Here is a 141,009-nt window from a genome sequence, read left to right as displayed (position 1 = left end):
CCCACAACCGTGTACTCATAGTTCACAGCCTTGGCACACTTAAGCAAGTATCTTCAGACATTTATAGTGTACAGTGTTGTATTTAGAAACCACTCTATGATTCAATGTGTGTGTGTGTGTGTGTTCAAATACAATTTTCTGAGAGGATCAAAGCACTGGACAGTGAAGGGATTCATTAGCCTTTCTTGACATTTTGTTTGTTAGCATTAGGTATGTTAGGTGAAGCTAACGCTATATTGATAGTTTTAAATACACCATTTGTTTTATGTTTACTTTGCAGTAAACATGTACTGTTTTTTATATATATATACACACATATTTATGGGCCAAAAGTATTTTTATAGCCTACTCATATTTATGGTAAATTAATGATTTGAACCAAATCAAATTCCGTCGTAAACCTTGTGCCTCTTGTGTATTTGACTGACACTGTGCAGAAAACAATGGGAACCACGCATGGAATTCCCTCGAGGTGAAATCCAATCAAACAAAGTGCAGTGTTTGCATGTTTTCTAATAACACTGCGACTCCTCTAAACCTCATTAATAGCTCAGAATGAGTGACAGACGATGAGGGCGGGGCCTCGCGGTCGCCATCGTCCGAGGGCAGGACTGGCACCTGATTGGCTACTCCAACACTTACTTGTATTTTGCTGCGTTCAAAGTACCTCGGGAAATGCCACAACTCTACAATCTTTTCTCCTTCTATTTGTTCAACGTAAAAAAAAAAAGATGCCGACTCAGAACAGGAATTGATAACCACAGTACTTTTTGTCACGTAGTACATCTTAATTATCCCGTATGGGTCTTCTCTTTTACTTTAAACGCCACGCGTCAGGAGTAGCAAGAAACTGTTATTTCCCAGTGAAACCCAAAGGCCTCACTAATCACAACGGGGTGCTGGTTTCTGGTGCACACCGGTTGAGTTCTACTCAAACGCGGCCGTGTAAAGATGCTCCGTGTCCGGGACAACTTTGACGGGCGTGAAGCTGTCCACGCATGGACGTGCTAGCTGCGTGACTTTTCGCGTGTTTAATGAAAGCTCTGCGCTTTTGGTCGGGTTGCACCATGATTGTGGTGTTTTGTATAGAATAAGACAGTCGGAGCTAAAGGATTTTTATTCGTTTTATTATTATTATTTTTTTTAATCTATAACAAAAAGAAGACAACATGTTTGAAGTTTCTGGGATTCCACACATCCTGCTGGACGTTACTTGTCTCGTACTCGGTATGTGAAATGTGATCACTCCTTAACCTACCTTTTTTATCTATTTAAGTGTTTTAGACAAAACTGCCATTTTCGCCACTATATTATTCTTAAAGTACGTGTCTTTTATTAAGTTCATGGCGTTAACTGTGTGTATACACACTGGTAAGCTTGATGTGGGGAATTGCAGACGGGGAGATGGAAAAGTTCCACCCTGCGTGTGCCTGTGTGAGTTTTCCAGCCCAAAGTTTTATTTTTAGTCCACTACTGTATTTGCTTTGTAATCACAGGAAAACTGCAGCACCAACAGAACAGATGCACTGAATCTGCAATGTCCCCTTTGCATCCAAAACAGGCAGTTTTGTTTCACCATGTGACTAATAGTGTTATTTCCTTCAGTGGTATTTGTAGAGGTGTGTTTTGCTGTTTAGTCATGTCATCGAGTTTTCAGATGTTTTGATCACTGAAGGGCTAAATTACGAACACACTAGTCATTTAAAGTAGATTTTATGTGTCATCGTCTACAAGGTAAAAGAGGCCCGCAGTAATACTAAACTCCCTTCCCTGACTTCACTGTATTGTGAAATATCTCTTAATGAAAGCCAACGCATTGGAAATCAAACGTAATTTAATAGAGTAATTTAGAAAATAAAAGATTTGCTTGTTCGCCTCCAAGGTCACACTCAAGGGTTTGTGTCATTATTGAATCTCCGTGTTGTCTGGAAGACTGCCAGGCGATGCAGTGGTGACATCATTTATATCTAGTCTGACATACTCACTAGTAGGGGTGTGCCAAAAAAATGATTCTCATAATAATCGCGATTCTCATTTAGTATGATTCAGTATCGATTTTAAATGTCCCAAAATCGATTTTTATTTAAATAATTTTATACTGTCTGTGTGTGCCTTTATTTGGAGCGCTGTTCATGTTGTATCCAATTTGGCCACTTAGGGGCAGTGTGGTTCCACACGGTCTAATACACTGTTAAGTTGTAGCCACATTAGAGAGTAGAAGGAAAAAGTCACGATCAAGTTATTCCAATAAAAGTTTGTGTTTTTCACCGTGGAGCCGTTCTTCTGAGTGATAAAAGTGCCGCGAGTAGCGCGCTAATTAGCATTAGCGAGTCCGACTGGAGTAGATCATTACAATTCCTTGCACATCTATAGATGGGAGCAAAAATCATTGTCAATCAAATCATTTTGAATCAAAAATCGTTCTTAATTGAAAATTGATTCTGAATCGAATCGCAGGCACAAAAATCGAAATCGAATCGAGTCGTGAGACATTCAAAGATTCCCACCCCTACTCACCCTGCCACTTTCAGTACATCTGCACTGTAGTCTGTGATTCAGTACAGAGCTTTATTAAACCTTTTTTTTTTTACTTTCTTCTTTCTCTTACCCCTAAAAGTAGAATACTATTGTTTTGAAAAGTGTTCCTGTTGTAATTGTAACGCTGGTCTAGCAAAGTTGATGAGCTTCCACATCTGATTACATGAACAATCAACTTTAAATTTGTATCTCAATTTCCTACCAAAAGCGATCTGCGATCCATATTTGTGTCTCCTCTTCTCCGCCACCAGTGGGACTCCCCTTCTTCATCCTCACTCCTCAGCACAGGCCGTTCAAACGAGGCTTCTTCTGCGACGACGAGTCCATCCGCTACCCCCTCAAAGAGGACACCATTTCCTACCAGCTCCTTGGGGGGGTCATGATCCCCTTCACGCTCATTGTTGTAAGCAGGAAAAAGTCTGCGATTAGCATCCATTAGGTGGCATCCATCCATCCTCCCTCTCTCTTCCTCCCTCTCTCGCTTCCTTTCTAGATCATCTGTGGTGAGTGTCTTACCGTCTACCTGTCCCGCATCAAGAGCAAGACGCCCGGCCACAAGTACGCAGCGTGCGTCTACAAGGCCGTGGGCTGCTACTTGTTCGGGGCGGCGGCCAGCCAGTCGTTGACGGACATCGCCAAGTACTCGGTGGGGCGTCTGCGGCCGCACTTCCTGGCCGTGTGCAAGCCGCGGTGGGATCGCATCAACTGCAAAGCCGAAAGATACGTGGAGAACTTCACCTGTACAGGTGATCAGTTCCTGGTGGATGAAGCCAGGTACAAACGTCACGTCACTGTAGCACTCTTATGGCTATTTGGTAGGTTTTTGTAAATCACTGCAATTAGTCAAAAATAATCATAAAAAAATAAAATAAAACAACATATGAAAAGCATTTTGTTTTTAATCATCATATTGTCCCATTGGAACATGATAATATATGTATATATATATCTATATATATGCCTAATTTGCATTTAGACATATGTTACGTTACATACTGTACTTTGTTCACCTCAAAAGAAAATATTTTATTAGTTTGTTTAAAAAAATTAAGTACTGGAATTGGAATTTTAAAGAATTTTAGTAACATAAAAGTGGTAATATAAAACATTAAGAAATAACATTACAATATTATTTATTGCACATAGGAAATTTTATGCAGTATTTTCAGTTTTTTCCTCTTTTTTTTTTTAAATTCTTAACACAAATGAAAAAAATATATAATTATAATATTTGTTTGTTTGTTTTGTATTGGTTTGGGGAGATAAAAAATAAATAAAACCTTACTATACTTGGCAATGCATGCTTTTTGTTGGACAGTGACGATATAAATATGAAAATAATTATGTAAGGCAAATATTCTCATGCATCTAGTTCATATAGAGATGGAAAAGAGGCAATAAAAATTGGTTTGAAGCCCCAATAACTTACTTTTAGATTAATAATAATAAGGAAAAAAAGTATAGAGTATATTGTATTTAACTCATTCACTGCCATAAATTCATTTAAAAAAAAATTGGGGCGACAGGCGATTCATATTTTTAATTGTAATTATTTTAATGAGTTCACTAGTTAACTTACGATTAATCACAAATTTTATATCTGTTCTAAATGTACAATAAAAAAAATTCTAGGTTTTCATACTCTTAACAAAAGTGTAAAAATATGTTAAAATAGAAATAGTTTAAATGAATCTTTGACATTTATAGCCGTCAATGGTAGTGAATGAATTAAAAAAAAGAAAAAACATTATTAAAAATTTGGGGCGTCAATTAATCGCATGACTTCACTAGTTAACTCACGATTAATCACACATTTTATATCTGTTCTAAATGTACAATAAAAAAATAGATTTTCATACTCTTGTTAACATAAGTGGGAATTTTTTTTTAAACTAATAGAAATAGTTAAAATGAATTTTTGACGTCTATAATCGTCAATGGCAGTGAACGAGTTAATATGCTGTATTGGTCATTCTTCATTCTCCATGTACCGCATGTCATTTCTTGTTGTAAGTAAACTCTTTTTGTATTTAACTAGAGAATCTGTGGTGTTTATATATACTGTATATGTCAACTGTATGTGATACTAGCTTATGAACTTCTATCAAAAATCCCACAAGTATATTTCATTATTACATTTTTGTTGACTACTTTTTTTTGTTTGTATTTTGCAGGCTGTCCTTCTACTCTGGTCATTCTTCATTCTCCATGTACTGCATGTTGTTTCTTGTTGTAAGTAAACTATTTTTGTATTTAACTAGAGAATCTGTGGTAACCCTTTAGTCCATTATACGGAAAATAATAATGCTCCAAACATTGTTAATTTTATTGATATATGCTAAATATTCAATATTGAAATGGTTTCTATTGTGGTTCGCATCTTGGGGCGAGTAGTGTGCTAGACCAATTTCCTTAGTGTGTATCTGCCTGACTTCTTGTTCCGGCTTACGCTCTACATCTTTTATCTGTTGACGTCTTTCTGTAACAGCCTCGAGAGCATTACTTGTGAACACAGTTTTTTTCCCCAATTGGGCTTTTGGGGCACAAATGCCAATTAGCCCAGCAAACAACAACATGCTAACATGTCGAACAATTTCAATTCTTACTACTTTCGCAGTCAGCATGCTAACTCTTAGCATTCTAGCAACCTAATTCTTAGCATTCTAGCAACCTACGTGATCCTATTAAAGCCAATTTGTTAGCATCTCATGCCCCAATATAGACATTAGACAGATGCTAAAGAGCTAACGCCTACATATAGCAGGTAAAATGCTAACATGCTAACAGTTGATATGCCAACAAAGAGCGAGATGTACGAAATGAGTGGATTTCTCTCTCTCTTTCTCTCTCTCTCTCTCTCTCTCTCTCTCTCTCTCTCTGTCCCTCTCTCCCTCTCCCTCCCCCTCAAGCCAAAATAAAAAAAGACTAAACTAAATAAATAAATGAAGACACCACTGTTTATCTAATTGACAACATATGTCTGTATTTGTAGTTTAAAGCAAGTAATCAATTTTCTGCCGCCAGCTGTACATCCATGCCAGGCTGAAGGCCAAGTGGGTGAGGCTGCTGCGGCCCACCGCGCAGTTCTTCCTGCTCGCCACCGCCGTCTACGTGGGCCTGTCCCGCGTCTCCGACTACAAGCATCACTGGACCGACGTGCTCGCCGGCCTCCTGCAGGGCGGCGCCGTTGCCTCCTTTACTGTGCGTTCCCCCCACGTTTGTACTGAAGCGCATTTCAGATCTGTACTTTTTTCTTAACCCTGGAGAACCCAAGAACCCTTTTCTTCTTTGGAAAATTATGAATTATACATTAAATGACTGCTATAAGTTCACTGAACACCAAAATATATGTTTTTTCAATTTTCAACTAGCTCAGAGTTGCTAATTTATCAAAATATATATATATAAAACATACTTCTAGGCATTCTGCAACATGATATGAAATAGATTAACAAAAAAAAAAAAAATTTACCTCTGATGGTTTGCTGAGAAGATGGTTTTGTTTGGATTGATTTCCAGCTCAACAAAACAGCATGTTGCCAGCCATCTTATCACCACCACTCTGGCTCATGTAAGTGCAATATTCATCCACTAGATGGCCCCATGCAGGGGTCAGAAGTGGCACTCTGGACTTTTGAAGTTAAATTTGTAAAAAAGAAAAAGAAAAAAGGTCTTTGTTATTTGAGTAGCAGAATTTATAGGGGCCAAATTTGACCCAGTGGGTTCTCCAGGGTTTTAAGTACAAGACTAGAATCAGTACTTTAGTCTCAGTAGTGCTTGAGTTCAGATAGAGTTTAAGTACTTTTGGGAGCTCTGCTGTTATATTGCGAATTTGTAATAACACAAATCCTCTTGCAGGTGTTCTGCGTGTCCAATTTCTTCCAGCAGTCCCTCGAGGCAGGCGTGTCCCAGGAGGAAGGAGGCCAGCACAGCACTTTACACGAGAACCCACCACATTCCAACCACTACGGCAGCACGGACTGAACCGCCCCACCTCCCCTCGCGGAATCGCCCCCGGCGGGAGGAGCCGCACCTGGACTTTTTTTTTAATCTTGAAGCGAGCATGCTGCCCAGCAGGAGTTACTCTTGACAACAGCGTGCCATGGAGCGGATATGTGGCGTGTGTCACGGAGGAATGAAATTCCACTTGCTGTGAATATAATGGGAGTCTTGTGTGCTCGCTGCAAGCAGGCTTGTAAGGGAGAGCCTGGCACCTTTAAAAACCTCAACTGTCCTGAAAGCAGACATACAGTATGTACACCATTCAGAAAAAAAGTTTAAGGATGAACTATAACCTATACAAGAGCGCTTACGTGTCCAACAGTTCAAATACCCCGCGCCACGCACCTCCATTTTGCCGATGACAAAATGCCGCTAATCAGAGGCAAACACTGTTAGCCGATGCTAATTTGTGCATCTGGCAAAACTCAATGCAGCTCTGCTTACCTTGCGCAAAGGCTGGCTAATTGAACCACATGTTTCACACATGATGAGTGGGCAGGCACGTGAAACCCACTTATTTGCATAAAAACAAATCAATCATTCCATTTAGTCTCCTTTAAATTTGATAACTCAGATATACTGTTATCATATACTGTAGATGTATTTTCCATTCATTCATTTTTTGCCTTACTGCAATGTCATGTGTGTGTGTGTGTATCTTTTTCCATTTTATTCAAACTTGTTTCATAAAGATGCAACCTTTTGAGTTTTTAGTGTTCCAAGGACCATGTTAAATTCATGAAATTATATGATTATTATTATTATATATAACAAAAGCATTTGTATGATAATTTATTTGATATCTGTGCTTGTTATCACAGTTTCTCTAAGGTTTTACTTGTTTTTAAGAATTACATGTTGGGCCAGATCGAACGCTTCCGCGGGGCCATGTCTTGCCCACAAGCCGTAGGTTGCCCACCTCTGATGTAAACAGTGCTGTTGAGAATGTGAGAAATAAAATTCATTGTGTCAATGTAATTTATGAGGGAGGGTTTATTTGCCGTTTTGGTTGTGGGAGGGGGGGGGGGGGGGGTGTCATGAATCATGTGTTAACGCTGGATAATCACAGTTTTTGAAAAATTAAATCAGCCAAAAGATCTCAGAAAAGTTGTGCTCCAAGAGAAGAAAGTAAATTCACATCTAAAGTCTCATCCAGGAGGTCACAAGGAACCCAGGACAACACCGAACCTGTTGAGCCGATTTATTAATTAAATACTATGTTTAAGGCAGAATATTTACCGTCTAATGAACCTAATGACGTGTCCAGTGAGAGTATTTTGCCGATTTGTACTGAAACCATGTTATCTTTGAAATGCAAACGTGCAACAATAGCTAAGGGTTCACATCAGTGAGCCGAAACACAGAAACCACTTTCAAATCATTCGCTCTCGAATGGTTTCAGTGGATGATCAACATGTAGTCGCAAGTGCGCTTTTAAGTCTACAAGATGGAACATTGGAGGTGTGTATGTGTCACCAAGAGTCATCGTTCAGCTATGCGGCAAAACACGCAATCAAGCTCTAGACGACTGTTGTGAAAACCAGTTGGGCAACACGTGACGTAAACGCACGTCTGCTTAACTGCTGAGTGTTTGCGTCAACGCTTTACACACAAAAATAAGAGAAAACCTAACTAAAATAGTTAAAATAAATACTGAGGAAACAGCAAGTTGTTTGTCAGTGTCACCTGGTGGCCGGAATAAGAATTGTGTAAATAAACAATTTAAAATAGCATCTGATTTAATAGCTTTATTATTATTAAAAAAAACTAATTTGAACTATTTCTATTAGTTTAGTTTTTTTGTTAAGAGTATGAAAACCAAGAATTTTTTTTTTACATTTAGAACAGATATAAAATTTGTGATTAATCGTGAGTTAACTCGTGAAGTTGTGAATAATTGCGATTACAAATTTTAATTGCCTGATGTCCCTAATTTTTTAATCTTGTTTTTTTCTTTTTTAAAGAAAAGATTAAAAATTAGGGGCCACAGGCCAGTACCATTTTTAATCGTAATTAATCGCATGACTTCACGAGTTAACTCACGATTAATCAAAAAATTTATATCTGTTCTAATACAATATAAAAACACACTAGCTTTTCATACTCTTGTTAACAAAAAAAGGGAAAAAATGTTTAACTAATAGAAATAGTTCAAATGAATTTTTGACGTCTATAGCCGTCAATGAAAGTGAATGAGTTAATCATACAAAGCCTTTACAGTGATCATAGTGTTCAGGTTCGTAGGTTTTTATTTTTGTTAAATGCCAGGGGAAAATGTCAAAAACTTCTCTGTATAAAATGGTGGTAAAACCGCAACCACAATCCTTAAAATATGGTTGAATATCAGGCAAAAAGGAACATTACGATTTTTGTAAAGGCACGATTTGTTCTTTTATTGGATCTCACTGTTGTGAAGGTGAACCTAATAATGCGGTAGGGATTGTGCTATTTTGTCACATCAGCTGATAATGACTTTTTGCGTGTAAAGCAGACATGGCAGTGAAAGACAACATATAAGCATAAAAAGTATGTGGTAAAAAAAAAAAAAGAGACGGAATATTGAAGTGAAACCTAATTATGTTGGCTGAACAGATCCAAATTTCATGCGCATCAACAATTCCTAGTCCAATATGTTCTCCCTGTGAAATTTCACTTCCATTTCCTGTGCCATCTTAACAAATACTTCTCTATGTACCAACATCATGAACAAGGTTAAAAAACGAGATTTTTTTATTCATAAAAATATGTATATTTGATAATAATAGGAGCCACTGTAATATGCCATTTCATAGCATTTAAATAAAAGAAAAACGGCAAATGATTATTTTAAAATGCACTGCACATAAAAGTGAAATAAAAAATTGTATATAAATAAATTATATAAAAAAATTCTAAAAGATCCAATAAAATGAGATATTTGTTTCTAAATACATTATACATGTTTGATAATTCATAACAAAGACTGACAAATATTTGCTAAACGGTTTTTCACCATTTTAGTTTTCCTGATTTTTTGGGACGTGGCTAAAACGGCAGTTTAATGCACTTTAGAGCGCCTCGTCGACCCGAGTATGTGTACATCATGCAGAAAATTTGGAGCTTTTCTTTTTTCAAATTTGACTTGACAGTCAGCAAACAGGCCAAGACTTTGGGCTTACGTGGCCACTTTAGAGCGCCTCGTTGTCAACCCTGAGTGCGCATACACTTTGGAGCACATTGTGCAGTGATTCTTTTTTTCGGTGATTCGGTTTTTCACCATTTTAGTTTTCCTGATTTTTTGGGACATGGCTAAAACGGCAGTTTAATGCACTTTAGAGCGCCTCGTCGACCCGAGTGTGTGTACATCATGCAGAAAATTTGGAGATTTTCTTTTTTCAAATTTGACTTGACAGTCAGCAAACAGGCCAAGACTTTGGGCTTACGTGGCCACTTTAGAGCGCCTCATTGTCAACCCTGAGTGTGCATACACTTTGGAGTACAGTGTGCAGTGATTCTTTCACATCCCACTAGAAGAAGCCCGATTACGTCACTTTTACAATCAGCACTCTGAAGTATTCCGGCTAAGTATGACTTATTCACCAGTCAATTCCAGGGTTATGTCTATTGTTACTCAACTGTGTTAGCGCAGTGGAACTGCTAATTAAATTTAAGTGCTGAATGGTTGAGACGGTTACCAAGTGCTTTGTGAGACGACTCATTCAGTGTGCTTGTGATGCATCTCTGTGTGGCCATGTGTTGATGCTGCTCCTTGGAGATCTCCCCTGGTGTCACAATTGCACTCATGACTGCAGCTCGTCACTCTATGCCACATGACTCACTTCATTTAAGCCAGGCAGACATTCATAGTGATAGCTCACAATTCGCTGTATAACTGAAGAATTAACTATTATTTTTAAATTAAGACATTCATTGCAATACATTTAGAAATTTGTGATTTTTTTTTTGCTTGTAGTTTAGGGTTAACTCCAAAATTAATCTGAAGTTGGAATGTTTCTTATCAAAATGATTTCTAATATAAAAATGGCCGTGAATTGGCCTTCTGAAAAACATGTACGCCTGTCACTTTTTTAGCTTAACTACTGAAATAAACCCCAACAGAAGTACTGAATTTCTTATTGTAATTTTATTACTAGTCCACAAAGCTGATTACCCCCATTTATTGTAATAGTGTAGGTGTACCTAATGCCTACTAATCAGCCATTTGCATTTATAAAAATATTTAAATTCTAAATCGTAAGGACTGATGAGCATGTTTAGGTATTAGCTGTACGAGTGCTGCCACCTGCTGGACATTATGCCAAAATGAAGAAACCAAGGAAATTTTTGCACTTCGCTAGGGGTCATCCATACGAACTTCATGTGCTCAAGAGACAATATAAAACCACTTTCATTTGTTACACAATTTATTATCATCTTATTAAACATTTGACTCCACCCTGACATGGGTCCTTACATACTTTAAACAGCAAAAGGAGCCAAACAAACAACCGGACACTTGCTCCCCCTCGATTACTACAGTGAACAGCGGCACTCGTCACTAATGTTATGAAATGTTCCAAATGTATACTAGAATTTGTCGGATCCAATTTGAATACATTTACAGCCAGGGAGGTTTGTAAAGTTTTATTGGGACAAATCTGTACATGGAGGTTTTGGCGTTGAGCATGTTCACATACATAATGGTAGGGGGGGCACTGAAGATCAACTCAAGTGCTGGACCCGCTTACTCAAAACTGGACAGGAAGTTCAGAACTATCTGCTTCAGTTTGGTATCAGATGCCTCTGAGATCATGCCATCAGCCCTGAAATGTAAACATTGAGGTTTTAATGTGTTTAATTGGCAAATATTAAACATGCTCATTTGCGACAAAAAGGAATCTTACTTGATTGCAGCGAGCAGGTCTTGTTGCTGGCTGAGAACGTGCTGCAGGAAAGCCTTCTCGAACTTTGTGATCTTATTGGGCTCCATTTTGTCCAGGTGCCCCCTGACGCCGGCGTAGATGACCGTCACCTGCTCCTCAATGGCCATGGGGCCTGGAGGAGGACAGTAAGGTGAGGCGTTAAGGTTCCGACGGAGCTAAAAAGGGTAGTTAGGGGAAGTCATTTTGCCATCACTCACAGTACTGTCCCTGCTTGAGCAGCTCCGTCAGCCTGACGCCCCTGTTGAGGAGCTGCTGGGTGGCGGCGTCCAGATCGGAGCCGAACTGGGCAAAAGCGGCCACCTCGCGGTACTGAGCCAGCTCCAGCTTCATGGTACCGGCAACCTACAATGTTAGAGTGAGGTAATACAATTTTGCATCTTAACCAGGGTTGTTCCATTTAAAAATAAACAAAAATGTTGTAATTATGACAAAATTATAAATGAGCCAAAACGACACCAAAAGGTTTCAGTTGTGTATTATTTAATCCATTTTAAAATCAAATTTGGCACTAATATCTGAATGAGGACCACAGGTTGTCATGCATTTACTAATTTATAAACAAATCGTTAAGTTAAAACATTTTCTTAATTCATTTAAAGAAACTCCAAATTTTATTTTATTTTTTAAATCCAGCGTGTAATTTAATAATAATCCAGATTTTTTAAAACCTCAATTAAAAAAAAAATGCATATTTTGATTCAAAAATACATCTAGAAGCCAATTTCAATTTTAAAAAATCCAACTCATCTTTTTTTTTATTATCATTATTCAATTTTAATCCTGATTTTTTTAATAAAATAAAACTAACCCTAAAAAGTTTTCGAATCCAATTTTATTCCCAATTCTAACCCCTCAAAAAAATCCTGATTTTTAAAAAAATCCCAATTTGTTTAATTTTTAAGTCCACTTAAATTTAAAATAAATGAAACTTTAACCCCCCCACACCTTTTTTAATTAACATTTTACTTTTTGAAATCATGATTTAACTCAAATAAATAAAATTCCACATTTAAAGACAAAATCCTGATTAGTTTATTTAAAAAAACATAAAAATGTTTTAACAAATAAAAATAAAAAACTGTGGGAAACAAATGGTGCTTTTTTTTTTATTTATTCTGAGTATTTAGAACAATATGAATGCTAGTAATAATAATAATAATAATAACACAACAATGATAAAACCACTACCCATCTTATTTTGAGCAATCACATTGTTTCATGAATGACATTTACTAACCTGCTTCATGGCTTTGGTCTGGGCAGCAGAACCCACTCTGGACACAGACAGACCCACGTTAATAGCAGGCCGGATTCCCTTGTAGAACAGTTCAGTCTCCAAGAAGATCTATAGCAGAAGTGGAATCAACGTCAACGCTTGGACCAGCGAAAACTGACGTGACGTCACGAGACGTACCTGTCCGTCAGTGATGGAGATGACGTTGGTGGGGATGTAGGCGGACACGTCGCCGGCCTGGGTCTCGATGACGGGCAGAGCAGTGAGGGAGCCGCCGCCAAAATTGTCGTTCATCTTAGCGGCTCTCTCCAGCAGACGGGAGTGCAGGTAGAAGACATCACCGGGGTAGGCTTCGCGACCAGGGGGGCGACGCAGCAGCAGGGACATCTGACGGTAGGCTACGGCCTAAGAAAGAGCAAAAAAAGTTGGAGAAGCACCGTTTTGAAGAACTCCTGACTGGAGTCCAAAAATCTTGTCTTATCATCTGCACACCTGTTTGGACAGATCATCGTAGATGATGAGGGCGTGCTTGCCATTGTCGCGGAAGTACTCGCCCATGGAGCAGCCCGAGTACGGGGCCAGGTACTGCAGGGGCGCTGCGTCCGAGGCGGTGGCCGACACCACGATGGTGTACTTCATGGCGTCGGCGTCAGTCAGCCTCTTCACCAGCTGGGCCACGGTGGACCTCTTCTGGCCGATGGCAACATAGATGCAGTACAGCTTCTTCTTCTCATCCGTGCCCTCGTTGAAGCGTTTCTGGTTGATGATGGTGTCGATGGCAATGGCGGTTTTGCTGCATATGAAAGGTAGTCATATGACAATTGATGCTAACCATTAGCATGTTAATGCCGTTTCGCATTGTTGGTTAGCATCAAGCTAAGCAAAAGCTGAGGCTTTTAGTGGCCAAAATCTCAGCTCATTTTGAAAATCTCCCAAGTTGGGTTACTTTTATCAAAGCACACATTATGATTTAAATATTAATTCAAATACTCAACTTATAAAAGAAATGCATTCAAATCAAGTTTATTTTAAGGGTACTCACCCAGTCTGCCTGTCACCAATGATGAGCTCACGCTGGCCTCTGCCAATGGGCACCAGGCTGTCCACGGCCTTGATGCCAGTCTGCATGGGCTCCCTCACAGAAATACGTGGAATGATACCCGGAGCCTTCAGACCCACACGCCTACGTGTGCTGGAACCCAGAGGACCCTGTGGGGAAGCAGAACTCCCACTTAGGACCCACTTTTATGAATTCTTAAAATTAGATGACATTCGTAGTGGCTTTATTGACCTTTCCATCAATGGCGTTCCCCAGAGCGTCCACCACACGGCCGAGCAGCTCCACGCCGACGGGAACGTCCACAATGGCGCCGGTCCTCTTCACGATGTCGCCTTCCTTGATAAGCTTGTCGTTACCGAACACCACCACGCCAACGTTGTCGGGCTCCAAGTTCAGAGACATTCCCTGGCGGGTCAGAACCGAAGTGGATGAATAGAAGTTCTAGATATGGACCAGCTTTAAGTATCTAGCAGGATACATTTTTCAGGGTCAAAACAACATGGAGGTAGGAGAATTTTTCTCTCTCTCAAAATCGTTCAGCCCTAATCAATCATTAATTAAGTAGAGAGTTTTCTCATGTGCCTTCGCTCACGTACTTTGAGTCCAGACGAGAACTCCACCATCTCTTCCGCCTGGACATTCCTCAGACCGTAAACCCTGGCGATACCGTCACCGATGGACAGCACGCGGCCGGTCTCCTCCAGGTCGGCAGAGGTGTCTGCTCCCATGATCTTCTCCTCCAAGATTGAGGACACCTCGGCCGTGCCTTTTGGAAACAAAGTAGAGTCAACCTCAATCATTAAGGTCATTAGAGCTTATCATTTGAGGCATTAGTGGGCTCTTTGCACAAATCCACTACTTCCTGAACTCAATACCACTCCATTTCCTGTCTTTCCTGATTGGACAAATTGATTAATCCAGGTGTGTCTGGCCATTGCCGTTGTGGTTAATGAGGTCAGGCACACCTGGATCAATCAATTTGTCCAATCATGAAAGACAGGAAATGAAGGAGTGGTACTGAGTTCAGGAAGTAGTGGATTTGTGCAAAGAGCCCATTTAAAAACAAAGCACTAGTTACGGTCGGGTGACTAAATCGATTAATTTGTGTTTATAACCATTATATATCATTTTCAAAGTATGTCCCCAATGCCATTCACTGCCTCCACATTCATAGCTGAGAGGAGCTAGTTTACAAAAAAGGCCATTCAGTGAGCCAACGAGGTCAAGGCTTTGACTTTTCTGACCCTCCCAGCAACCAAGTTAAAAAAAAAGAAAAGAAAAAGAATATAGTGATAGACATTGCCCATTGCTAAAGAAGTGTTTAGCAACATGTTGGTAACTTTAAACGCAAGGTATGTCACTTGCAAGGAACAAATATTTTGCCAACGTCGCCTTCACTCACCTGTGTAACTTAACTGCGAAAGAGTCATGTAGTTTTACGGCTAATTTTATTCTTAACCATTCAAAACTTTAAGGATTATTGTTTACATTCATGTTTTGGCTTAAGTTTTTCTCCTTTCCCCAAATGGAAGCACTTATTTTAACCTAATGTATAAAGAAAAAAAAATATTAGATAGAAGTTGATGCTGAAGGGCAAAAAACAAAGGGAAGCGTTTTGAATATTGTCATTAAAATGTACCATTTGTATGAGCAAAAACAAACAAGTTCGGTTTTGTTTTTTATAAAGATTTTAGGCCGAAATTCCCAGCCCTAGCACAAATTTAAGGTCAGAAACACAAAGACAGGTGACCTTAAAATGTATTTTTTTTCTTATTTTTTAGCCAAACATTATGACAATTTCTTACCAGTCTTCTGCAGCCATGGTCTGTGTGTGTGGAGGTGGTTGACCCCAACGCAGGCAGCTGGCAGAGCCTTGGACACCTGAAATTTAATTGAACCATACTCATTTACTTGTAAATAAATATGACGCAAACTATGTTCCAGCTATGCATTGCAGATCGTGCAATGAGGACGGTGCAACGCCCCGTCGACGGCTGTCAGGCGGCTAGCTGACCTTCAAAGCGTGGTTGAATGAGTTGCTAACGAGCAGCTACGTTAGCTCGCGTGCTAACACTAGCACGGCGCACAGCCGCTGTCACAAGGGCAACATCAATACAATCGCACAATTACAACACATAAAGTGAAAGGCAGAAATTAACTTCCGAGCATTCTCAGAAGGTATTTTAGGAAGCATTTTTAAGTGGAAGTCGAGTCAGCGCGAGGCCTGCTACGTTGACATTTATTCGGCGTTACCCTTCACGCGTTGCAAAGTCTACGCATACATTTAATGAAGCAGTCGGTAACATTTAAAACAAATGGTTTATTAAAATGAAGGACTTACTAATCCAGCCCTTCTTGGCAGGGTCCTGGCCAACGCTGCTGCAACTCGCACGGATAACATTTCGCTTGCTTGGTAATGACCTGTCCTCCACCACTAGCTGCTTCGACCCGGTTGAGGGAGAATGTAATGGCAGAATGAAGTCTTCTTCTACTAATCTGAAAAATCCGCCTCGGTTACAGATTCGGCTCAATACCGCCCCCGGTCGGTGTGGTTATCGTACTCGTAGGATGCTGCAAAAAAAATAAAAAAATCAAACGCAATCGAACAACCCAACCTTGAAAAAAAAAATCTTTTTTTTTAGGTTAAAAGAAAGGAGGCAGGGATGGGTCACCACTCACCAACACAGAATCTCAATCTCAGCCGTTGTACCGGGGGAACATTAGTGTACTCAAGTTGTGCAGTGTGCCACGGGAAATGATCAAATTTCACTTCATTGGTCAAAAAATCATGTATTTATAACAAATAAGGTATATTTGTTTATCTATAACAGTGACAGACAGAACAAATAAATGATCTTCTATTTGACGACAAAAAGTATAATTGACATGTAATGATCATGTAACCACTTCTTGTGACATTGTTTGGTGCCGTGTCATGAGATTCTTTTTTTTGTATTTAAAATATGTGCCTTGGCTCAATAAAGATTGGTGATCACTGATTTGACTCAGACAATGTGTGCTGTCTGCTCCAATTACTTGTAAACAAAAAGCACATCACGCATTATGTAATCTCACGCATAAGTAGTAAGTAGAAGCTACTGGGTGGAATTTAAAGAAAAATAAATACAGTATACAATACAATAGTAATTCTAAATGATAGCTAGATGTTAATAAATCCTTTATTGAAGACACAGGTCCATACAATACAAAAACACAAGACAACACTATAATTACTGTTAAAATTCATACTGATTACAATGAAGTGGTTGTGATCAATATAGCTGATCATGGCTGTTGCAGGAGGACAAGCCAAATATATGTTGAATAATTCAGTGGTATACAGTAAGTATAAAACTGAAAACTGAAAACACAAAAAAAGTTAATAAAGTATTCTAAAATTCCATTGAAGAAAATTATATGTAACTTTATAAGTTCACTCATTTCCTCCTTAGTAACCAATTAGTTAAATAATTTAATCACATATACGAAAAGCCATATTCTACCATGTGGGAGAGTACATGTACAAACATTACCAATTAAGACACTAACAACTTTTAGACTCATCACATCTGATATTTTAGCTTAACGATACTTGCTAATCTGCAACATTTGCGATTGTGAAAAAAAAAATCTTCATAAGATTCTTGGGGCCCATATGATCAAATGTTCATCTATGATGGTGGTCACTGAACTGAACAATAGAAGCTACATTTGGACCACAAAATAAAGTTGAAGCAGTGCCAAAAGAAACATGTTGGGTGTTGAGCTCATCGCTGTTAGCATGACGACGTCAGATGGACGCTGCTCAGCAACACGTGCCACATTTCCAGGAACTTGATACTTCACAGGTCTTCAACTAGATATCTGAAGTCCAGCTGCTGGACGCCATTAAAGGTCAGGTGGAAAGCGTCGGCGTCGCACTGAATGACAAGATAGGAGGATAGGAAGAGAACATTGTGATTAAGTAAAAGAAGGACATGGTGTCTCATTTGTGGGGAGACAATCCATTTGAAAGGCACACTACAAAACATGCAAAAGTTCAAGTTGGTCATGCACTTCCACATATAGCCATGAGGTGGCGGTATCTTCTAAAGACACGGTCAAGTCTGACTTTTTCTTTCAGGTTTGCTAGAGACACTCTTATGTTTTGAGCATGAGGCTTAGAGGGATAATGTGAAGGATTTTGTGCCATCTAGTGGTGATCTAATGGAATGAAAGTGAAGCAAAAAAAAAAATATATATATATATTTCATCCCAAGCGAATGAAGTGAATATTTGCTCACCTGCGCAGGTCCAACACAGGCCAAGGGTGATGACCAGCATTGCAGTGAGTGACATCATGTTCAGGGACTTGCTTGTGAATCCAAATCAGCCGAAAACAGCCCAGACCCTGCACCTCAACTGTGTGCCAGCTCCTCCCGTCCCAAGGGCACACCACGACCAAGGTTATTTTAGTTAACTAAAACTAATGAAAAAATTAAAACTAAAATTCCCAAAACAATTTCGTTAACAAAATCAAATAAAAAACGAAAATGCTTTTAAAAAAATGAAAACTAACTGTAACTACATTTTTATGTCTACAAAACTAACTATAATTATAGCAAAAATGTCCTTCGTTTTAGTCTTTGGTAATCAATTTAATGCATGAGCCTTTGGGGATGATTTATTTTGATATTAACCAGAATAAGGACATTTGAAAGTGTGTCACAAAAGTGATGTCATCTAGCAGCAGCCAATAGAAAAGCACATTTGACATTTGTCCCATGGTGTTTTTTGAATATTGCGCACAAGTAATACACACTTTTAAAAAAAACTAAAACTAATACTGAAACTAACTAAAACTAAGTATTTATGAAATAACTAAAACTAATAAAAACTGATTAAAAAAATAAAAAAAACCTAACAGAACCACCCTGAAAACTAATTAAAATGAACTAAATTAAAATAACAAAACTCAACACGAAAAAAAAAAAAAAGAAGAAAAATTCCAAAACTATAATAACCCTGACCACGACACAGAGGACTGCAAAGCGATGATGCTTTTAGTGCTTTGTGATGTCATTTCCAAACTTTAGACAAAACTGATCTGGCAGCAGGAGGCAAAATTGAAGAAGAGACCATTTCTTCTGTGCTCTGTTAGCTCGACTGTCCATATTTTCCACCTGCCATTCGTATCCGTCGCTCAAATAAATGTTCTTCAGATGGACGCACCAAATCGGGCACCTGCAGTGGCCCTTTGTATGTCGTGCCTGCCCTAAGACTAATATACAATGAACATCTTTGCTGCAGGCAGACTCAACATGATTTCTTTCCAGTACCTTTCCCAAAGTGTCATCACCTTGAGAGATCAGTTTAGGGCCACTCAGAGTGTGGTCGGAGCCCCATGCGGCCCACAGCCCACCGGTTGCCTATCGTACTAGGTCTCTTCAGGTCACGCCGCGGGGAAACAGCGCCCCCTTCGCTGGCTCCGCGGAATGACACGTCTCCTTTTGTCAGTCATCACCAGGCACTCGGGTCCGTCGATCGCAGGCAGACACGGAGCTCCTGTACAGTCGTACAGCAGTGTAGTCAGTCAGTCGGCGAGACAGACGCTTCGGTTGCTCGGCCCGCGCGCTGCTAGCCAGCCCAGCCGCCTGAATGTAGATCCGCATGGGCTACTACCACCACCGCACTCTTTCTCTCCAAATAACCCGGCGGAGTCGTAAGATAAGGATCCCAGGATGGTGTTAGTGCATGTCGGATACCTGGTTCTCCCCGTTTTTGGCTCAGTAAGAAACCGAGGTAGGTCGTAGTTTGTTGCTACGCACGCTAAAACATGTGCCCTGTTTATCTTAATATTCACTGCAGCTGTTAGCTAGCTAGCTCCCAACTTAGCCGCTGGCTTAGCTCTCGTCGGCTAGCGCGTCGTTTCCGCTCGAACTGGTTGCCAAATTCACTTTGACGTTTTCGCTTTGTTCGCAGATAATCGTAAACCACCGAATGACGCAATTTGTCGGTTGTATTCGGCTCTAATTAACATTTACATACCGCCACTGGAGATAGCTAACTGACTGGTATGGGGGCTGGCTACATCCTGAAGCAGAATCAATTGTCACAAAGGATTCGGCAAATCGGCAAGCGCCGGCTGTTGTGTGCAAACAACATTCCCCTACAGAACACAGCGGCTCCATCCATTTTCCGCTCATGTCACTTGGGTTACATTGTAATGCGCACCTTCTATTTTGTTTTACACGCGACGGTGTGTTTGCACCGTAAAAAAAAAAATACCGCAAAATAGCCGTAGCCTTCCCCAGCCAGTCATCTTATCTGTGATGATGTCATTTGAAGATCATCTGCTTTCGCCACCGCGATTATTTATGACTCTTTGCGACGATGGGTGAAATTGGTAATCGATACGCACGAGAATTTGCGCTAGAAAAATAATAATTCCCATTTGATGAAAATTGTCAGCTGTTTTGTGTTTGGAGCTTTGCTTTTTTCTTTTTTTTTTGTACACAGACGCGAGCGAGCGGCTAAAAAAAAGCACACACAGAAGCTACAGTGTAACATTAATTTGACAACAGTGGCATCAGTGATTTCATTGTGCTTTTATTTCTGTTCTTATTTCCCTGTTTCATAGTATGGAGGCTGGCTCTACATTCTGCATTTATCAGATCTTTGTCGTCCCCCCCATTGTGTAGCTAATGATCATCTGCTGCTGTGTGGTGTGGCGTGGCCTCTGCCTGTTCTCTGCATTTAGCTGTATTGTGAACCCCTTCTTCATTTCCTCTTTCCATCCGAAGACGACATTGGTATTAAAAACAAAAACAAAAAAAGCTCCCCCTCCCCCTATCCTTTTCCTCCTCCTCCTCCCTTCAAGATGTATTCCAACCATGTCAAGCAGACTAAAAAAAAAACATAGCTAACATCTTAGAAGCAGAGCACCTTTTTGTCTTTTGTTTCTGTCAATTTTTTGCTGTAGCACCCGAGTGGACATGTAGCTCCTTTTTTTAATGGAATGTCATTGTGTACCTCCCATCCAGTCTTTTGATAGACAACATGCTGTAAATTCCTGTCAAGTGGATACATTTTTGCATGATCTCCAAAACGGCTGCACTTGCATCGTTGAACACCAGAATTTGGCTCATCCTCCTTTTCTCTTCACTCAAGGTGCAGTGTACATGTTCTCATATGACAATTTGGACGGCGAAAGCAGCTTTTCGCTGTGCGGCGGAACCTCCACAGTCCAACACAAGCCCTTCAGTGACGGGTTGTTATTATTGGTGAAATTATTCCTACTTGTTCCAAGATCAGACTGTCACCATCATCATAAAAGTAGCAGTGGTAAAGTCACAGCTAATATATTTTTTAGAAACATTTCTTGGCCATTATATGAACACAAATGAGAATGACGGTATAGTGATACTTATTAATGCTACAGGCAATGTTTTAAGTAATATTTTAAAATTCATAAAAGTCATACAGTTGAACCCCATTTATCGGTGAGCATCTGATATGTTCTTGACCCACAAAGCTGCAATATAGGGAAACCTTATAATAGATATTTATTTAAAAAAAAAAGAGGGGCAAAAAGCGTTGCCTACTCTTTAAACACAAGTTTCCTGTAATTGTATATTTAAACACCAAACTCACCCCAAATTTACAATTTAATCCAATAAAAATCTAGCTGTTTAATGCTAATATGCATATGCCATACGCATATATTATCTCTGTTAAGACGTGCCTTTAATGATTGCTTAAAACACAGTACAACATGTACAGTGTTAAGGTAGTCAGTCGTATAAAAAAAAAAACACACCAAATCCACCCTTTTGTGCCGCACAAAAAAAAATTGTCACAGAAAATTTAGTTTGAATTCCAAATTTTACCACTTTTGGACTTTGGAGTTTCTGCTGGAAGTGAATGGAATGACGGTACACTGCACCTGCACACGACAACCTGCCATAACTGTCTCCATTTTGTGTAGTCCTTTTGTTCCCCCTTTGCAAAAGAAAAAAAAATCTTTGAATCACACTGAATTGTTAGGGCTGCTTGCCCTACCTCTCTTTTTAACAGGCTCCAAAAATACAATTTATAGAATACAGTGGTACCTCAAATATGGAACGCTCTCTGTCCGGTGATTTGTTTAGATATCAAAGCAACATTTCCCAACTGAAATTAATTTGCTTTAATGGTGTTGCTTTCCTGGAAACATGTCTTAACGATACAGGATTTTTTTTCAAGTACCTTTTATCCTTTATTTAACTTTCATCCAAGTATAAGTGGAAGTTAACCAGTCTGTAGGAGTGGTAATACAAATTCAACTCAACTTTATTCTGGACTCTTAGTCCAATATCATAAAATAAAGACTATTTATAGTCCTCGTATTACGAATGACGGGCGTAATGAAACCCAAAGGTTAGAACGTGCCGCAGTACATCACTAACCTAAAAGGCATAATTACACTAAATATTGTAAAAACACTTGTAGGCTGTAAATATAAAATTAGGTGGAAGTACAGCGTTAATGAGCGAGTCGCCTTGTCGCACGACCACGTATTCCTTTGCTGGTAGTTCATTACATGCCTTGTAAACATGAAAAATCGTATGTGTTAAAGTGAGGCAAACTTTCTCCATCATAAAATGCATATTAAATGCACAGGCAATGATTTGAGTAAAATGTGGTAGGTCCAAGCCTGAAAAGAAGCTATCCTGTCTTAATAATCTTCTAAATGCCCTCTTCACTGATGACTGTGAAGATGTAATTATACCTCCATGTTTTATTTAAAAACAACCACTAATGTAAAAACACGAAAACATAGCACACGCTAGTTAGCATAGTTACATCAGTGCTCCTTCTTGTTGAACAGCACAAACGGATGGACAACAGCACTTACAGAATATCCTTTGTTAAAAGAACCATGGTTAATACTGACTGGGGGGGGGGGGCTTTGCTCAAGGAATGGGAACAAAATAAGTTTACTGTGAAGGGAATGAAATGTACATTTTAACTCCTAAATGTTCAACCAAGCAAATAATCAAATTTCATCGAACAAAAGTCTGCTAGCTTAATGCTAGCTACTGGTGAGCTAATGAAAATTAGCATAAATGTTGGGGAACTTAGGAAAACTGTACACAAAAACCAAATAGTACATGATGTTTACATTGACAACCGAGAAGCTCGCTAAAAAAAGAACAAAAGTGCTTGGACACCATAAGAGTCTATTTAAAAAAAAAAAAAAAAAAGAGTATTGTAAAGATGTAAAAAAGTCTAGTGAGGTGCTCTTATAACAGATGTTCCAAATTTATATGACATGAATGCATGTTTTTCCTGAAACACTCCCAATTTTTAAGCTGTGAGACAGCGTTTAGACTTTGGAGGTTCCACTGTATCAGCAGGCAAAACAAGCTAACTGGTGGTTCATCACTTTCTAAAATCCCCCCCACTAACTAACATAAGGCCAAAATGCTATCCATTTCACAGGGATGCCTATATTTTCCTGCACTGCTAAAAGAAATTCTCTATTAGTAAATAACGTCTCTATTGTTTGGTTGTGGTCTCTCTTTATAGTACTTTTCCAATGCATGGTCACATTTTATGATTCATATTTTTTTGTTTTGTTTTGACTCTACATTGACCTGTGAGAATCCAATGTAATCTTTCTGTAGTAAAGATGTTACCCTGCTGTACTTGAATCATGTGCTGTAGCTCATTGGATGCTGCTTTTGTTCCTTTATTTAACCCTATACGGAGCATGGTGGGCCTTGCCTTCAGTCTATGTGGTTTATTTTTGGTTGCATGGATTTTTATACTATTATTACAACAACAAAAAAAGAGAGAAAGAAAAACACAATTTACTAATATTTTTCAATAAAGAATATAGTGTTTTTCCTAACCTTCAGTGTGCTTCTTGCTGATTTCCATTTATTGTCCTCCCTTTACCACCCCCCCCCCCCCCCCTCGTCCCACCTCCCTCCACCCTCACCCACCTCCTCTCCTGCTGTGACAAAAGATAGACGATTCTCCACGCTTCCTCCATCACAGCGCCCGTACCAGCCTATCTACTCTCATTCGTGGTGGCCGTATCCCCCCCCCCCCAAACATTCTCTGTGCCCCCACCCCTTTGAACTTGACCTTGCAAGGTCACTACCCATCTGCCGCCTGGCTGACCCCTTCGTTTTTTATTTCCTCTCTTCGTTCCGGAAAATGCAATGCAGACGAGCCATTTTTCAAAATAAATACAAACGCATGTCACTGACTTTGGGGAACATAAAGCTCTGCCAAATGGACGTCACGAATAATGTTCTTGCCATTAAAGAAAAAAAGAAGCCTTCCAAAACACGTGCAATGCGTTAAAACCACGCGGCTTCACAAGGAAGCCTGCTGTGTCTCGACTGTCTGCGTACGCTGCTTGCCAAATAGTTGTGGTTTATATAGCAAGAAAAAACAAGTCAAGCTGTTTCCAAGAAACTGAACATTGAGGAGAAAGAGCAAATAGGGCTAAACTGAAAATGCTTACACTATATTGACGAATGGATAAAGTGACGGTGAAATCCAGTGAGACCTTTAGGGGTGAACCCTATCTTTTCGGGAGGATTCTCAATTTCCTATTTGTTTGGATTTCAAACCCATTTTTCCCGTAGGAAATGATCTGTTCAACTGCCGCCATACTTCATTAACCGTCATCAGTCTTGGTTTTACGAGGCCAAGTTGTGAATACAGTAAACCCACCTTTTTTTGCAGTTTGCTGTTCACAAATTCACAGTTGCATTTTTTTTCTCTCCCAGTAGAACTTAATCTCAGCCATTTACTTCAAAATAGGGGATTTTTACTTTATCTGTAAATCCTGAAATGACGCCAAAGCCCGGGTGAATAGAAAAGTACTGTATTAAGATTTGTGTCGGTAAGGGGAAGTTACATAGGAAGTTCTTTCAAAATTAAACGATCTGTCAACTATATTTTAGGTTTATGTAGGATGATTTAAAAACAATTGTACCACATATGAACTAATATAGTGGTGCCCTGAGTAGTTTAATTAATTCCGTGATGTGAAGTTTGTGTGTGGTTTTTACTCTAAAATATTGTACATTTAAAGAAAGCAGATGAATGATATTTAATAGAATGTAAAGATTTAAACCATTTTTGGCACACTTTTTCTTCAATTCAATGGACATTGTGCTGCTCTTTCTGGTGTGTGTTCCTTGCACACATTATATGGAGACGGTCAAATGCCTCAGTAATCTGCAGCAATATTAGTCGTACTTCTTGGAGGATAACAAATATATTCCTTTGAGTAGTGTTATATGATTCATCTACATTTGTTGGTCTTCATTTGTGTACAAAATACAAATATATGTTGCTTAAATGGCTGTGAAACCGGGACACCGATGCTATTAGTTAGCCTTCTATGGTGTTTTGCATCGTTTGTTAGCATTAAGCTAAATTGACTTGTTAGCTGAAGCTATTTGGTTGTTTTAAACGAATATATTCCTTTGAGTATTGTTATATTATTCATCTTCATTTGTTGCACTTCATTTGTATACAAATATCTTTTGTTTAAATGGATGTAAAACAGTGACACTGTTGCTATTAGTTAACCATCTGGTGTTTTGCATTGTTTGTTAGCATAAGGCTAAACTGGTTTGTTAGCTGAAGCTATTTGGTTGTTTTAAATAGACAACATGGCATTCCCTTAGTTTTATATTTTGATATCTTGAACCCTCATTTTTTGAAGAACATTTGACTATCTGCGAAATTGTTGCTGAGTTAAGTTCACTGCCATCACACGGTGCTTGTAGCTTAAGTTTTGCCTGGAAGTCAAAGCAAAAATAATAATAATAAATCAGCTAAATGACTGCTTGCATCTCAAAAACCTTGTTAATCGGGTCATTAATATCTCAGGGCACCACTGTATATGTCATTCTAAACAATCACACTCAGTTTTTGCTATTATTGGCATTAAGTCCTGTTTCTCCTTTGGTAGGGGAAAAAGCTATGGGGAAAAAGTATGTGCTAGCTTAATCCTTTGATGTTCACTGAACTAAACTCTTAAGATGAGTTATTAGATTTTTTTTTAAACATAATAAAATATTACAGCAATTAGTTGGAATGCTGAGTTTCCAAGGTAGTTCAGAGCCTCGTCCACTTCCAAGAACAGGAAAGGATCCTGAAATGGCGGCTCACGTATTTTGGTGCTGGAGCACATTTTGGTGTTTGGTTTCGGTGACACTTGTGGTATCCATCATTGTCCCACCCCCACAGAAGCATTTTGTCATCGTAGGTACGAGGTAGGGCTTCATTAACATGCTATGCCACACACACATACTGTATATATACAGTGACACCACAATATTCCCTCTCATTTTTGTTGTTGGCGTGCCTGACATGTTCTGCTTCTCCCCCCTCACTGCGCCCCCAGGATCCCATTTCACCCGGCAACAGCAGCAGCCGCAGCAGCACAGCCATGCTACCTCTTGCCGACACTTCCAGCTAGGCCCCCAGGCCCCGCTGCCCATGGACTTCCCCATGCCCCACCCGGGCCAGCCGCAGTCGGGCATCAACCCCCACCTGGCCCCGCCCGGCCACCAGCACGGACCCCCGTTGCACCACCCGCCCCTCAACCCCATGCCCGCCCCCCAGTTCCAGGACATCCCCGCCCCTCCCTTCCTACCTCAGGCATTACACCAGCAATACCTCCTTCAGCAGCAGATCCTTGAGGCTCAGCATCGACACATCCTGCCACCCAACAGGTACCGCTCCCACCACAATATGAGATTTAAAAAAATATTTTTATTTTTTTATTTTTTTTGGACAACAACAAAAAAACAATATGAGATTTGATGCTGCTGATCATTTGTTGTTCCTTTGATTTTATTATTTATGTTCTAACTAAAATAGTTTGGTCATTTCATTTCATATGAATAAAGATGATCAATATATTTGTGTCAGTAGACGCACATCCGAGAGGGGCCCTCACCAGCCCCACAGACTGCGTCCAGGCTATGAGTTTGCCCCGCCTCTGCACGTCCCACCCCAGCCGGTGGTGCAGCAGCCCCGCTACCTGGCCGAGGGCACCGACTGGTAAGGGAGTCCTCGTCTAAACCGTGTCTGCATGCAACCCTTATAAAAGTCCACAAGCCTGTCGTTTTGTTTGAGTTGGCTGATTATTGTGAATTCGGTTTAGTTCAAACATGTTTGCGGTTGAGTTTTATTCAAGGAAACGAGGATGAGAATAAAGTTCCTTTTGATACCAAAATGAGCGGTAAACAGCACGCACCTCGTGGGGGTTGTTAACATTAATGGGCAGTAATGAGTTTTCTGAGGTTTAACCAAACCTTAGTAGCAACATTTGCATTTAAGACACTTCAGTTGCTGCAGTTTCATTTTTATATATAGTTTTTAACAGGACGTTCTTCGGGCATCAGGATAGTAATAACGCAATCCTCCATAGATAAAAACAATATCACCATTTTTGGGGGAATATCATAACTTGGGAGCTCCCGTTCACTCCAATGCTGTTGGTGGCAATTAGGGGTGTTAGAAAAAATCGATTCGGCAATATATCGCAATATTACAGCACGCAATTCTCGAATCGATTCAATATGCGGCTGAATCGATTTTTAAACATCAATTTTTTAATGGAAATGTTCAACAAAACGTCTTACTTAGGGTTAGGATTCACATATTAAGCATGGAGGTTGTTTGATTTTGCGTTAAGAAGTTAATATTTTTTCCAGAATTAATTTGATAACTTCATTGTTTTTCATGTACAATTAATACCTTTAAAAAAAAAATGTCTACTTGCTGTCGACTGAAGTTGACATCACCTGTACTAAAGGAAGTAGGAAATGACCAATCATGGCTCAGTTTGCTAACCAAACCCAGAAAACAGGTGAGCCATGATTGGTCGTTACCTACTTATTCAGCACAGCACAGGTGATGTCATCTTCAGTCGACAGCAAGTGGATTTTTTTTTATTTTAAAGGTATTAATTGTATACAAAGAATAATTTTATTAAATCAATTCTGGACAAAATAGTAACTTTTTACTGCTGAAAATGGCTCAATGAGTCAAGTATCCCTTTAAAATAATTTCAATAATCACCATGGACCATTTCCCCCCTCCCTGCCTAGGGATCTAAGTGTAGAAGCAGGACTCCCTCCACACCAGTACCACATCCACCCACTGCCGCAGCACTATCAACACTACCTGACATCTCCCAGGATGCACCACTTCCCCAGGAACAATGCCTCAACGCAAGTGGTGAGACGCAATCACGTCCGGATCAGGATCGAATGATTTGTCACCGGTCCTCCGCCGCGAGCCCGAGGGACTGACGCCGTCCCCTTCTCTCCGTCCTTTTCCAGGTCGTTCACGAGATCCGAAACTATCCGTACCCTCAGCTGCACCTGCTAGCGTTGCAGAGTCTCAACCCCTCACGCCACGCGTCCGCCGTCAGGGAGAGCTACGAGGTGGGTGCTCGAGTAACCGATTAATTCATTGACATTTGGTAAGATTGAGAGCCAAAGTGTTTCACAATGTAACAATTCTTATCAGCATTACATTTTGTTGGAACCACATTAACATTCTGGTTTAGATTTATCCTGCTGCCTGTTTAGGCAGCAAAATTGTTGGGTCTGGATTTCTAGCGCCATCTTCTGGTCCTAAAAATCTCTTACGCCTCCACGCCAACAATTATTAGCATTACATTTTGCTGAAACCATTTTTACTTTCTCCTGCAGCCCGTCTAGGCAGCACACACAAAATTTGTGTTCTTTTTTTTTCGCTTAACAGGAACTTTTGCAGCTGGAGGACCGACTGGGCAGCGTGAACCGTGGTGCGGTCCAAACCACCATCGAGAGATTCACTTTCCCTCACAAGTACAAGAAGGTAAGCACACTTAGGGCTGGGTGATACGTTTACGTAGTCCTTTATAAAAGCTAAATTGATATTTTTTAAAACAATGAAAGAATAAATTTACTTTGGATAACAACATTTATTGTACAAATCTCAAATCCAAATTATACATATGCAGTATGGCTTGCGGTGTGCAGGCTAGCTAGATTTGATAGGGGTCGTGGTGAAGGAACTCGTGTGCATGCCACAAATATAACTAAAAATTAATATTATTAGGGCTACACCTGTCAAATATTTTGGTATTCACTAGATATTCTACTGAAAATTCTAACAAATAATCGGGTATTTGGATAGAAATATATATTTGGGTAAATGGATAGAAATATATATTCTTGATTGGTTAAAGAACAATTATAAATACAGAAGACAAAAACAAATTTACACGTAATAATGAACAACAAACTAGTTTACATTTTTTAGATGATCAACTTTTTTTCTTGCTTTAAAAAAAAATCTTAAATTTAAACTGCTTTAGTAGCACACTTTTCCCCATAGATTTTGCGACGGTAAGTGACGTCAGAACCACAGTAGCGATTTTGGGGAACTTTTGCACTGCTAGCTGGCAGGCTCCGTTAAACGCTGGTGATGTCAGCGCATTTATGTCTAATTTACTGCTCTTAACTGGAGCTTGAACATGATTTCAGGACGAAGTTGTGTTACTGCCGTCTGTCGCAAATTTGGTGCCGTCACAAACTATGAATAGACAAAGCACGTCAACGGTATGTTGTGCGCGCCGACGTATTTACGCTAGTCGGGACAGCCGTAAAGCGATTACGTCATCAACATGCGCTACCGCGGTAAGACGATAGAGTCAATCGCTACCTTCGGCAAAATGTATACCTTATATTGACTATACCGTTTATATCGCCCTTCCCTAAGCACACTGTATGGGAATGAGTTCAACGGTCAAACTCGTTTCCAGCAGCAGCTGAAGTGAGACTAGACTGCTCCAAATCACCGTGAGGGATGACTCATTCCAGTGAATTTTAATAAGCGAGCACACGCACATATAGCCAACGTGACCCAAATACTTGCAAAAGAGTGTCACATCATTTGGCTCACTCTCGAAGAGAAGACATCATTGAGTCTTTTCCAACTTTTTTCCCCCTCCTCCTTCAAAGTACACTTGGCTCACTCTGGCATAGGCTGAGACACACCCGCACGCGCGCGCACACGCGCGCACACACAGAAATAATGAAGAGTTTGTGTTGGTGTTGCAGAGATTCCCCCAGGACCTGAAGATGTGTCTGGACGACGAGGAACTGGACACGGACGAGAAGTGCACCATCTGTCTGTCCATGCTGGAGGACGGAGAGGATGTCAGGTACCATAAACACATTTGTTTGTTTGTTTTTGTACTGTATTCACATTTTAGAAGCGAGTCTCTTTTTTTGCAGTGTAAAAAAAAAAGAAGCCAAAATAGAATAGAAAATGTTCAGACTTTTCCTCTTACATTTCTCATTCAAGTTCTGCAGCTTACTATAAAAAAATATGTAACTTTTGATTCACAATAAACCAATTCCTGGGCCTGGAATTCTTTGCTGCTCCTTGAAATTCCTCATGCCTCCAATTCATCAGAGCAACAAAAATATTAATAGCATTACTTGTTGGAACCTCTTGTGCATAATTATTTTAAATTTCTTCAGCAACCTGCTTAGGCAGCAAACCAGTTTGATCAGATTGTTTGCACCCCTCTGCTTATTGCAGCCAAGTTGTGTAATCCATTCTGCCAGCAACGAACAGTCAACAAATCTTCAAAAACGAAGGCTTGTGTTCCTTCAAACTTTTTCCCCCCCTCCACTCCCAGTTACAGTTTACTGCCAAACTTTAACATAAAAGGGAATTACGTATTTTCAACTTTGCCTTATGAAAGCCGGCTTGCCTAACGTTACCATAATTCAAAACCAATAAACACAAGACGTCGAATGAAACTAGAATTGATGTCGTTATAAATTTGTTTAAACACAAACGCATGCATAAATGGAATTTAACAATGGTGTCAGGCATACATTTTCTTATCCTGTGTTACTGAACCGACTAATAGTACTGCAGTGTAGTCGTCTTCTGTTCCACCATACTGCCCCCTGGTGCCCAAGGCGCATACAGCACAATGTCCATTAAATTAAAGGATGAAAAATATGAACTGAAACGGTTTGATTAGTTACTACTAATTGATTATGTTGTACAGGTCTACATAGAGTAAAGAGAATTACACCTAGAATATTTTAAACAACCTCATAATTTAGTCTTTCGGTCCACTAGCTTAATGCAAATTAGCATCGATGTTGTGGCGCAAACAGTGCAATTATATATTGTTATATACGAATTAATTATGTTATGATTGTATGTTTTTATACAGTACAATACTGTAGAGCTCTACATAGAGTAAAGCTAGCTAGCTCCCTAACAGGTAAACAAGCACCATGGGAGCTAGCTAGCTAGCAAATGAAAGTAAAAACTCTGTCACAGTTTGGCTTTAGCCCCTGATGCTAGCTAGCTAGCTCCCTAGCAGATAAACGAGCACCATGGGAGCTGGCTAGCTAGCACCTGAAAGTAAAAACCCTGCCACAGTTTGGCTTTAGCCCCTGATGCTATCTAGCTCCCTAGCCAGCTCCCATGTTGCTCGTTTACCCGCTAGGGAGCTAGCTAGCTAGCTAGCATCAGGGGCTAAAGCCAAACTGTGGCAGGGTTTTTACTTTCAGGTGCTAGCTAGCTAGCTCCCATGGTGCTCGTTTACCTGCTAGGGAGCTAGCTAGCTAGCATCAGGGGCTAAAGCCAAACTGTGGCAGGGTTTTTACTTTCAGGTGCTAGCTAGCTAGCTCCCATGGTGCTCGTTTACCTGCTAGGGAGCTAGATAGCTAGCAGTTTTTAGCAGAGTTTTTACTTTCTTTACCTGGATTTACCACCTCTGAGCACAAAGGGGATTCATAATAACATTATAACGTACAATATAAAATAATTGTTATTTTTCCCTCAGTAAAATAGACGACAGATTTTTTTATTGGCTGCCATTTGTGGAAGGCTGCAATGGCAATTCCATTCATTTGGACGGGGAAAGCTGATTTGAAATCTGACTGTTTTGAGGTTCACTAAACTGTCTCCTGTGTTTGTGTGTTTAGGAGATTACCCTGCATGCACCTGTTCCACCAGGCGTGCGTGGACCAATGGCTGGCGACCAGCCGGAAGTGCCCCATCTGCAGAGTGGACATTGAAACCCAGCTCAATCCCGACAGTTGATAGCTGCTCCCTCCGCGCGCAGCCTCACGTCCCACAATCCTCCACTCTCCCCTTGAGGGGGATTCGCAGGGTGGGGTAGGGCCTCCTCGCTCCCCCTCTTTTAATCGGGGGGGGCAAGGGTAGGATATCAACAAAGCACACACACACACACTCAGACTCATTTAGAACACAAACAGGGATGTGGTTGACGCATTTTTAAGACTGGGCTGACTTAGTGGATGTACGAGAAAAAGGTGGGAGTGGCTATAGGTAGACGTGCTGAGTCATGCTGTGTGCTCCCCCCCCCCCTCCTCACACACACGCGCACGCACACACATACACACACACACATACACACACACACGTACGCGCTCACACAAGCACATGTGTATAGAATTTTACACAAAAGCATGATTGGTGTGTAGCCCGATGCTTGTGGTGTGCTATAGTACTGATTGAGTATTTACCGAGTAACAGTGTTGTGTAGCAACTTGGGAGTTTGTGTGACAGATAGCCCGCGGTTAGAAAACCGGGCGGGAGAGGCTAATAGCGCGCGTTGTATGTACAAAGGCCAAAAATAGCGGACAACCCCCGCCCGCCTCCTTGTGTGTTGTGTTTCTTTTGGATTTACAGTGAACCCCCGTTTATCGCGGGGGATACGTTCCACAACCAACCCCCCATTGGTGAAAATCCGTTAAACAGAGAAACCACATAAAAACGTTTTTTATTTTTAAATATAGTTTTATCTCTATGATTACTTTTCATACTCTGTTGCTGTTAAAAATGGGATCGTACCATATATCATCACTTTAAGAAGTGGTGTAGCCATTGAATTATTCTATCAATGAGTGAGTGCTAAGATATGGCTGCGGTTTGCTATAAAACACCCATAAAACTGAGAGGAGAATTCAAATTTTACTATAGTTAAGGGGTCTGCAACCTGCGGCTTGGAGCTCCCTGTGGATCACCCCAAAAAATTTGGGACATTTTTTATTTTATTTTTATATATTTCTTTAATTTTTTTAGATAAAATATTATTTAAATTAATTAATAATTTAGATTTTTTTTAAATTAAATATTTAAAAAATTGCCAGTCAAATGACCTAAAAATGTTTTTTTTTTTAAAGTGACCCTAAAATTTCCAAAAAGAAGATGAATAGCAGAAAATTACCATAAAATGTCTATAAAATTGCCAAAAATGTCATAGAATTTAATAAAAAAAAAAAGCAGAAAAGAAAATGTGCAAATAGTAACCATGAAATGTCCAAAAAACAAAAGAAAGGCAGAAAATTACCGTAAAATATCTTTGGAAATTTAAAAAAAAAACAGAAATTTTATTTGTTTAAAAAAAAAAGGTAGAAATGTTCAAAAAGTAGGCATAAAATGTCCAAAAATAAAAGAAGAAATTCTGATAAAAACAAAAAAATACCCATAAAATACCCAAAAAGGAAGAAAGGCATAATATGTCCATATTATTGCCGAAAATATCAAAAAATTTACAAAGTAAAAAAAATTAACCTCTTTTTTTTATCTCTACGTATTAGATTTTGCATATTTTTGTGTTATGGTGTAGCTCTAATTAGCTCTTGGGCCCTCAGTACATTAGACTAACACAAACACTGTTTTATTCATCACAATGTTCAAATGTTTTACAGCTCCAGGCTGATTTTTTTGTTATTCGTTTGGCCTAAAATGCTCTTTCGACAGTAAAGGTTGCTGACCCCTGCTATAGTTAAACCAATAAACCGTCATTTCTGTAAATCTGCTAGCTTAATGCTAACATAATGCAAAACACCATAGGAAGTTAGCAGAGATGTGCTAACCGGCATTTATTCTCTCTACAATGACGATTATTAATGGCACTTATGTTAGGAGGGGACCTTCTCTGCCTCTTCTTCTCCTCGGCAAATTTGGACTTCACTGTAAAACACACAAAACAATCGTTTGACAATTGTTAGCGAACGATGAACCGCGATATGGCGGTGGGGACACTGTAGCCGCCATCCACGCGGCTAACCGCAAGCATGGCTTCCAGTGACGTGTTTGTTGTCATAGCGGGCGGCGGCGCGCCCCCCTCCCCCCCACCCACCACTCACCTTCCCCTCCCACCGGCCTTCATCATCAGATGTGCATGTATGTGTGCCAGGCTTGTGAGCTATGTCGTGCCCATCGTGGTCGTAGTGGTGCAAAGTAGACGCAGGGACCCCCCCAACCCCCTTCCCCCACCCCCCATCCTCTTCGACACACGCGCACTCAGACACCGACCTCGGACCCCTGCTGCGGGGACCGTGTGTGACAGCAACGCCGCCATCTTGCCTCGAGATGAGTGACATTTCTTAGAACCTTATTGCCTACCGAATAAGCACATGTGACTTTTTGGATGATGTTTATTTTTGTCATGATTTTTAATTTCCATATCAGTCTCAGTTGTACGGAAATGCGGAACTTGCCAATGTGGAGTAAACATTTTTGACTGGCAAATATGTTTAGAGTGTGTTTGCAAATACGGTGAAACGTACTTGTAGGCTAAATGCTAAAAACTTAGCATTTTTTCACATAATGCAACGGAAATCACATAATAATAAATCATAAAAAATAATACAATTAATTAAGGGTTTATGTACTTACTTTTCAAAAGTACGGGTATAATGTAGGCAAATGATAAAAAAAAAAAAAAAGATTTTTTTTTTTTTTTTACTTGCTCATGCCCAAGTCAATACACTGTGGCATCATGGGAAAATGCTGAAGGGAAATCGGAAGCTGCAGACATAATAAATAATACAAATTAAAATGGTTTACAGACTTACTTTTCAAACGTACTGATATAATGTAGGCAAATGCACACCAAAAAAACCAACAATTTTTTAGCTTTTTTTTTTTTAACATGCTCATGCGCTAAAAATGCAGAAGGGAAATCATGAGCTGCAGACATGAATCATAAAAAACATGAATAAACAATGTTTACATGCTTACTTATTACGTATATAGGTCAAATGCTAAAAAGTGGCCTGTTTTTGTATTATAGGACAAAAATGCTAAGTTTTTAGCATTTAGCCTACGAGTAATGTATTTTCAAATACGGTGAAACATATTGCTAAGTACGTTCATACGTTTGAATAAAAAAAAAAAAATACATTCAAATGTATTTTATTTTGAAATGTATTTGCCAGTCCAAAAAGTTTCGGCAGTTCCTCGTTTCCGTCCAGTTGCGCCGGCTCACTTGCAAGTGGTGTTACAGGGGAAACAAAACAATACACTAGTTTGCCTGCGTTAGCGTGAATGCTCACCTCCTTCGTGGTTAGACTGTAATAGCCTGCGTGCGTGCGTGCGTGCTGAGTATGCATGTGTGTTGGACGCATGTAGTCTTAGGGCGAAAGGGATTAAAAGCCATCCATTTTGAAAAAAACAACAACAACCAAACAATTGTTCTTAACATTGTCTTCTCATATGATTTCAGTCGTCTTGCCATTGACTTTTTTTTTTTAGTTGACATGCCAATTTGGACATGGTACGAATAGAGCCGGTCCGCGTTAGCCACAGTGAAGAGAAATAGCTGCAACGCTGCAAAAAAAACAAAACATATTTATTGTAATGTAGCTTGTGTTTTTTGTAAATGCACTACCATATGGAGTTGCCTGTTTTTTTGTTTGCGTTTGTTTTGGTGGCGTGTGTGGGTTCTTCTTGTCTTAGGGTTTTTTTTTTTTTTTTGGTGTGTTTTGGTTGCGTTCCAAATATTTTCATGCTTCCCTGTGTGTGTTCTTTACCAAGAAGTGATAGGGCCACGCTGGAATTATAAGTCATGTGTAATGTGAATGAAGTGAGGGGGGAAAAGTTGTAATTGTGTAGGGAAAAACTATATTATAAGGAAGTAATTGGGAAAATAAAGTGGTAGATGTAGTAATGTTATTAGATTGAATCTACAAGGTTTCTAAAAAAAAAAAACATCAAAATTTGTACTTTTTTTTTTTTGTAAAATTCTTGTTTTGTTTTTGCTATGCTACGTCTTTATTTGCTTTAAATTGCAATTCATCTTACAATATTACACTTTATTTATTCTATTTTTTTTTAAGCTGTAACATTATGTTTTAGTGTTATAGTGTTTTTTTTGCATAAAATGACTATTTTTAAGTTCCCAATTTTTTGTCATATTATGGCTTCATTCTTAACTCATTCACTGCCATTGACGGCTATAGACGTCAATATTTTTTATTGTACATTTAAAACAGATTTTAAAAAAATTGATTAGTTATGAGTTAACTAGTGAAGTCATACGATTAATTACGATAAAAAAATATAATCGCCTGACGCCCCGAATTTTTAATAATTTTTAAGTCGCGTCAAGCGATTAAAATTTTAAGTTATTTATCACATGACTTCAATAGTTAACTCATGATTAATCACCCATCTTATATCTGCTTTAAATGTACAAAAAAAAAATTCTAGGTTTCCATACTCTCGTTAACAAAAGTGGAAAAAAATGTTAAACTAATCGAAATAGTTCAAATAAATTTTGGACGTCTATAGCCGTCAATGGCAGTGAATGAGTTAACAAGACATACGACAGACGTCACACTCTAAAAACAGTTGGGTCAAAAGTAACCCAATTAATAAGGATAAGTCAATTTTTGACCCATATTTGGGTTATTATTGAGTGCATTATGCACTTGTTTTGTAATATGAAGTGGCCATGAAGTTTATATGCTATCACAAAATAATTTAAAAAAATGAAATTACGACTTTTTGCCCCTCTCAAAATGCTTTCATTATTCTTCTAATCGGACTTGTTGCTTTCCCCTCAGCGTGGCGCTAGCACTGCTTGGACGTCATCGGAGAATAACTTGATTGTGTTTTTCTTTTCCTCTCATGTGAGACCTCCATCCAAAAAAAAAAAAAAAAAAACTAAAAAAAAATGTGCTGAAATAACGGGAGGTTCTGCTAGTTCACATAGAATGCTGTGATTTAAAGATGCCTTAAGTATTTAACAATCATTATTTATTACTAACTGTAGCTAGCTAGCTATCGTGGTGGAATATTTAATGTCTCATAACTTTGCAATTTAATGGATATATTTATTTAAAATAAGACAAAAATATGACAAAAAAAGAATACCTCATTATGCATTGGGTCGGTGGGGATGCTTCTGCATGCCGTCTGTGTGATTATTATTATTATTTTTTTATTATCCCCCCCCCCCTCCCAAAAAAAAAAGAAGAAACATGTTCCACTTTTGAAGCCAGCATGGTGCTGTTGATGGAGATGACATACCCTTTAGCGTCCCTGCTTTTGATTGATCGGAGACACGTTTTTTTGTCTTAGTAATCGCTCTTTTTTGCCATACGATGCTGCTTGGTAATCAATCGTTTTTTGACTCCACGTTGCTGACACTCATATCTGGAATCCCGAGGCCACGTGTTGCTCCTTTTGTATTGCTGGCTGTTTTTCCGCTTGGTGTACTTGCAGCGGGTGGTTGGGGGGGGGGGGGGGGATTGTATTTTACTTACTTAAACATGCTAACTTGAGCCATTATTGACAAATATATATTTAAAAAAAAAACAACACAAATATAAATGGAGTGTGGATGTAATAAGCTAACTTTTCAGTGTGCTTTTCCTCTCGATACTAATAATTATTTTGGAGATTAAAAAAAAAATAGGGAAAACTAAATATTGGATTTGAATGAAACTGGCTGGCTGGTCTTGACTATTTATTATTATTATTGTTGATTTAATTTTTTTGTTTGTTTAGCGTTTTTTTTTGAATGACTTTGTGTGCTCTCACTGGCCTTAGCCCGCGCGCCCGCCACAGTGTAATCGCCACCCACCCCTCAACCCCCCCCGTGTGTTGCTTCCGAGCCAAGCGGAGCGTAGCCATAGTATTAAATGAAGTCCAGCCGACGAAACAGTAGAACTTTGAAAGCACAAGCTTTTTCAATGCATGTCCTTCTCAGGTTTTCCTATGTGTATGTGGGAGTAGCTCTTGTTTAGATGTCTTTCATATGATGCTGTATACCTTCTTGAATATTCCTTTCTTTGCTGCTGACAGTGAACAACAACAATGAGAAAAATGACAAAAAAACAACAACGTGGATTATGATTATTATTATTATTAACCTGCCAGTGAAAAAGGGAAGTGGCCATCTTTGTACAACACACTGCTGTTTTGCTGTAACCGCGCAATGTTTTATGATCTTGAGTATTTTATAGAGAAGTAGAAGTATGTATCATCAATAATATGAAAGCAATAGCTAAAGCATAATGAAGAATAACATTGATCAGTGATGAATATTGTGGAGATGAAAAAAAAAAAGAACCTTTAGATTCACTCTGGGTGGATTTTTGTACTGTATTTATTACTAATGACAATGCAAAAAGTTGCATAGCTTAACCCAAACTGTTCTGTCTCTTTTTTATTTATTGTCTTGTATATGATCTTTTTCTATGTGTTTTTCAAATAAAACGCCTAAAATGCTGACAACAAATGCACCTTTTCTGACGCATTTATTCATAGCAGCACAAAATGACAGCGCAGTTTTTAACAACATCCTCCGTCGACAAACCCTGACTTAACGTTAAAAGTAATACAATATACACAGCCTAATAAAATATAAAAGTTTTTATTGTAACAATTTATTGTTGAAGTGAATTTTCCCAGTTTTTCTGGTTTTGCATATAAATGGAACTTGCAAAAGATATGAATGTGACACCATTCCTTTAAATGCTGTTAGAAAACCAAAAATCTAAATGTCTGATATTTGCTGTCAATAAAAAAAAATAACATACAGATCAGATCACTGTCCTGTTGCATGTTGGCACAAGTTTAAAATTTAAGCTAAGCAGGGAAGTTTATTACCTCAGCCAAGGATGTTGGGATTTAATGTCATTTAAAAAATAAATAAATAAATCAAGACTTCCAGAAAAGAAACAAATTGAATACGCATTAATGATGTTTAAATGTTTCATTCACACTGACCCAAAAAATGTAATCCCCTGACGCCCCGAATTTTTAATAATCTTTAAGTCAAGTCAGGCAATTAGAATTTTTTATTGTAATTAATCGCATGACTTCTATAGTTAACTCACGATTAATCACAAATTTTATATCTGTTCTAAATGTACAATAAAAAATATATAGGTTTTCATACTCTTGTTAACAAAAGTAGAAAAAAATTGAAACTGATAGAAATAGTTCAAATGAATTTTTGACGTCTATAGCCGTCAATGGCAGTGAATGAGTTTAAAAATTTTAAAAAATAAATAAATTAAATTTTTTAATCGTAATTAATCGCATGACTTCACTGGTTAACTCATGACTAATCACAAATTTGCAAATTTTCAGCACACACCTGCCATCTGTATTTCAAAAAAAAAAAAAAAAAAATTCTAGGTTTTTCATACTGTTGTTAACAAAAGTGGAAAAAAATGTTAAACTAATAGTTCAAATGAATTTTTGACGTCTATAGCCGTCAATGGTAATGAATGAGTTATTTTCAATTGAGTTGTTGTACAGGTTATTGTTTACATTAAAAAAGGTTTGAAATCTTGGTCTTTTAAAAAAAAATATATATCACAAAATGTGGCATATGAATAGGGGGTGTGTAGACTTTTCATATGTCCTGAAAGTATCTAGTACTTGGGGTAGAGAACCCTCTCTGTGCGGCCGTCAGCCTTGCCCTTATCCAGCCACTTGGCGCACTGAAAGATGGTGGTGACCGAGTTGGCCGTGTTGGTGACCTCCACGCACTCCAGAAACCATCCGTGGTTGGTTCCGCTGTTGTCGTGCTCCACCTTGACTCGCAGCAGCTCGCCAAGGTCCAGCATCTCCACCACAAAGCGGTCCGTGCGGCCTCGCTCGAACAGGTTGCGGAACTTCTTGCGGAGGTGACGCCGGCCCGAGTCGCCGTTGACGCCGTAGATGGTGATGTGGACGTTGGAGTCCGTGCCGGCGTCCTTCACGTCGCCGGTGATCACGATGATCTCGTACTTGACGGGCACCAGGTTGCGCACTTTGCTGGCGAAGCTCTCCATCGACTTGTAGCACTCGAAGGTCTGGAACTGATCCTTTTTGGACGCCAGGGGCACTCGGGCGTCGCATTGGAAGAAATACCTGAGGGATGCGAGTTTGGTGGCTGCTTCACTGGACACTTCATTAGGTACGCCTGTGCAATCTTCATGGTATATGACACACTTTAAAAACAGTTGGGTCAAAAATAACCCAACAATGGGTCAAAAATGGACCGATCCTCTACTTTCTATCAAAAAATTTAGTCATTTTGTATAAAACAACACAGAAAGTTGTGTCAAATTGACCCATAAAGTGGATCTGTCCTTTTTTCTTTTTTATTCCACAATTGGGTTACCAACTGTTTTTATTGTGTACAAGAACTGGAACAAACATTTTAAAAAAAAGTCAGTTTGGAAATTGAACACAGGCTACCAGCAAGGATGTTAAAAATGAATATTCACTGAATATTCATCACCCTCCAGTCGCCCACCCCAATGTTTTTTGTTAGTTTTTTAAATGGGAAGGAGAAAAAAGAAAAAAATGGGGGGATTAAAAAAAATTAATTAAAAAAGAAGCTAATTGTACCCCCAAAAAAGTTAAATGTATTTTTTTTTCACCCCAAAAAACACCGCCCCAAATAATAATGAAAAAATGGGAAAAAAATCCCCTAATTTTTTGGGGTGGAAAAACATTATTTTGGGAGAAAAAAATGTTCTAAATTTTTTTTTTTTTTAAAGGTGGAATTTTTTTGGTGTGAAAATTAAAAAAAAAAAATATATATATATATATATATATATATAAAAAAAAAAAACTTTGTTAACAAAGTTAACATTTTTACTCTAATCCAGTGGACCCCCCCACCCCAAAGAGTCACAAATTCATGTATTTGCAATTTTTGTTTTTAATATGTTCACTTAAAAAAAATGTTTTTGTTTGTTTGGGGCTTTTTTTTAGGGGGAGAACCCCGCTGCTTTTTGTGGAAAATTATATTGGAGGTTTATTAGCACTTTTACAGATTTTGGGGGGTTTACTAAAAACAAAACAAAAAACTAACTAACCAAACACACAAAGCAGGCTTTTTACACCAGAGTTCAATCTGAAATATCTGGTCCAACCAGGCCCCAATGCAAGCAGACTGTAACACCAGCCCAACCCATAAGTTTTTTGGTGTAACTAACAACTGGCTGACCAACCAATCAAGCCTAACAACCAATCAACCAAAGCTCGATTTGTAATTGAAAAAGTGAATATTATTGTCTTTATTATTGCAGAATTTGCGTCCCAGCACTTGCATTAGATGTCATGAGAGTGCGTGAATGTGCATTTGACGCGAATGAATGAAGCGATACGACTCACTTGTTTCCCAGCTCTTTTTCGGTCACCATCACCTCGGCCACGTGCCAGGAGGATTCACTCTTCACCTTCTTTCCGTCTTTGGTGATGTGTCCGATGCAGATGCCAGCGATCTCGCCCAAGTGCTTGGACGAGAACTCGAAGGTGGAAGTGGCGCCGCTGTCAAATAAGACCCCAAATTCAAATAAGTGCGATTCATGGCTGATTGTTTAAGGTTTAACTTTCTTTCTTCTTATTTTTTTAAAATGTAACATTATGTTTTAGTGTTATAGTGGGGGGTCTTTTGCACAAAATGAGGACTATTTTTAAGTTCCAAATTTTTTGTCATATTATGGCTTCATTCTTAACTCATTCACTGCCATTGACGGCTATAGACGTCAAAAATTCATTTGAACTATTTCTATTAGTTTAACATTTTTTTCCACTTTGGTTAACACGAGTATGAAAACCTAGTTATTTTTTTTTTTAGGAATACAGATATAAAATGTGTGATTAATCGTGAGTTAACTATTGAAGTCATGCGATTAATTAAAATGAACTCATTCACTGCCATTGACGGCTATATACCTCAAAAATTTATTTTACTATTTCTATTAGTTTAAAATTTTCCCCCATTTTTGTTAACAAGAGTATGAAAACCTAGGGGGGAAAATGATTATACATTTAGAACAGATATCAAATTTGTGATTAATCGTGAGTTAACTAGTGAAGTCATGCGATTAATTATGATTAAAAAAAAAAACGCCTGATGCCCCCAATTTTCAATAAACTTTTTTTGTTTTTTTTAAGAAAATATTATTTAAAATTAATAAATAAATAATTAAAATTATTTCTTTTTTTTTTAAGAAGAAGAAACGACTATTAAAAATTATGGGCGTCAGGCGATTAATTAATTAATCACATGACTTCACTCGTTAACTCACGATTAATCACAAATTTTATATCTGTTCTAAATGTAAAATATTTTTTGGGTAGGTTTTCATACTCTTGTTAACAGAAGTGGAAAAAATGTTAAACTAATAGAAATAGTTCAAATAAATTTTTGACGTCTATAGCCGTCAATGGCAGTGAATGAGTTAAAGACCCACCATGAGAATTTGTTCTTCTTATTCTCCAGAACAAACTCCTTGGAGCGGGCTTTCCTTCCTTCCAGAACAATCCAGACGTTTTCATTGGTGGACGCGTCCTCTGTGTTTGCGGTGGTTATGGCAATCTCATATTCTGTTCCAAAGCAAATAAACACTGTCACAAGGACGTTTTCTTCCTGTCATCGCATTTGTGTTTTTTGTTTTTTTTTAGTTACTGACTTGTTTTGTCACTAAGGTCCACAGCATCGTTGTTGGCACACGCCAGCTCCCTGATGATCTGCCCGTCGTCTTCGTTTTTAGCCAACCAGCGGTCACACGGGAACCTGAATGTTTGATCCATGCTCTCGTCTTTGACGTCGATATAGTCCAGGTGCCAGCCCGGAGCCGCACCTTTTTACCAAAAACAGAAAAAAATTAAATAATAATTATAATACCCCTCCACATGCTAAAATCATAATAAATCTGCTGTGTCATTCATCTCACACTGAGATTGAGCAAGTGTGTCGTAGCTGAAGACATCAGCATTATCGTTAAACCGAGATGACGTCATCATTACCTTTGTTATCGTGCCACACTCGCACCTTGGAGAGCTCGCCCAGACTGAGCACGTCAGGGAAGCGGAACACGTCTCTGGTTTTGCGCTCAAACTTGTTCCTGTTGGCGCTCTCCTTGAGCGGCAGCGTTCCCGTGTCGCCAAACTCCCCGAACGCCATCAGACACACGTTGGCGTCCGTGCCGGCGCCTGAAAAGTGAGAGGAAAGAGGAGATTTGTGACTACATGCAAATGTTTCATTTGGTTTCTTATTTTACTTTTTAGTGCCAAAATTATAATATTAGTAAAGTGGGGATATGAATTAATTGATGCCCATGATGAATGTATTGACAATATTTTTTAACAAAGAAAAAAGAAGGAAAAAACAATCAGCTTATCTATGAAAAACTGCGTTTGGTTCTTCCAAAAACAAATACAAAAATAAATAAAAATTCCCCCCAAAAAATGCTGGGAAAAAAATCTGCTATTTCCATGATAAACTGGGGTTGGGTCATCCAAAAATAAATAAATACATACATTAATTAATTAAAAAACACATGAAAAAAAACTAGAGCTGTCAAATGATTAAATTTTTTTAATCAGATTAATCATATCTTAGAATTTTGATTAATCACGATTAATCGCTTAATAATAAATCGCTTTTTTATCCCCAAAAATTTGAAGAGCACCGGTTATGTGTTAATTCTTTTGACATTTAATGTTATGAGGACGACCCACTGCACACGCTCATCCTCCTCTTTTTCTAATCAGTTAATTACTTGCAAAAAAAATTTAAAATGGGAAAAAAAATGACCCCGATATTTTGACATGAACAAATATTCTAAATGTGATACGCAAACATTTATTAAATGCTTTACTTTAATGCATGAAATTATGTTTATTGTTCAAAAACAACCCGTGCTACCTTAAACGTAGCCAATTCCTGTCACGCTAAAAGCTAATCTATGGTCAAAATTAATAGTGCGATTAATTTGCGTTAATTCGTGATTAATGCGATAATTTTTTGTGATTAATTAATCAATTAACAGTTTAACTTTGACAGCACAAAAAAAACCCTTTTTTTTTTTTAATCTGCATGTAAATTCACAGGTGATGATGTATATGGGGAGAATCGTGAAATCGTGAAGAAAAAAAAGAAATTAAATACATAGAAATTATATTCAATCTATAAAGTATAATTAAATACAAAAATGTCATTTAAAAATCCAATGATAAACCTAAAAAAAAAATATGACCCAATCATGAAATAAATATACTGCACTGGTGTTTACAATTTTCCCCCAAAAAGCTTTTTGTCACATTTGTTAAAACTGCCTGTATGAAATAACAGTAGTACATAATCTGTGAAAATAAATGAATAAATAAATCAGCCCTCCCTGGCGCCATTTTGTGCCTCTATTTTGACTTTCAAAAATACTGCTGCGTCCGAGGAACAACAACCAATCAGAGAAAGCGGTGTGATTGATGAGGCGTCAATGACTTATTTATGTCGGCTTCATAAAAAAAAAAAAAAATCTAGATAAAAAAAATCTGGATGCATGGATGGACCTTCACCTGATATATGAAACGTGACATATGACCACAAATGTAGTTTCCGTATATCGGAGAAATGAGTTGGACTGACCTGCGACATCACTGGTCTGGACTTGGATGACGTAGGTGGTTTTCTCCACCATCTCCTCCTCGTCCACCATGGCCGCCAGCTCGCACACTTGAGTCCTTCTGGGACCTTTGCTCTTCGACAGCCAGTTCTCATAGGTGAACGTGTACACCTCCTCGGTGGTCAGGTTCCGCAACAGGATCTGAATTTATTTTATTTTTTTTAAGAAAACTGTTGATGGGAAAAATGAATTTTGGATATTATTTCGCCGTTTTGAAATTACCCTGTCGAGGAACCAATCGGGACGACTCCCACTGCCGTCGATCCTCACTCGTATCTTCTTTAGTGGAGCGATGTCGTCCACTTCTTGGGTGAACGTGTCCTCTTGGCCTCTCTCAAACCTAAACAACCATTAAAGGAGGCAAATTAAAAATATTTATCATATATCATAAAGTTTCAGTCAAAATATTTCACAAGAGTCATTTTTCCACTAACCTGTCCTCATTCTTGGGCAGGAGAATTTCCTCTGTGCTTCCATTGGCTCCGAACACAGTCAGGAAAATGTTGGTGTCCGTGCCGGCGTACTGCGTGTCGCCCGTGACAACCGCCACGGAATAAATCACCTACACAAACACACAGGAAGTGAATTTTTCGCTCCGTCGCCCACTTCGCCCAAGCTGTCGTGTTGGCCGCCGCCGCTCACTTTGCGGTTGATGCTGATGGTGCCGGCGTCCAGCACGTTGAACAGTCGGACGGTGAGACCGTCGCCCCTGTCTTTGGCCAGCCAGCACTTGCACAGGAAGTTGTACTTGACGCCTTTGGTGGGCACGCCGATCGCCAGCTCGTCTACCAACCAGCAGCTCTCTGGTGTGGCGCCGTTGTGGCCGAGCTGAGGAATACAGTTTGTTAATTTAATTTCTATTAATTCTAATGTATATTGGATATCTTTAGATGTTTGAGTGGTATAAAAAATTGCTGTGTGTAAATGTTTAAAACCCTGGAGAACCCACGGGGTCAAATTTGGCCCCTATAAATTCTGCTTCTCAAATAACAAAGACCTTTTTTTTAATTTTTTTTTTTTACAAATTTAACTTCAAAAGTCCAGAGTGCCACTTCTGACCCCTGCATGGGGCCATCTAGTGGATGAATCTTGCACTTACATGAGCCAGAGTGGTGGTGACAAGATGGCTGGCAACATGCTGTTTGTTTTGTTGAGCTGGAAATCAATCCAAACAAAACCATCTTCTCAGCAAACCATCAGATGGTAAAATTGTGTTTTTTTTTGTTTGTTAATCTATTTCATATCATGTTGCAGAATGCCTAGGAGTATGTTTTATATATATATTTTGATAAATTAGCAACTCTGAGCTAGTTCAAAAAAAGGGTTAAAATTGAAAAAACATATTTTGGTGTTCAGTGAACTTATAGCAGTCATTTAATGTATAATTAATAATTTTCCAAAGAAGAAAAGGGTTCTTGGGTTCTCAAGGGTTAAAATCAGAGAGGAGTCCTAAATTCTCACTTCCACCCTCTTGATTTCTCCCACGTCGGTTCCGTAGCACACAAAATGCTCCATGCTGCCAGCCGCGAAGGATTTCTTTCCGTCTGGCAGATCCAGCCACAGCCGGTCCGTCTCCAGGTCTCCGGGGCCAAGGATGATGACGTAGACCCTGGCGGTGGTGCTGGCGTCGCGCTCCAGTCCGGTGGACAGAGTGAAGTGATAAGGGATGACTGAGGAGCCGCACAAGAAGAAGAGCCGTGTTTGTTCAGGCCTTTAAATGTCATTAAAATCACTTGTTCATTGGTTGTGTACAAAGACAATATTTGGTTAGAGCTTCTTAAAAAAATAATACAAGAAACCACTTTTTTCTTCTTCTTGATAATGAAAATTAGATATTTGTGCTATGTTTAGATTAGAAGATATAAATAAACTCCAGATGCAAAATAAATTTTGAAATTGGATTTCTGTGCATTTTAAGACTTACTGGAGGTACAGTTTTTTTTGTTTAGTCAAAAAAGGTGTATGAAATTCACAGTTACTAAAGACACATTATTTAGGTGTTAAAAAATATTCTTCAAAAAAGAGGCTTAGAGCTGTTTACTGCCACTCCCAGTTGAAGTTCACTGTCATAAAATAAAGAGAATTAAAACTTTGTGCATTTAAAACAACCACATAGCTGAGTCTCTTAGTCCGCTAGCTTAATGCTAATGCTAAATAGCATGTAGCGGTGCTACAATCCTTTTAACAACTGTTTGAATGAACTAACTAACATTTGTGCTGTGACGAGGTAGCCAAATTAGAGCAGTACAGCTATTTAACTAATACAGTGTGACAATTTTTTTTTTAATTATTTAAAGTCTACCTAATTATGTCATTACTGTATGTTTCTATAGCCTAAAGTACAATATTGCGCAGTGCTATTTTTCCTCATTAAAATACAAATTACAACAATTTTAGTTATTTATTGTTGTATTAGGGAAATTCACCTCATTAGAAAATGATGCAATAAGTATTTTGAAGCACCAAAATGGAGTCTCATACAGAGCGCTATTCAAAGTAGCATCACAACTGAGTGGAAATGAATCATACCGCGTATACTAAATGCTAACATGGAATATATACAATGTATTTTTCATGCTTACTTGGCCCTTCTTCCACCACTGCCATCTTTTTCTTCTTCTTCTTCTTGTTTGCATTCCTATCCAGACCCATTTTAGCTTGAGCCATCTTCTTGGAATTTGGATCAGCGTTTCTTTCGCCTTCATATCCCTGAAAAGCAAACATTGGTGTCGTTTCAGTGTGCCGTTATTTTTATTTTTTGGTCTCGCCACATTTATTAAACCTTGACAAAGAATGTCCTCTCCAAGCGTTTGTCCTCCTTTTTCCTGGACAGCCAGCGCTCACACAGGAACATGTAAACCTCCTCCGTGTCCACATCCAGCACCTCCACCTGGTCCAGGTACCAGTCGGCGCCCATCATGGAGTTGTCGTGGCGAATTCGGATCTTAAACACTTGGCCCAGGTCTACCGCTTCAATGGTGAATTTGTCCACCTAGAAACCGGACAGCGTTAAAATTTGACAGATATAAACATTTTTTTTTCATGTCTTCACCCTAATACCTTTCCTCTCTCAAATTTGTTCCTGTTGTTTTCAGATCTGGACAGTTTGCGCTCTCCCGTGTCTCCGAGGTCTCCGTAGATGGTGAGGAAGACATTGGAATCCGTTCCTGCTTTGTACATGTCACCAGTGCGTACAGACACCTGGTACATGTGAGCTGGCACAGCAAGACCAAATTAGTGAACACTTTTTCTCAAATTATGATTTTAGTTTTTGGATGTGAACATTCTCATTTATCTGGGTCATATTTATATTGTTAGAAGACTATCTTTGTCTTCCGCGTGTTCGTTGTTGTTCGGGTAGAGAGAATGTTGATTTTCTGAATACAGACTGGAGATCGGTGAACAGGTCCTAAGAAGGATTTATTTTACAGAATATTCCGGACACAAGCAAGTTTACAGACAAATGGCTGCAGTCCTCTCGCAAGTGTGTAGTTACAGCGGACTCACAGCATTCTTATACTATCTTGAAAGCAGTATCCCATAAAACCCCCAAATCCTCAGGAAACAATCTAAAATCTAAACAGTTATGACTGAACTAAAACAGTTATAACTAAATCTGGGCAAAAGACTCTCAACAATATACTGACTGTTCTGTGCATGTGTGCCAAATGTCAAATAATTGACAAATACAATTTGGGATTTAAGCTCACTTTCCAAAGCATCCTCCACCTCGGTTTCGGTGCGCTTCAGAGTGCCCCCCCTGAGGAGTTTCTCTGTGATGATGTCCGACGGGACCAGCTCCCTCACCGTCTCGCCGTCATCCTCCGATTTAGCCAACCAGCGCTCACATGGGAAAATGGTCGTCTCGGAACCCTGTCGTCAAAGTGTGGCATTCAATTTAAGGGCGTGTTTATCGACAGCATTTTTTTTTTCTTTCATTACCTTTCCTTTCCTCAGCAGGCGTCTGATCTCCACTCTGTCGAGGTGCCATCCGGGATTAGAGCCCCTGTTGTCGTGACCCACTCGGATCTTCTCAATAATGTCGCCGACGTCTTCCAACTGGCACAGAATACATACACTGGATATGAAAAAGTTCTACACGAAAAAAATATCTTATCTTGGTTTTGTTTTTTTGCTTTTTTGCTTTATCTCACAAAACCTGACATTTGACCAAGGGTGTGTAGACTTTTTATGTCCACTCGAGACAGTAGAGGTTTCTAGTAAAAAAAAAAAAGAAAAAAAAGTCTTCTAGTAAAATTGATTGTATTTTTTTTTTCATTTTAGTAAAATGTCTTCAAACTGAGGGCCAAAACATCAATTTAACCACAATTCTTTAGTACTTTTTGAGTTTAACAATAAACTTGAAGAGTAAAGCATTCTTTTAAATACACTTTTTTTCTTTTAAACAAATCATCCTAACTTGTTCAATTAATGTAACAATTATGGATGTAACAATATCTAAACATCACTATATGATAAATATTACAACATGAACTTCAAAATACAATAATTATCAAGATATTGTGATAAAAAAAATAAAAGGGATAAAAAGTACAATGTTGTGTTTTTGTACATAAGAGCAATGATGGAGAAATTCGCTTGGCCATGTGATTGTCATGTGCTCCTATTGACTCAGCTTTTGATGGAGATGTATGAGAGTGATAACCACCGCAATGGCCAAAATTTTCCTAATTAAATTTGCACTAATAAACTAACCACAAGGGGTGCTATAACTGCACAAATGGAATATAACCTCGCCTTTTTAAAATTTTAATTTTTTTGGGGTGACGTGACGTGCAAAAATATGATAAAAACTGAGTGGAAATGAATGTCCCTCCAAACAATATTTCTTGATTTATACTAGTGTTAATTTTATCAGCCATTTTAAAATTTAGTCTCAGTTTTAGTCATGTTTCAATCACGCTTGTTAGTTTTTATTATAGTTAGTCAACCTCATCCTGTTTGATTTAGTCCATTTTTAGTCGACTACAAATCTAGCATTTTAGTCTTTAGTCCAAGAAAACATAATTTAATTTGTCTAGTTTTAGTCAACAAAAACTGTCAACGTCTTGGTCTAGTTTTAGTCAAGACAATCACAAAACTATTCCACATAAAATGTCCTCTCATCTTTTTAATGAAAAACAACTTGACACACAATTACAGTATACCAACAAGTGGCTAGTATGGCTCCATGCTACTAGCTAGTAAATTAGCCAGCATTAGCTAGCAGTCGGATTAACATTATTGTTGAAACGTTATAGCCGTTGGATTAATGTTACGTTATAACTATAATTAACTTTTTTCCCCTAACCTTTCACTGTGTATCAATCTCCCGTCTGTCCCGTGTCTTTGAGCATGTTGCACTCGCTAGCTGCGGATTTGAAATGGGGTGTGTCACTGTTTGTCACATGACCTTGACACAGACAGATAAACAGAGACAAGATTTTGTAAAATCAAAGTATTTCTGTTTCGTTTTTGTTCATGAACTAAAACGTCTATAGATTTTAGTCCAGTTTTTATTAAGTGAAGTACATTTTTGTCTCGTCTTCATTAGTCGACAAAAATGTATACTGATTAAGCCCCAGTATTTGTTTATTAATGAGGGTTTTAGTCTAGTTTTAGTGAAAAATGTGCATTGACGAAATTATTTTTCTTTAGATTTCGTTGACGAAATTATCACTTGTTCATACAGAAAGACATCCCGGTCCGGATACGAATGTGCATTTTGAAGACCTCTGGTATACACTGCAAGTGAGAACCCAATTCAAATTGACTCTACCTCCACTATGAACATGTCTTCAGCTCCCCTCTCAAAGTAGAGCCGCCTCTCCCTCTTGTTGACACAAAGATGCTTCTGCAGCGTGCACACTCCTTTCTGGCCGTACAGAACGATGAACACGTCCGCATCCGTCCCCGCGCCGAACACGTCGCTGGTGTACATCTTCAGCTCGTAGGGTACGACTGACGGGGCAAAAAGACGTTGATGCGTGTTTGATTTGATTGATCTGATTTGGATTTTTATTTCGAAACATGCATTAAAAATAATTGTAATTAAAAATAAGACTAATAATGAAAATAAAATTGGGAAGTCAAAAACTTGCAAACAACAAAGAATGAGAAGAAGAAAAAAACAATGGAAGCAAAAAAAAAGAAAAGAAACAAAACTTAACATCCTATGAAGCAAAAAGAGATATAAACTAACAGTTAGACATTCATGTTTGAAAGGGAGTAAGAAGAAGTATACATTTTTATGTTCCTACCCCTTTATCTCCATTTCAACAGCAAAATATTAAAAGAAATGTTTTATAATTTGTACATTTTACTAAACATAGTATATATACTATTAGGCTATACAGTATATATATTATTAGACTTAATGAGGATTAAAGTGTATTTTTTATCTGTTATTCGTAGTACAGTAAATAATATACCATATATACTTGCCTTTTACATAACAGCAATAATATTAATAATGATAACAATAATAACAACAGCAATAATACGAATTATTCTTTTTATCACCATTGTAGTATAACCAGAGTGTTTCCCATAATATAATTTTTTACAACTATACAACTATTTTACACTGGCTGCAACTTTAGGTAAATAACAATACAGGTGGATCATGAATTTCTTTAAAATTTTAAAAAATATTTAAAATTATTTAAATACATTTATTTACATGAAATTAATAAATTTATAAGAGTGGTGTGCTGTACACTCACACGGCGTGTACAGCTCGGTCTGTAACTCGGCTGGGTAAAGATCCCTCACTATGGCGCCGTCGTCCTCTCCTCTGTCCAACCAGCGGCCGCATGGGAAGCGCAGCCTCAAACCCTGGGAGGGGGCGTCGATCTCCACCCAGTCCAAGAACCAACCGGGTGACCCCCCTGTAAAAAAATCCTCGAGCTCTATTGACAATCCTCACTCGTAATCATCTCAGTCAGAATGATATTGTTTTTCCGTACCCGAGTTGTCATGACCGATTCGGAGCTTATCCAGCTCGCCCAGGTCCACCGCCTCCACGGTGAACTCGTTGATTGCGCCCTGCTCAAACTTGTTCTTGTAGTTTTTACAGGACTTCAGGTTGATGATACCTGTCGATAACAACAAGTCATGAACAGGAGTTGAAAACAACACCCTGGGATGTTGACGACTCTTCTTACCCGTGTCATCGTTCTCTCCGAATAATATGGCAAAGACGTTAGCGTCAGTTCCTGCGTACTTCTTTTCTCCGGTTTTTATTTTTATTGTATATGTAGTAGACATAGCTGAAAGAGAAATTAAACATGCTCAGTGCTTGAACACGCGCAAGCTGGAAATTACATAAATGACTATTAAAATCCACAGATTTTCGTGAAATCGTGCAATGTAGCAAATAGCTTTCTTTCCCTCCTTTATCACATGAAGCAGCAATGCAAATGCGTTACATTTCTGCTCAAGCCCCAAAGTGGCGCCGCCTCCCTCCTCATCCTCATCCTTCTTCATGAAGGCCTCGTCCACAGGAACCAGCTCTCTCGCTATCTGGCCGTCATCCTCGTCCACGGCCAGCCAGCGGTTACACGGGAAGTAGTACCTGGGAGCCCACAAGGAGGCGCAGTTTAAAAAAATAAATAATAATAATAATTTAAAAAAAATAGATTTCACCCACGTCGTATCGTCCTTTGTGTCCACTATCTCCACACGATCCAGATACCAGGATGAATACGAGCGCGTGTTGTCGTGACGGATCCGAAGCTTTTTTAGAGGGCCTAAATCAATTGCTGTCACGATGAACACGTCCTCCTGCAACACAACTTGCTGTTACTGTCTAGGCAACAGTTTAAAAAAAAAAAATCTTAAATTTTACATCACTGACAAGTTGGTGGCTGAAAGTAGACTAAATTGCTGGAAGTCGGTCTAAGTTGTGGCGCAGGTCGTGTAAGGCGATTTTGGTGAAAGGGGACCCATGTTGCCTTTTTAGTCTGTGCAGGCCAATGACCCAAATAATTCATTTATCATAAGAGGTCTATGAGCCAATTTCTGGTCATTTTTTTTTGCTATGGGTGACCGTGCCACGGGTATAAAGCAAGCGTCATTACAAAAAGATGGCTCAGAGAGGGAGCTTTTATTATCATTTTTAATATATTTTTTTAAATCACCCACTCTAAAGCTCAGCTAAGGTTTGCCATTTCCATTTAGAATGTACGCCTCTTGTGCACTAAATTTAAAAAGAATGAGAGGAGGTCAGCTGGAGTAAGTCGTGTGCACTCCCACAACGGAGGGTCAAACTCAGTGACCCTAATGAAGACAAGCACTATAAGTAATAGGGCTGGGTATTGATTGTAAGAGTAAGAGTTTAGTTCGATTCGATTAAGACTTTTTTTCCTGATTCGATTCGATTCACTTCACTCCAATCCAATGATGATTAATTAGGGAACATCAATTCTTCTTAAACATTAAAACTCCACAAACATTTAATTCCAAATTAAATTTTAACACGTGTTATTATCACTTAAGTGTTACACAAGCATTGACATCGGTAAGGATGAGGTGAAAATATTTTTATAGTTCGAATCAAATAAATTGTAAATATAAATTTAAAAAAGATTCAGAATTGTCTTAAAGTCAAGCAATAAGTCAGGTCTTTCATAAATGCAAGAAAATACTTTTAAATTCATGTGAACAGTAAATTTCAAGAAAACAATAAGATACAAAAAAACGGCCTTTGAAATTCTATTTCTTATGAATTTATGGGGAAAAAGAGATATTACAATAATCGATTCATGGTTTTACGAAACTATATCAGGATCGAAATGGAAAATTGTTTGATTTTTTAAACCCAGTCCTTTTAAACCCAACTGTATTAGATTGTGCTGGCACCTAATTTTGTGGCTGCTATGTTTATTTTTCACACAAAACTTCTTTGACAGCAATATGCTAATCCTGCTTGTGATGGATAAGAAATAAACCCAGTCTAATTGTTTGAGGACATGATTTATGTGCTTGCAACGGCAGGTGCAATGCCGGGTTGAATAATTTATAAGTTGCATTCAAGTAATGAGTAAAAGTAGGACAGGTTCAGTGACACAGTGGATGCTTCAGCTCCTCTCAGTCACAGCTTGTTTGCCTGTTTTAGGAGGAGGAGGAGGAGGGGGCCTGTTTTAGGAGTAGGAGGAGGAGGGGGCCTGTTTTAGGAGTAGGAGGGGGGGTTTCGTAATCGTTCCGTGCTACCTTAAGATTTTCTGGAGTCGTGGAGATAAAACACTGCTTAATCTGCATTCTGAGAAAAACAACCCGATGAGACGACGTACCTCGCCTCGTTCGAATTTGTTGATGTTGTCGGAGTTCCTGAGATCACGCTCTCCGGTGTCTCCGTTCTCGCCGTAAATATTAATGAAGACGTCGGCGTCGCTTCCAGCGCCTAGCACGTCACCCGTGAAGACGCACACTTCGTAGGTGTTCACTGCCAGACAATAGAAGGGATGAATTACTAACCCCTTCTTAACCTTCTGTCCTACATTGTAAGCAGTAAAGTCAATACAAGACAGGAGTTCCGCCCATGCAGTAACACAGCATACTGTATTGTATGTGTGACTGAATACTAAAGTATTTTAAATTTAAGGCTGAAATTACAGCATTATACTCACAGGTGTGTTACAACCTTTAGGTACAGCTTTAGCATCTGATGAAATAAACATCAAAAAATTTTAATAATTTAAAATTTAAATAATAACCCTAACCCTAACAATAACATCAAAAAAATTTACAAATTTTTTGATGTTTATAGCCGTCAATGGCAGTGAATGATTTTTTTTTTTAAAGAGAGAAAAAAATATATTACAAATTCGGTGCGTCAGGCGATTAAAGTTCTAAATCGTAATTAATCACATGGCTTCACTAGTTAATTTGCGATTAATCACAAATTGAATCTGTTCTAAATGTACAATAAAAAAATTCTAGGTTTTCATACTCTTGTTAACAAAAGTGGAAACAATTTTAAACTAATAAAAATTGTTAAAATATTTTTTTTACGTTTATATCCGTCAATGGCAGTGAATGAGTTAAAATAGAACGTTTTTATACGTTTTTGGTAGCAAATGAGCAATTTTTTGTGGAAAAATAATTAGGCAGAATAAGCCGTCCATTGTCTTCTCACGGGGCCAATACCGCCCTCTGCTGTCAACTGAAACTTCCCTCGCAAGCTGGATCAATCATATCGCAAGGCGCCACAGTACAACGGAGAGAACTCCTCAATGTTCGAGCTTGTTTTACCTTCCAATACTTCGGCTCCGTCAGGAAGCAGCTCCACCTGCAGCTCGCCATCCTCCTCTCCTCGGGCCAGCCACCGCGAGCAGGGGAAACGATACGTCACCAGCACTTCCTGCATTTCCTCCGCGCCTTCCTCCTCCTCCCCCTCGTCCTCATCCTTCTTCTTTTTCTTCTTCTTCTTCTTGTCCTCCTTCTTCTTCTCCTTGGGCACCATCGCCATCTCGATGCGCTTGACCTCCACCGTGTCCAGGAACCAGCCGGATCCGACGCCAGAGCCGTCGTGGCCGATGCGGATCTTGAACACCTTTCCAACGTCTTTGGCCTCGATCTTGAGGAGTGTGATTTATTTACTACACTTTGAAGCAGGGGTGGCAAAAGTACTCACACTAATTAGGTCAAATTACTAAGGCTGGCAAAATTAAAGTGTTAACTCTAGCGATTAATTAAAATTTCACTAAAGCGTTAAAAAAATTAACTCAGTTAACTCACGTGACAGGCGGGAAGTTGAATAAACGTGGACTATAGGTAGTTTTACTTTCTGATTTACTTGCTTGATGCTTGTTGGAGAACTCTAAAGTAATTTGTGTACTTTGCAGAGCCAAATTCAAAGAGCATATTATTTGGTGTATCATCTGAGAGCAAAATATCAAGTTACGTTCATGGCGCTTCGCAAATCAACCCTTCTGAAGAGTGCTGCTGCTTGTGAGCTCAACCTGGAAGCGAGCTCTGAAAAAAAATTCTGTGAGAAAAAGGATGCTCTGCAAAGTTTTGATCATTTGAACTCATTCACTGCCATAGGCGGTTATAGACGTCAAATAATCATTTGAACTATTAGTTTAACATTTTTTTCCACTTTTGTTAAAAACAGTATGAAAACCTAGAATTTTTGTATTGTTCATTTAGAACAGATATACAATTTTTGATTAATCGTGAGTTAACTCGTAAAGTCAAGCAATTAATTACAATTAAAAAATGTAATCGCCTGACGCTCCTAATCTTTAATAATCTTTTCTTCTCTTTTTTTTTTAATCGCGTCAGGCGATTACAATTTTTAATTGTAATTAATTGCATTACTTCAATAGTTAACTCACGATTAATCATAAATTATATATATATTTTTTTTTTTTCCTAGGTTTTCATACTCTTGCTAACAAAAGTGGGAAAAAAATGTTAAACTAATACAAATAGTTAAAATGAATTTATGACGTCTATAACCGTCAATGGCAGTGAATGAGTTAAATATGCACAAAAATGTGATTATTGTGGAAATTGTGCGATTAATATGACAGCACTGAAAATTACATATAATAATTGTGTTAAATTATCATGACGGAATACGCATTTTAATTAATTTTTATACCAACTTTTGCCAAGGTTGAAAAAAGCAACAAGCATATTTTGACAAAGTAAGGAGTAAAAACTACTGATGTACTGCTACCTGAAAATTTAACATGAATGAATTATTTGTACTTTATCCCTTCCCACCACTGCTTTTACGTTCCGTGTGCTTTTACCACAGTATACCTTGAATATGTCTTTGGACCTCCTCTCAAAATTGTTGGAGCGGCTGTCAAGCTTGATGACCTCTGTTTTGCCTTTGTCGCCGTAGATCTGGATGAACACTTTGGCATTGGTGCCGGCGAACATCTCATCTCCAGTCACTACCGTCAATTCGTAGTTGATCACTAGTGGGGTTCAGAAAATTCAGAAGGTTCAAAAATGTCAAACTCCCACATGAATCGAAATGCGTCGCATACGTTGTTGTATGTCAATGATCTCGCTGGGGTAAATCTCCACCTCCGTCTTGCCGTCGGCTTCTCCCTTGGACAGCCAGCGATGGCACGGGAACATGTAGTGCTTTCCATTCAGAGGGACGAGGATCTGAACGCTATCCAAAAACCAGCCGGCTCGCATCCCCTCGTTGTTGTGGCCAATCAACAGGCGGTTGATCTGGAGCGAAAAAGAAAACGAAAAGGGTCGGATTTTGCTATTCCGGAGGAGCGAGTGGCCAATATCTCACCTGTCCGATCTCAGAGGTTTCCACTGTGAAGATGTCGATGCGACCCGTTTCGAAGTAATTGCTCAGGTTGTTGTCGGAGACCACCAGCTGCATTTTGCTGGTGCCGCCTTTGTCCCCGTAGAGTTTGACGTAAACGGTGGAGTCTGAGCTGCCCCCGGGGATGATGCCCGTCTTCACTGCGATGTGATAGCCAACATCTGGCGCGTACGCACACGTTAGTGTAAAGCATCAAAACATGCATGTACAAAGTTGACTTTCTTACTGTAAAGACGCTGCCCGTCTGACAATGGAACTAACTCCCGAACGATCTGTCCGTCATCTTCACTGCGATCGAGCCACCTGCACAACCACGTACCAACTGTTTGGTGACAGCGATACTGATATCAACGCACCCGAATGGACTCCTCACCTGTTGCAGGGAAACTCGATGGCGTGCGCTTCAGCTCGGCCTTCCTCTCTCACTATGACTTTCTCGAAGAACCAACCGCAGCCTCCGCCTTTGCCGTCATGTCCGATCCTCACCCTGCGGATCTGACCAAGGGCGACGGCCTCGATAATGAACTCATCCAGCTGAGGACGGCACAGCACAGCGGCGGCGTCAACACACAAGTTCTGTCATTCTGATTTATTTCATGAGCGTCTCCCATCACAGGCTGAAGCATAATGGGCAAAACATGGGCACCAAATCCTTTTCTGTGATTGGTCAATACTGGATGAGGTCATTGTTAACTCATTTGCTCCCAAAAACGTGTAAATACGTTCTATTTTTAAAATTATCGTGCTCCCAAAGATGTATTAATATGTTTTTTTGTTTTTGTTTTTTTTTATGGTAGAGCATACAGAAAGCTTTGATGCAGCCTCTGAACTGAATAGAATGGTTGAAGCATTGGTAGTTTTTACAAAAATGGCCAGCAGGTGGCAGCAGAGTATAAGAGATCAACCAGGACGATGTTGCAAAAAGCTTCCCCCCCCCCCTACTGTTTTAAACAGATTTGTGAAGAATTATGAAATTTAGGTATATTCTAATGTTAATTGCTGATGAAAGAAGAGACTCTAATCTGTCATTTGGTACGTTCCATGTTTTTATAGCAATAGAACACAATATTATGTGGGCCTTGCAAAATTAGTCAAAATCCAGTAAAGGAGCGAAGGGGGGTTGCTTCAGTGAAAATGGCTGGGAGTGGATGAGTTAAAGGGGAAGTCAACTCCCCAAAAATGATTGATGATAATATGTTCTATGCAGCCCCACTAGTATAAATAGCTTTTTGCCTGAGCCCTGAGCAACTGTGATGTCATTTTCAGTCGACAGCAAGTGGCAAAATGGCCGCCCCCTAAGATGGATAAAAACAGCTCAAACTCAAATGTTGCTGCGATGACTGCACCATTGTCGAGTGCCGGGTTCAAAAGGTTGTTGCCGTGCACCCTGCCCTAAAAGTCATCAGATGTTTGGCCTTTTGAACAAACAAACAAACTTCAGCAAAGACTAAAACATACCCATGCTTATTTACTCACATTTCCCTTCTCAAACTTGTTGATGTTATTTTTGCAGTTGACCAGCACTCGATCTCCTGTGTCGCCCCGCTCGCCGATCAGATTGAAAAACACAGACGCGTCCGTACCACTGCCGCCGATGGTCCCAGTGCAAACGGTCACTCTGTACTTTATCACTGTAAAACACGACATCCGCTCGATCCTTGCAGTTAGCAATAGTTATATTATGATATATACTACTATTATTTACAGAATACATACAAGGTAGCGGGTCAGCAATTCGTCGGCCCATGGCGGGAAGCTCTCTGACCACCTCATTATCATCTTCATTCGTGTCCAGCCAACGTTCACAAGGAAAATTATACTTATCCTTTGTTAATGTTTTCATCAGAGTTGCCTAATTTGGATGCAAAATGTGTTAACGAACAAGAAAAACTCCCTGAGAGATTAGATTAGATTAACCCTGGAGAACCCAAAAACCCTTTTCTTCTTTAGAAAATTATGAATTATGCATTAAATGGTGGCTATAAGTTCACTGAACACCAAAATATATGTTTTTTCAATGTTTTTTTCAATTTATTCCCTGATTTAGGATTAGGGTGAAATTTGACCCTTTAGGATTTAGGGGTATCATTTCGAAAAATCAGAATAACAAAAACTGTCAGTAAACTATTTAGAATTTAAGAAAATAATCAATCAAATACACAGCTAAATTGAACAATATAATTTTTTTTGTTTTATTTGTTGCATTTTAGCCATCTTGTCACCACCACTCTGGCTCATGTAAGTGCAATATTCATCAACTAGATGGCCCCATGCAGGGGTCAGAAGTGGCACTCTGGACTTTTGAAGTTAAATTTGTAAAAAAAAAAAGGTCTTTGTTATTTGAGTAGCAGAATTTATAGGGGTCAAATTTGACCCCGTGGGTTCTCCAGGGTTAATTTTTTTTTTAAATTAGGCCTCACCTTACTCAAATGCCATCCCGCAAAAGGACTCCTCTTCTGATGCCAGATACGAACTTTGGTCAAAATTCCCAGATCAGGAAGCTCAAGCTGTAAGCAGGAAAGATGCGGCACTTCCCGTACAACAAAAGTCACTTCACGAAATTGTACTTACTATGAACCTATCAATTTGTCCTCTCTCAAAATTGTCTGTTTTGTTGTCCAGTTTGATCTCATCGGACTTGCCCTTGTCTCCGTACACCTGGAAATAAATATCAGCGTCGCTTCCGGCATTGGCCAGGTCGGACGTCCAGATCCACAAGGACCAGGGATGTTCTAAGGAAGGACCAAATCACCTGAATGTTGTCTATTTTTGTCTTCCCGCTAAAGATTGAACCTACTTTTTTGCCTTCTCTGCCTGAGCGAGACCATCTCGTATAGTTCTCGTTCAATCAGTCCGTCTCCTTCCTTCTCATCCAGCCATTTAGAGCACGGGAAGGTCTGTTCTATGCCCGTGAACGGAGAGTACACCACCACCTGCAAAAACAAGCGACGTCAGGATAGGACAGGCGGTTAGCAACCATTACTGTTAAAAGAGCCGTTTTAGGCCAAATAAATAACAAAATATCTGTAAACAGTGTGATGAACAAATTAGTGTGTTATTGTTAGTTAGGGTAGTTAGTGTAACAGAAAAATATGCAGCATGCAATACATAGAGATTAGTTTTATTCTACTTTTCGTCTTCCGTATTTGGATTTTATTATTATTATTATTGGTAATTTTTCAGAGTTAGTTTTTTTCATAGGTTTTAGACTTTTATGACTTTCAGTCAAATTTCTGACATTTTTTGGGCAATTTTATGGACATATGGTAATTTCCTGCCTGTCGTCTTCCTTTTTTGGACAGTTTATAGCCATTTTTAAAAAACTTATTTTTTCTGCCTTTTTTGCTTTAATTTTTCTGACATTTTTGGGCAATTTTTTTGACATCGTATGGTGATTTTTGGACATTTTATAGTTACTTTTTAAACATTTTAAACTTTTCTGCCTCTGACATTTTTGGCAATATTGTGGCATTTTCTGCTTTTCGGACATTTTTAGGTTGCTTTTTCATCATGCTTTTTTTTTCTTTCAACTTAAAAATTTGGACGCTGTTATTTTTTGGGGGGGAATATTTAAATTTTCATTTTGTATCTAAATTACGGAAGCGTATTGCATTCACTTGAAAAAAAATAAGTCCTGTTTTTCCCCCAAAAAAATTGGGGTAGCTTTGTTTTTTTGAGTATTTTTTTTTCTGTTTAAAAAAAAAAAAGAATATTTTCCTCTGTTTTTCTGAATATTTTTTTTCTGTTTTTCTGAGTAATTTTTGTGTGTCCGCTATTAGCGAATCTGCAACAAGTCACTTGGAGTTCAGAGGTAAAAAAATAAAATAAAATTACAAAACAGAACACCAGCTCTATTTTTCTGCAATTTTTTTTCTTCTGTTTTTTAAAAAAAAACATTTCAGCCTGTTTTTAGGAACATTTTTTTCCCTGTTTTTTTAATTAATATTTTTTATGGTTTTTTTAAATAATTTTTTTAGCCTGTTTTTCTGAATATTTTTTTCCAGTTTTTTTTATATTAGTTTTTTTCCTGTTTTTGGGAATAATTTTTTTCAGCCTCATTTCAGGCTCAAGAACCACAGTTTGCAGACCCCTGGGCTAGGATATAGTAGCTCACACTTTATTTCTTGTGTGTGGACATTTCTTACCTTGTCACAGTACCAGCCCGCGCTGACCCCGTCGTTATCATGTCCGATGGTCACCCTGCTGAGGGGGCTGAGAAGTGCGGCGATTTCGACGCTGAAGATGTCGGTAAGGCCTCGCTCAAATTTGCCTTCTTCCAAGAACACCTGAAAACACAGTCAAATTATCTCTTTAAAAAAAAAATTTGGGTTATAAAGACCAAGCAAGCAAGAGCATAATTTCCTGACTTTGCCGCTATTCTTTATGCCTTTGCTGCCATGCATCACGATGTGGATTTTGGAGTTGGTCCCAGCTCCTCGGATGTTTCCGGTTACAATCTGGACGTTGTACACGATCCCTGTCAGGAATAATTACATGTGAGACTGCCTGTGGCGCTGCTCTGGTTCACAGGACCGACAGCAACAACATTTATGCATTTATTTATTTATTTATTTATTTATCCCAATTAACATTAAATAATGATTGAAAGAAGAATCCACAAGGCTTTGTCACAACAAGTAAAATATTTTTGTTATTCAATAGAAAAACGTGAGCCCCCCCCATCACCTGTGGGTTGGCTTGCTCCCACCAAAATGTCTCTCTGTATCTTGCCGTCGTCTTCATCGATGGCAAACCAACGATTAACAGGAAATTCGTACACTAGTTTGTTTCCCAGATCGTCGACAATCACCTTAAAACAACATCGAAACAACAACTTGTGATTGAGCATCTCTCTCTCTCTCTCTCTCTCTCTCTCTCTCTCTCTCTCTCTCTCTCTCTCTCTCTCTCTATATATATATATATATATATATATATATATATAGATAGATAGATAGATAGATAGATAGATAGATAGATAGATAGATGTCAGTCAATACTGCAAATCTACCAACTTGTCTGCTTGTTTGAAGGAAGTTAATCCCTTAATGGGGAAGGGTTTCCCTTTACATGTTGGCTCGGATGACATCATGCGCATCCCACCTGTGTGTGCGTGCGTGTGTGTATGCATGAATGCTATCATCGGAATGAGCTCATTTCATTGTATAGGTGACTCAGATAAGAGGACCGAAAGGAAACAAGAGGATCACGTATCTTGAGTACCTCGCTCGACACAGGCAGACTGTGACTTTTTTAATTATGTTGATTTACACAAATGATTTTTTTCTTTCTTTCATTACTTTGACTAATTGTTTATTCACTGGTTACTCAAAGCAAACTTTTTGCATGAAAAATTAATGATTTTTTTTTTGTAGGGATGCTGAATACCACTAATACGCAATTCTCAAATAGTCACCAATACTCATAAAATGTCCCCACCAAAAAACAATGACTGACCATTTTAAACATCACAATTTAATTTTTTCCTTAAAATTGCATGAAATTAATGAAGATTTTCAAAAAAAATTTAAACAGACACAAAACGGCTGATTACTGCTATTGGTCCTCCTCTCGTCGTGAGTACCGATTACTTGAAATAAGGCCTGGTATCAATACCTAGTATCGGTACTCACGTATCCCTATTTCTTTGTATGCTTGCGTTCTACCTTGTCTGCAAACCATCCTGCAGAAGAGCCTTTGTTATTATGGCCGATAGTGATCTTCCTCACTTTCCCCAAATTAGGCGCTTCGATGGTGAATTTGTCCTCCGTGCCTTTTTCAAAGTTGTTTTTGTCTGTATTTAGTAGCCTTTCCCCTAAAACAAGTAAACAACAACAAATATATCAACCTGTTTGTAATAAATTACATTATTTTATCTTTTTCTTAAAAATAATTGTTTTTTATTTCTAAGAGCTTATAGAACAGGACTGTGGACCATATTACATTATCTGGTTTCATATAAGGCTGGCTAATATGGCCTAATATTCAACAACTTTTTGATTCATTCTTCTTACCCGTATCGCCAAACTCTCCGAAGATATTAATGAAGACATCAGCATCGGTTCCGCTACCTTTTATATCTGCAGTGAAAACGCTGACCATATACTTATTATCTGTAAAATGAACAAAACATCATAACATGTACGATTTCAATTGGATACATATTTTTAAATTTTTTTTGGAGGTGTTTCATACATTTGGGCATATCCATGGGGTCCGAAGTGCCCAGTAAATCACGAACAAAAAGGCGGTCTCCTTCCGTTTTACTGAGCCAGTTGTTACAAGCAAAATAGTACCTCAGGTGAGGCCTGATCACATCCGTCACAACCACCCTGTCCAAGAACCAGCTGGCGTTCAGGCCCGTGTTGTCATGCTCAATCCTGAAGTCCAGCAAGGTACAAGCTATTGACAATGATCATGACGCAAATTCTGTTTTGACTTACCGTATCTTCTTCAAGGGGCCGACATTGTGGGTTCGTATTCTAAACACATCTGTTTTGGCCCTCTCGAACGCAGTGCGGCTCCTGATAAGGGGGGAACGTTTAGCATGAGGCAAATAAAAAGGATAAATACACTTTTCAATCATCGTTAGACAAACATACCTTTTCTCTGTGCTGTTAGGGTCAAATGAAGGGCACAGTTTAGTTTAGTGGAAAGCAGTCATCCTAGTTAAACTGAGTAATATATTTAGTGTAGCACCTGGCATCAAGTTCAATTAAATCACTTAAAATCCCCTTTTTGAGAGAAACTCACTTGCTGGCCAAATGGACTTTTGGGGTGATGCCGAATTCTCCAAAGAGGGTGACAAACACATTTGCATCCGTGCCAGCTCCTCTCTCGTCGCCCGTGACGGTCACCACTTCGTATACTGAGAGGTTAAACAGACAAGAATGTGTGCGTTATAGAAAGCTAAAGGGTGGTGGGGGGGGGGTTAGGATTAAAAAGAAAGATATCTTTAACCACATCTACCTATGTGAGACCTTTACGATATCATCTGTAGATTTTGTAGTTTTTGTTTGGACCAGTTTCTTGTGTTTTGCTCTCATTGGTTAGCAATGCTACTTGCTAGCTTTCCGCTAGCTTTTCCCGCTCTTTTCTCAGAGCTTTCCATACTAAAATAAATGTTGACAGTGACATTCCATACGTACATTCCTTCTAATTGTTCTGTCTTTCGCAATATATATAGCTGACAAATAGATCAATAAAGGTAAATGATTAGCAGTGACGCTTATAATAAATAGAGTTGACGTCGCAATAAACAGCATCACAAAGAGCTGTCGTTAGTCCATTTATTTTCTCAGTGTAACTTTACCAAGGACACATTGCTAAAAAGTAGCCACACAGTATGCTCTCCATAACCTCTTATTTGACAAAATTAAGATTTAATTGATCATTTGTTCTAAAAGTGGTTTCAAATCAAGAACTTACCTTTCTTTTTGTGGTACTCATCTTCATAGTTCTCCACCAGCTCTGCCTGGTAATTGCGAAGCTCACTCTCATAGATTTCTGCGTAATTTTCCACCTTCTTCTTCTTCCCTTTCGTCTTCTTGCCGTCCTCATCGCTGTTCACAGATCCTTTCTTCTTCTTGTCCTTTTTCTTCTTCTTCCCTTCCTCCTCCTCCCCGGCTGCTTGTTCCTCGTCTTTCTCCGAGTCCTTCTTGGATTTTTTATCCTTTGACCCCATCTTGTCTTTTGAAGGTCGATTTGATACTTTCTTAGTGGTCGCAATCAAATCAGGAAGATTGCCCTCTCTCTTTTTACCCTTTGAGTTGTTGTTGTCTTCCTCATCTGTGCTCTGCGACTGATCATTGAGATCATCCCTGCTGACTGCTTTTATTTTCTTCTTCTTAGCTTTGTCTTCAACTTGCCCTTTTGTCATGATGTGTCAGAGCCGTAGCCTTCTTCATCACAGTCCTTCTGCTGCTGCTTTTTCTTCCGTTCTTCAGAATCCTCATTCACCTTCTGACTTGTCCTGTTGGGCTTCAGATGCTGATTCTCCGAGTCCTCGTCATCCACATCTTTGGTTTCCTCCACCACTCTTTGCAGTTTTTTTCTTCTTTGTGGGCATCTTTAATTTATGTACTACCCTGAAACCGATTCCTGTGTGTTGCGGTGAAACTTGATTAAACTGACCTGTGACTGCGCAAGAGTGACCCACAGGTCTGCACGTCTGACTGGAGCTTCCTGGCCTGTGCCGTGTTGGCAAATCTGGGGAAGACTCCTCACCATACAACACATGGTGCAACCTCATTAAAAACGATCATCTTTAATGAGGTCACATGATTGAGGGAGAGCATCCAGCAGGTGTCAAGAGAAAACATAGAAAATTAGATTAATGGTAATTGGGGTATGGGGGGGTGGGGGGTCTACATACCACACTAGTGCGTATTGATTAAAGATGAAAGTGTATGTAATATTGCGATTATAGTGGCCAAAAATATCATGGTAATCTTTATTAAGGTATAATTGAGGAAAGAAATGTAAACAATAACAGCTACGGTAAATGCACATAAAACTCTTTTAATGATGTAACACTCTAAGAGTCAGTAAGCCTAAACCTCTCAGAAACACAAAACTAATGAAAATAAATAAAATTAATAAATAGATCAATAACAAAACCACGATCCGAAGTGCTTTTCAATGAGCGGAGAGCTTCCTTTCACCGAGTAAGACCGCCATTTTGACTTCTGACGTAGGCGTAAACTCGGAATTGTCCATATATGTTTAACAATTATGTTTAAGTATTTCTTTTAAATACAGATAACTGCATATCTATGAATGTAATACTTATACAGTACAGTAGTTGTTCTCTGACCTCAGGACCAGTTGCAGCACGAAGGTAGATTCGAAAGTAACATTGTTAAATAATAATAATAATAATAATAATAATAATAATAATAATAATAATAATAATAATAATAATAATAATAATAATAATAATAATAATAATAATAATAATAAAGCAACTTCTAATATGTTTTTTTAAGCGAATTCATCACTCATTAATTGTCATTTTAGTCCATAAATGCGGAAAACTCTAATTCGCGAATGTGCTGTAGGAAAATGAAAGCTCGCTATCTGTCACAGTTGTACGTACGTCATCAATCCGCGCCGTGTCTTTGAACAGTGGAGTGATGTCCGGGTACATGTGAATTTACCGTTCTCGTTCCTTTCTTGCAGCTCGTGTTTTGAGTGAATTCCAAAAACATGGCTGCGGCTGTGACTCGTTGTATCGGCAGGATTTTATCTCGACAGACGGGGTAAGTTTCGAAATTAAGCGACATCTGACGGAAGGCAAGGCATTTGCAGCTAAGGTTATACATTGGACCATTGCTTCTGTCGCTTGTTTAACCTAACCTAATGTCTTTGCTGTCGTGTGTGGCTTGTTAGTGGTGTTTTGGCTGAAAATGGTGGCGTTCACGGGCCTTGGTTTACTGCAGTGATGACAATAAGGACGTCTGCGCCTCTCAGGTGGGATTTATACGACATAAAAACACTGTTATGGTTAAGAAGCCTAGAATTCCACGAACATAAAGACCAATGTATTTTTTAGCGAGATACAGTCTCAGCTCAAATCATCTTTCCCTTAATGTAGTGCAATACCTCAACAGGTTTTTGTTGCGTGTGTGTCCTTTCTTTAAGTGGGGAGCCCAAAAAGAAGAAGAAGGTGGACCCAAAAAGAGACCATCTGGTGAAGGAGAGGCTGAAGAAAAAGTTGAAAAAATTGGAGAGGTCTCCACCAGAGCTGATCCCAATCGAGGACTTCATCACGCCAGTTAAATGTTTGGATGACACCAGGTGCAATCGTGAATCTCCTTGCATGTCACTCCTTGTGCGATAATTATGTTACGTGTCAGAAGCTTCTTCACATTACGTCTATTGTCGTCCTTTACAGCTAAGAAAGCTTTTGATTTGGTGACAGTTTATGCTGATTAATTCAATTTGTATTATTTCCTGTGGGAAATTTGTTTTGAAATTATAACAAGTTGGAACTCAGCCAGTCTTCTGATTAAGGTTTCACTGTACTGCCTAATAGCGAATGTGTTGTTTTTGCAAAGGGTCCGCTCTAATCCCAGCCTGTCATTTGATGAAAGCGAAGGCCGAGCTCTTCTGCTGAAGGAGTGGTGTCGATACAAACATGTAATCACCTTCCCGTCAACGAAAGCAAAAAAAAAGGGATTTCACACACAGTTTGCAGGCTACATGTGATGTTTCCTCCCCCCCTCCCCAGGAGCAGCACTTAGCTGAGATGCAGGCCATCAAGCTCGCCCTCGAAGCCCAGAAGGAAGCACTGGATGAGCTCAAGGCTGAATCTGAGGAGCTGTACCAGGCAGCGCTGGAACCAGACCCCCTCCTGGTCCCCTTCTCCCACCAGGGCCCCGCTTACATGCCGCCGAACACCAACTACGAAGCGCCCGATGGGAAATACACCGACGTCACTAAAGTCTACACGCAGTGATGAGCGGCGTTTTTGTTTTGTTTTTTCATAGGAAAAGAACAGTTGTTATAAACATTCTACTGGATCAACAATATGAAACAAACATGCCATTTAATGAGGTTGGACTTGTCACATTTGTTATAAATATGTTTAGTCTAAAGGACTGAACGCTACTCAATAAGGAATAAACCGAGTGTTTTGTACACAAACACACGTCATTCATTTGTAATATTTACAGTACAGCACTGTCCAATGACAATAAAAAGTCGAATTTAACTTCTTGACAGTTACAGCGTCATTTGTCCGTGACGGTTCAAGAGTCCTGAGGTTTTTCATTGTTGAGGGGCAGGTGCCAGTCGCTGGGTGGGACTTGTCTCAACTCCCACACCGGGGAAAACTTCCTCTGCTCTGCTACTCGCTGCTTTTCGCTTCTCAGCAGTGCTTCCTGCAACCCAGATAGGAGATCTCAATTAAGCGTTGAATCTCACTAAAAAGCTTTTACTCGTTTGTCCCGAAAAATGTCACCCTACCAAAAACTACTGTAAAAAAATAATAATAATTTAACCTAAATGTTTTTTCTCTACTTTAGACAAGTCAGTCTTTTTTACTAAATGGCACAGGATTGTAGTATCCTGCCATTTTTACACGTATGCGTACAGGCGTACAATTTCGGTGCAAAAAATGATCACCCAACATAGACAAAATGGCTTGAATATCAAGAAAAATTAATGGCACATGTCTCACAAAAAATACTTTTACCTTCGCCTCAGCGCTCATGTTCTTCTCGTACGCTTGACAGTTGTAGTAATCCTCTTTCCACTGCCGGCAGGATGGAGAGGTACCATAAGTGTAGTAATGATGGAAACGATTCCACAAGCTCTTGCAGTGTTTGTATTCACCCCAGTAGTCGCTGCAGGCACGTGGTGTCTGCAGCACAAAGCCAGGAAAGGTTATTATTTTTTAAATTTAGTGTTATAGGAAATTGTTTTTACGATTAATAGAACAGTCATAATTATTTGCAGCGAAAACAATTACCAATGTTTTAAGGTAATCCAAACTCTGTAATTTAACCCTAAAATAATTATTTAAATGCGTGAAGTTTTTTTTAATCAATGGCAAACATTAAGCTATTCATGGTGAAATATCTACGGGGAAGTTTGTTTAGAAATGCACATATTTAACAAAAAGGAAAAACATCGCTAGTAGCTAACGGAGCAATGTTAGCGAGACAAACATATCCCCTTGCCAATTTACAGTTAATACATTATCATTAACACTAGGCAATATTATAGACGGACAATCTAGAACACTAACACAAAAAAATAAACGTTATAGTATGTCAGTGTGTATTTTACCCTCCATCGTGTATCTTCAGACTTCTCCATTGCTAGCTTGATGGGCTAACGACAGATGCGTTCACTTACACTTGTTTTCTACATTGCTAGTTCATGCGAGACCATGTAAAACTATTGTATTTCCTATGAATGCATTTAATCACATCTTTAGAAGCTGTTCAACTAGATAATTCTGCGTAATTTGTACCACGTATTAAAGTTATATATTTTTAAAGTAAAAATGTCAGAGGATAAGTTAGTTTAATTTGAACGAAAATTAAAATTCCCAGCCAACTTTAAACGCAACCGTGAGAGAAGCAGGGCGCAAGACGTCCTCAGTTTACGACGTAATTTCTTCCCTACGACCTTGACGTACACTGTACGTAAGGTTGAACTAACGCACATATTTACATTAAAAACAATGATATAAACTATACCTACACGTTTACATTAAAAACAATTATATAAACTAAAAGTATAACAATGCAAAACAGTAAGTACAGTGATAAAACGCCTTAAGAAGTTCTTAACCTCGAAATGTCGTTAAGCACATCTGTTCAATGTTGCAGTTTATGAATACGATACAAATAGCAACTGTACTTTAACAATTCTTTATTGATCTATAAATAAAGAAAAAGAAAATACTTGTAGATCCCTACAATAACCCAGGAAAAATGCAAACATCTCATTATTAAAAACAAGTTAAAAAATATTGCATCCATTTTGTCACAATAATGGGCCATAATGGGATAGCAATAGGTATGAAGTGGACTGCAAAAATGTGACAATGGAAAATAGCAGGTAAACGTAACCTTCAAGTAAGAGGCGATTCAAATCCGAATAAATAAAGATGCTTCAAAAGTGAATCTTGGTCATGTTGTGGTAAAATAATTCAAACCAACTACCAACACATTTGGGAGTACAAATATCACTGCTGGCAGCAATTTATTGGCAGCAGGTTCAAATGAACAACAAAAAAAAACAGGAACTGCCCCAACTGTAAATACAAGCCCACCTCCACAGCACAACTGCAATTTCAAAACATCCGAGACGTCAACGTCCCGGTGCACCTGAAAGAAGTTTTTCCACTTTGCAGGTGTAGGTGACAATACATGTTGCGTGTGTTTGTGCACGAGCCAACAAGTCGCTTCTTTTCCGGAGCCCATCATGGCTTTCTGCCCTTCTTGCGTAACGATTGTCCTTCACCAGAGAAGGCGATGAATCTGTTCAAAGCGTCATCCTGAGAGGAAACCCACCCCCCCAAAAAAAGGTTTTGATTGCAAACCCCTGTTATACAATTCACATTTTTAACTGTGATGTGCTGAAACATTTCACAAGACTTACATCCTCAAGCATTCTTCTCGGCTGTGGCCTTGAGTTTCGGATGAACGTGATCCGGCCAACTTTGAACTCGTAGTTGGGGATACCTCTGCATGACAAAAAACATGATTGGCAATTTTTTTGGGGGGGGGGGGGGGGTGTTAATCAGTTGATTATAGACTGACCCATTAATATAACGACAACTGAAATAATTACAATAAATGCATTTTTAACTTTTTTTTTTTTTTTACAGTTTTGAATGTTATCTTTGCTTACAATTATTATACTTATATTTCCATTCATTCCCATGGGAAAAATGGTTCAGAAAAGACTGTGTTCGTGTTTGTGAAATCCTGTCTGTGACTGCCAAAGTGCATAGACTTAATTAAAAAAAAAAAAAAAAAAAAACTGTCTGCTCGCACCTTATCATGTCACTGGGGCCCAGAGGAGCAGGGCTGGGCTCGATCCCTTTGGTTTTACCATCCAAGCGATTGCCGGAGCCGGTGAAGGCCTGAGGAGAACACACGCATTGTCAAGATGAAGACGTGAACACAAGTGTGTCATTAACGATTACTCACTCGGAATCGCGTGTCCATATCGGCGTAAGTGCTTGGATCCGCATCGTCTTCCTAAGAAGGTCATAAATAAATAATAAAAACCCTGATTTTGTGGAGCGTATCACAAAAATTACAAGCAGGCAAGTTGAAATGTGGCACGTACGGTCGTTTCTTCCTGGTTGTGAAATCGGCGTTCGGGCTCTTTGTAACCGAGCGGTGCATCAAAATCCACCTGGAAGTGACATCACATATTGAAAATGGCACTGGAGCAGAATTAATCGTACGCGGGATGTAACGTCACACTTACATTCATGTCACACTCTATGATGGATACAGCTTTGTCTGGCTTGGTTTCCATTACTCGCAGCTCATAAATCTGAAAAAATATACAAACCGGCAGCTTTTCTTAGTGGGCGGGATTAGTACGACGGCGGGTACACACTGAACAAAACAAGCCATATTTACACAAATGTTATTGAATAACTGCACCTTCTACTATAAGCTTCATTTATACCACTGAGTTAGAAAAAAAAATAACAGGTAGTGCCACCTTTAAAATGATATTTGATATTCCATGTAGATGTGAAGTGCTCCTTTATACATTTTACTGTAGGACATTTTTTTTATCATTAGGCTGGAAAAAATAAAACTCAGTTTATGTCATACCTATGTTCGAATATCAGGTGTTTATGATGTTAAAAAAAAAAGGACACCAATATGATTTAAAAACGTTTCCACCATAGCAAGCGAAAATAAATGAAAATCATTGTTGCAAAAGTGTGCACACCCTCGTATAGCTGGTGACGTGGCTGTATTCAGAATTAACCTATCATATTCAAACTCAAGGAAATCAGCTCTCAAATGCCTCCACTCAAGTTTTTTGTGTGTCCAGGTATTACTTTGGCGCCCTCTTGTGGAATGTTGGTGTTAGGTTTAAGTCAATTCCAGTTTTTTTTCCTCCCCAACGTTTAGCCTGTCTAGCAGGTTTTGTTGATCAAAAGTGAAACTGAAAGCAAGTTTCTGCTTCTCTCATGATGCAGACACTAATGGATGATGTACTCTACTTTGCTGTTACCAATTTTTTTTTTAGTTTAAATGACAAAAGGTCACCCCGTTTGTGTTCATTATTTGCAGATTTTCAGATTTCGCAACAGGGCTAATCCTAGTCCAAAGTACATTCATATACTTGAGAGTATTACCACCCAGTTTATGTATTTATGACCAAACTACGCACACATCACAACCCTTTATCGCAACCCCTTTGAATGATCACATCTTCAGGACGACCAAATTGGAATATTGTATTCAAAAGGCTTATCTCATTGATGTCATTGATGGATCTGTGCACCTTTTCATTATAGTTGATGGCTATGACATCCCCAGTGGTCAGGCAGGCAAAGTTCCTCAAAGCATTCTCCAGGCTGAAAGTGGGGATTTTAAAGACACATTACATACCACTATGTAGTAAAGGATCAAGTCGAGTGTTGTGCCGTACTACTCCTTACACTGCTTTTGGGTTTGTTATGTCCAAAAAGTCTGGACTCTGTGGCTGGAACTTGGAGTAGGTGGCCACCATGAGGTTAACGCTCTCAACCTGGACCAGACCACCTTCCTCCAGGAGCAGATTCTGCATCATCTGACGAGCAAATGGAGATCGATTTTTATTTTTGTGCTAAGTATGCTAGGAATGCTTTCATATGAATTAAAGACATTAGATGGTGGTCCCGCAAGGTCGACTAATGTATCAATCTGTGTTTCGTGACAGTTCTCTTGTGTTTCTCACCCAGTGCGGCAAATAGCAGATTCCCTCATCCGCCACGAATTCCAGAACGCCACAGTGTGTCATTCTGTCGGAGTTCTTATTGGTCAGTTTGAACAGCATCGGGTAGGTGATATTAAGTCTGCCTGTACAGGTGCATAACAGAGAATTATGAAATATAGGAAAAGCTCAAAAAAGAGGGAGAGAAAAAAAAAAGGGATTTCATTTGGAAAAGTTGGTTAATCACTTACTGAGCTGGTCAAGTGCTGAAGGTGGCATTATGACTGAGGAGAAACAAATGATGTGTCATAAGACATGAATTAAATATTCTCATGGTATCAGTATATATCGTGGATACACAAAGTGAACATTCTACACCATTCTTATCTCCACCAATATGTACAATTAGAAATATATATATTATGCAATGCATACATGTTAGGGGGGAAGCATACCATACACTGCATAAGTGTGCACACCCTAAAATTAGTGATGAAACTGTGACAAAATGATCATTGTTATCAGTATTATCTCAATGTTGATGGCCGAGAAGTGCTTTTCATGTCAGTATTTAATACAATTATGACTTCACTATTCTGTCAATCTTTGATGAGCCCAAGCCACACACATTTTACATTAACTTAAAAAAACATGCCACAAAAAGGGCTATCAAATTGTTTTGTTTGACAGTAAACGTCACCTGTAAACAATAAACTGGAAGCCTTTTTTTGTTTGTTTGTTTTTCCAAAGCTCGTAAGCCGGTTCATCGTAAGCCAAGGTACCACTGTATTGCCGGTTTTCTGGCAGCTATCTTTGTGCAACCAAACATACAGCATTTAAGATGATCACGGCACTTCATGAGCAGGATGCGGCTTACTTTTGCCTCCCTTCTCCACGTCTGAGCGGTCGTTGGGACCGGCCAGCATCGACACAGAATAGCATCGGTACTGTGTGGAAAAGCGGTTCTGGAAGCCACGGGACATCGGATGGTCGAAGACGTGGAGGGAAAACTGCGAGACATTAAAAACTTGTTACGAACCGCAACACGTTGTAATGTATGAAATTAAAAATGGTGGTTTGTTGGCGTTAAGTTTCATGATGACGGTGCGTGTTTGGCCGTGTTGTTGTTCGTAGGGGCAGCTAGCTTAACAGCGTCCAGTTGTAGTAGTTTGGATGGCTTCGTCAGCGGCGACAGATGAAAGCATCTGTTACCTACCATGTCAACGTGGTCGTCTTTGTTCCCTCGAAGCGCCTAAAACAAGAATACGCGCTTGTGTTAGGCTATTTTGACATTTATATAGAAGCCGAGTATTTCCACTGTTGTCTTCCGCCCAAACCGGAAGTAAAGGTGACGTAGGCAATGACGGAGCGGGGCGGCCACCAATCGCATTCGTTCCAATTTTCTACCCAACAAACAAAATCCCTATTTTTGTTGCTTTAAATGTGTACAGTGTGATTATCCAGAGGTGGCAAAAGTACTCACACTTGATAAGTACTGGTGTTAAAAGACTTACTGATACGTTTTTTTTTAAAGAGACAGAGCATATACACATGTAAATATGACGACTACTACTTCCTGAACTCAATCCCACTCCTTCATTTCCTGTCTTCCATGATTGGACAAGCATATTAATCCAGGTGAGCCTGACCTCGGTAACCACGACAACAATGGCCAGACACACCTGGATTAGTCAATTTGTCCAATCATGAAAGACATTAAATGAAGGAATAGTATTGAGTTCAGGAAGTAGTGGATTTGAGCTCATTAGGAGAAGTGGCAACATCCTCTCCTTTAGGCTATGGGCAATGGCCTCATTTACCAAAGAAAAACATCAAGCCTAACTCTTGGAAAATGTTATGATACGAGACCAAGATTGAGCTCTTTGGCCAAAATGTTATTTGTCGTAAACACAACAGTTCTTAACAGTCACCAAAAGAACACACAGTGAAGTGGCAGCAACATACAAGTGTTAATATTTTAATAAGTCTTATAAAGACCAAATCAGATGTACATGATTAACGACAGCACAATTAAAAGTCACCGGAACTCTAATTGAGGTATGTTCTATGATAAAAATGCATGTACACAGAGCTTATAAAATACAACAAAGTGAAAACGGCCATTCAATGACAACCAGTGGACGACTGCGGGATTTCTTTCCAAAGTTGCCTTTCAGACTGGAGGCCAACTTTTGGCAACGTCCTGATGCATGGCCTCAGGTAGCCACTGGCAGTATGCAGACAGCAAAACTGCGGGGACGAGAAAAAAAAAAAAGTCAAGGTGAGGCCAAAAGATGTTAAAATCTGACAATCAAGTCTTGGTTGTCAGCTTTATAAAGTCCATACATTTATTGTCAGTCTTCCACATGGAGAGGAGAGCGTCTCTGCAGTCGACTCTCTGCGACACCAGAGTTCCCAGCACTGCTTCTGTCCTAGGCTGCAACCTGCAACACAAAGTTAGAAGTCAGGCTTCTCTTTTTTTTATTGAACATGAGGAAGCTACTACTGTATGCGTGAGTGAGCAGTGACTGACTTGGACCATGATTTCATCATGATGGAGGGGTTTGACAGCAGATGGCTCCCGTAGGCCTTCAGCTTAGGACATACCTGCACGGTGCACATGAAAACTCACACTACAGACCACCTTGCACATCATCTGTAAAATTAATAACGTTAATTGCTAGGGTCTTAATAGCTAAACGCATGACAACATACGCAAATAATATACAATTTTCCATATGAATATAATTATTAGGGGTGTGATCGATTCTCATTTAGTACGATTCAGACTCGATTTTAAATGTCGCAAAATCGATTTTATTTAAATTATTTTATACCGTCTTCCCTTTGTTTGTGTGTGCCTTTAATGGGAGCGCTGTTCATGTTGTACCCGATTTGGCCACTTAGAGGCAGTGTGGTTCCACGCGGTCTGTCTGATACACTGTTAAGTTGTAGCCACATTAGAGAGTAGAAGGAAAAAGTCACGATCAAGTTATTCTGATAAAAGTTGTTTTTTTTGCAGCGTGGAGCCGTTCTTTTGAGTGATAAAAGTGCCGCGAGTAGCGCGCTAATTAGCATTAGCGAGTCAGACAGGAGTAGATCATTACGATTCCTTGAACATCTTTAAATTGAAGCAAAAATCATTGTCAATCAAATCATTTTGAACCAAAAATCGTTCTTAACTCGTTGACTGCCAAAAACGTTAAATAACGTTTAGTAAAATCCTATGGAGGAGTGCCAAAGACGTTAAAAGACGTTTGTTTCAAAACAGAGGTGAAACTAACCATTTTCTATTGTTGACTACTGAAAAACGGAATAAGGTAGAAACAAACTTTTTTTTCTGATGAAAGATGAGAGTCCAATCTTTCATTTGGTAGTATGTGTGTTTCCATAGTCCAAACACATACTTTTCTGTGGACCTTGAAAGATCAGTCAAAAGATCAGTCAAAATGCTTAAATCGGCTGGCACCCACGGCATCCCTTTTCTGAAAACGTCTGGCAGTCAAAGAGTTAATCGAAAATCGATTCTGAATCGAATCGCACACCCAAAAATCGGAATTGAATTGTGAGACATTCAAAGATTCCCACCCCTAATAAATATAGCCATATTGTAATTCTATTATTTATTATTTCTCCACATCACTCAATGGTTACCCGTATTGGGTGTAAATTTGCATATTCTGTCCTTTATCAACTGTGTTTTTGTATTATGCTTGAAAATAAATCATTTCTGTCTGCAATACCTGTCCATCTAGAATAAACTGAGCAAACAGTTTGTATCTCTCCAGACCATCGGGATACTCCATCTCCACTGCGGGAAGCTGCCAGGCCACTCGGACTGCAAAACAGCAAATTTCGTGTCGAGAGAGGACGAAAGCCACAACGCGCAGGATGAACGGTGACGTCATCGGTCCCAGCTTACAGAAGGTGCTTGAGCGGTGACACCTGATGCTGCCCGTGGAGGTGCAAAACCACGGCGTCGGGGACTCCAGAGGAGGGCCAAGATGGCAGTACTGAGGCAGGAGCTGAGGGACCCACTCGGCTTCGACGGCGGACACACCTGACGGGAACACAGTAATCAAATCAGCAACAACTGAAATAATGTAGTTGCATAAGTGTGCACACCCTCTTGTACCTTATGTGACTGAATTAACCAATCAAATCATGTTAAATGAGAGCACATACATGCCCAATTGAAAGTCCCTGCGATTAACCCCAAATAAAGTTCACCAGCTGTTCTAGTAAGCTTTTCATTTTGCTTTCTAGTAGAAGCCTGAAGGTTTTGTGCTAACATTGACTGCTATTTGGAACTGTTCATAATTCCATCTATTGGTTCTAACTAAAGACCAGAATTTTACACCTTGGTTTTCATAAGACTATAACACATTTTGCACAAGTGTTCGGGAGATGTTGCTAAGTAGGGGTGGGAATCTTTGAATGTCTCACAATTCGATTCCGATTTTTGGGTGTGCGATTCGATTCAGAATCGATTAAGAACGATTTTTGATTCACAATGATTTTGCTTCAATTTATAGATGTTCAAGGAATCGTAATGATCTACTCCAGTCTGACTCGCTAATGCTAATTAGCGCGCTACTCACTGTACTTTTATTACTCAAAAGAACGGCTCCACGCGGCAACAAAAAAAAAAAAGTTTTATTGGAATAACTTGACCGTGACTTTTTCCTTCTAATCTCTAATGTGAATACAATTTAACAGTGTATCAGACCGCGTGGAACCACACTGCCCCTAAGTGGCCAAATCGGGTACAGCATGAACAGAGCTCCCAATAAAGGCACACACAAACAAAGGGAAGACAGTATAAAATATTTTAAATAAAATCGATTTTGGGACACTTAAAATCGATTCTGAATCATACTAAATGAGAATCGATTTTTTTGGCACACCCCTATTGCTAAGGTCCAATCACAGGGCAGGACTTACAAAAACATCTAAATTTGGGTACATTCAAGTACCCTCTGTATACAACGTAAAAAAAGTAGGCGGGCTCACTGACCTCTCATGTACATCTTGGTGGTCTCCATTATCTCCTGATAGACGACAAACTGAGGCAGCGTTTTAAACAGCGGCGATGACGGATGAATGAACACCGGGTCGTCAATGAGAGGAGTCTGTGGAGAAGAAAAAGGGTTGAAAATGCATGAGTGTTTCCAATTATGGTTATCAAAGGCTCACCTTATAAGCGTCCTTCCATTTCGGATTCAACAATTCCTCCGCCTGTACTCTCCGGGCCAGATGGTCGCCGAGGCCTGCTAGAGTGATTTGTCGCAAGCAGACCACCTGGTGCGCTGTAGGGGGAGACATCTTGGGGTCGACGAACACGCCCATATCGGGGCACACGCTGTTCACTGAGAAGAAATATGGTATGATATCATGTGTTTATGTCGCACTTCACATGTTCATATACACTGACCAGAAACCAAATTAAATTAAAACATCAAGGTGAAAGGTAATTTATTTGAGTACATCAATTTAAAAAGTCTCAGATCATGTATAGGTCAGACCTCAGCAACCTTTGCTGTCAAAAGAGCCATTTTAGGCCAAATAAAAAAATCAGTCAGGAGACGCAAAATATTTGAATACTGTGATGAATGAAAGTACCGTGTGTTGGTCTAATCTAATGTACTATATTTGAGGCCCCAAGCTAATTAGAGCTGCACCATAACAGAAAAATATGCAGCATCCAATACATGGATATTCATTTTCTTCTCTTTTGTCTTGGTTTTGGATTTTTTGTTGTTGCAATTTTTCATACATATTTTTACTTTTCTGCCTTTCTGTCAAATTTCTGACAATTTTATGGACATATGGTAATTTGTTGGGGAATTTAAAAAAATAAATAAATTTTTTTGCTAGCACTTCTGATATTTTTGGCAATTTTGTGGACACTTTATGGTAATTTTCTGTATTTCTTCTTTTGTTTTTAGATATTTTATAGGTACTTTATTAGTATTAGTATTTACTAGGCCTTTATTTATTTATTTTTTTTAAAAACTGGCTTTTTGAGATTTCCAAATATAATTTTCCGCCTTTCTTTTGTTTTTGGAAATTTTCTTTTCTGCATTTTTTTATTAAATACTCTGACATTTTTAGCTATTTCATGGTCATTTCATTTTAATTCAATTTCCTGCTTTTCCTCTTCCTTTTTGGACATTTTATGGTCACTTTTTTATTATTTTTATTTTTTAGGTAATTTCTAAAACATTTTTTATTGACCTTTCATCTTTCTTAAAAAAAATTGGACTGTGACAATTTTATTATTATTCCTAACTTAAATTAATCTGTATATTAGTTAGGGGTGTGCCCTAAAAAAAAAAAGATTCTCATAAGAATCGCGATTCTCATTTAGTACAATTCAGAATCCATTTTATACTGTCTTGCCTTTGTTTGTGTGTGCCTTTATTGGGAGCGCTGTTTATGTTGTACCCGATTTGGCCACTGAGAGGCAGTGTGGTTCCACGCGGTCTGATACACTGTTAAGTTGTAGCCACATTAGAGAGTAGAAGGAAAAAGTCACGATCAAGTTATTCCAATAAAAGTTCTTTTTTTGCAGTGTGGAGCCGTTCTTTGGAGTGATAAAAGTGCCGCGAGTAGCGTGCTAATTAGCATTAGCGAGTCAGACTGGAGTAGATCATTACACTCCCTTGCGCATCTATAGATTGAAGCAAAAATCATTGTCAATCAAATCATTTTGAATAAAAATTTGTTCTTGATTGAAAATCGATTCCGAATCGAATCGCAGACCCAAAAATCGGAATCGAATCGTGAGACTTTCAAAGATTCCCACCCCTGATATTAGTCCCTTGAGCTGAATGTTTGTCTGCTATGTTTATTAATGTTCTTACAACTGAAATGGTGCATAATTGCATGATGCACTACATTGGAGTACCTGCATTGGTGAGTTGACTCCTGAGTCGACGGATCTCCACCATCGCTTTGTACCTCAGGCCGTTCTCCTCGCAAAACGCGGGCGTGCAGCCGGCGAATTCGCAGGCGCCGACAGCACCTGACGTCATACGCGCGCACACGCGTTACAACTTTCAGGCAGTTTCTTGCCAGGGATGCCACCCGAGTCAAAACAAACGTACCCAGCATGACCATGATGTCCCCCAGCAAGAGCGACGCCCCTTGCCCCGCCCACAGCCTCCTCATTTGGGCCATCCGAGCGCGACGCTGTGAGAGCTTGGAGCTCTCGTCTTCGCTACCTGCAGGTCTGAACATAAAAAAAAAAAAAATTATGGATGACAAAATTACAATTCAGGGGTTGTCGAACTTTTTCCAGAATATACAGTCTTGTCTCTCTTGCTCCTTTACCTGTTGAAGTCTTCAAAAATCTCCCGGACTGTCATGGCGGCGACCACGGCGATGACGTAGGGCAAGCACTCCTGCTGCTGGCCCAGCGCCAACATTTTGGCGTAGCGCGGCGCTACGGGGAAGGAGGCCATCGCTCTGCCCAACGGGGTTATGGGGCAGCTCAGCCTTGCCCGCTGCATGTCTTTCATGCTGGAAGACATGAAATCCTTTCAAAGCAAAGGCTTCAAATTGTTGCGACGTTCTAGAGTCACCAATGATTAACGGTGATAGTTACCTTCCGAGGCCAGGTGGTTCTTTGAGAGCTCCTAAGGAGACCAACAACTGTTCTGCCGCCACGAGAGACTCGGTAGAAGGAGGAGTAGGGAAGGGGAAATTGACCACCTGCAGATCGTACATGTGAGTTTTTGCACATTTATTTTGTAAACAGACTTAAGGTGGCGAACTGCGGCGGACCTTCTCGATGTTCAGGTCCTTCATCTGCAGGACCAGGTCGTCCACGGGCCTGCGAGTGATCTCTGCTTCGGAGAAGGGACTGAAGTCACCAAAGACCGCAGATGAGTACAACCTGCGGGAGAAACCTTTATTGATAAAGAACAAACAGCGGTGCCTTGACTTACAAGGTTAAGTTGATTTGGTCTCGTAACTCAAAACACATGCTTAACAATAGTGATGGGAAAATGAGGCTTCGTGAAGCTTCATGAAGTGCTTGTGATATTTTTTTGACTCTTGCTTGAAAGATAAAGGCTAGTGCAGGGGTCAGCAAACTTTCTTGCCCAAAAGAGCCATTTTAGGTCAAATAAATAATCAAAAATCTGTCTGGAGCCGCAAAATGTCTTGAGGTTTCAGTACATTAGTGTTAGTCTAATGTACGGAGGGCCCAGCCTAGCTGCACCAGAACAGAAAAATATGCAGCATCCAATACGTAGAGATTCATTTTCTTCTACCTTCTGTCTTCTATTTTTGGATAATAATAATAATAAAAAAAAATCAGACTTTGTTTTTAATACATTTTTAGAGTTTTCTGCTTTACTGTCAAACATCTGACATTTTTGGCAAGTTTATGAACATAGCACGGTAATTTTTTGCCTCCTTTTTTTGACATTTCATGGATATTTTTTCTTCTACCATTTTTCTATAAATTTTCTGACATTTTTTGCAATTTTGTGGGCATTTTATTATATTATTTTCAAGATTTTTTCTTGTGTTTTGAGACATTTTAAAGCTACTTTTCAAATGTTTCCATTTCTGCCTTCTTTATAAATACATTTTCAGACTTTTTTTGTGGCAATTCTGTGTATATTTTGTGGTAATTTTCAGGATTTCTTCTTTTGCTTTTGGACATTTTATGGTTAATTTTTGAACATTGTCTTTTCTGCCTTTAAAAAAAATCAAAAAAATCTGACTTTGTGGGCAATTCCAAAGACATTTTATGGACATTTTCGGGATTTCTTCTTTTGTTATGGTTACTTTTTGAACATTTTCCTGTCTGTCGTTTTTATTCAATTCGCTGACATTTTGGGCAATTTCGTGGACAGCTTATGAAAATTTTCTGCTTTTCCTCTTCCCTTTTTGGACAAATTTAATGGTCACTTTCTGGACATTTTTAGATAATTTTAAAAACTTTTTCATCTGCGTTTCATCTCTCTTTATCTGACAACTTGAAACATTTAGACTCTGACATTTTTGGAATATTAAACTATTCATTTTTTAAAATCTAGTTCATTAATTTATTCAAAGAATATTTAATCTAAAAATAAATATTGGTATGTAAAAAATATTAATTTCTACTATTTTTTTAAGAGATCCACAGAAGAGGTAACTGGGCTAACGCAATGGAAATTGATTACATTTCCACAGTGCCATCTAGAGGACTCAAAAAACATCACAAGCGCTTCATCTGTCCACCACTAAACAACACCATCCAAACTACTCTGACCTATAACAATGTCCTGGCTCCGTCCGTCCCGCTCTGCCCGCCCTCTGATTGGCTGCCGCCTGCGAAATCCACGTGACCTTGAAAGACGACACGCCCGTCACGCGGTCGTAGAAGCGCTTCTTCACGCGGCCGCAGTCCACCACGTATTTGATGCCCGGGATGGTCAGCGAGGTCTCGGCCACGTTGGTGGCCACCACGCACAGACGAGTGCCAGCGGGAGGAGGCCTGAACACCTGCATAAAAAAAAAAAAAAAAAATTGCGGGGAAATATACTCTTCATATGCTACATGTTATAAATTGTGTGTCGTTGATTTTTAAAATTTTTTTTTTTACAGAGGTTATGTATGCTACAAGAGTAAAGATACACGAGTTATTTTGGTTAGTATGTTCACCTTGGCCTGTTGCTCAGGAGCCAGCAGAGAGTAGAGCGGGAGGACGTACATGGGGATGGACGGGTCCGCTTTCTCCTCTATGGGGGACAAAATGCAACCTCGTTAATATTTGATGCATTTCACGCCTCTCAAGAGTCGTGAAATAAGCAGTGAAACTTGCCCGTGCCGCCAGAATCGTCTCCGATGTCCAAGTCGGAGCTTTCGTCCTCGTCCTCGGCTATCCCCGCTTCTCGGTCCTCGTCTCCTTCGTCCACAGGCTGGGCGGAGTAATTATCCAGGTCGATGCGAGGCAGTGACTGCAAAGCGGATACAACGCAAATGTTTAATCGTGTGATCATCTATCAATGTGGTTGAACGAGAGATACGTACAACGCTCTTTTTCTGTTTGGCCCTCTTGAACCTGTTCGCCGCTTCGGAGGTTTTGGCCTCATCGTCACCTGAACAGAAAAATGGTGTCAAAATAAGCCAAAACATGTTTTATGTTTGAGTGAGCCACACTTACCAGTGTCACTCTTTTTGAAGGGGAAAGCTTGTCTCAGGCGTCTGCAAAGGCCGTGAACCTCCGCCTGGCCGGTAAGAAACACCAGAATGCCCCCTGAAGCATGGATAAGGAAATTGAGTCCACAACTGGAAGCACAAAAACTCCACTAGGTGGTAGTTTGGACTCGATTTATACTCTGGCGTGACTTGTGTTAAATACAACTTGAATTAGAATTCGGACTGGCATCCTAATGGGAGTTGATAGCAGCAAACGAGTTCCAGCTGGATTTAAACTTCTGCTTCTAACAAAGATTTACTATTTACGGCAACAAAAAACTCAATAACCGACTAGAATTCTACCTCTGGGCACAATGCGAAGCGGGAGTCTAGTTAATGTAAGACATTTGAAACTAAAAAGAAAAACGTTGCCGCAGTTAGAAGTGGAAATTTCAAATTGAACCGCAAACATAGGGAAAAAAATAAATAAAAAAATCCCTCAAAAAATGTGACTTATAGCCCCAAAAAGTAATATAAAATTTACTAAAATTTTTACTATTTTTCAGCTATAATACAGGGCGATTTGACATGCATCATAACAGCAGTGTTGAAAAAGGACAACTGAATTCCATGACGATACAGTAGAAGTCTGCTTGCGAGGTAGATTGATCGAGCACAGCCGCGAATAATTGACAAAGGTTGAATAGAATTGCCAAAATAATAGTTAACACCATAAATATACAACATAAAATTGACATAGTAACTCTTTGTTGTCTCAATTAACCCTGGAGAACCCAAGAACCCTTTTATTCTTTGGAAAATTATGAATTATACATTAAATGACTGCTATAAATTCACTGAACACCAAAATATATGTTTTTTCAATGTTTTTTTCAATGAATTCCCTAATTTAGGATTAGGGCGAAATTTGACCCTTTGGGATTTAGGGGTATCATTTCGAAAAATCTGAATAGCAAAAACGGTCAGTAAACAATTTAGAATTTAAGAAAATAATCAATCAAATACACAGCTACATTGAACGATATAATTTTTTTGTTTTATTTGTTGCATTTTAGCCATCTTGTCACCACCACTCTGGCTCATGTAAGTGCAATATTCATCCACTAGATGGCCCCATGCAGGGGTCAGAAGTGGCACTCTGGACTTTTGAAGTTAACTCTTTGACTGCCAGACGTTTTCAGAAAAGGGATGCCGTGGGTGCCAGCCGATTTAAGCATTTTGACTGATCTTTTGACTGATCTTTCAAGGTCCACAGAAAATTATGTGTTTGGACTATGGAAACACAGATTGGACTCTCATCTTTCATCAGAAAAAAAAAGTTTGTTTCTACCTTATTCCGTTTTTGAGTAATCAACAATAGAAAATGGTTAGTTTCACCTCTGTTTTGAAACAAACGTCTTTTAACGTCTTTGGCACTCCTCCATAGGATTTTACTAAACGTTATTTAACGTTTTTGGCAGTCAAAGACTTAAATTTGTAAAAAAAAAAAAAAAAAAAAAGGTCTTTGTTATTTGAGGAGCAGAATTTATAGGGGCCAAATTTGACCCTGTGGGTTCTCCAGGGTTAAAGAAACACTACAATGCAATTAACTACAAATTCAGTAAAATTTTGCCACATTACAGAAATGTGTAAATAGGCAAGTTATGCTGTGAAAAACACAGGATAGGTTAAAAAAAGTAATAATCACAAAGAGGTGAATTTACGAATGCTGAATTGCAAATATGCAAGGCTCCACTGTATTCCGCTTCCCAATAACATGTCGCAAATCATAGTTTGTGCACCTGAAGGCAGCATCCGGTGGATCTTGCAAGTCTTGTGAAACGCCTCCCCCGTGTAATCATCCAACGGGGTGCGTTTGTTGAAATGTACGGTGACGGGAAACTGGCGAGCGTCCACCTTGATGATTGGCGGCGGCGTCTTGAATAACTTCTGGTTGTCGGTGAAGTCCTCCACACGCAGAGTGGCCGACATGACCAACAGCTTCATGGACAAACCTTTCTGAAGACGCACAAAAACCATTGGGTAACGTTAACACTACATACAATTTTAAATGAGAATACATTGTATGTCACCTTGTTTCTAAGGGGAACTATACGAGAGAGCAGTCCAATGAGAATGTCCGTGTACACGCTTCGCTCGTGGGCCTCGTCTATGATGATCACGCTGTAACGTCGCAGCAGGAAGTCCTGACATGAGAAATTGGGAAATCTCAAGTGATTAAATGATCAAGTGTTACTAATTAAACCATGGATAATAAATACAGTAGATTTTTTTTCTACTGCACCTTCTGGATCTCCTTCAGAAGAACACCGTCCGTCATGAACTTGATCTTGGTCTCATCCGTCACATTGCCCTCGTATCGAATCTGATAGGACACCACGCTAAACACCCCCAAAAAAACAAACATGACGTCATCATTTTAAAGCAGCTGAAGACCTCCATCTGCGAGAATGTTACCGCGTGGGCAGGTTCATCTCTTTGGCGACTCTGTGCGACATGCTGACAGCCGCTACTCTTCTCGGCTCAGTGATGCCGATGATGCCGGTGTCACTGGAGAGGAGACGACACGTCATCGCTGCTTCTTTAACACTCAAATGTTTGAATCTGGATTGCAATCCGTTTCAAAGGCTGCATTAACGCAACGTGCACTGAGGACCAACTCACCTGGCGTAGCCGGCTTCGTAGAGGAACTGAGGCACTTGTGTCGTTTTCCCACTTCCTGTCTCGCCACAGATGATGACGCAGGGGTTTTCTTTCACAGCCTCCATGATGAGCTGCTCCTCGGCCAGCACCGGCAGCTTCAAACGAGCCGCCTAAAGCCACAGACAACATCGGCAGTTGACATTTTGTACATAAACAACACATGAGAAAAAGCGGTTTACTGTTTCAGTGACAAAACCTGTATTTTTGGTGATCTGTCAACCGGGATGAAGACAGCCGGCTGTGATGTCTTCATCACGTCATTGGACATCGACGACTCAGTCTGCTGCTGTTCTTCCTTCATCTTCTCTTTTACCTCCTCACAGGGTGGACTTGTTTCCTTACACTCACTCGTCACCAGGGTTTGGTTAACTTCACTGTTTTCTTCCTCCTCCTCTTTACAGTCATTAGCATCATCATCATCATCACTAGTTGAGACATCACTAGTATCATCTACTTCCTGTTCTTCTTCCTCCTCTTCTTCTTTCCATTTTCTCTTCCTGTTGGCCCCACTGAGACTGCTGATCTTTGGTCCAGAAGCTCCTTCTACCACTTCATCAAGTGATCTGAAAATTAGAGAGGACTAAGGATCAACAACCACGCAGCTGCACTGATCCTTTAAATATTTAATTTTGACACACACGTCTAAATAATTATGTTTTCTATGGAGGAAATTAAATTAGCTTAACACATTGCATTGCAGTGATATCAGACCTGAGTAGTTATCTGCCATCGAGCGACTCAACTTGAATGCAAAAAAAAAAATATATATATATATATATATATATATATATATATATGGGGTATCTCTACCACTAGTACTTCCCCCCCTCCTCATTTCTTTGTTTAAACATACTCTTTAGTGTGATAGAGCTTCTCCCCCGTGCCCAGTTTGGATGTGGTATAAAGGAGCTTCAGTTCAGACTCTGGAACCTGCACCTCTGCCAGTCGTGTCAGGATGTCAGCTCTCTGCACATACGACAATAATATTCATGTGAAGCAAAAGTGGGAAAGTTTGAAAACATTTCGGGATGGGAGTGCAGCCTTGTCACCTGAGCTTTCTTCTGCTTTCTCTCCAGCACTTTTTGCAGCTCCTTCTTCTGCTTCTTGGTGAGAGGCTTCTTTTTGGAAACAGGAGTTACTGAGGACGACTTCTTTTTTGCTTTGCAGGCTGGGAGCACCAGTGCGTTGCTCTCGTCTACACCCTTCAGTCTGGTCACATCTACAGAAAAAAAAATATTATAATAAATCCAACTAAAGCGCGTTGGCAATGTCAATTTCAATCACCTAGTTCTACTACAATTTCAGTCTTTTCTCCATTTGTTGGTTGTTGAGGTTCACTCTGTTGTCTCCCTTTCCAGTTATGCTTCTTTCTCAGTTTGCCCATCTCTACCTAAGGGGAAATCATCCATGCGCGCATAAATATACCGGGCAGTTTAAGTACAACAAATGTTATTCAAACATCTACCCGCGTCCAAAATGATCATAAAATGTACAAACCGTTTATTTTCACGTAGCAAATAATGTCATAGAAGACCACACACTTTCTACGGTAGCTTTGCTTAAACCTCACGTGTAAACAGGAGTCAGTCCTTCATTTAAACGCATTCGTAATGAAAACGCTAACGATTCAAAGGTTCCGCTTCAAAGCAAAATCAAACCAAAAGAGTTTCCAGACACTAGAACCTGACAAAAAGTACTCATTGTTTATTTCATCCATGAAAATATTTCTGTCGACTTATTCATACGTTTTAGAGTAACTTTGCAGAAACCTCCCATGTAAACATGGGTGAGTCCACTCGTCAAATGTGTCCGTAATTAAAACGTGTATCCCAGATTGATTCCGCTTCGAAGCAAAACAAAACAAAAGAGAACAAGATGCGAGAAACATCCATTCATCCATTAGCCGAACCGTTTAAACAAATTATCAAACATGTTTGAATTATTTTTCTTCTTCTTTTTTTTTTTTTACCACTCTGTGTCCAAAAAGCAACCTAAATTATATTGCTGCCTGTTAAAAATAAATAAATAATAATAATAATTTGTGGACACATGCTTTCTATTGCTTCATTTGCATGTTAATAACTGTATTTTTATGTGTTTTGCAAATAAGACGCTTGGGGAAATTCAACAACAACAAAACAGTTGAGGTAAACATAAGAATCAGTTAATGTGTCTTTATTAACAATACAACAAAAAGTAACACAATTCCCATGTTGGACACATTAAGTGACCCACTTTAAACACACGAAACACACTTTTTTATTATTATAAATGACTCAAAATGGTTTTGTATAACCTACATGTGATCTGGCATAGTTTCCAGGTCACCCAAGACCATAATAGGGTTAACAATCAATAATAATAATTAAAAACAATATTATGCTTGCTACACACATTGTTATAAATACTTTAAAAGACCATTTTAGATACGCAAACTTTATTCGAAAAGAAAAGAAATAAGAAATATATATGTAAAAAATTGTAAATATACAACAAAATATTTTATTTATTTATTTTTTGCCATAACAGCATTTGTGTTCTACCAGTATTCAATTTCAAAACAAGATCCTGTTCAAAAAAAAAAGGGCATAGGAAGAAGTTTGTCTTGTTTGTTTTGCCATTTTTGTGTTGAACACAGCAATTTCAACTGCTCCTGTCACTTAAAGGCAAAAAGACATTTTCTCTCTGATTCTCCCCTTCTGTGAGGCTCTCCTCCTTGGTCCTCCTGGCCTCATTGGAGAGCTTCTCAAACCTCCTCAGGAACACGATGACAGCGGCCAGCAGCGCGGCCTGCACCAGCACAAAAACAAACAGGACCACCTGTGAAGTCAAAGCCAAGTCGCAGTACCAGTAGTGGCAGGAGTCCAGCACTTCCTCCTCAGTCAAAAACTCCACCAGCCTCCCTCTGAGATGAGGAGGGGAGCTGCAGTTGACCTGCGGTTGGGCCGAGAGACTTCCGCCAGGTCGTCGTCTCAACCAGGCTCGCAGGTAAAGGACGCCGCAGTCGCACGCCCACGGGTTTCCGTGCAGGGAGACCTGACGGAGGGAGGAGAGTTTGTCCAGAAGCCCGTTCGGGAGGGTGGTCAGCCGGTTGTTGTGAAGGCGCAGCTCGGTGGTGTTCGCAGGGTAGACGCTGGGGAGGTGGGAGGAGTTGAGAAACCTGCTGCTGCAGTCCACCTGGCTGCCATGACAGGTGCAAGGATGGGGGCACGCCAATGAGCTTTGACCTCCAAAGATGAGAAGACACAGGAGATGCAGCTCCTTCATCCTCATGAATGGCTGAAGAGAATAACAAACTCATCAGTCATCCATTTTTAGCATCAAATAGAGGCACTTTATTGTGTTAACCCTGGAGAAACCAATAACCTTTTTCTTCTTTGGAAAATTATGAATTATACATTAAATGACTGCTATAAGTTCACTGAACACCAAAATATGTTTTTTCAATTTTAACCCTTTTTTTTTAACTAGCTCAGAGTTGCTAATTTATCAATATATATATATAAAACATACTCCTAGGCATTCTGCAACATGATATGAAATAGATTAACAAAAACCCCCACAATTTTACCATCTGATGGTTTGCTGAGAAGATGGTTTTGTTTGGATTGATTTCCAGCTCAACAAAACAGCATGTTGCCAGCCATCTTGTCACCACCACTCTGGCTCATGTAAGTGCAATATTCATCCACTAGATGGCCCCATGCAGGGGTCAGAAGTGGCACTCTGGACTTTTGAAGTTAAATTTGTAAAAAAAGGTCTTTGTAATTTGAGTAGCAGAATTTATAGGGGCCAAATTTGACCCCGGGGGTTCTCCAGGGTTTTAATGCCATTAAAAAAAAAAGTACTAGAATAACCTGAATTATCTGTGATGGGTTGCCCATTTATTGGTAGCACAACAAACGTTTAGCATGTTTGCCTAAAAGTTCTGTAGGCCAGGATTCGAATTTTGGCTCCATTAATGAATTTGTTTTTATGATGGGCTATCTCGAAAGCTACAGTAGCTCTGAATGCCGAAAACTACTCTTTGTAAAATAGTTGAGAAATTGTGACTTACCGCCAGCGTTGTATGTCGTCCCTGTAAAGGCGTGTTGCTCTCGTCAGCTTCAAAGTGAGTGTGATGTTGCCGGCTGGCCCTCACTGATAAACACTTCCAACAGGATGTGCACTATCTTACTTTATTTTCGTGCTAGTTCATCTCCTAATGAGCTGTTGAACCATTATTTTATGGCCACAACAAATGTTTAATTCAAAATATTTAGACGTTATTCGTTAGGGGAAAAACACGTGTTTACCCAACATTAGCTTATGCAAATATTGTGATTAGACTGTGCATTAGTAGGATAACTCATGATCTTTTTTTGTATTTGTATTTGTAGTGGTTCTCATTTTTTTTACATCAAGCACAACCTAGAAAAACTGACTAACATTAAAATAGTGTAGCATAGTAAAAAGCAGGATAGAGGTTTTAATTATTCAGAGCACATGTATTTAAAAATACTGTAGGTCACTGTAACATCATGCACACTTTGAACAGTAACACTATGCTAAAATATAGATTTTTAAAAAAAATCATTAACAATAAAATCAAATGACTTGCAGATACAATTTTAATGAAAAATTGTACCTAAATAAACGTTAATAAAATTGTTCTTAAGAACGAAAGATAATAAATACAACTTAAATGTGCTTGCGCAGTTTTTTTTTTTTACCATGCCACTAGAGGGAGCCAATCAAAGAGAGTTGCTGTGCTATATATATATATATATATATATATATATATATATATATATATATATATATTTATATTCTTTATATTCTACAAATTATTTAAAAAAAAAAGTAAACCGGGAAATAAAATTATACAAACAAAAGCATAAAAAATTAAAACAGGGAATTAAAAAAGAAAATCAATGTAAGGTATGTCATTTAAACAAATGAAATCTCACATCTAATTAAAACTAAATTCTCACATTTCCAAGACTTTCAGACATTGTTATGGTTGCCTAATGTGTCAGGATGAAGGAAGAATGGCTGCTAAAGATAATGATTCAGAAAATAGTATCCCCCAAGCTCTGTGACAGCCGGAAAGAATGGACAATTTCTTCCCAAGAACCATTTACAGAATGACAAGAAAACGTTTATTATTTGTCATGTTGTACAGAAGGAAGATGCACTTTTCCTCTGTTTGCATTCATTCACACCCTGCTCTTCTTCATGGGCACAATTCACACTTTCAAAAACAAAAAAACAAAAACAGAAGCATCAACGCTACAAGTATTTGCTCCTCCACAAAAGCGAAAGAGAAAAAAAAAATGTCAGATAAAGTTTTGATACGGGCGTAAAATGTCAGCTGTGAAGCAGTGGAGAGTGTCAAGCAGATACAAGTAGCGGCCGCATGCTTATGCAAGAACCCTGTCATCATAATCATTATTTTTTATCATTGTTATTATTATTATTATTATTACGTGCATTCACAGTTAACATTTGACGAATGACAATAAGTGCAGTTTTAAACCGGCCAACCAATGACAAAAAAAAGCCGCTCACATCCTGAATTGATATAAATAATGCATTCCTTATGATCATCTGAAGAATTTAAATAAATGGAAAGCAATTGTGCAAAGACTATTTGGAATATTATGGACACCAGAAGAGGATTAATGACACAAATACACTCCCTCACACACTGAATAAAAAACACCATTCAAATGTAAATTCCACGCATTGTTATACCCTGACATAATATTTTAAAAAAAAAGAAAGAAAAAAGTTCAGCACTGTCTTTATAAATTAGGTACACTGATTAGTGATTTAAATTATGATTTCAGATTGTTTAATCACAATTGGGGGAAGTAGTGGGGGTCATAGTTTGAGTTGGGGAGGGGGGGGGGGGTCAAAACAAGCATCCAGGCAGACGAGCTATACAAAAGCACCAAACTGAACTTAAATGTGCACTGAACAGCAAAATCAAATCAAATGTTGCGTTGTGGTCGTTAGTCTTTTTCGTGCATCTGCTGCTGCATTTTGGTCAGCATCTCCTGCATCCGCTTCAGCTGATCACACGCAGAAGAAGGAAAAGAAGGAGAAGGTTTCAGCAAACAGAGCCAGAAAATGTAAAATGACATTTCAAAAATTCCATCGATCTAATTCTGTTTCATCATCAGTTTGTGGTCTTACTTCCTCATCTTTCATTTTGATCAGTTTTTCCGTCTCCACATCGGGAGTGGACAGTGGCAGGATGGGGATGGGACTCTCCATGCGGTTGTCCTGTGCCAGTTTACTTGGGAGGGAAAGAACAGAGGAGTTGAAGCGGGCGATTCAGCGCTGAAATCCCAAAACATCGGCAGTTATGTGATCACGAGGTTTGTGTACAAAACACGCGTACCTGTATGAGAGGACAACCGGAATATCAAACGCCTCTCAAACGCCACTGAAACGCTCTCATTTAAAGCAGCATTATGAGAATCTCTCGTGGAAGGTACTGACATATTTTTTTATTTTTTTTTTAGAAATGCTTTCATACAGACTACTGAAATATTCTTAAACACATTACTGAATTTTGTTATGGTCAAATACACTACTGAAATGCTTTCATAAGGATTACTGACATGATCACATACATACAAACTAAATTATTTATATAAGTTTACATTTATTTATTTATAAACTCAAAGGGGAGAAAAAAAACGCTGATGAACATTTAATATGTTTTCCACACAAAAAAAAAGGGGGAAAGTGTGTGTGTGTGTTTGTGTGTGTGTGTGTGTGTGGGGGGGAGGGGGGGGGGATCCAGGAAAATGGGGGGAAATCCAAAATAAATAAAAAAACTGTAAATATGCAAATCTGGGGAACTGGAGTTTTAAGTTGTAATATCACCATTCACCACAAGATGGCAGACATTGGATCTTGTACTGCCCTGTACTACAACATGAGTAGGCATAATTATTTTCTCCCAATTTGGAATGATTTGCAGGGCAAACATCATAACTCAATAATATTAAAATTGTGAGTTGATTTTTGTAAAAAAAAAAAAAAATGCTGAAAATGTGTTATTGCATTTAATGTTTGTTTTTTTTCTGGCAGTTTTGTGCCGTCTTATTTTGTTGATTGCTTCAAACCCACCTTTAATGGATTAGATAAATTGATCATTTATACACACATTGAAAAATGTATTATAAGGATATTTGTGCAGTTTGCCACTTTTTTTACTCGCGACTGCCACCTCTGGCCCAAAGCTTAACTGCAGCATCTGTGTCAGGCTCGTTCATCATGTGCGTGTGAGTACGTGCGCGGTCTTAATTAAAGCGACAGCCACAGTTGACGATCGAAGACATGACTTCAAATGAGGTAAGAAAGACTCTAGACTCTACTATAAAGGGAAGATAAAAGCTGATAGATGCAGTCAGAGTAAAACAGTCAGGGCTCTTCGTACTCATCTGGGCATTGGTGTAGCTTGCATGATGTAGAAAAAGCTTTAATATTACCTTTTTAAACTAAAATGACATATATTAAGAGCTGTCCATATATTAAATAGCATTTTTTTTTTGATACATCTAGTTAGGAAATGTCGGGTTCTATGTGGCCCCCCCAGAAGCACTGACAAAAAAATGTTGCCCATTCCAGCATTTAATCTGCTCATCTCTGCAGTAGAGTGTATGAGAGTGTTTCAGTAGTGCCTATAAGCAAAAAAAATAAATCAGTGGTGTGCATGCTGCACCTTGTCATCTCCTGTATGCACTGCGCTCTGTAGTTCTCATAGTGGACGTCGCAGGTGACGTCTTTGAGGTCGTGCATGTGCGAGCGGATCAGCATGTTCCTCAGCTTCACAAAGTCACAGTGGGATTGGTTTTCCACTGCAAAGCAGAATCACATTTCACATTAGTCATTCCGCTTTTCAGGAGCGGCATCCAGATGTTAAAAAACAAAAAAAAACAATGACGAAGGCACCTTCAACAATTCCCCATGGGTACAGTCGCCCTCGCACCCGCTGCCCTCGAGCTTCCACCACTGTGTTACTTCCAATCACCGCGAATGGGGTGCACTCCTGCACACACGTACACGTACAGCTTTGGATTTGCACCGACCCGATCAGTGAAACCTCGGATTCAGATTACTTTATTGATCCCGTAAAGGATAACAGCCCATCCAAGAAAAATGAAAACAGCAATGAACAACACGGGGGAGACAGAACAGGAAGTCTGGCGGGACGCCTTTCAGCATCTCAAGTTTTTTTAGATGGCTTTTTTTTTTTAATAGAAAAACATTAGGGGGTGAGGGGGGGCACAAGCTGTGCTCCTTTAAAGGGGAGCACAGAATGAACCTGGAAAAAAAAAAAAAAAACTCAACCCATAAAGCCACATACGATACAGTACGATACAATCCATTCCACACCCAATTTATTTGGATTTTGAAATATTTTTTTCCAATAGCAAATATCGCAAATAGAAATTATTTTTCATTCTGTCTGTCACCATCAAAAATCTTAACTGCACTGACAATGCTTTAAGTAGCATTTTAAAATTCTTCTAGTCATAAAAGCGTTTACAACTATATTGGATAGCTGTGGTAAGTCATTTACCTCGCTGCCTTTAAAAAAACATGTTTTTTTTGCTGTTAATACAAATGTATAAAATTTCCCAAAGGTGTGGATATTTGCGTGATTTTCAAAATTTCATATTCAGCTCTTTAAATACTGTATGTAAATAATATACTGTCCACATTCAAATTGTAACTTTTGGCTCTATCGTGACATCTTTCGGGTAACTGAAATCTATGAATATCACATTTTTTGTTATTCACATGATCAAATCATACAATTTGGATAAAATGGGCTTCGTTCTAAAACTTAGAAATTGCATTGTTTTATATTTTCTACCAGATTTCATCATTCATACATTTTTGGGCAAAAGAGCAATTTCAGGTGATATTTTTAGACAGAGGCATTTCATGTCTTACTTCCTTTTAATGACACAATTTGGATTTTCAAAAGTAGAGATACCCTCTGCTGACCATGAAGAAATTACATTGTATAAGAAGTGGAAGCTCCCTCTGTTGACACTAAAAATGTTTTCCAACCTTTTCTGCTATTGTGCAAACAAACCGAAATTTAAAGGGTTAAAAATAAAAGTAGAGGCATCTATGCCCACCTTCAACTCTTTATCCAGTTGCTTAAACTCCTCATCCTCATCTGAGTCACATTCAGGGAACTGATAGACTTTGATGCCAAACTTGTCGATTTCCTCTCGTATCTGCATACACAACACACGCACACGCTTCGATCAGAATCAATGTTAACCACGCCGCCAACATGCAAAGTGCTTGCACTCACTCGGTCCTTCAGCTTCTTGATCTCGCTGGGAGTGAGGCAGTCGGCTTTGGCGATGAGCGGGATGATGTTCACCTTTTCGTGCAGAGCTTTCATGAACTCGACATCCACTGGGCGCAACCCGTGACCAAATGGAGGGATGAAGTAGAGGCAGCAGTGGACTCTGTTGTCCTGAATGTTCTTCCTGTTGAGGCCGCTCTCGTCTCGGAAGTACTGCTCGAACTGCTGGTCGATGTAGTCTGTGATGGGTTTCCAGCTACACGCACACACACGCACATCAGGCACGTTCCCCAGCGTTTTGAGGCGCTAACAGAGGAAAGCTCACCATTCATTGTTGTTGACGGCGTCTCCGAAGCCCGGCGTGTCCACGATGGTCAGCTTGAGCTTGACTCCTTTCTCCTCGATGTCCACGGTGTGTTTGATGATCTCCACCGTCTGGTTGATGCGCTCTGGTCACCATGACGACGTGAAGAAAAAGTGAGCGTCAGGATAATAAGTCAAGCAAATAAATATAAATAAACATTAAATAAATATTAAAAAATATGAAAAAATAAATATAAAACAAAATTAATAATAAAAATAAATATTAAGCAGAGAGAATTACACATTATGTATTTCAAAAAAATTATAACTATGTCCGAATCTACTAGCATAATGCTAACAGATAATACAAAATGCTATAGATGCGCTATTGCATTTATTTGCCTGTGTTATAACTCTAAAGCAACGGACTCAAAAGGTTCATCAACACATGTAGACAATTCAATAATACTCACAGGCATATATGATTTATCCTCTGTGAAAAACGACTACAGCATTTGTGACACTCATCCTTATTTGTGTCTGCATGATCAGAGCCGTTGATTGAGAGAGTTTGGCCAACTCACAAGATGGCGTCCATATGTCACGTGACCAGCAGTTGACCAATCACAGCGTTGTACTTTAGGCTGTGATTGGTCAACTAAAAAAACAACTCTCTCTGTATACAGCTCTATGCATGATTATATTACACTGCCCCCTGGTGGCCAACTCACATACACCAGAAGGAGCCACAAACTGTTTAATTGTTTAGATTCAATTGAATGTTTTTTTTTTTAAATACAAGATTAGTGAGTTATTTTTTTGAGGGATGCTGGAACTGAATAATGTCACTTCTATTCACTTCAGTCAGGAATGATGAGTTACAAGCATGGTCACAGAACTAATTGAATTCATATCTCAAGGCACCAGTGTACTATAATTGAAACAAGACTCATAAGTGTGTGTTGTTTTTAAGAAATATTGATCAATCAAGCTGCTGTTTGCATCATGCATGTCTAAAGCTACGTCAACACTGAACATGTGTGAGTAACTCGATGCAGTTTGAGCTCCTCGTAACGAAAGCAGATAAGAGCGAGGCACTGCCTGCGGCCATGTGACATGACAAAAGTACAAGAGAAAGTCTCTTATATAAATAGAAGACCTCCGAGCACATCCATCAAGCAGACAGCAGTGAAAATGTAGCTGATCATGACGAGACTCACCCTCGGCATTCAGCAGCTTTCTGTCCTTGTAGAGGTCGGTGAGGAACAAGCTGTTGACCAGAGTGGACTTGCCCATTCCGGATTCGCCTGATCAGTAAATAAAATCATGAAATAGTTCTCACGGTGTGTAGCGAAAAAAAAAAAAAAATGACAATCACTTTTTCATTTGTTGACCTACTGAAATAAATGAAATAAAGTTTTCAATGATATTCTCATACTGTTATTGCTACTATTTTAACCAAAACTTTATTTTACGTTATAACCCTGAACATGACTTTACTGGATCGCTACGGATTACGCAGGGGTATCAAAAGAAACATACAGTTAGTGTATTCAATGACAAAACACTATTATACCAATAAAATTTTTATAGGCACTTCAGATCATTGTAGTGATTGTTGAGAACTTGGTGAGAAGCCAAACACACCTGCCACCATGAGAGTGAAGTCGAAGCCTTTCTTCACCGACTTCCTGTGGACTTGGTTGGGCAGAGTGGCGAAGCCCACATACTGCTTCTCCTAGGAAACACAAAACACAAAACACATACATGCTTCACCTTGTATGGGAAACACAGGTACATCGAAAAACAGGAATTTTTTTTTTTTTTGCCTTCACAAAGCAAAAGAGTGAAGATATTTAAGAGGTATTGTTTTGATGCAAAAATATTGTAGGCCAGTTCATTATTTTTGCTGACAATCTGGATAAAGGTCTGGTCGGATACAGGAATTTATTTACATTTACATACAAATTTTTGGGGGGGAGCTTTGAGTATTTTTTTCCTGTTTTATTGAATAATTTTCCCCTGTTTTTTTTTTCTGTTTAAAAAAAATATTTTCTCAGTTTTTCTGAATATTTTTTTCCAGTTTTTTTTTAAAGTAATTTTTCCCTGTTTTTATAAAATAATTATTTTTCAGTTTTTCTGAATATTTTTAAAAAAAGTTTTTCCCCCTCAGACATTAGAAAACAAACTACAATACAGTAAACATGACCATCTTATTGCATATGGAGGTATGCGAGAAAGTGTCCGCTTCCGTTATTAGCGAGTCTGCAACAAGTCACTTTCTGAATATTTTTTTCCTTTTTTTCCCTCTGTTTTTTGAAATAACCCCCCCCCCCTGTTTTTCTGATATTTTTTTTTGATAGAAAAAAATATTCAGTAAAACAGATAATAAAAAAATAAAAACTCAAAAAACAAAGCTCCCCCAAAAATTAGTCAGAAAAACAGGAGTTGTTGTTTTTTTTCTCAAGTGAACGCAATACGCTTCCGTAACTACGCTCTACTGTGCCCAAAATATAAAATTGCACAAGCCATTTGAAAAGGTTAAATAGAGGCAACTGGACTCTTCTTGTTGAAAACATTTCACCTTGAATCAAAAATGCTTCTTCTGTTCTAAATTTGAGATGTCTACAAATGTAATGTATCTCTGGAGAGTGTTTCCCCCGAGGGGGTCACAATAGAGTGGTTGTTGTTGGTTGACATGGCTGGTAAACAACTGTCCTGTAAAACCACCCTTTCTGAGAAATGAGACAATATTCTTGGGTATGGATGTCATGTCAGGATATTGTCAAAAGCAGACGACGGTTGATAAGGCAAACTTTCCGCTCTGTTCAATGAAGCCCTCTCTATAGCTTAACATTAATGCTTTCTTTCAACAGCTTTTTCAAACCAGAACTAGGACATTATTGTCCTCAAATGAATCCCCCTTCATTTTGAGTTGCAAATGAACTGCTTTCTGGCTCCAAAGAATCTGCCTATGTTGTCCCATGCGTTTTGTGTCAAGTCTGCTTGGTCTCTAGACTGCACTAAATAAGCAACATTGCTTAGTTTTTATGTCTGGAATTTGCCGGTGGGGTGACAAAACTTTTGTATGAGTTTGGCACAAGTTACTCTGTTCTAAATTGCCTGTCAAATAACCAGAATGTTACATAAGGTGTTATATGTTAGTACATTAGTTTGTTTAGTACAAAGTTAGCAGTTAGCATGGTCAAGGGTAGCACATTAGCCTAGTTTGTAGTTAGCATGGTTATATTAGTTAGTTTGTGAGTACATTAGTTAGTAGCTAGCATGGTTATTGGCAGCACATTGGCATAGTTAGCATGCTTAGCTATACGTTAGTACATTAGGTAGGTTGACCAAGCTAGTTGTTAGCATGGTCATGGGCAGCTAGCACGTTGGCCTAGCTAGTAGTCAGCATGTCTGCCACCAGGGTTATTATAGTTTTGGAATTTTTCATTTTAGTTAGTCTTTATTTTGTTTTGAGTTTTGTTTTTTAAATTTAGTTAGTTTTAATTAGTTTTCAAGGTGGCTCTGTTAGTTTTTATTAGTTTTAGTTATTTCATAAATCCTTAGTTTTAGTAAAAAAAAAAGTGTATTACTTTGCACAATATTTAAAAAACACCATGGGAGCAACGTCATCTGAAGGTGCTTTTTTATTGGCTGCTGCTAGATGTCACTTTTGTGTGACACATTTTCAAATGTCCTTATTGCGGTTAAAATCAAAATAAATCTACTTAAAATCACATCTAAAATCATCCCCAAAGGCTCATGCATTAAGTTAACTAAACTAAAACGAAGGACATTTTTGCTATAATTATAGTAAGTTTTAGTTCTTTTTTTTTTAATATAAAATGTAGTTTCCGTTTTTTTAATAGCATTTTCGTTTTGATTTTATTTCGTTAATGAAACATACGAAGAGCAACAACACATACTGTAAGACACCACACTAGATCACTGTAAGTGGTTCACTAACATCACAACGACAGGCACTTTATCCATCCAGCCAATCATTTTGTAATGCGCTTTTCCTCAATAGGAAAAAAGAAAGAAACCCTGCACAGAAGCAAGACCAAATCTGCCTCAACAGGACTGTTTGTCAACATGTAAAAAAAATAAAAAAGCAAAGGGGTCTCTGGGTTTTCTCTCCTGCTCTCTGTGGCAGAACATCACCACATCAGTTTTGGTGTGTAGATATAAATACACACTCGGACGGAAGTTGGCTGCATGACAGCAGAGGACATTCACATGCACGCAGACGCCACATTGACCAGAACCCAAAAAACTCTGCAACTGTGCAAACACACAGCCGGCGTTTTTTTTTATATAGAACTTGTCATTGGAATGTCAACGCATAAAGACCACTGGCGAGGGGGTGAATAGCACTGCATGGAGAACACACGTTGCTCTAAAAGTCGATAAATGAACTAACAAAGCATACTTGTGACAGTTTCCTGCAATTAGGACAGTGTCCAGCAGAGGGTGCTGTGGTGAAAAAAAGCCCCTTTACCCACAAAGCATTAGTGGGGTATAGTCGTTAGCATAGCTGCTTTCCAAGCAGCTAACCTGTGTTCAATACCCAACCAATGCAATTTGCTATGTATGATTTGTGCAATGTTTTGTCCCTAGAGAGCTGTTATGCCCAAACATATTTACCAAATGCCAGGATTTGAGGTAAACTTTACTAAATTTATGTCAACTAAGTACTTCATAGCTTTTGAATTAGGGTGCTCTTCACTCAAATACATGATTTAAAATCATCCAATTAAAGTGGCTGTAAATTGTTACCCTACATTTATTGGGTAGATATAAAGATAATACTGTCGATTTTCAAATGTACACAAAGTGACTTGTCAAGTCATGCAGTTCAAATCAGTGACCCAAGTTAACTCGAATCCTAGTGGCGTGACTTGAAAAATACAATACTGTATAATAACCAATAGCATACAGGTAAAAGAAAATTAAAAAATGCACATTTGACAGTAACAATAATAATAGTAACAGAATGTTAGGCGTCTTTTAAGTGACCCAAGAACAGAACTTGTATGATACAAATTTCCTAGAGGGTGCGCCCCCTGACAGCGATTTCTGTAGTTTTCCGATATGTAACCTAAGTAAATGCTGCCCCCACCATTTTCTTTCCATATCAAATCTTTCATTAGCCCAGCTTTTTACCTTCTGTCTGGCCGTTCTCACTCGTGGGCACAGGAGTCGTTCAACTAGTTTCTCCTGCAGCATGATGGCATCCATGCTATAAGTGCACCAAAAGCTGCTGGCCGACGTGTCCACCCAGTCAAAAAATAATCCAACGGGATCGGGATACGACAAACGGGACGCCTCAAACCACAAAAAAAATAAACTCCCCCTTCTAAGTGATCTTCCCTGTTTCTTCCTTTTCTTTACACTCCTGTTCTTTCACCACAGCGCTCGCTCCGTCTGCCCTTGTTCAGACAGGTACGCAGGAATTCACATTGCGCCGAGGAAAACAGAAAGCCAGGGCGAAGCGGGGCCAGAGGTGCCAATTTGTGGGAGGAAACCAGGGAAAGGCCTGAAAGAAATTCATTCATTTGGCGCGTGTTCACTCCCTTTCAGAAAGAGTCTCAACTTTGCTGAGCTCAGCCTGAAAGAGAGAGAGAGAGAGAGAGCGATAGAGAGAGAACCTGTTTGAGCAGGAAGAGGAGCAAAGAGGTCCTCATAGAAACAACACGTGAATCCACTAAACATCTCTTCAGGCTGTCAAGTATGGACCTGCAGTTATAACAATGATCAACTTGTGAGGAAAGTCAACCTGTTCGTCCACATGCTCAGTGATGTCACAATTTCATCTTATATACATCGTTGAGCTGCAATAACACCAGCCAAGATGCTCCCATTGAGAAACAGGAGCATCATTCTAACAAAACACATACAATTTGAAACAAAATTTAATTCTAAACAAAGAATAGAAATGTACGATAAAAGTACTGACTCTCTGCACTTAAGTAAAAGTACTAAGATTCAGGACATCAGGAGCTTTCTTGAAACTATGGCAGAACATTCACCTCTAGAAAATGGAACAAAATGTCATCCCTTATTTGCCAACAACTGGCCATAACACGAATGGAGCAATATGGACCACAGGCTGAGAGGATTCAAAAGCGACTTCAAACTTAATTTAAGTTCATTAAAACCAATAACCGTTACTTAGTACAATTTTAACAAACCGACACGCACAAAAAATGTGTCCCTCTTTTGTTAAATTGAGCTCTTACAGAGAAAACAAAAACGTCCTATTCACATATATGCTGTTGTTGTTTTTAACAATTACTAGCAAGCTAGCTAGCTAGTTGGCTCGCCATTTCTGCTTTCAGAATATTCCCACAGTTTTGTGCTAACTTTGTTAACTGAGTAACCAAGAATGCTAAATTATCTAACAAGTTTTTGTATCTGACAAATCCCCCCCACAAAAAAACATATTTAAGGTTATTTTAGTTATTTCCAAGTCCATTTATACTGCTTCAGCATGCAGTTAGCTTGCTATTAGCTATGCTAACACACGGAAAATGTTGCTGCTATGTCTATTTTTCCCCCACACCGTCCTGAGACCCCAAGATCTCAATTTCAATTGACTTACACTCTCTATTTCCTTTTTCCCCTTTACATTGTATCAATATATTTTTTTAAAGTCTGTTTTTCCACAAGCAAAATCACACTCAAAAATATTGTACAGTGTAAAATCACACTTTTGTTCATCACATAACACAAACAGGAAATGTGACCGCAAAACAGGCTTTTACCTAATGTATTGTCCCTCCCTGTTCTTCTGCGGGGTCTTTTGGCTGTTAGCAAACTAGCTTAATCGCGCATTAGTGCCAGAAACTGATATTGTCAGGCAATGTTGAATTGATGATGTCTGATTCTTGTGAAGTCTTAAGACAAAAAAAAGAAGAAGTAACAACCAAATGACAGTTTGTATCCCCCAAAAAAATCACACCTCAAGGCATAATTGTACTCAAGTAAAGCTGGAAAATCTACTTAAATACAACAACATTTGCAACATAGGGATTTACTTATTTCCACCACTGGCTGTAGACAACTAGTAAAAGTTGATCAACCACTTTCCATAATACAAAAACCTAACTTTATTTAATCTATGGATTTAAGAGGTGGATTTTGTTGCAACGAAGGCTGCAGGAGATTTCTTCCAGATGTGACAGTGTTGTGTGTGGGTGGGTGCGGGTGTGGGGCTGGGCGTGGCTGTGGTACATATGATGTGGGCAGCGTCTTCGGGGGGGAAAAAAAGCTGATCTTTTACTTTCCCACCAAGTAGCAGACACACCCTGTTAGGATGTCACATCCAGTGATTTGGACACACACTACACCATAAGGAGACTTCACACTCAAAACATCGCTCCCTTGAGCGACTTTCATCCTGACCCTGGACGGACACAGTTCAAAGGGATGATAGATTTGAAAGGGTTGAAGGAGAGTAGCTTGCTGCTTGCTGTGTAAATAATCGATTTTATGTGGGGAGTAAAAAAGAGACACAACTCGCCTTCATTTCGTTATTTATGACACGTCCACACCAACCATTTTCTATAGGCTCTATCGTGCTTGTCCTCACCTTAGATTGGTCACCACAGGCAATTAAAATTATTCACACACGGTGACAAACCGGTGGCCCACTTGAGCTCCTCTCCCACTATAGAACATTTTGAGCGCCTCATTGTTCGCTAGAGCGCCTCGTTTTTGGCCATGAGTGTGTGCACATCAATGAAAAATGGAGATAAAAAAACAACAACAATATATATATATATATATATATATTTTTTTTTATTTTATTTATATATTTTATATATATATATAAAATATATAAATTAAAATAAAGATAAAACTTTACAACAAATTACATTTGAAAATAAAAATACACATAAAATGATATTTAAAATGAAAATGAAAATAAAAAGAATACATTAAATTAAATGTAAAAAAATAAAATAAAATAAAATAAAAATTAAGTCAACTCTCAAAAATAAGTTTGCTGGACACATAGTGGTACTAACTGGGGTTACGCCCGCAATGAGAGAAATCAGCTATATAGAAGTACCCTATAAAACTGTCTAGGCATATTTTATAGCATTTATGTCACTTTATTTTTTTCCTATAAACACACGTTTTAAAATACAAGCACATTAAAACACTTTTACAACACAAAAAATATTGTACAAAACTGTGCAACAGTGTACTGATTCCTCTTTGTTTACAGTAAACAGATCCAGTTTTTTCAAACAAACATTAAACATATAAAATCCTGTCCAAAGAAGTATATTATAAAATGACCTACAGCCGTCAATTTCTGTAAAATGCAAGAATACAGCGACATTTAATAAATTTCAACAAAAACTAGGCTACTCTAAAATACATTAGTTCCTGTTTTCTTCTTCTTCTTTCAAATGGACGCAGTCTCAAACTAAACAAATGTATCGCCATCTTGTGGCCGATAGTGGAATTGCACTCAATGTTTATCGTCTCATCTGGACTTTTGTTATTCAGTTTTAAGTTTAGGTGATGGTGGGGATAGTGCAACGTGTGTGTTTTGTCATCATGAAAGAAAGAAGCAGATGTATCCTATAATAGCATCGCAGACAAAAGCCCCAAGACCCTTTGTCTCAGAGGCCAGCTGTCTCGCACACAAACACAGACACACATCCTTTCACACATTCAGAGAAAGCAAATGTTTGTTTTAAGCGTCTTAAATGATTAGCGGCTTATCAAAAATGTTGCATATCAACAAATTAATGACTTCAGTACCAAACAGAAAGATGTCTTTCACTTGTGTACACATTTAAATGAATGTGTCAATGCTTGTCCTCTTCGACGGTCAGACAGAGGCAAAGATCCAAAGCTCAACATGGAGCCATCAACATGTTCATTCAATGGCATGACATTACAGGAAGCGATGCCACAATAAAACCCAGCAGTTAGCGTTGATTCAAAAACACACAATTCATATTGAAACCGTTCCAAATGGGCCAAGTCCAAAGAGGGCGCACTTTGAAAATGGGTCAAAAATACTTCAAGCAGCTCACAGCAAAGACCAAATTTTCTCTCTGCAGTCACAAAACAACACTAGTCAAACGTAGAGCGTGAGTTGTATCCTGATCGACTTAACAGTAAGCGCAGGACTTCGTATTAAAAATTACAATAGACAATAGCGCCCTCGCATGGAGGTTTCAGGCACTGTCACATTGAATTGAATAGAAGAGCTACAGTGTGTTATCGACGTCAGAATTTTATGTGGCAGAAAGATATATCTCTAAAATAAAGAGGGTTAAAAAAAAAAAGATATATTTTTGCACATGGTTACATTTGTTGTACTTTTAAAAGAATAAAATCATAGAATTACAATTCGCACGTTTACAAAACTAAAGTGATAGAATGAAATGAATAGTTGAAATATTACAAGAATAGCTGCAATTTTACGAGAAAGAAGTTGTAATTTTAGGGGCAATGGGAAGGAGTGGCATTTTTATATGAATAAATCAATCCAGTTTTATATATAGTGTGCATTTTATGCACAAGACAAACTCTATATGCTTAATGGATAAAAACTGGGTCATGAAGTTATAATAGTACAAGCTAAAGTTGTATTTTCTTTGAATATATATATGTATATAATATAATATATATATTTAAAGAAAAGTTGCAGTCTATTTAGGGCAAAATTGTACAAAAATAAAGACATTAGATTATGAAAATAGAGTCATATGTTTCACATTTAAATTCATAGTATCATAAAATAAAGTTAGTTTTTTTGTTCCTCTATTGCGAATTAATAATAACTGATGATATGTCTGAATGTACACGACCAATGTGCTTCAACAAAATGAAAAGTGATGTTTCCCATTCTATGCTAGCATTAAGCTAGCATAGGCTGTGCGGTTGTTATAAAAAAAATATATGAGTCTTTCTCTTTGTTTTATGCTTCCACTGCAAATGGCAATAAACAGTTTGATGCCTTTTTTTTTTTTTTAGGAATATTTACACTTAATATTTGCCAAATTTCTGCTTGTTGAGATTGGAGTCATCTGCCACAGTACAGTGCTCGTATCTCAAGTATGCCCTCACAAGTTACTTGTATCTCAAGGCAACACTGTATATCTACATCAGGGTTCCACGGCCTTGAGGATGAGGGAATGGGATGTTTGTTAACTCTCCTAACCAGCTTTTTTCAGCACTTGGTGATGAACAGGCCCACAAACACCGAACTGGCAGCTATGCTAATGCTAATGCTAATCTGGCAGCGTGTAATTACTGGCATTGAGCCCAGCCTCCCCATCCTCAGGCACACACCTCAAGTTGAATGAAATGGATTGTTTACATTTGGCCTGAAATGCTACGCTCCAGTTTAACGGTTAAAAACACCCCAGCACCGCTTCAATATTACATTGACTCTGTACACAATACAAATGGCAGACTTTGCTTTTTAAGATCTCTGAGGGGGGAAAGCTGAGCTCTTGACAAAATACGGCATCCATCCAAAATCACCTCTGTGTGCTTTAGACAAATATCCAAGGTCCTGATAAATATTATGTAATAATCTTCATGTGTTTTTTTGTGGGAATTACAGTACAGCTCAGACATTTGCACAGAGCTGTAATCTGAATCTTATCAAGCAGACCAAACAACGTTGGCCACTTTGGATTTTGGTTTAGCGTATCGGAAAATGTGGGTCAGCCTCCAGCTAACTCCTCAAAAGCTTTTTGGAACACTTGTGACTTGCTTTAAAAGAAGAAACCAAACAAGGGGACAAAATTGACTTCTTAATGGCTTGTATACCAATAATTGTGTCTTTTGACTGCTGTCTTAACACATCTGTATGTTTGCTAAAATATCTTTTGCAAAACATTCCCTAGTATTCCCTTACATACAAGTAAGTAGCAACCCTGTGGTTGTTTTAATTAAATGAATTGGTGAATAACCGAATAAATTCCGACTGTCTGTGAGGCCATGAAGGTATCGGAATGTGATTGGTTGAACGAGTCAGAGGGGCGGGGCCAGCACAACTGAGGACGATGGGGAAAGTGAGCAAGTAAGCTTGTGTTTACTTCCCTCACATTGCGTTTCTCCACCCATTAAATTAGCATTCACTAGCGGCGTTAGCTTCTTAATAGCGGGTAGCCTTCATCAATTCAGAATGGCACTTCAACGTGGATTATGTACCGAATGTTTTGTCTCACGGGAGTAAGCGATCACATATGGAAGGTTGAACTTGTCAAATGCACTTGAATTGTAATCACAAGGTCTTCCTCTATTGCCTATTGAAGACTTGCGCTTCACTTGCCAAGTGCACAGACAAAATGCACATAAACGTATCACACTCAACATCTGTTCACTTCTCCTACAGAGACAATCAATGAGATGAGAACAATTGAATGCTTGATGTGCTTTCCTCAAACAATCAATTATTCATCGTTACTCCAACACACAGCTAATCCTCTCTGGAATAAACAATCGATCATTCACACTGTATGGTAAAGAACCAATATATTGGAAAATGTATATTGTAAGAAGCATGTAAAAATGTCTCAGTGTTTCATTAACTGGTTAAAAGATTTCACAAAATAAATTTTGTGGAAGATTTGGTATAGAAAGCCAACAAATTTAAATACTCTAGATTATTTTATTTGTGAAATATTTATTTTTGGTAAATAAAATAATAAAATAAAATACAAATGCTATTAAAAATTATAACCGAAAAAAAGAAAGAATATAAAACAAATATAATTAAAATAAAAGTTAGATTAAATAAAAGTTACAAGTTGAAAATAAAAATATATTTTTTTACATTGAATAAAAATAACTATACCATTTAAATTCATATTTATAATTAAAGATAAAATTAGATTAAAATTTTAAAATTAAAAACATTCTCCATTCTCTTATCCTCACTAGGGTCAAAAACAAAAACAATTAAAATTTACAACTGAATTGAAAAAAAACATTCCTTTCAATCACAAAAAGCCTGCATGTGACTGAAGACACTTTATACTGTATCTTATGCAATGATGGAAGTTTAACAGCAATTTTTTTACAAAAATCACTTGAGTACATCAAACTCCATTCTAACCAGTGATGGAAAGAGCCCAGTGAGTATTCACCCACGCCTCCAACTCACACAACACAAGCTTGTGGATGGGTCACGAAAGCAGCGTCCACAAAAAAAACAAAAAAAAAAAACACTGTTGCCTGGCAACACATTCCCACAGCACACAGGAAGTGATGGCAACATCCACCAAATGTGAGCGGCATTATTTTGGACGCTCTCCGGGTGTGCACAGTCCCAATGACAGCCCAGCTGGGTCGCATGGAGATGAGAATGCGAGAAGCGAGAGTGAGATGCCGAAGACAGAAAAAAAAAGTAAACACTGTGTCGTTGCAATATTCAAATAGAGTCCAATCGTTGGATTGGATTAAATGCTTGCAGCCATCAGACTAATCCTGGTTTTCCAGCAAAATTCATAAGCTCGTCTGTGTGCGTTGATACCACGTGACCACAAAATGATTTGTGGATGAACTGGATTTGGTCCAAGTGTGAATTTCAGTGAGAGAGAAAATCTGTCTGTGTGGCTTATCTGCCAGGAAAGGGGCTGCAGGGGGTCATAATTCAATCAGGAGACTAAACAGCAGCCGACAAAAAAACAGGATGGGTACTCGCAACTGGACTCTAAAGATACTGACACATCAAGAAGAGTTTTCAATGTGGAACAACTATTGGACTTCCAACTTTTAGTGAGCCAAACTCAAATGTCCCAAAAAGTACATACTGTATCCTGTGAAATGAATGAGGCCATCTCAATTCACACACAAAAGTACCTCGATTTACCAGAGACCGATACAAGCTGTGGCTCGGCTGATTTTTTTTTTTGTGTTGAGTTTTTGCGTTGTAGAACCAAACCACATAACATACAAAAGTCCACTAGCTTAATGCTAACACACAATAAAAAACACCATAGACAGGCTAACGAAATTAGCACCAAAGCAGTGAGATGCAGGTATTATTTTTGTCCACTTGGGGTTCGCCACCCTCGTGTTTTTGAATCCTGTAGTATCTGTGACTGAATGCGTGCGACTTAAGAAGGCGGAGCCTGGTCTGTTGAGGGATGTCAAAGTCAACAAATGAGAGTGTTGCTAATGAATTTCTATCAATTCTATTGTGTATACATATGTACTGTATATAATGTATATGTGTGGAAAGCTACCTTCAGCTGCTTAGAGGTCAAATGTCACAACAGGAAGTCATCTTGCACCTTGCAACACACACACTAAGCGCTACATTTTCACATCATTATAAATCCCTGCAGTCACATGACTCACACATGAGCGTGCACATTCATATTGTGGATGTGACCTAAATGTGCCAGCATGCTCCTCTATAAGATAACTTGTGTTGCACCACATCTGGTACCTCAAGGCAATGGATGCCTCAGGACTTCCTATAAGGCCATAGGTGGAACCATGTGATTCCTCTCGGCCAATCAGCAAAGTGTAAAAAAACAAAAACAAATTTTTTAACGGTATAATATTTGAAAAAGTAAATTTTACAAATGTAATCCTCATTGTAACGATAATACTTTTGTGGTTATAAATTTCAGATTCTGAGTATTTCAGTGAGCACGTATAAAAGATTAAGCGGATTTGTGTGAATTGCCACTGTGAGACTGTCATTAAACAGTTAATAGCATTGTGGCCTTACTTCACCCTCAGCCGCCCCATAATTCCATAATCATCTGTAAATACAGCAGCTTGATTATGCTTATTGTTATAATAAGAAGCAAAATTGTATTTGTTTGAGGAAAAAATAAATAAATAAATAAATTGGTTGTCTGGACAGATGGGTAAACAAAACGTCTATTTTCAAGAAATTACATTTTTGGTAACATTCTATGCAATTGCAATTTTAATAAATCACATCTTCATTGTGATTTGTGATGCAAAGGTTGATGCGTTTTGTAAGAGTCACATGAGCTGAATTAGTCTTTATTTATTTATTTTTTTACTTGACCCAATCTGATAATTAATAAATTAGCCTCACAGTGCAACTTAATAGTGGCATACTATGAATGCATGTTACGCATATTATGATTAATGCCATTAAGCACGCAGCATTTGCAAAACTGGGGGTGGGGTGACCCGAGGTGAGAAGGGGGTGGGGGTCCAGGGTCAACAGAACCCTGGAGGCAATATAACATGGCAGCTGTGTTTCTTTTCTAAATGGAAATAAAAAGGAAGTCGAGAAAATGATAATGGCTAATGGAGGTGAGGATGGGCATAATGGATGCTGCTCCACTTCTAAAAATGAAACCTCGCCTCCCACCACCATCACCCCTCCTCCTTTTCTTCCAGCATCCTTCACAAATGCATATAACGAAAATCCTCCTCTAAACAGAAGTGAAATTCCATTAAAAAAAAAAAAAAAGAATGATAAAAAGGGATAATGAATGCTGTATCTTACCTCGGCGGTTTCCTCTGTGGGCCACGGCACACACGATGGATTCGAGGATGGAAGAAGAGGAGGAGGAGGAGCAGGTGCAAGGATGCACAGCGACGCCCAGAAAACACAAACACGAAGAGCTTGTAGTTAATGAAACAGGTTCCAAATAAGAGGATAGACGAAGCGCGAAACGAGTCTCACCAGTCTTCACCGGAATCCGGCTCTTGTATCGGATGCTGGCCGTCATGTCGACCGCTCAACAAGATGCGACCCGCTCGGCTGCCACACACACGCAGGCAGCAAGAGGGAGGAGAGAGAAGGAAAGAAAAAAAAAAGGAAAGAAAAGGAGGGCGAGCGGCGAGGGATGCAAGCCGCGCCCATCGCCCTGGCTCAGCCAATCAGCTCACAGAGCTGTCCACAAGCAGGAAGTGGAGCTGAGAGGACACTTTATTCGAAGATGTTTTATAGCAGATAAAAAAACAAAGACACGGGTTGCTTTGTAAGAAAATGAAATCCAATAAATCAAAACTATTTTTGGAAAGAAAAAAGGATACACTCACATTATTAGGTTGATAATACAAGAATGTTAACAAGTTTTTATTTAACCTATTTGTTATGTCATTTAAAAAAATCTATTAGTTTCTTTTATTTACTATACATTTTTTTTGTATTAATGGTCTTATTATATCAGTCAGTGCAAATTTACAAATGTACAGTATGAGCCCAAGAGTTGAGTATTTGCCATTAAATTAGCAGACTGACAATAAAAACGAGTAAACTGGTATTTTTCTGACCTTTTTTTCATTTTGTTTACCGTTCATATCCCGCCTGTGAAAATTCTCATTCATCCGGGCTATTGCACTCTTATGGCATTGAATCAATTGCAACTGGACTGTTCTGGCTGTTTTATCTAGCCAGTTAATCTCCATCATATCCTTGATGCTTTTATTTGGAGCAAACTTTTAAATAATGGTCTGCAGCTGCCTTCATTTTCATCTACTTTGTCTAACAGTAAAGTGATAACACAGTATCGGAGAGTGAGAAACAATATTTTTGGACTGGTCTGAAATTGTGGGGAGTTGATATCTTTTGGAAGTGATTGCCCCGTGATAGCTTTGGAGCCAAGAGTTTAAACTGACAGGAAAGTACGGGAAGGACAACCTTGAAAGTGTGGGGAAGGATCTTGTGTTCAGCTTTTGTTTGACCCAAAGTGCAGGTTATTTCATATGCGAATTCTGGTAAAAAAATGCAGGTAGCTGCGTTCTTGACCAGGGTGCAAGTTATTTCAGCAGTCCTACAATATGTGACCAGTGCTAAATGAAAACATTAATAACCAAGAAGTAGAAATGTTTTCTGTAAACAAACTTTTATTGCAGTGGAAGTACAACATCAGTCATGGTTAACAACTTGCATGATGGTAAAAAAAAAAAGTCATGTAAATGGCACATTAGTGATGACACTATTTAAGAATGAGTCCCAAAACAATATTTTTGACATGGAAAAGCAGAAATGAATACTGCTCACGCGCTGCAAAAACTGGCCAGGACAAGTCCATACAATGGTGCCTTGACTTCAACATTTGAATGTTTACTAACTACCATGACATTACTTATTTGTATTATTTTCGTTTTTATGTTTAGTTTAACAGTAAACTTTAACTTGGAATACTAACAAAGATATTTTTTAGCATTTTTTTAATAACTAAGTGTCTGTGTCAATTTTTTGCACTCAAACCAAACAATTTCCAACTGAGGGCTTGCATTTACAAAACTTTGTAAGTCAAGTCACGCTTAAGTCAAGGTGCAACTGTATTGTCAATAGGCTTTTGCTAAACATGAGCTTTTGCTTAGACACTGACGTCGTACACCTTATAAATACAAAAATAGTTGCCACATGGCATTTAAACACCAAGTGTATTCATTATTGTGATTTTTTTTTTCTAGTAGCCTTCGAAACTTTCATGGCTGGGTAAGGTGACAAAAATACAAAACGTTTTGGCAGGACAATGACACGTCATACTGTAGTGTGTATGTGACTTGAACAGAAGTAAACAGTTCACTTCTCACATGTAAAAGTGCTCATAATAGTCCCAACGACAGACTATTATTAAGACTGAACAGAAAACCTTTTGGTAAACTGGAGTGTGATATTATCCGGCAACCTGACACATCATACTGTATACACAGTATCAACCAACAAATAGGAATCCACCAATGAATTTTAATTCACTGTTAAGAAACCACATAAAGATTAAAAAAAAAAAAAAAAAAGAAGTAAAATGTCATACATTTATCGCAAGTGGAGGTGCAGACAACAGGGAATCCTAAAAACTCTTTTGCAGGTTGTATAGGGTGACAGCATCATGTGTGCGTGTGCGTGTGCGTGTGCGTGCTTTCACTCGTCTGATTTCATCTTCATTTGCGCCTGCATCTGAGCGATCATCTCTTGCATGCGTCTCAGCTAAAGGAAAGGCAAAGCACAAAGCAAGATGATGATGATGATGATGATGATGATGAGAGTAAAAAAAAAACATTTGGGGAAAATACTGGAATAAGCAGCCAATCAAAGCTCTTGGGCTATTTGCTGCCATCTTGTGAGAAGAAAGGAGAACTACACAAGGAACATGTAGGATTTTTTTTGTCCCACTGGAAATTTTTAAATATTTTTTTTTACTTGGTATTATATATTTTTTATTGTTTTTCAATGTATTCATTTATTAGTCACAGCTTTTCTGGGTTTGGGCATGTGATGCTCACAATGCTAACAAAGTACTTTGACGACAATGTACTTTCAATGACAAAATGGTGGCCATGAGATGAATGAAAACGGGTGGATTCATCAAGGCAATGTTAATTAGAATCCCTAAATAATAAATACATTTTCGACTTGAAATGCTTTACTCAAATTGACATATGTTAATGGTGCGTATTGTTCTATATTTCTTGTATTTCAACAACACCAATAAATAAAACCCTCTTGAAGGACCACAAACAAACTAAACAAAATAACGTCGTATTTCAAAAAGGCCATTGTCTGATCTTTTTTTTTTTTTCTTCAAATGGAGGTCATTCCCACCATAAAAGTGGGCCAGGACATCCGGACAGGAAGTGAGGTCATAAACTGGCCGACATATATAATATGTATTGTTACAACCAGCTCTGATTGCAGCCGCCTGGCTCAAGATTGCAACACAAACAGATCATCAAGGATCATTAGGAAGCCGACCGTTGCCAAACGACATGCCCATTGCATAGGCCAAATGTGTAAACAATAGCGTATATAGAAAAGATAACAGACTCATTTGACTACTAGGCGTGAGTGTGTGTGTGTGTATGGTCTTGTTTTTGTTAAATAATGGGGCCAACATGAGTTGTGGGGCCCACCCGTCCACGTGGGGCCATTTTGCTGGGCCCCACGAATTTAGACCTCGTTTTGAGGGTCAAGACTTGGTTTTAGAGTTTAGGCTTAAATTGGGTTATGGTTGAGGTTAGGGTAAGGAATAGGGGTAGGCAATCCTTTTTGAGGGTTGTGGTTAGGGGAAGGGGCTAGGAAATGCATTATGTCAATGAGATGGCCCCACAAAGATAGTAAAACAAACGTGTGTGTGGTTTTGTCTTTGCTACATTGTGGGGCCCATACACGCGTCTTTTTTTTCCCAGGTTTAACTACCATTGTGGGGACCAACTTGAAATTGTGGGGGCATTTTGGTATTTCCCACAAGTTCAGACCACTTTTGGAGGGTCAAGACTTGGTTTCAGAGTTTAGGTTTGAATTGGGTTATGGTTGAGGTTAGGGTAAGGAATGGGGGTAGGCAATCATTTTTTAGGTTTGGGGTTAGGGGGATGGGGCTAGGAAATGAGATGTCCCCACGATGATACAAAGACAAGTGTGTGTGTGTGTGTGTGTGTGTGTGTGTGTGTGTGTGTACCTCGGCCTCTTTTTGTAGCAGTATCTGGTCTTTATCCATCACATCCTCATCCACATCTCTACAGCGAACCAAACATTCTGGGATTAGGCACGGAAACAAGCAGCTCCTCGACAGTGTTATCCAACATAAAAGCATCTTACCTTCCGGCTCTCTTCAGCCTCTCTGAGCGGAAGTTCTCGTAATGCAGGTCCTGAGTCACCTCCTGCAGGTCTTGCATGTGCGTCCTGCAGCAGGCACGGGACACGTATGATTAGGTTTTCGGGGGGGGGGGGGGGGGGGCACATTTCTTAAGTGGCTGGAAGAACGTTGGGCTCAGTTCCTTGGCACTCACACGAGCATGGTGCGCAGCTTGAGGAAGTCGTTGTGCTCGGGGTTCTCCACCTCCACGACCCCCCACGGGTACAGGCGGCCGCGGATCTTCTTGCCCTTCACCTCGATCAGCTGGTTGGAGCCGATCACAGCAAAGGGAACGCTGGCCTGAGTAGAGAAGATACAGGTGCGTCGCAATTAATTGACACTGTTATGGGGAATTTCATTTAGTTCACTAGCGGGTGTCATCAAACTCAAATCACTTCACAACAAGCAGCAGTTTAATAATAATTTGATAATTATAATAATAATAATTTTTCACTGTCTGCGACGATCCTTTGAAACATTTTACGATCCCTGACGAAAACCTTAAATTAGCTACATTCGCATGCATACAGGGACATTTTCATTTATGGATTTATTTAAATTTCCACTTTATAAAAAATGATACTGACCCTGGGAACTTATACTTTTTATAAAAAAAAAATGTAATTAATCAATTATGTTGAAATTTTGGAAATCTATTTACAGAAGAAAACTTTAGGGAACTATTTACTTGCTTAGTTTTTAATTTAGCTTAACACATTCTGATGACCTTGGAAGCTCCTTGAAAATGTTATATACTATTTAAACAAAGCTGTCATATATTTATATATTTAAAATGAAAGAAAACCTTTTTTTGTGCTAATATTTTCTCTTTCATTGCAAATGAATATCGGCTTGAAATATCAGTTATCAATCTCCTTGACTACTAATAATCGGTATCGTATCGGCCTTGAAAAAAAAAACACATCGGTCTATCACTAATTATTATATCTTATAGCTAACAAAAAAAAAATATCAAAAATTCTCTCACTCAAGCAATTAGAACATTATGTAACAATCCCAAAATTTTTTAATAGGGATGGGCGAGTACCAAGAGCAGGTATTGGTATTTCAAATTAAGGTATTGGTACTCGTGAGAGTAGCCGATAACTCTTGTGGCCGTTTCACCACCAGGAACTAGAAATTACAAGAATAAGAAATTTGCCATTCATTTCCTGCAATTTTAAGGAAAAATGCTATATTGGTATGTATAAGTCTTTCGTTAAAAATTCTGCGACGTTTGTTTTCTGAGAAATGTTATGTGTCAAAAGTATTAGTAGTATCGGTACTTGGTATCAGTTACTACTCAAGAGGGTGTGAAAAAAGTGGTATCAAACAACGCAAATAAAATTAGGAATTCACAATCCAATTATTTTTCCTATGTGTTTAGTGACTCTGCGTAGTGTATGAGTTCTCCTTTTTGAATTGAACTAAAGAAAAAAAATGAACTTTTTGACAAAATATTCAAATTTCGTAAGATGCACTTGCACAAGCATGTAGAAGTGTGTGAATGAAGCTGAACGTCGACTTTCTCACCAGCAGGCGGAGACATAGTTACAGCGTGGACACGCACCTTGAGGACTCTGGTCTGCTCCTTGAACTCCTCATCCTCGTCCGAGTCGGCATCAGGGAGCTGATAGATTCGAATCCCGTGCTCTGCGATCTCGTCCAGGATCTGAAACGCAGAAAAAGGGCGAGCCGGCCCGGGGTCATGACCACTTTGCAAACACTCCCTTCTCAAGCCTCTATGATCCAGATGTGCAAATCCAAAAAATGTTTAATAAAACTAATACTCTAAGGAGCACCTACACATCCACACTAAAACACAAGTCTTTGTTTCAAGCTTGCTGGCGCTCGTGGTGAAAATACAGCTGCAGTCGAGAGCCATAAACAGAGAAGAAGGAAGCCTCGCACACCAACAGGTGGGTGGGAGCACGTATGCAAGTTGTTGCGGCAACACACTTAATTAAAACCCCCGCGGAGGACACGAGTGTGGACGCACAAAGGGGGTGGAAGGTGAAAAATAAGTCGCCTGTGTGTGTGTTTTCAAATCTAAAAACAGTCATAAAGAGTCAACTTCTCACAGGCTTCCATTTGAAGCTTCCGAGGGCCGAGACGTATGAAAACAAAAGGGCTTTCTTTACCCTGACCATGGGACACATGTCAGTATTTATTATTCTAAACATCAAGGCACCATTTGTCTTTTGTATTCCCGGGATTGTATTGTTATGTAACGGAGCCAAGAAATGTCAAGCCTTGTTTTCCTGACTTTTGGGGGCCACTTTCATGTAGGGGCGAGTATAAAGGGACAGCGGTGAGTCAGCGCCGATCCCGGGAAGTGACAGCAGGTTTTCCAACGGAGAGCAGCTCCTGTTTGCACTTTTGTTATGGCTAACGCTTGTTTTCTCAGTGAGGCATATGTGCATAGTGTACGTGTGTGTGTGTGTGTGGGAGGGTGGGTCAGGTATTGTTGTGGTGCAGATGTAAAAACAAACATTCTTTGGAGAGCGTGACACAAGAGCAAAAAGCTTCTTCGCAACGCCTCCAACATGGTAGCGCGACTTTGGTTCACGCAGCGACTCGGTGAGAAAGTAAACATGCCTCACACAATGGCAGGAAACAAAGAAACAAACAACAAACCGACAGTACAGTAGTTGTATGGTGTGGACGTGGGGATTTTTTATTTATTTTTTTCTGTAGAGCTCAGTATTGTTCATTCGGTAATTTTACCGATTTGACATGTCATCATCATAGCTCCTTTAAAAAAATTTTTTTTTTACATTCCATAAAAAAATATTTTGTATGTGGGTGAGTACGTGTATGTGCGTGCGTGTGTGCATTCATTAGTTCACCTAAAACCTATTAAAAAATCCCATACCGTTCACCTAAACCGAACGCTTCCAGCCAGAGTCATGAGGCCGTCAGGAGACCCGAGGAAGGACTAAAGAAAAGAAAGGAAAGTGACGTGGGGATTTGATTGGCTTCATTAGTGTTCTTCTTGAGAATTGTATCTTAATTCCTAGATAGTTATAATCTAACGATGTGCCTACCAATTTAATACTAATTGCTTTGTCTGAAAAGAAAAGCAAAGCAGAAATAGGCAACAGACATTTTAAATACTCGGAGTCCTACGTTCCAGTCATACAGCTGCGATTTACGGTAAACCGAATTTATATTCAAGAAATTGAGTTGACAATAGCCTAACATAAAGCTTCGCCCACTTCCTCTGAATAAAAACAATGTTTAAATTGACACGTGATGTGGTATGCTTTGAAACAATTGCTTTCATCTGAGCAAAAAAATCAAATTCCAGAGAACTTGAGAACTCTTTTATGAACATCAATAGAATACTTCCTTTGTTTGTTTGTTTAAAAGGTTCATACAAGACTCTTTTTCTTTCATTTGGATTTCAATTTCAGTGGCAGCTTATTTAGACAGCATTTGGGCGTGAATTAATTAAGTATGGCAAATCCATTAATCCACTTTTACCTCAAACTAATAACACACATGTCTAGTGACGTGCATGCACAGACACACATTCTCACCCACATACAAAAAAAATAATAATATTTTTTTGTTAAATAATTTTTTTTTAAAAAGCGAGCAATGACGATGACATGTCAAATCGGTAAAATTACCGAATGAACAATACTGAGCTCTCCAGAGGGGGAAAAAAGAAAGAAAAAAATACATAAAAAAATAACACACATGCCTAGTGATAAGAAACATAAAGCAAATTCAGTATTCAGAATTTTTCAAAAAAAAAAAAATGGAATTCATCATGCCCATTAACTTGTCAAGCAAATTCCTCATCACCGATCATCATTGTAGTCTTTGACAATAAATTCCTAATAAACGCACGTGCAAACATTAGTTTAGCAGCTAGCTGTTCGTTTGCTCTCATCATTGCAGTACAGTCAACCACCAAAGAAGCACATTGGAAGGATGGAATCTCCCTTAGCCACGTGGATTGTGGACAAAAGCAAGGAATGAAGAAATTGATGTAGGATAAGTTTGACAAAGTACTTTGGGATCGATGCAGCGACGGACGAGAGGTGCGGCACCGTGGTTGTTTACCGGATAATCATACGTGCTCAGCAACATGTGGCAAGTTGTAAGGCGTGACACCTATAATCATGAACAGGTGCCAAAATCACGGCCTGCCTTCCTCCAAATCCTTGTTGTCTCCAGCAGCTTTGCTTTAATCCCTCTTGCTTCACCGCACTCTCCTCCTTGTAGTTTTGTATTTTTGTTGGCGCACAAAAAGTTGGCAGCGGGAGCCATCTTGATTTTATGACCATCCTGTGCAGCTACAAGACACCCCCACTCACTCCGAGCTGTTATGCTTGGCTATGCAACTCCACTCAGTGTCGTCAAGGCAGCGAACAATGCCCCTCGAGGGCAAACCTCAATATTAATTAGAAAAGGAAGCCTGAGCTTCTGGTTAACACTGTAGCTTAATAGGAAGCATTGTTTCTGGAATAATATCAATGCCGGCATTATAAGAAATATCAGGGTGGAGGCTGATGTTTTATTTAGATTTTGTTCAATTCCAGTAAGATGAAGTCAAAAAAATAGGTTACCTGCTAACTAAACATAAAGCAAGAAATGGGGTGGAGTTGTACAAGAGGTCAAACCTGCAATCAAAATGCAAAGCCATCATTAACCCCTCGGCATTATTGTGACCATTTTTTGGCTTTTTGTTGGTTCTGACCAAACCATTTCAAAATAAAATACTGCCCACGGGTTAATGCGATCAACTATTGAATCTGCAGAAAGAAAAATAATATTTATGTTTTCCTTCTCACAAGTTAAGCCACAAAAACACCTTCTGAAGGGCTTACAAAAAAAGTTGACAATATATAGAAAAGAGAGCAACACGAAGTGTAACTGTCATAAACAGTGACCACACACACACACACACACACAAAGTTGAAATCACAATTGTTGAAGACAGAGCAGAGCCTCCTCTGACCTGGCCGCCCACTGGGAACAATACTTGGAAGTAGAAACGAGCTCGGGAGCACTCTTAGGAAATCAACAACGTTGAGGGCGAGAGAGCAATCCAACCAGAAAAAAAAAAAAAAGAAGAAAAAAAGAGAGCGCACTCAAGGAGGCGGAACTCCATCAAGCTTCACTAATTACTTCTGTAAATGTACAGAAAAGCTCTCCATCTGCTTCCAAATGCACTTGCTCCTGAGGAATGTGCACCACAAAAGAGGAAAGGAGCAAAAAAAACATAGCCCCGCTGAGAAAAGCGACTACAAGTAACATTTATGTAACCTCCAAGCTGCCTGCCAGCTTCTGCGGGGATGAAAGCTATGCATCACTTAGAGATGAACTTTGTTAGCATGTACCATAACGATAAGATCAACTTTTTCTTTTGTGGATACAGAGGTTATCCAAGGGCAATGGTTTGTGTGCCAGCTGGACAGTAATATGTCAATATGGAGGATGTTGTAAACTACAAACTGAGATAAAAAACACTCAGGAAAAACAAGAGGAAGAATGTTTTATTTTTATATGAATCACATTTCACTGATTCATATCAGTGGAGAAGCATTTCTACTGTAAGCTGCGCTGCCCAAGAAAAATACGAATACGAATAAGAAAAGTCTTTGTCCACAATGTGTTCGGTCTGCAATTAGCATTTTTTGTGCTCTTTCTTTAATGCTATAAAAAGGTGGCGGTAAATCTCTGAAAGTCTAAAATTTCATATTTGTACTCTACATCCATCGATTTTCTATGCCGCTTTTCCTGTTCAGGGTCGCGGAGAGTTCAAGTCTATGCCATCTGATTTTGGGTGAAAGGTAGATTATACCCTGGACTGGTTTATGGCAAATATAGACAACCGCTTACTCTCATTTCACACCGGCCAAATGGCAAAAAAGCATTTAAAAAATATATATATAGTTTGAGGTGTCATAAAAGCAAAAACTATAAGTATCATGGTTATATTGCTCTGTTTACATTTTTTTTTCACAAAAATCTTATTTTTTTCGCTTTTGGTCAGAAAATTGTGTTTTTAGTGAAATCAACCCATTCTATATTTGATTAGTAAAGAATGGGGGGGGGGGGGGGACTGAAAATTTCCCCCAAACTTATTTTTTCCTGGTGAAAGAAGAGAGTCTAGTAATGATTTTACCCTGTTAAGTGCTTATATTGTCACAAAACATATTTTGTCATCAATGAAAATGTTCTAAAACTGCCGGCAATTAGAAAATGTCTGCCAGTGAACATTAAGCAGAGCATTGCCGGTGCATTCTTTTTCCTTTCTTTCATCATTTCATCTGTGAGCCATTTATTTTTAATAGTAATACTGTAGAAGACTAGATTTGTCCATATGTGTGAATGTGAGTGTGAATGCTGATTTGTCTAATGTTCAGTCCAAGGCCTAATAATGAGGACAACTGTTATTTAAAAAAAAAAAAAAAAAAGTGATAGATCACAGGATGACAAGGATGTTTCTTAAAAAAGTTAGACAGTTTCAAAAGTTAGCGTTTTCAGTCTCCACTCAACAGGTGGTACAACCCAGTTCCCCTTTAGTTAAAAACGGTCCCGTGCAGTAAGCCCCCGAGATGTCTGTATCCAGGAAACAACAATCAAGTTAACTGTTGCCCCAGGGAGTCTTTCTGAGGACCAAGGAGCCCCTCAACAATACCCAATGATGAACAAGGGACCACGTCTCTCGCATATCTGGCCGCCACCTCACTTCTCAGATCTCGTGTAATCTGGCGTCAAGCCTTTGGGAAAAACAGTCGAGGGGAGGAGCAGTGCCATGAGTGATTTTTGTGTCTCCCGCCCATCTGAACTGCACAGACTCACAAAGTGGCACAGTAAGTAACAATACCACTGTGTGCACAGGATTAAAGATTCTTCACACACATTCCAACTAGATCCCATCAGGGTTTGAAGGACAGCTCAGACTGGACCGGACCGGACCGGAACAGCTGGATTTGTTCTAATGGAAAGTACCGAGGAAATCAGTGCAGCCTTGGTAACGTCGAGGCGTCACATGACTTCACGGTGATCAACGTCCTCGCACACCTCCCCCCCCCCCCCCCCCCCATTGTCTTGCAGTAAGACTTAGCACTTTTGAGACCACCCATTTTTCCCTGTGATCAAAGAGCATGGAGAGGAACAATTGAGCTATTCAAGTAATATTCTGTTTAAGGCACATTTGGAAAAGGGGACAGTGCGAGGCGCGCATTTTCCCACCACAAGTCACACTCTGCCGTTCAGCACCAAATCAAAAGGCTCTCTAGTGTATAAAGAGACACTCTTGGTGATTCCACAGGAAGAAGAAAACTGTCGCCAGAGAGCGGCGGATCATTGTGTTCTAAAGAGCAGCTTGCTCGATGAGGAAAAGTGCATATTTATTGTTTTAAACCGGGGAGATCGTTAGCATGCCCTGGCACAATGACGATGGCAGGGCACAAAATAAATATGTCCGCGTGGTTCAAACAGTGGCAGGAAAAAGAGCCTCATACATTAAACCACACAAAGGGGGACTAGGCAGACAAGGATGACAACGTGCCGAGGATTGCGGCTAACGCGCAGAATGAGATAATTGAACTAAAAATGGAGAATTGCGCGTTCTTTGTTTTCCTTTGTAAGTTCCGTTAGACTAGGAATGGTTTTAGTAAATGACAAATTGATCGTTAAGATTTTCGATTTTTCAAATGGTGTGCACTACTTGACTACAACCAGCAGAGGCGCTGTTGATTTTGTCTCGGCTAGTTTTGCGTCCAAAGAAGAACTACATTCACATCATCGGCTGAGTGAAGTTAAACTACATCTACGCAATGGCAACTCCTCCAGGCACTGTTAATCTTCTCAATACGACATAGGCAGAGAAGGAGTTCATAACATTAAAGGGAAAGAAAAAAAAATACTTCTCAAATAAATTTCCCCCAACATCAAGTTAGGAAATTTGACAATCCCTACATAAACATACAGCAAACTGTATTTCTCCCATAACTTGCAAGTCTGCAAGTGAAACTTTTGAGAAACACACACAAAAAAACTCTCGTCTTTACATAGGTGGTTTGCCTTTAAATTTCTCCTTAAAAAAAATAAAAAATCGAAAATCCCACCTGGCCTTTCCTAGCTCAACAGTCCTCATGCTGTTGAAACAGCTTTAAGGTTCTGTTATTGTACTCGAAGAAAACACAGGCTGGTACGATCATCCGGGACAAAAATGTGTCCCTGCGGGGCCGTAGGATTTGTTCACACAGCAGCGCATGCTCGAGTGCTTTGGGGAGACGACATTGAGGCAGACAATGAGGGGAAAACTGTGACTGCGCCCCGGCCGGGGGTGAAATACAGCAGCTGAGCGGCCAAACGTGAGGGTGGGAGGGAGGGAGCCGGTGCAATAAGGATGGGGGAGAGACAAAAAAAAAGGTGGCTGAGAGAAGAAAGGAGAGGGGATGAGGACATGGAATGGGAAAAGCCAGGACGGAGGAAACAGAAGGGAGCGGAGAGGAAAAAGTGCACCGCTCTCGTCTACTGCCAAAACACTCGTGCAGGAAAAGAAGTGATGATTACTTCTCAAACTCGGGCCAAACTTTGATTTTGGACAGTAATCTTTAAGAAGAAAAAACAAAAAAAGATACAGCCAAGTTGAGGGTGACGTGTCAAAAATGCAATCCATGCGAGATTCTTATAAACACTGAACGGATGATTCAGAAATCTTGACTTGGATTTCACTTTCCTTTCCTTTCTTTGGTCCTTCCTCGGGTCTCCTGACGGCCTCACGACTCTGGCTGGAAGTGTTCGGTTTAGGTGAACGGTATGGGATTTTTTAATAGGTTTTAGGTGAACTAATGAATACACACACTCGCACGCACGCACGCACACATGCAAATACACATTAAAAAAAAAAGCAATGATGATATGTCAATCGGTAAAATTACAGAATGAACAATACTGAGCTCTACAGAAAAAAATACAAATAAAAAATCTTGACTTATTCCTCAAAAGCCATTAAACATGCGGCGCAACCTTGCATCATCTCGGCCCCCCGATTCACTTTTGAACATTTCCAGTAAAAGCGTTTGATGTACTGACGGGAGAAACTTCACAGGTTTGTCCTAACTGAATGAATTGCAAAAGTTGAAAATGACAAGTGAACTGGCAAGTGATGAACACAAACACTATGAAATCCTTGATGACTGTGTAAAGTTTTATAGGGGTGGAAGGAAGCCGACTTCCTGGATGAGCTATCCATTCGATGCACTTGAAGCTGAAAGATGTGTCCTTCTACTTCAATTGTCGAGATCATACTGCTAAAAGATTGCTGTTTTACTACACGCAAAAAAAGTACAGCACAGTTTTGTACCCCATCTAAACCAGATGTGTGTTTTCTCAGTTGAGACAAGAACAAAAAGCAGTAAAGCTGATTGAGACCCGAGCCCCACACAGGATATGACTGTAAGGCCCCAGACTGAGAGAGGATCAGCCTCTCAATATAGCCTCCTCTGGGCAATTTATGAGCCGGAGACCACCACAACCCCGCCGAAGGAAATTGGCATTACAGCAGGCGGGGGGGGGGGGGTGCACGAGGTAGAATAGGGTAAAGAGGGGGCGATTTCAAGAGAGGAAACAAGCCGCGAGAAACAATCAACAGTGAGAAAAAGAAAACATTAACAACACTAATCCCCCCCCTCACCCGCTTTGTCCATGAATCTGAGCTGCTTGAGGCAACAGGTCGTCTCCTGACGTGAGTTGTGACACATTGCAGGAAATTTTTTATTGTTCTGTACAAGCTGTTTCCCGTCGCTTCAACAAGAGAAAGTGCATACCGAGGTGGGAGGTCTCATTTACGGAGAGACAAATGCCCGGCAAAACGCCCCTCACAACAAATAAATATTGTGGGAGAAATTCTGCAGGTTATGCATCACTCTTCAAGGCTGCTGCTGGCACTGGAAGCGCCAGAGGAAGGCGTGTTGCGCAGGACATTATGACAGGATGCACACGTGTACGCATAAGAACCACTTCAGCTAATCTGATCCAAGCAGCAAAATGCAATTTGACCAACCTAGTGACATTATTATGAGCAAGATTTTTCTTATTGAGTACCAATTTTTTTTTTTTTAACAATTTTCCCACACAAAATTGAATTACAGTAATCTCCTGCTATATTACGTGATGACATACTTTCACAAATTCTTTAAAAAGTGTTTCAATAATTTTAAAATGGAAAGTGAGCCCAAAATGTTTATTTTAAGACATTATGTTTTTTTTTCTAAGGAGAACTCAGTATTGCTCTCCTTTTTTATTTTTCTTTAAAAAATGTATATATATATATATATATATAATTTTTTTTTGTATGTGGGTGAGGATGTGTATGTGCGTGTGTGTGCGTGCGAGCGTGTGTGTATTCATCAGTTCACCTAAAACCTATTAAAAAAAATCCCATACTAATAATATAATATAATAATAAATTGCCAAATGCAGAAACATCAATGTAAGTTATCACGATGTGGTGGCTCTCGCTAACAGGCAGAATTAAGTAACCGGAATTAGGTTAAAAAATTCTATATACGTAGACCATGTTTCTATAAATTTTGATATTTGGTTTTTATTTGAGGCAGATATTTTTTCCATTAAAATGTGATTTATGAGGAGGTTAGACCATTGGTCGATATTCAGAGTTTGTTTATTTTTCCAGTTAACAAGAATTGGTTTTTTTTGCGATAGTAAGGGCTACAAGTGTAGATTGAAATTGTTGATGTGGTAAAGACATTATGTTTAACGCACCCCCACTAGTCTAACCACCGCATTCTGATTAATATTGTGTTTGTGGAATATGAATTGCTCAGGGCTCAGGTAACGACCAATCACGGACCAGCTTCAGAAAGCAGGTCAGTCCCCTACACTAGGGTGAGAGATGTGCACACACCGTTGCCCATCCATTCAACGGGACTGTCAGACTGGTGTGAACTTACTTGGAGTGGAATGCCCAGCTGATGTTGACACGTACAGCAGATGGCAACAAGTCCCGGGAAATTGAGGTAATTCTCAGAAATACTGCAACAGGGAAAATAGCTCACCCCAGCCAGCAAAATAAATGTCAGTCAAAGCAATATGCATCACGTGATGCCTGATACATGACCCAACTTTGTGTAATTTCTTACATCAATGGCTTTTCCAGGAACCAACGAGATTTGTCAATACTTGTACATATTGTGTGATACTTTTTCTGCAGTTTAGAACTGAGACCAGCTGTGACAGGAAGCAAATGTTTTGCTCAATCCAAACTGCCACAGGAAGGCTTGATGGAGGTCACAACACAAAGCGACCCGACAAAGTACGATTCGGCTGATAGGGCCCTTCTGGACAATTGTACACAATGGAGGAATTCAACATCTGACGTGAGAACCACTCACACCTCCACTCAAACTATTACTGCCCTCCAGACAGTAATAGTGGATGGAAATCTCCCTGGCTCAATTTCAAAATTGACTTTGAACTGATCAGGTAGAGAAAAGGAAAAACAATTGACCTTTTAGTCTAAAACTGTCAAAACAATGAACTGAACAAATGATAACTCCTTAATGACCACAACTAAACTTTTACTTCCTTATTGCAATTTTGAAAGTCATTTAGTGTCCTGTTTAATTTGTGCCTATGCTGATTTTGCACATTTGTAGGGCCGGGCGATATGGCCCAAAAATAAAATCACGATTTTTTTCCCAGCCATTCAGGACGATTACGATTTTAATCTAATAAACCCAGTAAACGTTTATTTAACGGTCTAATTTATTCAAAAATAATTCCTGTGCAAAATATTCAGACAAGGATAATGTATACTGATTCTAAATCAGTTTTGACATAAACTTAACATTCATAGTTAGCAAAATTACAAATCACAATAACATCTAGATCTAACAGAACATACGAACAACAGCTTTTAATAATACAGAAGACAAAATTCGATTTTACGATTTAGCACATTTTAAACGATTCGATTTCCCAAATGACGATTAATCAAATTAATAATAAGCATTAATTTATTGCCCAGCCCTACACATTTGACATCAAATTGTTACTCCGTCTCGAAGACTGATGTAATCTTGTTTACAGTAAGGGAAAGGCAACTGTTGTGTGCCCTGAAATGACACCTTCCAATTCCACAAAATGCCGCCTCAGTGCTTTTTTAAGCAGTCTTGCTGTGCAAAACCTTCAGCAAACCAAATTTCCTGTGAATGCGAACAAACTCCTTTGAGCTGGTGCCCTGATGCCTGCCAGACCACCGGCTCCGAGGCCTGAATGAGGCACAGGGGGGGAGGTCTGAGCTCTGAAGAGGTAGCTGGGGTGACTTCCAATTAAAAAGCCCCAGGTTGAAAAAGTAATTTATGTCGGAGAGTAATCAGAGGCAGGAAAAGCCTGCGATGAATGCGATCAGCTGTGACGTGTGTATTGTCCTACTGCGTCCTTCCACCTATCGTCAGCAGGAAACTTGGGAGCGTGCAAGCGGCCGGACACTTGGAGGTGCTCCAAAAGGAAATATGAAGGACGAGCGGAGACTGGATGAAATGAGCTCATCTACGTTGTAAACACCCGCTTTGCCGTACTTTGATATTGTTCAACAAACACATAAATCATTGAAGTCCCTCCAGGGAAGCACACATTTACTTCCTCGCATAAACACAATCCATTAAATATGGACAAGTGATTGTTGGAACCTGGTGGCGGTGGATATTTGAATAGTGAGAAACATAGTAGCGGTAGTGCATTTGGAACAACTCACCCGCCTCTTCAAGCGATCCCTCTCCCTCAGCGTCAGGGTGTCAGCCTTAGCAATGACCGGGACGATATTAACTTTGCTGTGGATGGCCTTCATAAACTCCACATCCAAAGGCTTTAGGCTGGAGGGGGGGGGAGATAACAATATGAAAAAAGATCTCAACAAGGACAAGAGGGCAGAGAGAGCTTGCGTGATTACACTGAATAATGTAACACAAAAAGGACCGACCCGAGGTATTCAATGGCGTTTGTATAAAATAAAAACACAAATCAATTTTTTTTGATACTATCAAACTACTAAGTATAATCGTAGTGTTAGATGAAGTCAGCAGGTATTTACATACAAAAAAAACAAAAACAGAGAGCAATGATGATGACATGTCAAATCGGTAAAATTACCGAATGAACAATACGGAGCTCTACAGAAGAAAAAATAAATTAAAATTAAAAAATTAAAATTAAATTTAAAAAAAGAAAAAGGTATTTACATACCCATGTCCAAAAGGCGATATAAAGTAGAAGCAGCAGTGCACCCTGTTATCCACTATGTGGCGTCGGTTGAGGCCGCTCTCGTCGTGCAGGTAGCGCTCAAACTGATTGTCGATGTACTGAATGATGGTCTTGAAACTTCACGGCGCCATGTGGGATCGGAAAAGAGAAGGGCGTGAGCAAGGGATGACCACCATCGACTTATTGGAACCTCCACATTCGAATGCCTCTAAAGCTGTCTTTAGCCATCCTTAGCAGTCTTTAGCATTATGCTAGAAGTGAATTTGAATGGGCTGCTATGGTGAAGTTGGACGATTCGGAATTTGAACAAAAAATGCACACCTCTCCAGCAGATTGGTGGATCTAGCCTGTCTGCCTCAAAGACCTGAAGATAGGGGGATCCAATCTGGACTCTGGCCTTGCGTTAATTGTACATTCTTACCTCCAGTTTCCTTCCACATTCCAAAATCATGCCGGTTACTTTAATTCCCGGTAAAGACTAAACTGTCATTTGTGTGGCCTGAGGCCTAAACAGAGATTCAAACCTCAGAACTGCTAACCACTAAATCCTCTGTACTGCCTGCCAAGTAGACAATCAAAAATAATAATAATAATAATAATAATGACAAGAATGGAACATAAATGAGCTGTAATATTAACCCCCACTTACAAATATCAGTTGTAATTGCCCTTTGTGTGGGTCATAAAAGCGTCTCTTGTAAGAGACTTAACAGTGTTCAAATGTTACTTAAAACATTGTCTGTACAGTTAATAATAATATCACGATGACCATTTGTCAAGTCGGAAGTCAATCGGCAATCCTGAACCGATTGTGCTTGACCTTGGAAGGTTCTTCTGTAGCCATTTACAACAGGACACATCCCGTCATTAAAATGAATCAAAATAACTTTTTCACATCTAATTTCCCGATAGTGATTAATGACATACTAACAGTTTGTCTTTTTTTGGACACACAATTACTGGCATGTCAGTCGTGTGGACATGGGGGAGGGCGATGTAGCGAAAAGGGAGTCAAGATGAAACGTAAGAAGGGGAGTTGAGGACATGAGGTAAGGATAAGAAAGCACACGTTTCCTGAGATGTTTTGGCTCCTTCCTCCAACGCAAAAAAAAAAAACGCACCAGTCCTGGCTGTTGATGGCGTCGCCGTAGCCCGGTGTGTCCACCACGGTGAGGCGGAGCTTCACTCCCCTCTCTTCGATTTCCACCGTAGACGCCTCGATCTGCACCGTCCTCTCGATCTTTTCTGCGGAGCGGGAGAGAGGTCGGCGGGTGTCGAAAAAACACAGACAGAATCCTGGTGGTGTCGCAATATTTGGAATTTCCACAGCGGGTTGCGCAACATTGTCTCAACCTTCGGCTACACGCGGGTTAGGCGAAAATGTTTTTGTCGCATAAAAGGTTTGTACAGAGTGACCCTGGGGATGGGGCAGGGGGGGGGGTTGGATCATGTTTAAAGCCCGAGTAAGGCATTCCCGGCATTCCTGTGGAAATAATGCTCAGCTGGAGACACTGTAGCAGACGTTTGGCTATTATTGCAGTGTGTGCGTGTGTGGAAGCGCGCGTGTGTCTGTGGGAGTTTACCTGCAGCGCCAGGAATGTAGCGTTCAGGGTAGAGATCAGTGAGGAACAAGCTGTTTATCAATGTCGATTTGCCCAAACCAGACTCCCCTGAAAACAAAAGAGAGGCAACATAGTGTCCGAACACGTCATGTAGCGCACGATGGCGGTTACAATGTTGAAAACTTCAAATAATGACACCCACCTACAACCATAAGGGTAAATTCAAAGCCTTTCTTCACTGACTTTCGGTGAACTTGGTTTGGGAGGTTTGCAAAGCCCACATAGCCAGTTGCATCAGGGAACTGCGGGAAACAATCGTTTATTTTTGAGGCAATCGAAAATATCAACAATAACACATTTCACCACCAGTTTTTTTCTTGGGCGTGTGAGTCCAAACTCAGCGTGACTCACCTTTCCTTTTTCTCCAGACTGAGACATTGCTGATAAGTGCAGGAGATGTCAAACCTGCCAGTAAAAGATAAGAGATTCTGTTTCAATAAAGTGTTTTCTTGAACAAGTATCTTACTTTAAAAGCTTCACACATTCGCATTATGGGTACGAATGTTTTGGAAACACCGGGTCATTATACCTATAGGAATTGAAAAAAAAATAAAATAAAATAGAGCAAGGCTCCGCCTTTGTAGCTATTAACAGTTTTCCACTCTCTCCTTGGAATCTGTGGGATTTTTGTCCATTCATGCAGAAAAACAATTATGAGGTGAAAGGTCACTGATGCTGGATGTGAGAAAGGGTCTGCTGGCTCACAATCTCTGTGCTAACTCCATGTTGTCGTTTTAAGGTACTGTAAAATTCAAGTTCAGCAATGAATAGAGAAAAGGCACACGTTTCATATGAATAGTGGTTGAAATTAAATTCAGTGATTTCGTTATCATTTTGATGCGGGGGCAAGTCCAGTCCCATTAGTGCACTCAGCACTCTCCTGATTCATCAGAGCAATAAATGGGCCAACTCTCATTTCCAAGATGGCAGCACTGGTTAAAACCAGGCTTCACCCGGGAAAAAAAATCCCACACAGTGGACTTCAAACCTTGACAGAAGAACTTAAGTACAGACGCTCCCCTACTTACGAACATTCGAGTTACGAACAACGGTACATACGAACATGTCTGCGCGCATGTCAAAAAATGTTCGGAAAGAGATGCTGTAAGTTAGATTTTGTATTGCGCACCTTTTTCCGAGTACTGTAGTGCTTCTTTCCGCCGCTAATACCGACGCTTGGCGCTGTGAGAGCTCACCCAGCATTGGAGGCTCAGCAACGTGTCGAGGAGGAGGAAGAAGAAGAAACGCCTGTCGCTCATAGATAAAGCCATCGCACTCTTCGAGCAGCAAGACCCAAATATTGAACGTTGCACAAAGGTTGCAAATCAATTGAATGATGCCATACAGTGCTACCGCATCATTTATGATGAAAAAAGAAGAAAACTGTGCAATCGTCGTTAGATCGCTTCTTTCGGCCAGTTTCTAGTAAATCCTCCAAGGAAGATACTCATCAACCCTCATCTTCTTCTCCGCGACCCTCAACTTCTTCCTACATTGAAGTTACGGAGGAGGAAGTAACTTTTGAAGCCCATTCCAGCGACGACGAAGAACCTCTCATGATATAAAATCCTCCTCTTCCTCCTCCTCCATCAAATCCTTAAGCATCGAGTACATCTTCCAAAAGTAAGTTCAACTTCATTTTATTTATCTTATTACGTACATGTACATACTGTGTGTGTCTCTCGCTCTCTCTCTCTAACATACGTAGTACAGTACTGTACGTATTCTCTTTAAACATCAATTATAATACAAAATATAGCACTGAAGCAACTTACGAACAAATTCACCTTACGAACGATCGCTCGGAACGTAACTCGTTCGTAAGTTGGGGAGCGTCTGTACTTCTTTAACTTTGCTGCCAGTGCTTCTGCATGTTACTATAAATGACTGTTATTTGGCATTGCTCATGAAATAATGATAGATCTGACAGATATTTTGCAATAAACTCAAATCTGAGGAAAGTGAAAGCAATTGTCCAAATGCCCGGTTTAGTCAGTCCAATTTCACACACCTATTAGCGTCTGAACATGGATCCATTTATCTCAAGCAGGAAGCATGACAAGGCACCTTTCAGCAGCTACATGCAAACACTTCCATCCATATTGAAGATCACACTCTTGATATGAAAGTACTTCTGCACTAAAGAGCTCCCTGGGCGCCGAGTTTGTTCCAAAACCTCCATTAAACTGTACCTGTGCACCCCTCCCCACTCTATGACCCTGAACAGACGACAGGGCAACAAGCCGGCGTGATAAATTAGCCACATAATGACCAAGCAGGAAAAACAGGCTCCATTTTATCATCAACACGCTGGCCCTTGACATGTGGAGTGTGATAAGCATAAGAAGGAGGCAGACGGCTGCACGATGCCAAGCGGAGATGCACTCACCGGGAGCGCTGGCATGGGAACCTTAACTGACCTTTCTCCGCTGGCATGTGACACATCGGTGGGCACTTAGTGGGCGCCATTTCACACGGTTGAACTGAATTAGATGGTGGCAGCCCGCACATCAACATGATAGTGAGGGGGCGATCTATCAAACTGACAATGTGGTTTTTTTCGGCGCAGCTGCGCGGGAAACAATGGTTGTTTATTCCTCTGCTTCCCAAAAAGTCTTCCTTTATACGTTGACATGGCAACATTAACCTCAGTCCTGATTGCGAACACTAGGGGAAGGATTAAAGCTGTCTTATACGTTGTTCCCATTTCATTCCCATTGACCTACAAAATTGACAATTTTTTTGTCTAGCTATGTTTCAGGTGTGGACTAATGTCATACGTACCATAATGGAGACAAAAAAAATCAAACAGTTAGCATTTGGTATTTTGGACAATACTGGACAAAACTTCCCCTCATTAGGGTCACGGGTGAGCTGCAGCCCATCCCAGCGGATTTTATGCACCCTGGACTGGCCGCCAGCCAAAGAAATACAAGTTGGGTACTGAAATAGCTACAAGTCCCCCATGGCTTCCTACAGTACAGTCCATGGAATGGAAATTGGAAAGAAGTCTAAATGGACAAGATATAATGCAACTGCAACGTCACTTTGACCCATAAAAATCCAGAATACTTCAAGAAGTGAAACGTCAACAGTCGCAGCCCAAGCACCGTTCCAACTGAAAGTATGCATAAAGTAACAGTGCACGGAATACCCGGATGTTGTCCTTGTTGGGTAGCTGAAACCAAGGAATCAAGGATGCATCGGGTTTTTTTTTCTTGTGAATTGCCAGCTGCGAAAATATTCCAAGGTGCATTTCATGCTACTATCGCAGAAATACGTCAGAGTCGATGGGGAAGTTAACAAGTACACAGCTATTCTTGAATTTACAGAGAAAATTGTGTTCTTGGGAAGACCATACTTAACGAGTTCACAAGATCGTTACCCTATGTTATTCTCGGGGAAGATTTCTACAAACTTCATGTTTTTAAGGAAATCAAATAATTGTTACTTTTTTTTTTTTTTTTTGCCATTTCAACCAACGATTTATACCAAACCATCTTGGTACCCAAACAAACAAGGCAGAAATACGTTAACTTTTACATTAACTTAATCATTAAGTACCGGTAATTTATTTGCCAGGGTAAACGATATTGAGAACAGTATCAACGATAACGGACCGATGTCAATGAATGATTGTGTTTCTTTGTTAGTGAACCCCACACACTTGGGCACCCACTTACACAAAAGTGTTATTTCTCGACCAGCTCTGTGGGAACCGGCATTATTAATAACAACATTTCAATATCACAGTGCTAACATCACAAGGACAACACAACAGGGCGGACAAGCAGGAGGCACACTTCATTAATAATGGCCATTTAATCAGCTGGGTTGTTGAGCTGCTTACACACACACACACACACACAACTATTAAGACGCCAGACGTGAGGAGGATTAAAGTGTTTAGGCCAAAAGTGAAAAGGCCACCTTCAGTAAAGCCAAACATGTTGGCATGTAATGCATTTACAGTTTTTTTTTTTTTTTAATTGGTTGGACGCAAACCAAGCAGAACTATTCACCCTCCAAGCAAGCTGTGAAGGTCCTATTGTAGAGAATGGAGAAACGCTCAAATAGTACGGGATACTTATTTTAGTAATATTACACTGTAAAAGCATAAAAGGCCAAAATGTCTTTTATCTGGCAACACATCATGGGAACCCTGCAGGCGGTCTATTAAAGAATCATTCAAAGAGATGTTTGGCTCAGGTAAAGACACACTTGTTGACAGGGGGGAGGGGGTGGATTATAAGTAATTACTTTTTGTTGGGGGGGGTTACCAGTGGCGGACAGTAATAATAATAAAGACGTGATATTAGTCTATAAGCCGTGGTTTCAGCAACAATTAAAAAATATGAGCACAGAGGGCAGGAAAAAGTTCTACAATAGACGGGACGGGAAAACCTTTCAACCACGAGGAAAGCACCGGGCCTCTTCAGAACACAAACACAGAGTTTAAAGTTCAGGATGGACCCTTTATGGTGATGCGGGCATGATCGGAAATGACTGAAACAAGTGGAGTGGAGTCGTATAGCAACAAAGTGATATTGTGACACACTCGTCCACACAGCTGCTGTTGAGCACAAGGAAGAGAATGCGAGCAGTGATTACATGAAAAACATTGGATGCAAAACTACATCTTTAGCTGCAGATGGACAAAACACTTTTGGAAATATGCTTGATGAACCACTAATGATAATATAGTGTGTCAGAACTGTTGTCGCAATAAAATCTATATATGTCAAACCTCTTTCAATACACGATGAGAAACCAGGACATCTACAAAGACATTCTGCATCATTTTGATTCGTTCGATGTGACAATTCCTGGCTAAGAAAAATATCGCCGCGCTGGAGCAACATTTTGATCTGGGTCCGTGTTATATATTTTTCAAGATCAAGAGGACATTCAAGGGGACTTCCTAACGACACGGACGCACGACATCAAGATGGCCCCGGGACAGCTGAGTCGCAGGGGATCCCGGAAAAAGTTTGAATTTGAAATTCATTTTTAGTGACACCAGTCCTGGAATGTTTCTGAAACCTCATAAAAAAATATATATATATTGATAAGACAACAACAACAACAAATGCTCAAAATGGACACCCTTAGTGGTTCCTTCACTTCACAGAAGTGAGCTAATATTAGCTATGCCAGTTAGCCGTGTTATCTTCCTCAGCAAGCAGTCTGGAACACTTATTTCAAACGGTGACTTTTTAAAACCCATAGTTTACCTTGAAACTGTTAACAGACCTACGCCTATGAACAACATTTCAACAGTTGCTGCTGTTTGTTCTATTCTTGGCTTCTATTAATGTCAGACAGTAGGAAGTGAAACTTAACAGTGTCATGCTTAAGTTTCTATATGCGACACATCTGTTAAACAGTGCAGCTAAAGAACAAAAGAGATTGCACCTGTAGCCAGCGCAGCGCCGATGTTTTCCTGCCCTATCTGCTCGTAAAAAGGGTCGGGCTGACAAAAGAAAATGTTAAAACGTGTTCAGAATTTATGGTTGTAAATCCTACAACATCAGCACGATGACAGACATCTGGTTTAGGGGAGGAGACTCACTATGGTCAGGAAATTTACGCCGCTAACCAAATCAAGGCGAGGTTATATGTGTCGTGACACCCAATTGCCGATTTACATGTGACTTTCCATTTTGGGGAAATTCTGTCACGTTTACTATTACCGTAATAGCACCAAGGCCTCCTATACTGTTTGGTATACTGTACTGTAGTAGAGTTAATTACAGCTAGCATTGCCTATTTAATTATTTATTTTTTCCCCATCCAATCAATTTTCTCATTAGGGTCACAGTTTGATCTTAGGTCTATTGCAAATGATTTTGGCAGAGATGCAGTCAAATCCTAGGACACATATAGACAACCATACACACTAAGGTTGAACAATTTTTCAAATTTAAATTGACATCAGAATGCAATTTTCAAATTGCAAAGGTTGCAATTAAAAAGGGGGGGGGACTGCTTTGTTTTGGTCATTCTAGGCTTTATTTTTTTAATATACAGTATATGTACAGTATATACAGTCCACATGTACACTTATTGTTTCACGAAAAATGAAAAGTTGGAAGTGATAAGGCCACAGATTTATTTGCATTGATGTTGTAATCTGATTTATGATTTGCTGATTAATTTTTCAACTTTATGCCGCACTTTTGGTAGAATTTTGTGAAGGTGTCACAGTAAACGCTTACAATATTGCAAGACAAAGTTTTTAGTAACATTAATTCATGGGTCAGTTCCCTTAGTTTTAGCATATGCCTTATCTATAATATCAAAACATTTATGTAAAATAAATTTGACATTGATTATTTTAATACATTAAAGGCAGATTATTTTCTGATTGTCGTTGTTAAAATAACATTTGTGTAAAATCACAATTAGACTCGTTTTCAAAATCGTTTTTTGCCCTAATTCACATTCATGCTTCCGGACAGTTTAGAGTTTTCAACTACGGTAACCTAACAGGCATGTTTTTGTTTTTTGTCATTTTGGATAAAGCCAGAGTACCCGCAGAAAACCTATGAAAGCACGGGGAGAACATTAAACTCCTCACTCTTGTGAGTAGGGAATCAAACTCAGAACTTCAGACTCTGACTACGTGAGGCAAACATGCCTGCCATTTACAGTTGTGCTGTTCTTTTTCCCACCTTCAGAGGTTAAATCTTGGGGGGAAAAATGAACAGATGCAAAATAGTGTTGAATTAAAATTGGAGTTATGTAACAAGAGCACTCACTAGCGCAAGAGCACTTATTATTGTCAATATGAATCACGTTGTTTGTCCATTCACACCACACTGCCAAGTAGGAGGACGCCTCCCCTACGTAGCTCGTAATGCCAGACAGATGTCTTACTTGGCGCTCCTGTACCGCTCACTGTTTAGGTCGCAGGAAGGAGAAAGGTCAGAGAGCGGTGAAGGAGCTTGGAGCAGAGATTCAGGACGTCAACGATCTGAGTTAGGCTGCGTCAAAAACAAAATTGTTGAAAAAAAAAAAAAGTTAAGAGATTACATCTCAGTGAGAAAGAAAAGTAAATTTGCACATTTCCACTGACTAAAAACACAAGATGAACTATTTCTCAATAGTGGCCCCCTGCCACATTTCAGACAATGAAAATACATGATTGTTTCCTCTGTTATAGTGGAGGAAGACATTTACATTTGCGCCACTTTACAATCAAAGGTCAAGGATTAATCAGATGTTAGAAGGGAGGAGTGTTATACAAGAGAGGATTTGCGGGTAATGTGTGAATGTCGATGATTTGAATGGGCTGTAGATTAGGCTTTTATGTGGTACTGATTTAGGAGTACAATCAAATGCGGTTTCCCCACCGTTGTGTATGAAGCAGGACAATGGGAAAATAAATGAGCTCTACGGAAACCTATTTACAAATGAGACATTGGGTTAATGGCGCCTTTAATAATAGCTGGTTACAGTCAGGGCAGCTCGAAAAGTGTGTGAAGGACACAGCACTGGTTGTACTAATGTGTAATTTATGTACAGGACTGTATTGTCTTCCCTTGGTAAGATACCGTGCAACTATGATTAATAACATTGCAAGGGTTCATTGAGGGGTAGCACGGTGGGACTAGTGGTAAACACGTCTGCCTCAAGGTTCTCACGTTCAATTATTGGGCCTTCCTAATTCCTATGTGGAGTTTTCATTGGGTACTCCACTCCAAAAACATGCATGGTAAGGTTAATTGTAGACTCTAAATTTCCCCATAGGTGAATGTGTTGGTCTATATGAGCCTTGCAATTGGCTGGCGACCATTCCTTGTTATTTAGGCATGCCTAAACCGCATGTTGGCTGAAAATTAATTCAAAAAGTGTTTAATTAGATTCACAGCAGAAGCCCACATTTTTATTTCAGGTTCAATTAATTGTGGCAGCTCAAATTGTAAATTCAATTAATTGTGCAGCCCTAGGTGAGTACAATGACATTTTCATTCAATAAAATATTTGTTCCCTTATTCATGTATTTATTTATTTAAATACCCGTTGTCCTTAGTGGGGTAGACCGTTTGTCCTGGACTGGTTGCAAGACAATCATACACAAACTAATAATTAGGTTGTGCTTGGTTTTAAAGAAGTTTGGCTTATGTCAGTATGCCCAAGTACAGTATTTAAGAGGCTGTTGTTAAATAGTTTAGCCTGGTGTGGTGATGGGACTGTGCGACGGTGGGCACACTGTCCACCACACCCAGTTTGTCTGTCAGACACACACACGGAAGTTCTCACCTAAACAACAGAATTTTCATTATAAGCATTCAAAATGCGCATTCAAGCGTCTTTTTTTGTTAATTTCAACCAATTACATTGGGAATGAGCGTCCAATAAACTGAAGTGTGTTAGCATGACTTTAGCCACAACAGTTGTTACTTCGACTGTTGTTGTCATGTTGCCAGCTAAGTTCGACTGTGACCCTCCTGCTGCTACTTTTCGCCACCCTCTCTCTCTTTCGCACACTTGGTTAACAAAAACACACACGAAACCACCCGCATTCACGCCTTACCTGAACTTTGAGATAAAGTTTGTGAACAAGAGCGTTTCTTTTGAATCCGCTGTCCCAGCCCAGGAAAGGAGACGCGGAAGCCGCTCGCCAAGAGACCGCCCTCGTCCCGTCTGGGTTCGGTTGTCGCCGCCGACGCCATTACGGCTCAGCTGCGGGTAGCCAAGCGTACAGTTTTTGATCCAAGATGGCGGCCGTAGTGTTACAGTTTCTTTGACGGACGGTACTTCACTTACTTTTCAAGAGTTAACAAAAAAAAAAAAAAAAAAAACTTTTCGTGAGCGTTAAACTCAAAATGTTATTACAAATATGCAAAGATTACTAGCGTGTTGTGCATTATAACATCTTGGTTTAAAGTTGACGTTTTTGCTTTATGTTTTAACCGTGATTTTTTTTTTGTTTACCTTAGTTGTTAACCCCCTTTATTGCATTTGTGCATTTCATTACACGTTTTTTTTTTAAAATCTGATTTGAGGAAAATAGTTGTTAAAATTACCCCAGGCCAATAAAAATATTGTGTGTGCTTCTAAAACAATGCAATTCTAAAATAACTGTCAAGTAAAAGTCAATTTGTTAAATCGGTAGATATTTTCAGTAATTTTTGATTGCTCAATTTTGAGTTTTAACAGTCAAGTAAAAGTGACATTGCACAATACAGACAGACTCCCTCTTTACTCTTGTAAAAGTGACATTGCACAATACAGACAGACTCCCTCTTTACTCTTTCATATAATGCTCCTTTGCACTTTGATCTCTTTATTTCATCATTTATTTTCGCATTTACCTCTTTCATCATTTACAATGCCACAATCGCAATCTTTCTAAACGGCTCACAAGTTCTGATAACACGGTAGGTTGCCATTTGAAATCAGCATCATCCCGTCCTTGTTGGGTATTAAAGAGTCCAAATTATTTTAGGTGGGAGAAATTAGTTATATTACTTTTTACTCATCCATCCACCCATTATCCGAACGCTTATGTTAAAAATATATATAAATAAATAAATAAAACTCCCTGGTGGTGCAAATCAGCTTATTTCAGCTGTAAGCGCCCCCCCCCCCCCTCTTTCTCCCCTCTTTCTCCCCTCTATGAATTGTAAGTGTTCAAAGTGTTCAAACGCACAAAGCGCGCTGGACCGCTTGATTCATCTTCACAACTTCCCTGCCCTCCCATTGGACCTCAGGAGATGCGGCGTCAGCTGATTGGAAGAAAGTTTCCACTCAGACGCACACATCTCCGCCCCGAAAAAAAAAAAAAACACTCATCGGTGGTCGGGTGTTGCTGCGAGTCCAGTTGTTTTCACACTTGCACAAAGGAACTGAGCGCTGCTGGTTCAAAGAGATGCGCAAGTAAGAGACGACCAAAGAGACTCAATCGACTTGAGAGCGAAGGGAAATCCATTGAGGAGAGTTTGACAAGTGTTTTTGGACCCATACCTGATTGGAAAAAACGGCAAATATGGTGTCCGCCGGACTGGAGATTCTGGGACTGTCGCTGTGCACGGTCGGCTCTTTACTGGTGATGGTGGCGTGCGGTCTGCCCATGTGGAAGGTGACCGCGTTCATCGAGGCCAACATCGTGGTGGCCCAGACCATCTGGGACGGCCTGTGGATGTCGTGCGTGGTCCAGAGCACTGGCCAGATGCAGTGCAAGGTGCACGACTCGGTCCTCGCCCTCAGCCACGACCTGCAGGCGGCCCGTGCGCTCTCCATCATCTCGTCGGTGATGGGCGTGCTGGGGCTCATGGTGGTGATCGCCGGAGCGCAGTGCACCAACTGCATCCGCAACGAGTACGTCAAGGCGCGGGTGGTGAACGCCGGCGGGGTGATCTACATCATGAGCGGGCTCTTCGTGCTGGTGCCGCTGTGCTGGATGGCCAACAACATCATCTCGGATTTCTACAACCCGCTAGTGCCCAGCTCCAAGAAGCGGGAGATCGGCGCCGCGCTGTACATCGGCTGGGCGGCCGCCGCGCTGCTGCTGATCGGGGGGGCCGTGCTGTGCTGCTCTTGCCCCGCCGGCGGGAACGCGGGATACTCCGTCAAATACGCGCCCACCAAGAGAGCCACGCCGAACGGGGGGGAATATGACAAACGGAATTACGTGTAACCCCACTCGGACTCCCCCCCCCCCACCTGCTTTATTCTCATTCAATAAGATGGACCATGTTTTTCCTATCAGGACCCCCCACCCCCTTCTTCATTTGGAAACCTAAAACTTCAACCGACAAAAAGGAGTACAGCTAGGTACATGCGCTTTTGTAAGTTTTTCTATGATTTGTTTTTTTTTTGTAGAGGAACTCATGCCATTGACTACAACACATGCTTTGCCTGCCAAACTGTACAGTAACTGATTTAAAAAAAGAAAAGAAAAAAGATAAATGATGACACGCGTGTCAGAAAAGTTCCAGGACTGAAAAAAGATTTATTTCAAACCCAAACTAGGAGTTTTCCTTCATTGTGTGCCAGATGATCAACCACGGTGTCTACAAAGAGATCCTGCGTTTTTTTTCTATGTTCAGTGCGCAACAAGAGGTTCCTTTCCCACAATGCCCCTGACCTTTGGACAGTTCTTGGCCGTGCTGGAGCGCCGCCTGTTCTCTCACAACCTGGTTCCGTATGAGGTCCCCCCCCCCCCCCTCTTTCCCAAGCTCAAGGGAACCAGTAGATGCTAATTACATCAAAAAATGGTTGCGGCGACGGACGACGCCGGAAGAAAGAGTGCATTGAGGTGTGGCAGAGAAAGATGGCTGACAGACTCCAAAGGGGGATTACTTCCAACAGGAAAACTTATAGTTTGGGTTTGAAATCTTTTATGATGTCAAAGTCTTGGAACTTTTTGAACCCAAACTGAAATTCTCAAGAAATCTTGTTTTGTTGACATGCTGGGATTGATGACTGGGACATTTCTGTCTGTTATTCCACGCACCTGCTGGCATCGTGACCATCGCAGGAAGTGTCATTTCTCAAGTTCCTGGAATTGTTTGCCTTTGTTCTTTGATGTAGTGAAACATGTATAAGATGATGCAATATGTTTTTTCTTTTTATTGAGATTAAACTCACTTATTTGTCTGAAATATTCATCAAGAGTGTTCTTATAGCAAAAAAAACTAAACAAATCTAACTGTGCATGCGTAAACCTCCCCCCAATGCAGGGTGGGAGAAAGTATTTTGGTGATCCATAGAAATCCAGATGACAATACCCATTCAGCTCGAGTGGGGCTCTGCTGTTCAGCTCACAATGCTCCACGACCCCCACCATCCCCTTTTCAGAGCCCTCCCACCCCCGCCCCAGGACCCCCTCCACGCTCACAATCAGTGAAAAGGCTTCAAATTAAGACTGCGGAGAACTTGCTGGAAACACTCTTCCCGTTAAGTCACCACATTCATTAGTCGGCCTGGCTGACACAAAACGCACACACGCTCGTGATGCAAAAAAAAAAAAAGATAGGGAAAGTGTTATATATAAAGTTATAGCCACCGTTGTCCCCATGTTAAAAATGTGACTGGATTCCGAAAGCTTATCCATACTTGTTGTGCTGCTCACTTAAGAGTCTTAGCAGGTCATATGCTCTCTTCAAAGTTGGAAATATGGCGATGCATACAGTCAGCCGAGTGGGAGGCGACTCAATGGCACAGCTGGGCTTTTCACAGAAGATGGAAGGTGCTTCTCAGATAGGGCTGAGCAATTTTGAAAAATAATCATAATTGTATTTAAGAAGTAATAAAGGAATCTGCATTACACTAAACAGTATTAGTAACATTTTGGTCATGGCAAATGAATCATGAATTAAAATTAAAGTAAAAAAAAACAAAAAAACACCCTACTTTAGAGTTAACTCACTATAAACATGTCATAAGTCAGACTACAACAATAATGCAAACAAATCACTTTAAATTTCCATGTTTTTTGAAACAATGATATTTAAACATTTGGACTTCACTTTTTCAGCACTAAACTTACCTAGACACTCTAATTCTATATATTGGCCGTATCGGGCTGAAACCTTTGACCCCAAAATCCTCACTTTTCAGGAGTCCAAAAAGGACATGTTTGTTTAACCATTAACATCATAGCATCAAAGAGCTCAAGGCATTAATAGATTGTAAAAATAAAATAAAATTTAAAAAAAACTCCCAAATGATTGACTAATAAATACTATGGAAAAAATTAAAATAATCACTTTACCAAATTGTGACTTATGAGATGTAAGGCCGACGGCAGCAATATATAATAAGCATGAACCCCCCCCCCCCCCCCAAAAAATATTTTTTTTTTGATACAGCCTTTGT

The 141,009-nt window shown here is 39.4% G+C and overlaps 12 protein-coding genes across 16 annotated transcripts; 4 read left to right on the top strand and 8 right to left on the bottom strand.

Annotated features, from left to right (window-relative positions):
- The first annotated feature begins 904 nt into the window (after positions 1-904).
- On the top strand, positions 905-7,518 carry LOC144049388 (phospholipid phosphatase 1-like). Its single transcript, XM_077562290.1, has 6 exons — positions 905-1,227; positions 2,790-2,941; positions 3,032-3,312; positions 4,713-4,770; positions 5,563-5,739; positions 6,397-7,518. Exons 1-6 carry the CDS (start codon positions 1,170-1,172, stop codon positions 6,520-6,522), a joined length of 852 nt encoding a protein of 283 aa, XP_077418416.1. The 5' UTR covers positions 905-1,169; the 3' UTR covers positions 6,523-7,518.
- Positions 7,519-10,925: 3,407 nt separating this feature from the next.
- Positions 10,926-16,257, bottom strand: LOC144049378 (ATP synthase F(1) complex subunit alpha, mitochondrial-like). The gene is made up of 11 exons (XM_077562264.1): positions 16,098-16,257; positions 15,562-15,637; positions 14,353-14,522; positions 13,988-14,161; positions 13,739-13,905; positions 13,189-13,489; positions 12,877-13,101; positions 12,700-12,807; positions 11,660-11,804; positions 11,424-11,574; positions 10,926-11,342 (listed from the first exon to the last, which is right to left on the bottom strand). Exons 1-11 carry the CDS (start codon positions 16,155-16,157, stop codon positions 11,264-11,266), a joined length of 1,656 nt encoding a protein of 551 aa, XP_077418390.1. The 5' UTR covers positions 16,158-16,257; the 3' UTR covers positions 10,926-11,263.
- Positions 16,258-19,393: 3,136 nt separating this feature from the next.
- LOC144048359 (E3 ubiquitin-protein ligase ARK2C-like) lies at positions 19,394-38,345 on the top strand. 2 transcript variants are annotated; one of them, XM_077560240.1, is made up of 8 exons: positions 19,394-19,537; positions 26,154-26,484; positions 26,687-26,815; positions 27,868-27,997; positions 28,102-28,206; positions 28,529-28,624; positions 29,872-29,975; positions 31,771-38,345. In XM_077560240.1, the coding sequence occupies exons 1-8, from the start codon at positions 19,477-19,479 to the stop codon at positions 31,886-31,888; spliced, it is 1,074 nt and encodes a 357-aa protein (XP_077416366.1). In that variant the 5' UTR covers positions 19,394-19,476; the 3' UTR covers positions 31,889-38,345. The 2 variants fall into 2 exon arrangements, with proteins under 2 accessions (XP_077416366.1, XP_077416365.1); XM_077560239.1 differs by having other exon boundaries at positions 26,684-26,815.
- Positions 38,291-64,837, bottom strand: loxhd1b (lipoxygenase homology PLAT domains 1b). Its single transcript, XM_077560245.1, has 42 exons — positions 64,256-64,837; positions 63,581-63,695; positions 63,271-63,351; positions 63,023-63,207; positions 62,842-62,940; positions 62,494-62,642; positions 61,517-61,640; positions 61,198-61,307; positions 60,976-61,116; positions 59,628-59,763; positions 59,402-59,562; positions 59,251-59,337; positions 58,547-58,682; positions 58,307-58,461; positions 57,204-57,364; positions 57,057-57,133; positions 56,795-56,991; positions 56,532-56,724; positions 56,299-56,459; positions 54,778-55,102; positions 53,817-53,968; positions 52,175-52,308; positions 51,954-52,099; positions 51,690-51,794; positions 51,492-51,620; positions 51,249-51,413; positions 50,303-50,484; positions 48,466-48,582; positions 48,234-48,396; positions 47,584-47,738; positions 47,306-47,515; positions 47,106-47,232; positions 45,985-46,193; positions 45,166-45,351; positions 44,958-45,085; positions 44,746-44,863; positions 44,487-44,664; positions 42,866-43,051; positions 42,529-42,699; positions 42,310-42,442; positions 41,225-41,380; positions 38,291-39,970 (listed from the first exon to the last, which is right to left on the bottom strand). Exons 1-42 carry the CDS (start codon positions 64,704-64,706, stop codon positions 39,490-39,492), a joined length of 6,975 nt encoding a protein of 2,324 aa, XP_077416371.1. The 5' UTR covers positions 64,707-64,837; the 3' UTR covers positions 38,291-39,489.
- A 1,077-nt stretch (positions 64,838-65,914) lies between these two features.
- Positions 65,915-67,541, top strand: mrpl40 (mitochondrial ribosomal protein L40). The gene is made up of 5 exons (XM_077560242.1): positions 65,915-66,087; positions 66,218-66,298; positions 66,470-66,625; positions 66,886-66,967; positions 67,059-67,541. The coding sequence occupies exons 1-5, from the start codon at positions 66,035-66,037 to the stop codon at positions 67,284-67,286; spliced, it is 600 nt and encodes a 199-aa protein (XP_077416368.1). The 5' UTR covers positions 65,915-66,034; the 3' UTR covers positions 67,287-67,541.
- Positions 67,360-68,746, bottom strand: c3h22orf39 (chromosome 3 C22orf39 homolog). The gene is made up of 3 exons (XM_077560244.1): positions 68,621-68,746; positions 68,025-68,192; positions 67,360-67,710 (listed from the first exon to the last, which is right to left on the bottom strand). The coding sequence occupies exons 1-3, from the start codon at positions 68,648-68,650 to the stop codon at positions 67,579-67,581; spliced, it is 330 nt and encodes a 109-aa protein (XP_077416370.1). The 5' UTR covers positions 68,651-68,746; the 3' UTR covers positions 67,360-67,578.
- A 448-nt stretch (positions 68,747-69,194) lies between these two features.
- ufd1l (ubiquitin recognition factor in ER associated degradation 1) lies at positions 69,195-73,613 on the bottom strand. Its single transcript, XM_077560241.1, has 12 exons — positions 73,452-73,613; positions 73,113-73,245; positions 72,487-72,519; positions 72,260-72,381; positions 71,982-72,112; positions 71,825-71,897; positions 70,784-70,852; positions 70,640-70,708; positions 70,498-70,548; positions 70,342-70,430; positions 69,944-70,028; positions 69,195-69,839 (listed from the first exon to the last, which is right to left on the bottom strand). Exons 1-12 carry the CDS (start codon positions 73,452-73,454, stop codon positions 69,765-69,767), a joined length of 933 nt encoding a protein of 310 aa, XP_077416367.1. The 5' UTR covers positions 73,455-73,613; the 3' UTR covers positions 69,195-69,764.
- Positions 73,614-74,197: 584 nt separating this feature from the next.
- Positions 74,198-86,763, bottom strand: dhx37 (DEAH (Asp-Glu-Ala-His) box polypeptide 37). Its single transcript, XM_077562621.1, has 27 exons — positions 86,597-86,763; positions 86,384-86,489; positions 86,149-86,318; positions 85,953-86,065; positions 85,296-85,662; positions 85,061-85,209; positions 84,854-84,946; positions 84,681-84,777; positions 84,469-84,582; positions 84,178-84,394; positions 82,401-82,493; positions 82,268-82,335; positions 82,059-82,194; positions 81,899-81,975; positions 81,507-81,739; positions 80,024-80,135; positions 79,845-79,951; positions 79,571-79,759; positions 79,345-79,469; positions 79,146-79,262; positions 77,432-77,604; positions 77,253-77,367; positions 76,158-76,295; positions 75,979-76,073; positions 74,769-74,842; positions 74,582-74,679; positions 74,198-74,485 (listed from the first exon to the last, which is right to left on the bottom strand). Exons 2-27 carry the CDS (start codon positions 86,481-86,483, stop codon positions 74,409-74,411), a joined length of 3,447 nt encoding a protein of 1,148 aa, XP_077418747.1. The 5' UTR covers positions 86,484-86,489; positions 86,597-86,763; the 3' UTR covers positions 74,198-74,408.
- Positions 86,764-87,258: 495 nt separating this feature from the next.
- On the bottom strand, positions 87,259-89,198 carry gp1bb (glycoprotein Ib platelet subunit beta). The gene is made up of 2 exons (XM_077561946.1): positions 89,157-89,198; positions 87,259-88,378 (listed from the first exon to the last, which is right to left on the bottom strand). Exon 2 carries the CDS (start codon positions 88,370-88,372, stop codon positions 87,743-87,745), a length of 630 nt encoding a protein of 209 aa, XP_077418072.1. The 5' UTR covers positions 88,373-88,378; positions 89,157-89,198; the 3' UTR covers positions 87,259-87,742.
- Positions 89,199-90,217: 1,019 nt separating this feature from the next.
- On the bottom strand, positions 90,218-109,538 carry septin5a (septin 5a). Of its 3 annotated transcripts, none has more exons than XM_077562623.1 (11): positions 109,399-109,538; positions 109,219-109,232; positions 96,378-96,468; positions 95,951-96,037; positions 94,753-94,876; positions 94,431-94,683; positions 94,249-94,350; positions 93,050-93,146; positions 92,820-92,955; positions 91,280-91,426; positions 90,218-91,155 (listed from the first exon to the last, which is right to left on the bottom strand). In XM_077562623.1, exons 1-10 carry the CDS (start codon positions 109,442-109,444, stop codon positions 91,300-91,302), a joined length of 1,077 nt encoding a protein of 358 aa, XP_077418749.1. In that variant the 5' UTR covers positions 109,445-109,538; the 3' UTR covers positions 90,218-91,155; positions 91,280-91,299. The 3 variants fall into 3 exon arrangements, with proteins under 3 accessions (XP_077418749.1, XP_077418748.1, XP_077418750.1); XM_077562622.1 differs by having other exon boundaries at positions 91,280-91,382; XM_077562624.1 differs by lacking the exons at positions 109,219-109,232; positions 109,399-109,538 and adding an exon at positions 99,900-100,284 and having other exon boundaries at positions 91,280-91,382.
- A 1,006-nt stretch (positions 109,539-110,544) lies between these two features.
- LOC144049587 (septin-2) lies at positions 110,545-136,882 on the bottom strand. Of its 2 annotated transcripts, XM_077562626.1 has the most exons (13): positions 136,721-136,862; positions 135,061-135,167; positions 128,533-128,586; positions 128,324-128,423; positions 128,143-128,229; positions 127,681-127,804; positions 126,542-126,676; positions 126,054-126,171; positions 114,873-114,974; positions 113,457-113,602; positions 113,266-113,349; positions 113,126-113,183; positions 110,545-111,657 (listed from the first exon to the last, which is right to left on the bottom strand). In XM_077562626.1, exons 3-13 carry the CDS (start codon positions 128,557-128,559, stop codon positions 111,592-111,594), a joined length of 1,047 nt encoding a protein of 348 aa, XP_077418752.1. In that variant the 5' UTR covers positions 128,560-128,586; positions 135,061-135,167; positions 136,721-136,862; the 3' UTR covers positions 110,545-111,591. The 2 variants fall into 2 exon arrangements, with proteins under 2 accessions (XP_077418752.1, XP_077418751.1); XM_077562625.1 differs by lacking the exon at positions 135,061-135,167 and having other exon boundaries at positions 136,721-136,882.
- A 1,081-nt stretch (positions 136,883-137,963) lies between these two features.
- On the top strand, positions 137,964-139,793 carry cldn5a (claudin 5a). The gene has a single exon (XM_077561711.1). It carries the CDS (start codon positions 138,176-138,178, stop codon positions 138,824-138,826), a length of 651 nt encoding a protein of 216 aa, XP_077417837.1. The 5' UTR covers positions 137,964-138,175; the 3' UTR covers positions 138,827-139,793.
- Positions 139,794-141,009: the final 1,216 nt, after the last annotated feature.

Source organism: Vanacampus margaritifer, chromosome 3, assembly GCF_051991255.1.
Source record: "Vanacampus margaritifer isolate UIUO_Vmar chromosome 3, RoL_Vmar_1.0, whole genome shotgun sequence".
NCBI lineage: Eukaryota > Metazoa > Chordata > Actinopteri > Syngnathiformes > Syngnathidae > Vanacampus > Vanacampus margaritifer.
The sequence above is the reverse complement of the archived record's forward strand: the minus strand, read 5'-3'. Positions and strand labels throughout refer to the sequence as shown.

Excerpts from the sequence above, each read along its gene's own strand:
- septin5a (XM_077562624.1), bottom strand. The coding sequence starts at position 99,974 with ATGGATGCCATCATGCTGCAGGAGAAACTAGTTGAACGACTCCTGTGC. Across the intron at positions 94,684-94,752 it reads GCCGTCAACAACAATGAATG|CTGGAAACCCATCACAGACT; the intron begins GTGAGCTTTCCT and ends GTGTGCGTGTAG. Across the intron at positions 93,147-94,248 it reads AACTGGATAAAGAGTTGAAG|GAGTGCACCCCATTCGCGGT; the intron begins GTGGGCATAGAT and ends ACGTGTGTGCAG.
- cldn5a (XM_077561711.1), top strand. The coding sequence starts at position 138,176 with ATGGTGTCCGCCGGACTGGAGATTCTGGGACTGTCGCTGTGCACGGTC.
- LOC144049388 (XM_077562290.1), top strand. The coding sequence starts at position 1,170 with ATGTTTGAAGTTTCTGGGATTCCACACATCCTGCTGGACGTTACTTGT. Across the intron at positions 4,771-5,562 it reads ACTGCATGTTGTTTCTTGTT|CTGTACATCCATGCCAGGCT; the intron begins GTAAGTAAACTA and ends TTCTGCCGCCAG. Across the intron at positions 5,740-6,396 it reads GCGCCGTTGCCTCCTTTACT|GTGTTCTGCGTGTCCAATTT; the intron begins GTGCGTTCCCCC and ends ATCCTCTTGCAG.
- loxhd1b (XM_077560245.1), bottom strand. The coding sequence starts at position 64,706 with ATGACAAAAGGGCAAGTTGAAGACAAAGCTAAGAAGAAGAAAATAAAA. Across the intron at positions 53,969-54,777 it reads CGGAGCCGAAGTATTGGAAG|TGAACACCTACGAAGTGTGC; the intron begins GTAAAACAAGCT and ends ATTGTCTGGCAG. Across the intron at positions 51,621-51,689 it reads CGGAGAGAACGATGACACGG|GTATCATCAACCTGAAGTCC; the intron begins GTAAGAAGAGTC and ends TGTTATCGACAG.
- ufd1l (XM_077560241.1), bottom strand. Across the intron at positions 70,709-70,783 it reads TCATAGAGTGTGACATGAAT|GTGGATTTTGATGCACCGCT; the intron begins GTAAGTGTGACG and ends TGTCACTTCCAG. Across the intron at positions 70,431-70,497 it reads ATATGGACACGCGATTCCGA|GCCTTCACCGGCTCCGGCAA; the intron begins GTGAGTAATCGT and ends TGTTCTCCTCAG.
- dhx37 (XM_077562621.1), bottom strand. The coding sequence starts at position 86,483 with ATGGGCAAACTGAGAAAGAAGCATAACTGGAAAGGGAGACAACAGAGT. Across the intron at positions 84,947-85,060 it reads TACGAAGCCGGCTACGCCAG|TGACACCGGCATCATCGGCA; the intron begins GTGAGTTGGTCC and ends TCTCCTCTCCAG. Across the intron at positions 82,494-84,177 it reads CCACCGGATGCTGCCTTCAG|GGGGCATTCTGGTGTTTCTT; the intron begins GTGCACAAACTA and ends TCCATGCTTCAG.
- gp1bb (XM_077561946.1), bottom strand. The coding sequence starts at position 88,372 with ATGAGGATGAAGGAGCTGCATCTCCTGTGTCTTCTCATCTTTGGAGGT.
- LOC144048359 (XM_077560239.1), top strand. The coding sequence starts at position 19,477 with ATGGTGTTAGTGCATGTCGGATACCTGGTTCTCCCCGTTTTTGGCTCA. Across the intron at positions 27,998-28,101 it reads ACAATGCCTCAACGCAAGTG|GTCGTTCACGAGATCCGAAA; the intron begins GTGAGACGCAAT and ends GTCCTTTTCCAG. Across the intron at positions 29,976-31,770 it reads GAGGACGGAGAGGATGTCAG|GAGATTACCCTGCATGCACC; the intron begins GTACCATAAACA and ends TTGTGTGTTTAG.
- c3h22orf39 (XM_077560244.1), bottom strand. The coding sequence starts at position 68,650 with ATGGAGAAGTCTGAAGATACACGATGGAGG. Across the intron at positions 68,193-68,620 it reads CTGAAGATACACGATGGAGG|ACACCACGTGCCTGCAGCGA; the intron begins GTAAAATACACA and ends TTTGTGCTGCAG. Across the intron at positions 67,711-68,024 it reads ACATGAGCGCTGAGGCGAAG|GAAGCACTGCTGAGAAGCGA; the intron begins GTAAAAGTATTT and ends TCTGGGTTGCAG.
- mrpl40 (XM_077560242.1), top strand. The coding sequence starts at position 66,035 with ATGGCTGCGGCTGTGACTCGTTGTATCGGCAGGATTTTATCTCGACAG. Across the intron at positions 66,299-66,469 it reads AGGACGTCTGCGCCTCTCAG|TGGGGAGCCCAAAAAGAAGA; the intron begins GTGGGATTTATA and ends CCTTTCTTTAAG. Across the intron at positions 66,968-67,058 it reads AGTGGTGTCGATACAAACAT|GAGCAGCACTTAGCTGAGAT; the intron begins GTAATCACCTTC and ends CCCCCTCCCCAG.
- LOC144049587 (XM_077562625.1), bottom strand. The coding sequence starts at position 128,559 with ATGTCTCAGTCTGGAGAAAAAGGAAAG. Across the intron at positions 114,975-126,053 it reads GGGATCGCTTGAAGAGGCGG|ATCCTGGACGAGATCGCAGA; the intron begins GTGAGTTGTTCC and ends TCTGCGTTTCAG. Across the intron at positions 113,603-114,872 it reads AGCAGACCAGAGTCCTCAAG|GCCAGCGTTCCCTTTGCTGT; the intron begins GTGCGTGTCCAC and ends TTCTCTACTCAG.
- LOC144049378 (XM_077562264.1), bottom strand. The coding sequence starts at position 16,157 with ATGTTATCCGTGCGAGTTGCAGCAGCGTTGGCCAGGACCCTGCCAAGA. Across the intron at positions 14,162-14,352 it reads AGTTCTCGTCTGGACTCAAA|GGAATGTCTCTGAACTTGGA; the intron begins GTACGTGAGCGA and ends CTGACCCGCCAG. Across the intron at positions 11,343-11,423 it reads GACCTGCTCGCTGCAATCAA|GGCTGATGGCATGATCTCAG; the intron begins GTAAGATTCCTT and ends TTTACATTTCAG.